This window comes from Phascolarctos cinereus, unplaced genomic scaffold, assembly GCF_003287225.1.
Source record: "Phascolarctos cinereus isolate Bilbo 61053 unplaced genomic scaffold, phaCin_HiC Scaffold_4;HRSCAF=312, whole genome shotgun sequence".
Classification (NCBI taxonomy): Eukaryota; Metazoa; Chordata; class Mammalia; order Diprotodontia; family Phascolarctidae; genus Phascolarctos; species Phascolarctos cinereus.
In genome coordinates, this window is record NW_027555847.1 from 302,117,962 (window position 1) to 302,262,140 (window position 144,179).

The window sequence follows — 144,179 nt, forward strand, 5'->3', positions numbered from 1 at the left end:
AATCTAAAAGAAACTTGGATCATCTGCAATTAACTTTAGAAGCTATGTCAATTGTAAGAGTGTGTTTTGATTCAAAGATAGAGATTCCAATATCTTCAATGGCAATTTTAGGTTCAGGACCATCGGAGGCCTCATTTCGCAGAAAACAGACTCAATATGAATATGTCCCCTCTCTGAATCTATCAATGTAGCGGAATCCATGATGAATGCACAATGTCTCTTGACGGAGTTTGCTAATCTTGCTGAATGATAGAGAGGAGCTGAGACGTTGACAATTGTCCACTTGTTTTAAGCTGATACCAGGAACTCATTTTCATCTATGTCCTATTCAGGGGATTGTTATGAAAATGCTGACCTACAGTATACGGTTGCTAGGAGAAATAGCTAATAAAAATGATTGTGAAGCACTTTGAGATAGAAAGTGCTGTGTAAATGCTGAATGATAATAATACTTGGGTCTCTAGAGGAGGGAGGCTAGTCATAAATACATGAAATTAGAACCATAGACTCACAATTAGCACAATAATGCTAAGCATTTGAGGCAAACTAGGTATTTAAATATCTTATTCAAATAATTCCTTTTTAAAATGTATATACATCTAGATTTTAAATATGTTGATGCTTGCTTTTCATATATAACACAAAAAATTAACAGTAGATAAAACAAAGCATAAAATAACTCTGGGCATTTTCACTGGTTGTCCACCATGCCTAGCATTCTCTGTCTTCTGGCTTCCCTGGATTTCTTCAATTCATAGTTAAAATTCCACCTTCTACAGGAAGCCTTCCTGATCCATCTTGATTTTAGTGACTTCCTTCTGTTGGTTATTTCTGATTTATTCTCTCTCTACAGCTTGTGTGTATATACCTCTTTGCACGTTACATACCCCATTACTTTGTGAGCTGCTTGAGAACAAGGACTCTCTTTTGCCTTTCTTTGTATTCCCAATGCCTCTTAGTAACATGTCTGGCACTTAATAAATAAGAGGCCCTTAAATGTTTGGGCAGGTGCAGTAGATAGAGCACCAGCTCTGGAGTGAGGAAAACCTGAGTTCAAATCCAACCTCAGACACTTACTAATTGTGTGACCCTGGGTAAGTCACTTAACCCTGTTTGCCTCAGTTCCTCATCTGTATAATGAGCTGGAGAAGGAAATAACAAACCACTCCAGTATCTCTCCCTAAATGGAATTGCAGAAAATTGGACTGAAAGGCCTCAATAACAACTTAAATGTTTATTTGGCTGAGTATGGTTTAATCTTTTCAACTGATCTTTATAAGGACCTTAAAGATTTACATAGAGAACATATTCACTCTATTTACTGTTTTCCACCCATCACTATCATAAAATTGTAAAATTATTGTTCATTTTTTATTTTCAAAGAGGACCAATGACATCACGGGGTGGTGTCTTGACTTGCATATGCATTGTGTTTAAATGAGGCAGAGTGCCACAAAGTCATCATCCTCACTCTCCCCCAGAGTCATTGAAGTCCAGTGGCAGGACAGCAGTCCAGATGACTGTTGATGATCCAGGATGCAGTGGACGACCTTGGCATCTTTGATGTCTGACCGAGCTTTAACTGCTCCACAGAAACTGTGTTAGCCATCTTCATGACCATTTGAACAAATTGCTTTCATTCACTCATTCTTTGGGGGGAATCTTCTCATGCTGGGAGTAGACCTTCCCTTAACTCACCGATGGGTTTGAGGCCTGTCAATTACCCTCAACCTGGTTTAGCCTGACTGCTGAGAAGTGATACTGGGATATGGCTGCTGGGTATGCTGCAGCTTCGTGGAGCCACAGGTGAGAGTTGGGTGAAAGTGGACACCAAACATAGATGAGTAGCCCTGAAAAAGCCTTGGCAAGCCCTCCCACCATAGGTGCTAGTCCTCCCTGAGCATCCATACACCCTATTGCAAAAAGCTGCAATATGGGGAAGATGATCTTTAAAAACAAGCATACTTTATGGAATTGCAGTGTCATACCTTTTGGTTTTAAGATGATAATGGAGAGAGAAAAAGAAATATTTGATATAAAGTTAGCTATTATTTAGTAATTAATACAAATTCAAACTATAGTCTTATGGAATTCAGGTCTGTAGATGAGACTAAATTACAGGGTGCCCTGAGTAGGTATCTGGAAGGGATAAACCTTTTCCATTTTAGGAAATGTTTGGGAATATGACTTAAGGTCATTTTCATCAAAGAAGGAATGAGGACTCTATGTGATTTATTAAAATGTTCATCCAAGAATAAACTAAGATATTAACCTAATCATTAATGAATATTTTTTTGTACTCTTTACTTCCGCTCATCAATAGACCAGGGATTCCCAGATGCTTATGGCTTTGAGAGCAATCAATGAATCCACTTACTCACCATGTCCCTTCCATTTTAGGGACCTCCATCTTCGAGGTTTGTGAAAGAGATGGTGGGGACAAGGGGCACAGCAACAGCCTGGTCACCAGAGACACTGATGATGATACTGATGTTCCTTTGAGATACAATTAGACAATTTGTATTCTTGTCTAAGGATAATACCTGTACTGTATTATATTAACTGTGCCTATGTCAGTTACTATTCTAAATGGACAATTAGGTGACATGCTAAATATATGAGCACTATTGAGATCAGAGATCATGTCTTATCTAAACGTTGAATGAGGGAATATAACAGGCCAGAGTTTTATCCTAGACCACAGAGTAAAGAGACAGTTTCCAAAATTTTACATTTACATTTTTAGCTCTTCTTTGAGATTGGACACTTTAAAAAATGCCCTATCAATCCAAATGAAACACAACACTTTTACCAAATCTACTTTGAAATCTTAGGATAATAAACATAACAAAAATCAAATCAAAACTGTTTGATGTGAATGTAAAAGTCATTTTACCTTTCTAATCTTATTTCCCATTATTCTATTCTCCATATCTATAATTCAGCCAAACTAGTCCCCTGAATGTTCTGGTTGCCATCCAGCTATAATGCTCATACTGTTTTCTCTTACTAGAATACCCTCTTTCACTATCTTGTACTGCTGATCTCCTACCCATCCTTAAAATCCCAAATAGAATATACCTAGTTTCAGAAAGTTGTCTGATTTCTCTATTGGTGATGGCTATAGCTTTCCTATTGTAAATAAAACTTTAATGTACTTGTCATATAATTTTATGTGTTAAAGTGTTTGCATCTTATCCCTTACTAGGCTGTGAGCTCCATTGGGTAGGGACCAGGTCTTAGCTAAACTTTTGCATTTACTTGAGTGCTTATCACAATCCACTGTACACAGTAAATGCTTAATAATATTTGTTGAATGAATGGATGGAGTGAATGTTGAGGGATGCAGAAAGCCTTTTGAAAACATGGACTGGGTTTCAATGCATAGGATTTTCTAGTGAGGGAAGGGTATTTAAAGTGGGAAAAGAGTCATGTAATGATGTGAGTTTGTTCTTAGACTTGGGATGCTCTAGAAACAATTGTACAGCTGGCTATATCACTGACTTTTCCCCTCCTTTTCTCAAATGATGTTTCCCAGGAGATGGCAAAGCTTATTCCCTTTCCTGCATCCCTTCCCTAGTTTCTTCTTTAAACAGGTTGTATTTCTAACAGGCATTCAGGAACATTTTTTCAATCACATGCTTCCCAACCACTGCCATGTGGTTGACTTGGATTTTCATCTTTAATGCCTGTCTCAGAGGTTGAATTTTAAATGCTGCTGTAGCTGGATGAAAATTCCCAGAAAACAAACAAACAAACAAAAAACCTTTCATGCCACAGCTTTGACATACTATTTGTTTGTCAGATGAAGACCAGTTTCCAACTAAGAGTCCTTCAACATTTCAAGGGGAAGGAAGCAGAAAAATGGCATCTGGGAGTTGTATTTTATGATTAAATTCCCACAACAGCTTATTTCATATCAAAGTTGGAAGGGGCAGAGGGGAAGACAGATACAATCTTCTCAACACACACATGCATGCATGCATGCTTCTGCACATGGTCACAAAGTTGTAAAATCAAAAAAAGCCATGTGAGCTAGCATCCTTAGGGAACCACTAGCAATAGGAGACAGAATATGATGTCCTGGACTGATTGGTATGGTGAAACACATAAGAAATAATGAGGTCATGTCACATTCAAGGATGACTCACCAGTGTTTGTTTAAATGGTTAAGTTTATATGCATATTTGCAATAGTATTTTCTGGCTTGTCTGTAAAAGAGTCAGAGGGATCTTTGGCAGTTACAGGGGGAAAAAAAAGAAAGAAAGAAGAAACAAACAAACAAACAAATCAAAAAACCCACCCAGCCTTTCTCAACATAATGGCCCTATTTTAGTTAACATGTTGTCAGTCTTTAATGACTAGTGGTGTAACAGCTGGTTTTGATGTCATTTCTTTTGAGGCCACTAGATTACAAGCAGTTTATTGCATTCTTCTTCCCAGACTGCTCCCTGGATACAGCCTAAAGTCAAGAGGTTAAAGGTCTAAAGCCATAAGCTAAAGGATTTGTCATCATTTAACAGGTCACTTGTTGCTATGTACTATGCAAACTAGAAATTTTTAAGAAAACCTTTCAGAATGATTTAATATGTACTATATTTTTGGATCTCAGTGGGAAAGAATTGAGCCTATCCAGTGATGAGATGAAAAACCAAAGAGTAAATGTTTATGTATGTTTGTACATATGTATTATATTTATATATGTACATTATATATAATATGCAGGTATGTGCTTATACATATATATCTTTATATAGATACATATGTACATGTGCTTGAACATAGGGTGATACTATTATTTCATCTCAGCGGTCTGAAAAACATAAATATGGATCTACACTTAGCAATCTCTGTACATTGTCCTCTGTAGAAGACACATTAAAGCGATAGTGTGGCTTTGAAGGATCTCTAGGTAATACATCCAAATCTAAAGGCAAGAGGGGACAAAGGACGGGGTTAGACAACCCACAGAGGGCATTAAAGGTCACCAAGCTCTATTGTTTGCTCAGGACTGACTTGTAACTTTTCAGTCAATCAGAGTCTGACAGTCCAGCTATGTTGTACCAGCCAAGGGCCGTCTTTGTTCAGGGGTGGAATCATGCTTTGAAGGCAGGACTTGGCAAAACAGGAAGGCAGGAAACCCAGAAGAGAATAGATGTGATAGAGGTACTATTGCCCTCCCTTTCCAAGCCTCACTAGTGTGTGTGTGTGTGTGTGTGTGTGTGTGTGTGTGTGTGTGTGTGTGTATGTATTCTGCAATCTTCACCCTCTATGCCTACCCTCCAAATCTGAAAGAGACAGAACTACCTTTCTGCTAATTCAGACTTACTTCATGTCACTGTACCGACTTGAGGCAACTCTTCTATTTTCTGCCTTCAAAATACAAGCCAACTGCAATTTTCAGCTCCCAATGAAATGCTGTAAATAGAAATTTGGAGAAGTTCCCAGATCATTTGGAGTCTTTTGAGCCCACTGCTCTTCTCTAGCATTACCATTCTGGACTTTACATCAAGATGGCGACGTTATGGAGTTAGTTCAGTCACACCCCATTTCCTGTGTAGCTGTTGCCCTCTAGAGACTCTAACAAGAAAAAGAGAGCACATAAAATGAGTCAGATGGCTAGCTGCCAGGATGCATTATATTGTTGGTTTTTCCTTCACAAACTTTCCAGTAGTATTTAATCTTCCAATTTTCAACTCATTTTTTAATTCTTTTATCTTGTCCTTATCATTTCTGCAAATGTTTGAGTGAAAGGGAAAAAAATGAAAACAGATAAGTCCAAATAGTTTTCCAAACTGCAAACACGTAAGTGCCGCTATCTGGAAAATTTTGAATAATCTGTATGTGGTTCTCTGAGTTCTGAAGAAAAGGGAACATCTTCAGATTCTGGCATACTTGCTTTAAAGTTTCTGAGCCTTTGTTGACATGGCGCTTGATTTGCAAGGTAGTTGGGTAGAGTTTTTGCTTCCAGATGTCATCTATGTGGAGTGTTAGCTTACACAGTTTCAGGATTTATGTTCTAAAGTAATTAAGAAGGTTCAAAAGAATTGGTTTATGAATTAGTAATATCGTAATGGATTTTTTTCTCCCGCTTGCCCCAAGACATCTGGGACACCGGATATCATGATAGAAAGGATATCAGCAGAGAGACTTTTGATTAGCGGTGGTCCAGGTTAAGTAACAAAACTGAGAAATAACTGACAGATGACCAAGTGTTCCATTGGTTTTCTTGAAATGTCAAGAAATCTGGAGGAAGGACCCATAGTATCCTGTGGAGGATTTACAGTGGTCATGAAGAAATGTCATACAGATTGAGAAACCATGGTTGAGTTGGGACTAATACTATTGGAAAATCCACATTAATGATATCAGAGAACCATTAAAGTATCTAAGTATTTGGGACATAGTTAAAATCTCATTCAATTGAAATAATATAACAAAATTTTTTTTCTGTACTAAGGCATGAGTTAAGTGACATGATCATCTGTTAAAAATATTTCTTATATGATAAGTAATCCAGTGCAACAAAGGTTTTCTCTTAGCAGGCTGCTAGGTGCTGCAGTGGTTAGAATGTTGGGCCTGGAGTCAGGAAGACCCTGAGTTTAAATCCAGCCTCAGAAACTTCCTAACTGTGCGATACTAAGCAAGACACTTAACCTCTATTTGCCTTGGTTTCCCCAACTATCAAATGGGGATAATAATAATAGCACCTATTTCCAAGGGTTGTTGTGAGGATAGCACAGTGCCTGAAATATAATAGGTATTTAACAAATGCCTTCCTTTCCATTGTGATAGGTGCCATCTATAATTTTGAAAAAAAGATTATTTGTTTATATATCATTTGCACTATATATATGTGTGGGATGGGATGTGAAAGGGAAGAGGGTTTGAAGGGATTAAAGGATGAAGAAAGAGCATCTTCACAACAAAGCATCAAGAACCCTTTAAATCTGCTCACCCCTTCTCAATTTTAAATTTCCTATCTCAAAATTCCTTATCCAGTTCATCGGAAACTGTACTCACAAATTAGCTCAAGTGCCTAGCACTGCAACAAGGAGAAGAGTGAAGATCATGGTGCTCACACAACACTCTTTTTTTTTCCTCCTAACTCACTTCAGCTGTAAAGCCCTTGACTTCAGTTAAGAATTCACTACAGAGGGACCAGGAGTGACTTCTTTCCACAGGCTGAGAATGTGATTTCCAGCAATGTATTCATAATGATGTACATGGAGTCCCCAAACTGCCATTTTAAATAGCTTTTAACACTGGACTAAAGTTTTGACAATATCCTCTTTGTGTGTATGTATGTGTGCATGAATGAATAAATTAGTTTATTACTACCCTTAATCCCACTTAATCCCTTGCTCCTCCATTTCTCATACTCAAATCTTTCTCCTTGGAAAAAGCCTACATCATTTCTTTCTTGCAATTATCACACTAGTCCATATCAGGTTCTAACCTTTAATCTTTCACTCAGGGCTTTCTTTGAGAGGGTAAGTCAGCAGTGGAAAGAACACTAGCCATGGAACCAAAAAACTTGGTTTCTCATCCCACATCTTCCATGGCGTAGCTGTGTGCCTAGACCTTGATTTCCTCCTTGGTAAAGTTGAGGTATTTGACTAGGAGGTCTCCCATAGCTTCACAATCTTGTGCTTTTTTTCTAAAAAAAAAAAAAGAAAAAAAGAAAGAATGAAAAAGAAAAAGAAAAATCATTACATAGTACTTCAATTTCAGTCCCTAGTAGGCACAAGCATTCCCACTGCTTCTGGGATAATTTACATGCAAAAAAATTGGACTTGATTATTTTCATCTAATTCCCTAAATCTCACGGGGTCAGCTAAAGAGAAATACGAGGCATGTCTAGTCAACTAGATGTCCTTTCTTCAGAAGTTGGTTCCTCCATATTATGCCATGTGATTATTCCAGGGTTAGACTATTACTGAGATAATAGGTACAAATGAAATCATATTTGTAAAGTGCTTAGCACAGTTCCTGGAGATTAATAAGTGCTTGTTGCTCTCCCTCAACCCCTGCCACACACATACTTCTCACCCCTTCCTGGGGCAGGAGTAAGACTTTATAGATGTGATTGAACCATTGTGGTAATTTCTATTGCTAAGAGTGTTGGAGTAAGCATAGATTAGTAGCAGAATAAGCCTTTCAACTTGCCCATCTTCTCCTGCCCCCAAAACTGGACAGGGGGCAATCATTGCCAATTTGACTGCCTTTCCTGTCCAACCATTGGCCCACCATGGAGCTGCTAATTTCTTCTTCCCTGCTCAGAAAAATGGGGGATCAGTGCAAGTGATACTTTGCACTGCCTGACAAAGCTGCCCCCTGGACCAGAATAGTCTATGGCAAGAGTTACTGTATAAAACAGGTGCCTTTTCCTCTGGTTACAATTGTGCTTATTGTCTCCAAGTCAGACAAGAGCAGTACGCATTTCTAGTCCACAAATGAGAAGCTGTAGTTCCCAAGTGACTATATAAATTCCCAAATCACCCATCCTTATATAAAAAAAAAAAAGACTGCCTACTTTGTTCTAGCAGAGCTTTGTGTGTCTCCCTCAGTGGGAACATGTCAGAGTTTCTATTCAAAGTCCTATTTTTGAGGGATTTGTGGAATTCCTCTGTAAGAATTTATTTGGGGCTCTAACAGATTTAGATCTCCTCCATGTTTAGAATGATATGAATATGAAAGGCATTTACTATTATTTAAAATGTTGCTATTGCATCATTTATTTTAAAAGGCTTTCATTAGATAAAAATGTTAAGCACTGCTCTACACAAAATTTATTTACTTTTTATGTAGGAAAATTTATAGCAATTTTAACCCACCTTGAATTAAACTGTTATATATGTTAACTGTGTTTCATCTACATCTTATTTTTTGGGGGGCAATTATTCTTAAACTCTCACATATCCTCCCTCTTCCCCCCAGACTCAGACCTTCTCCTATTTAGAATTCTGTATTTCACAATCATAGGTAATAAAATTGTGTGAAGTATTCTGTGTCTTTTTCTTTCATAAAAAAACCAAACTAATAAGACTTCATTTTTTAAAGACAATATTAAGGTTTGACCAATCATAAACCAAAGACAGGGAATTCAAAGATATGATCTCATGTGCAAAGAGGTATGCTATTTTTCTTGCTATTGATGGACCACTAGGCCTTGGAACATACATTTAATTTCTTGGGTTCTTTTATTTTTTAATTATTTTTTAAAATTTGTTTTACAAGTGAGCATCATTTTCAATGTGCTTTCAACATTTCTTTGTGCAATTGATGAAGAATGCTATATATTTTTAGTGTTAATCAGCCTTTTCTGGTTTCCTTTATTTCATCTCAATCAAAATGCATGACTCAGACCACCATTGGCAATGAATCAGCAGTAACTTCCTGTTTCCCTGACCAGTTCTGAATAGCTGTGTACCAAGAAAAAGGGAGTGGCCCAAACTATCTCATACAGACCCATATCCTGAATTTCAATGGGAGTAATAAAACTCTCTTTCCTTTTCCTTTCATTTAAAATTTATTTCCTGAACATCATCATTTTTCATCATATTAGTAGCCATTGGAACCCTGGAGGATAGTCATTGCCATGGCAAACATATCATCTGAAGAGTAACTCACAGATCACAAAGATCATGGATCCCAGAATGTTACGGCTGGAAGGGACCTTAGAAACTACTTGATCCGTTCAATGTACAGGAGGGGAAACTGAGACCCAGAGTGGTCAAATGATTTTCCTGAGGTCATACAATTGTTGAATGAATCTTTCATACCTCAGGGAAGGGGAGGATCCAGGAAGTGGGAAAATCTTCAAGTGATGTTTAACCACTTCAATGAACTTGATGAAATTTTACTTGAATAGTGTATATGATTTATTAATTCCGTTCCATTTATTCAACAAACCATTTATTGAACTCCTACATTGTGTTGACCATTATATTAAGCCTCTGCAGAGCTTGTTTATTTGAGTGACAAGGCAGAAACAGAGAGCTAGTAAAATAGTACATGGTAAGTGCACTAACAAGTACATAAGAGCATTAGAGAGTTTCTTGCTACCCAAGTATATAGATGGAGCTGGGATTTCATCATTTTGGATATTCCCTTTAGCAACACAGTGGATAAGCTATCCATCCATCATCCCTTGCCCTCACCAGCCCATCTTCTCTTCATAGCTTACATTTTCCTTTTGACCCTGTTTTTATTAATGTTCATCATAGGTTATATGTTACAGGTTCTAGGTTCTAGTCTGTTCACATCTACCATGTATCTCTCCATTGCCTTACATGGGCTATTTATTTTCAACTCTTTTGAAACTGTCATGTTGCTTATCTTATAGCCATATAGCAACAATAGTAGAATGTTGGTATTAAAAGATTGTTATGTGATTTTGGGTGGAGTTTGCGGTCATTTAAGGAGTTTTAAGATTTCCTGTGGTTAAAAAAGAAGTGCTCTGTGAGGTCTAAGAAGATGACTAATATTGACCAAGGGGATCAGGGAAAGAGTAGTGGAAGGTGGCATTTCATCTGGGCTTTGAAGAAGGGGCAGAAGTGAAATAGGCAAAGAGGGGAAAGGGTGACATTCAGAGCCCAGAGATCAATTTATGAAAAGGCATTAATGTGTGAGAGCACATTGCATGATAAGAGGAGTGAGAAACTAGTACAGAGTTGTCTAATTTGGTTGAAGTGTAGAGTACATGGAAAGGAATAATAGGAAGTAAGGGATAAGGGAAAGATAGCAGATCGTGGAGGATATTGAATCCTGAACCCTGAAGAGTTCCACATAGAGGAATGTGATGCGACTATTCACGAGGAAGATTAGTCTGATGGTGGTAGGAATAATGAATTGGAGAAGGGCAGAAAGTAGAGGCAAGAAGACTTTGATTTAGTCATATTCCTAATAATTTTCCATGTCAATATTTTGAGTTTGTTTCCAAATGTTATTCTTGGATAGAGTTGGAAGGAATATAAACCTACTGAGAGAATATATTGTTTAGGGTTTTTTTGTGACATTGTGTCTCGTACAATACCAATAACCCATATTTCATTTGATCATAGATTTCAATCTAAAAGGGACCTTATGGGGTTACTAAGTCACCCCTGAACCCTCCCCCCTGCATTTTGATGAAAGAACTGCGGAAGAGAGAAATTAAATGACTTGTCTAGGGTCACTCAGCTAGGAAATATCTGAAAAAAAGGATTTGAATCCAAGTTCTCCTGACTACATGTTGTCTCTCACTTTATGCAGTGTCTCTCTTTAGCAGTTAAAGGCTTACTAAGTGTTTTTCTTTCAACACCCCTGGGAGGCAGTGAAAGTATAATTATCTGCATTTTATAGATGAAGAAATTAAGGCTCAGACAAGGTAAGTGATTTGGTCATGGTAACAAAGAAGTCACAGCCAGGACTTAAATTTAGTTCCCTTCTAGGGGTGGGTAACCTGGGGCCTTGAGGCCAAACTTCACAAAACAGTTTGGATTCACAGAACAGTTTGGATTCAGTCAAAGGACTGCCCTTGAGGACCTAGAGGGCCACATATAGCCTCAAGGTCCCAGTTTCCCCACCCCTGATAACCTTAAGTCTTGTGATATAGCCATTGCATTATACTATAGTCAGGGGAGCACTTCGTGATTGTTAGCTACCATATTTTACTGCATAATCATCACAAATTTTATGCCAATTTTTTTTCAAAAAAGTGGAGTGCGACCATTATGTGAAGCTTTTAAAAGTTGTGCTGGTATTACTTCAAAATCATTTATTATTAAACTGTCTTTGTTGCAAGATTAGAATGCATGGAATATTTGTGAATATATGTTAAAATTGAATACTGACGATGTATGAGCACTGAGAATTCTAGGCTCTTGGCTTGCAATGCACGAGAGATAAATGTCTATCCATATACCACTGGTGAATTCATTGCTGCCCTGTTTACCTTTTAAGTGGCTTGACAAACAGAATTACAATACCATGTGATGATTACACAATGAAAGGTTATAAACCAATTTTTGGAATGAAAAAGCAAGGCACAGCAATTATGTGGTGGTGACAATTATGCAGTGAAATCTAGTATCTGGCTTTTACTTAAAGTTTGGCTTTTAGAACCAAAAGCTTGCCAAGAGACAGTACAATTCACTTCCAATAGCCCAGGTGAGTAATATTAAAATAGCTCAATATTTTGAGAATAGAGATTAAACGGACAATTTAAGCACATAGATTATCAAAAAAAAAAATGACTTTAGCCATCAACCCTTAGCTTCAATTTTAGCTTTCAATTTAAAACTCTTTAGATTTTACAGACCCTCAAAACTTTAAACAAAAAAATATAACAAGTAACAAAGTGGACTCATTTCAGTTTCATTGGCTTTTCTAATCATGGAAACCCTGAAAAGTTGGGCATAAGGGTTGGGGGCTGTATAGACCACAAGGTAGCTAGATGGTACAGGATAGATAGAGTATAGAACCTGGAGTTAGAAAGACTCATCTTCATGAGTTCTAATCTGGCCTCAGGTATTTACTAGCTGTGTGACACTGGGCAAGTCACTTAAGCCTGTTTGCTTCAGTTCTTCATCTGTAAAATGAGTGAAAGAAGGAAATGGCAAACCACTCCAGTGTCTTTGCCAAGAAAACCTCAAATGGGGTCAAAAGAGTCGGACATGACTGAATAACAACAATAAACCACAAACAATAATAAACCCAGCAAAAATGCAAGAAAAAGATCTTGTAATCCCCCCCACCAATAAGCTATCAGACCTCAGTTGAAAGCTCTATATAATTCTTCAGGTTTTGAATAATTCACTTTTATTTTCCTGCTAGGATAGGACCTAGGATTCTAAAGGGTAGAACCATTAAGGGTTCTAAAATTTAGGCCTTTAGCTCTTTAATGTCAGGAACTGGGTGACAGCTGGGTAGTGATTGCTTCTTGACACAGGTAGGCAAAAATAGCCCTAATACAAAAAATTTAGCTTAATTCCTGGCCCCACTGTAGCACCTTAGCTATTATCTGCCCAGGACAGTTGGAATTCCAAAGGCCTTCATGAGCACCCTATGACAGTTCCTAAAAACGGTGTATATCTGTGAGCCTTGAATAATCATTTCTCCAATGTTTGGCAAGAAAATGGATGCAATGTGCCTTTCCACATGGATACGGGAAGGAAATATTCCATAATAAGATATGGTAGCTTTATAAGGAAGTTTTGTTTGACCTATCCATGGAAAACAGACAGAAAAGGTCAGATGATAAAGAAGGAAAAAAGGGGTTTTTTCCCCCCCTTGAAGCCATCATTTTTTTTTTGTTTTTGTTTTTTGGCTTTTTTTAGTTTGGCTAGGCAATGGGGTTAAGTGACTTGCCCAGGGTCACACAGCTAGTGAGTATCAAGTGTCTGAGGCTGAATTTGAACTCAGGTCCTCCTGACTCCAGGGTTGGTGCTCTCTCCACTGTGCCGCCTAGCTGCCCCCATCATTTTTCTTAATTAAAAGAAGTTTTTAAAATGTTGAACATTCACATAACACTTTTTAAAGCCTCTTTGCAGATGTTGAGACAAGAGAGTCTTCTAAGAAGTTGACATACTAGTATCAATGAGATACATTTTCTGTTTTTCCAAATATTTGAGTTATAAAGAAGTCTAGGATTATGCCTCTCAGGCTTAACAATGAGAGGAATCACATATGTTTACATATTATAAAGGAAAAAAATGCTGAAATTCCAAGGCAATATAATAATGGAAATTCATTTTATATAGCCACCAACATAGTTTTTGTGTGTAGGAAAAAGTTTTAAATATGATTTTTAATCTTTTTAAGATTCCTGAATTTATTAATATTTCCTTAAATCCCATCATATGAAAAAACCATAACCACGCAGAATAAAGGATATATTTCAATGAGTGTATATTTTGTCTTTTAGTTTAAATTACAATTCTTTGATGCTGTAATAAGCTAAACTCAGAATAATAATAATAGGTGGGACTTATATAACACCTTAAGTTTTGCAAAGCAGTTTACAAATATTGTCTCCCATTTTATACTCACAATAATCTTGGGGAGGCAGGTTCTGTTATTATCCTTATTTTGCAGATGAAGACAATTGAGGCAGATAGACATTCAATGACCTTCCCAGGTTCACACAGCTGGTAAATGTCTAAGGCTGATTTGAACTCAAGTCTTTCTGACTCCAGGTCCAGCACTCTACCCATTTTGCTGCCCCACAAGTGCTAGAGAAGGTTGAGGTGAAAGGGCATTCCAAAGGGAATAGATACAACTAAGAACAGAGTAGTGTGATGATGATTCACATTCACTCTAGAAGAGTGTAAATTAGCTTCTTCAAGTCACCAGGTGCCATTTAGAACAATAAGCAATGCTTGGCAGCTGTGTTACTAGAAAGAGGTTTTGTTGTTGTTATTGTTGTTGTCGTCGTCGTTGTCGCTGTTGTTTTTTAAAGATAAGTTTCTCTCTTGCCCAAGGTGGAAGTGCAGCGGCACTCGGGGTCCCACTCACACTATTGTATGTCATGGAAGCATTGATCTCCTGCTTCTAATCCTGACTGGTTCATCTATATTTAGGCAATTTGGTGATACCCTGATATGGGGGATTCATGATGGGGTTTTTTTCTTAATTTTAAAAAATTTTTTACCCAGTTACACATACAGACAATTTTTAACATTCACTAAAAATATTTTTTTGTTCTGAATTCTCTCTCTCCCTCTCTCACTTACCCCCTCCCCAAAAGTAAGCAATTTAATATAGGTTATATATGTTCAGTCATGCAAAACATATTACCACATTAGTTATGTTGGACTCATCCCGTTTAATACCAAATTTAGTGCATAAATCAGATTGGCTTAGCCCATTGTAGTTTGTAACTCCTGATTTCAGTTGATCCACTTGCCTTGGCCTTCCTGGGTACAGGGACTTTAGGAGTGTGTCACCATGCCCAATGTGAATAGAAAGAGTTAAGACAATCTATGAAGTTGTCTCACATCCAGTTTTATAATGAGAGAATGTGCCTCCATAAAAAAATGTTTATTTTAATGTGATAAACACTCACAAGATGTCTCCTTTTGCAAAAATACTAGCTTTGGTGATAGCATGTTTATGAAGTTTTCTTTCAAAACTTAAATATTTTATTTTACTTTTTCTGTTTCCTTTATTTTTACAAGTCAGAAATATGAAGTTCTAATTCTTTTTTCCCATTTTCTTCCAGAGCATTATTCATATTTTGTCTTATTCTCAGAATAACATCTCCTAAAATAAAACAGACAAAAGCATTTTGGTTTCGCAATTCCCAAACCTGCAGAGTCCTGGGAATTGTGGATGTGGTAATGGACCAGAAATTAAAATCTGCACTGGAAAAAAATGCTGAAAACATAGGAACCTAGGAAGATAAATTGATAATATATGTGAATTAGTTTGGGAATCTGCTGTAAAAGCTATCTTTAAACTATCTACCTTTCTGTTTGGTTAGGCAGTCCTACCAGGTAAGGAGTAGCTTTAAAGAGCTGGGCTTGCTCAAAATACATACATACTGCTGAAATGAAGATAAGTTGTCGTTTCCACTAGGGTTATCCCTTTCTTAGAGGTTTATATGTCAGTAAAAATGAAAGAAATCACCATCTACTTAATTGGTGGAAACTCTTGGCTTCGTAGTGCAAAATTCATTACTGTTCAGATGTTTAATAAGAAAATGTCCTCCCAGCACTCCAAATGGCTTCTGTGCCCATTGCATACAATTTTCTTTTCAAACCATTGATGTGAAATGATTCTATTGACACTAGCTCTTGAAGTAAAACCTTTGGTTTAAGGAAATCATGTCCAACGTTTATCTCAGTTGTCTGAATTTATAAATTTTTATTTATTCTTCATCTATTTTGTATGTGAGTAGAAAAACACAAAGTCAGATCAAACACATGCATAGAATAAAGCTATGGCGTTTAGACCACTTCACAGGGTGTAAGGGGGAGCAGGGGTTTTTGCTTTAATTTGCAATGAAAGTCTCTGATGTAGTTTCCCATCCATAGGCATAGCTGTGAATATGCTTAGTCACTTTTTCAGGGTGCCTAACAATTGTGTTTCTGCCTCAATTTTCTAAGTCTTTGATTTTGTCCGTGTAATTCCTGAATCTGTTTTCTCTCCTCTCCTCTGCTCTATTCTCTCTTCTCTTTTTTCACTATCTTTAGTGGTTGGGTTAACTTTGAGACCAATGGCAGTGACCTGCCTGCTTTGATTTGTGGGTATAGCAGCACCTCTTGGTCATTTGGGGCAAGTATAGGAGGAAAGGAGCTCAGCTGTTAAATTGCTTGAACTGGCCCAGTTTTTATCTCGAGTCAGGTTATGATTCCAATAGTGCCAAGATACCTTATATAGCCTTTCTGAGAGTAAGGGGGGGTCCTCTGTCATTTGAAGTCAATACAGATCACACATCTACCTATTGATCATATTAATCGGGGTCCATCATGTCCAGTGAAAATAGCTTCTGGGATGGAGCAAGGAACTAGGCCACTAGCAGCACCTCTTTGTGCCTCCCATATGGATGGGACATGATTCCAAAGGATTAGCTAACAATTATATGCTCTGAACTGATCAATTCAGTCAATTTACTGTGCAAAGTAAATTGATCCTTCAGAACAAAGGGCTTTGTCAGCAGGGAGCTACCTGAGAAAGCAGCATGCCTGTGTAAACAGTTCTGTCCTTGCCCCAGTGTGGAGTGGCCCTGCGCCATATGGTGCCACTATGAACTTATTAGCTGACGGATTAACTGATCTCAGCATTTGGGATCCCCAGTTTCCAGCTGTGAGAATGATTGATGGGCTAACTACTGCTCCAGTCTTGGAAGTTATTTCCTCCATTTAACAGAGTCAAGAAGACAGAAAATTGCCCCCTTTGTAAATGCTAATCTCACCACTCCTTCGAACACCCAACATAGCAATTTATTCAAGGCAAAGTCTTAAAATTGGTATAGTGCACATCAAATGCATACTAATTAGCAATTTCTTTTGAAGGCTCCATCACTTATTAAGGGTCTCCTTTTCCATATGTTCATCATGCCCCACTTCACCCTTTAATTACAAAACAGCACTTTCTACTAATTGTGAGAAGGTATATTGTGCCCAGAATCTCTATTAAATGCTATACCTTCTAAGGCCTAATTTAGGGTCATGTAGAAGGCACACAGATAAGTAGGCAAAAAAGCTCATAACTGTCATCAGCAATTTTAGGCATATATGGACGCTGTTCAGGAGGGACATCCCACCAAAGATGGCAAATATGGAGCTCTTATCAGTGGTCATGACTATAACATTTGGCAGGAAAATAGGGATATTGTTAGCAAATGGGATCTCTCCAATGTGGAAGGAACCTACATTAATAAAAAAAAAAAGGATGACTTAATGATATGATTTGTGATACACCATTTCATAACCTGTACATTAAGGGGCACTATGGTTTCAATGAAGCTAATACTTTGTCACTGATTTATACTCCTGGTATCTTAAACTGATATACTCTAGCTGTATTAAAGCAAAAAGAAATTTGCAAAAGACACCTGAGTAATAAATATTCCTTATCTTGTCAGTGTTGATGTTTCTTCTTAACCGAAGTTCAATGCTTTTATGCCTTTATGATACCTAGGTAACTCTAACCTTGATTCCAGTTATATACCTGTCATTTATGGGCTATCATCATCAACATCACTGCAGTACAGGAGGATGAAGACATGGTCAGCCTCTTTTCACGGTCCTTTATTGCTGCAGAATCTTATAGATAATTTAGTGATGGTTTTTTGCTAGATGTTCTTGGCAACAGGAGGAAAGACTGCTGAAGGTCCACTGGCCACGTCTGCTGCTCAATGTTACTTGAGCCAAAGGATTCTGGAAGAAAGAAGAGATTCCCAAAATTTGAAATTCAGAACTAATCCATTTGGGGGATTATTCTGTTCTTCCACTATGTGTCTCTAATGTGGAAGGAACTTCCATTGGTCAAGAGCAAACTTGGCTTCACCAGACAAACAGAAAATGAGAGCCTGTGAATATCAGGAGCAAGAGAGATAGTAATTTACCTACAATAATTCAGATGAAATCTGCCTCCAGTTAGAAGGAGGGGATAGATTGGTTCTTAAGATCCAACTCACCTGGGATTTTTAGGCAAGGGGACCACCATGTTGTTAGAGGAGATACACAGAAGGTGACTTGTATTTCATGCTACCTTTGCTCTGTGACAAATTACTGAAGATGCTTCCTATTAATAAGTCTGTTATTCTTTGGGGCACTGTCCTTCATCTTTCTGGCCTGCCCAATATTCCTTTTCAGAGACTGCACCTGTTGAACTGTTTCTCAGCACCTTTGATCTGCTTTCCTGTTGTCATTTCCAAGTTTTGGTCTCACATTTTTATAGTTAGTGCTTCTATGTATTCCCACAAAGTTTTATGATTTTCTATATTATTCTCACATTATATCCATCACATTTTCATTTAATCGGTTTTCATTATCAATGTCACAGATATATGTAGGGAAAAAATTCACATGCTTATCATTTTCCTAAAAAGAACATCCACAAATGGTCATTAATGGAAAGATAAGTACCTTAGGTACACTGTTATATGTAGGTAGCTGTGAATTATTCCAACTGCCATGGAAAATAATTTAGAATTAAACAAACAAAATGAATAAATCAATTAATACCTGATAAATAATCAATTAATACAATTAATATCAATCACTACTGGACATATACTCCAAAGGAGGGAAGAACAAAAAAAATGGTCCAACATACATTAAAATATTCATACCAGTATTATTTTTAGTAGACAAGATTAGAAACAAAATAGGTGGGTGCTCATGATCTTGGGAATGTCAAATTGTCAATCAATGGTAATTTGGTAATGGAATGGTATACAATGGCAAACAGCACATGATGGTAAATACAATGGTAAGGGGAAGTTATCATGAGTAAAGAAAAGATGAACATGTAGAATACAGAGAAATGTGGGAAGATTTGTATGAATTGATGCACCATGAAATAAGCAAAACCAGAAAACAAACAAACTATACAATGTCTAAGATGGTGGAAATTAAAAGAACACTGAAAGGAAGATGAACTGTGAGTAACTAGAGTAACCAATCTTGGCCCCAGAGAACAGATAAAAGATACTTCTCTCTTTTCAGCAGAGGAGCCCCTGGTGGCAGAATGCCTCATACATTCTCAGAGGTGGTCATTGTATCAATTGTTCTGCTAAATCATTTTTCTTTGTTACAAGGGAGTGAGTATTCAGTTCCTAGGGAATACATAGGTTATCAAGGAATGACTGTGATACAAAAAACAAAGGCATTCATCAAACTTTTCTTAGTCATCATAACTAAAAGGACCATAGGAATTAGAGATGGGGAAGACTTAAAGATCTTGTCCAACTTCATATCTTTATGGATGGAGAAACCAAGATTCATAGAGATTAGGTGACTTTCTTTAGATCACACAGGTGGTTGAGAGCAGAGATGAGATTCCAATCTTGATTCCCTGACTGCAAATCTAGGGACCTATCCACTAAATTGGGTGACACCATAGTGCACAGAGCTCTGGGCCTGAAATCAGAATCATCTTCCTGAGTTTAAGTCTGTCCTCAGACACTTACTAGCTGAGTGACCCTGTCATTTGACCCTGTTTACCTCAGTTTCTCATCTGTAAAATGAGCTAGAGAAGAAAATGGCAAACCACTCCAGTATTTTTGCCAAGAAACCCCCAAAAGGGGTCATGAAATTACTGAACAACATCTACTAAACCACATTATTGTCCACCTAAGAGAAGACTGAATGGGAACATGGTAACTTTCTTCCAGTATTTGAAGGGCTGTCATTTGGAAGAGGGATTAGAATTATTGTCTTTGGCTTCAGAAGGTAGAGCCAAGAGCAATGGTTGAAATGACAAAGAAGCAATTATGAGCCTGATATCCAGGGAAAATACTACCCCAAATCAGAGCTGTTCTAATGTGTCAAGGAGGACCCTAAGAGCTAGTATGGTGACTTTTCCTTCTGTGAAGGTATCCAAGTAGAGGCTAGACAATCTAAGTGCTCTGTAGCTACTCATATAATGTTGAGAGATCCAGAGAAGGGGGAATTTATTGGCGGATGTGAACAAATGTTGGGCAGGTTGAGAAGGTAGATGAGCTAGATATGTTCCTCTGGATGGAATGCCCACATTTATGAACTAGTATAATCTGAATAGCTAGCATTTATATAGCACTTTAGGGTCTGCAAAATGCTTGTTGATTATCTCATTTATCTCATTTGATCCTCATAAGAATCCTGTAAGGTAGGTGTTACTATTGTTTTATTTTACAGATGAGGAAATTGAGGCTGAAAAGGTTAAATGCTTTGCCCAATGTCACATAGCTAAAAAGTGTCTAAGATAGGAATTGAACTCAGTTCTTCCTGACTCCTGATCTGGCCCTCTTACCCACTGTGACACCTAGCCTCCATTTGCAGATCCTTTGATGTATTGAACCTGACTGGAGAGGGGAAGGAAGCAAGGTGACCCATTGGGAAATTATTATAATATTCCTGGGGAGAATGGAGAAGAGCCTAGATTAAAGGATACGGGTGACACAGCTGTGATTCATACTAGCTTTAAAAAAAAAAAAAGACATGCTGAACCTTACAAACACTCCCTTCAACCACTATTAGAAAAATGTGGGCGGCTGCCCTCCTCCTCCCCTTCCCCTCAGCTTTCACTTCACAGAAGCCTTGGATATACAAGGAAATGCTACCTCTATATGGCAGAGAGACAGGGTCTGACTCAGGAAATAAAAGCAACTTGGGCTTTTGTATGTAATTGTTTGCCTTCTATGTATCAATTTAGGGGGAAATTCAGAGAGAAGCCTTTCTCTAAGATCAGGATTGTGGAGCAAGCTCCAGCATTTGACAGGTTTCATAGGCAGACCACTTAGAGGTATTATATTAGCTGCAGGAATGGCCTGGACCTAAAACATTCATAGTCTGGAACAGCATAGGTAAAGGAGGCAGCAGTACCCAAATCTGGACTCTGAAGAGTGGCACCTGGGCATACTGTTCCCTCATGGAGACAGTCATTAATTGTAGAAATCCATGAACAGGAAACTGATCAATGCCAATACCATTTTGCAGCAGTACAGTAAAGTACTGTATGAGAGAGAATGAAAGCTGGGAGAGGCCTCCAATGCATCAAGCGTTAGGAGGGACCAATGAGAGGATCCTGGGATCACTTCCTTGCATTTAACTTTATCTCCTAGGTTGGAGCTATTACCCAAGGGAAAAATGGGTTAAAAAATACCATTAATACCTTAAGTTTAAAAAAATACCATTAATCTTGCCTGTATAGGGTTGTAGAGACTACTAATGCATAGGCCAGGGATATGTGGAAACCAGTGGAACCCACCAGAGCTCATATATACATACATACACACACACACACACATATACATATATGTAAGTATGTATATGTGTATGTATGTATGTATGTATGTATGTATGTATGTATGTATGTATGTGTATGTATACCTTTCAACTCAGCTGGGTGACTGAAGTCTTCCTTTTATCCCTTAAGACATGTCCATGCTAGAGTTCTGTTCAAAGTTGCTCCTGATTCTTTCCTCTGGGGCTAAACAGAACAATTTCAATCCTTCTTCCACACTACAGGCCTTCAGCTATTTGAATATAATTATCTATTTGGTCTTCTCCAGGTTGAACATTTCCAGTCCCTTTAACTGACCCTCATATGCAACAGATTTAAAGCCCTTTGGACAATCTCTGGCTTACCAATATCCTTAAACAAAGGTGCTGAGACCTGAACATAATACTCCAGCTGAAGTCTGAGGAGCTCAAGAGTACAATGGGATCATCACCTCCTAATTCCCAGAGACTATGTCTGTCTTGGGCAACTAGGTGTTGAAGTGGATAGAGTGCTGGGCCTGGAGTCAGGAAGACATCTTACTGAGTTCAAATCCAGCCTCAGACACTAACTAATTGTGTGACCCTGGGTAAGTCACTTAACCTTGTTGGCCTCAGTTTCCTCATATGTGAAATGAGCTGGAGAAGGAAGTAGCAAATCAGTATCTTTGCCAACAAAATCCCAAACAAATTTGTGAAGAGTCAGACATGACTGAAAAACAACAACAAAATGTCTTTTAAGCAGGCCAAGATTGCATGAGCTTTTTGGAGCTTCCACATGACATTGATGACAGTTCTTTAAGAAAATGGAACTGCCTCATCCAGTATAACCAATGCATCTTTAGAGCATACTTTCTTTTTTTTTATTAATTTATTTTGAATTATCAACAATCACTTCCATAAGTTTTTGAGTTTTAAATTTTTCTCCCCCTCCTTCCCCACCTCCCTCTTCTATATGGCTCACAATGTGATATAGGCTATACATGCACATTCCTATTAAACATATTTTCACATTAGTGGTGTTGTAAGTAAAAATTAGAACCAATAGGAGAAACCACCAGAAAGAGGAAACAAAACACAACAGAAGAAAACAAAATAGCAAATAGTATGTAGAGCATACTTTCTAAGACAAAATATAAGAAACATGGTCTGAAAAAGGATATTTCTTTTGCAAAGGAGCAAGGCAGCCCAAAAGCTCATACAGCTTGGTCACTCCTAAAATAATGCATTGTTGATGTGCCTATTTTCTTTGTCCAGACCTGTGATTTAATTACTTGTGGATGTCCTTAGAGACAAAACTCATTGATCTGCAATCTATAGTCTTAGTAGCCTGGGGCACAAAAAAAGGTTAAGTGACTTGTTGAGGGTGATGCAGCTAATAAGTGTCAAAAGCAGTATTTGAACCCAGGTCTTCCTGACTCCATTGCTAGCCCGCTATCCACTACACTACACAGGCTAATATAGTGAAATCACAGGTCTAGACCAAACATAACAACAAAACAAAACAGAAGATTTTAAAAAGCCACTATTCTAGCCCAGCACTCATCAGTGCTTGGCACATAGTAGGTGCTTAATAAATGTGTGTTGACCCTGACTCCAAGACTTGCTTGTTTCCTACTTTGATTTTGTCTATGTGCCTGGCTTAAGCCTTCCATTCTCCTGGGTACTTAAATGGGGTTTATGTTGAGTATATATGAGAGAATGCCTATGTGTCCACATGGTAAGGTGAAAGGGATTTATGCTAGTTTGTGGAGATTTGTACAGCGTTTACCCATTCTTGTTCATTGACTTTTCTTTTGAATTGGGGAAATCAGGATCAATATCAATCTTTATTTCTTTATCTCACACTAACTAACAGTAGGGGAAATGTATTTATAGGCAATATTTGCCATAGGTAAGACAATAATATGCATGTGAAAAATAACAAGAATCATAAATAATTTGGAACCTGAAAATATGTACAAAGCATGTTAATAAAACTGTGATTTTGGTGTTTTTTCCACAATAAAAACAAGTGAATAGTGGCAATGAGAAGCTTAAGATAACAAAGATCAGAGTAATGATGTGCTTTATTGATAAGGGTAAGTCTGCTCTAATAAGTAGATAGAAGATTGCACAGACATTGCATAGCAGAGAGAACATTGGACTGGGAGTCAAAAGATACCATTGGATTCCCGGTTTCCACAGATTTCTGGTTGTTGCTTTCCTAGCCTCCACAGCTCTAAATAGACAAGATGAATGCCATTTTCATAAATCTAAGTTTTATGACCTTAGACAAGACACTTCCACATTTGACTGAGAATTTAGGCTCCCTCCTTGGATCCCTGGACTTCTGATTGCCTGGCCATTTATCTCGTTTTCCAGACTGAAACTGAGCATGGCACTTCCAAGACATTTTCATGTCATTCTCCCCTTGTATTGTTCCCCCCAACTTTCCAATTTTAGTTCCTAGAATAGTAATAAAACCAACACTATTTTTGGAAAGGATGTATCCATCAATTGCCCCATGACTCTGATAACCATCCTTCTGACTTGCCCATCCAAAACACTCCTGTCTACCTCAACTATCTATGTGTTATCTTCCTCTATTTAGAATGCAGGATCCTTAATGGAAAGGACTGTATTTTTTTCTAGTATTACTGTCCTCAGCAATTAGCACAATGCCTGGTATATTGAACCTAATAAATGCTATTTCATTCATTTATTCTGGACCTCAGTTTCTTCATCCATAAAATGAAGATGTTGAAAAGTAGGACTCTAGAATATCTTTCATCTCTAACATTTTATGATTCATGTATGTCATTATACCATATTCCCATGTTCCTTATAATCTCAAAATTATAATAATTTATATGATAACTTCATCAATTTAAATTAATTTTGAGTCGTTTTATAATGCTAGTATCTTAGATGTACATAACACTTTGCAATTTAAAAAGTTCTTTTTAGAAACACCTTTGGAACAGAATGAGTAGCAGCTCTACAGAGCTATTGAAACAAATTTTCCACTTAACGCATTGGGGAATAGTTGGTCTTTTAAAAATTTTTGATGTCCATACCTGCGCTTTCATTGGTATTGAGAACTACCAAAGAGGAAACTTCTTCTGACAAAGCAGAAGGTTCCCACTCTGTAGCATGGGGCACTGAATAGTTTAGGATTTGCCTGGAACTCCACAGCTAGGTATGTCGGAAGGAGGATTTGAAATGAGGTTTTCATGACTCTGAGGTTGATTGCCTACACCATAGATGCTTCTACGTCATAAAAGGGTAGAAATAGTGCCTTAATACTTAAAAATGAATAGTTTCATTGCATCTCCACAAGTAGATCTACAAAGGGAAGTCTAGCTGTCGATAGAGTTGCTTTGAATTGCTGGCAATGGAGCAGTCACCATTTTTTAATTCAGATTCTGAACCACCACTACAAAGGTTATATGCCCCCTTGAACAAACATGTTAGTTACATGGATAGACATTAAGATGACCTATACTTCGAAAGTAAAGAAGACTTAGATCCATTTTCATCTACATTTTTAAAAGTGTTTTCTGTCTAAAATTGGTGACATAGGACATAAGCAACACTTTTAACTAGTCATTTTTACAGATGATTTTCTTCATTTTTTAAACTTCCTTTTCTTCTTTCAAATGTTTGTTATGACAGTAACTCCTATCCAAATGAATGGTCCTACTTTTCATTCATTTTAATCGGAACTAGTGTTGAAACATTTAAGAAAAAAAAACTTTTTTGTTTTTCACTGAAATGGAGCTTTGAGGGAAAAACCCATAAAAATTGTGTTATTTTTTGACATTTCAGAACTGTCTGAAAGGATTCAAATGATTCTTTAAAAATAATAATAATGGCAGTTGAACTAACAGCTCATGTGCCAAGTTAAAGCTTGATCTAATTTGAAATGGCCTGAGATTTGAAACCTCAAAAAACCCCCACTATTTGTAATGGAAACTCAGACACAGTGGTCCACAATGGAATCTCTGTCATGGCAGCCAGGTGAGTGGTGATCCTGGAATAAAGAAATGTAATTAAATTGTCTATATCAGGAACAGAGTTGACTAATTATTCATTGGGAACCTTCCAAGTTATCATTTTCTCCCTTATTAGTTCTCACCTTAATCATCTCTAGGTGTTTTATTTTCAGCTGTACCATCGTGCTGATCAAACTCAGTTATTTCTTTTAATTACTAATGCTGTAAAGATGTTGCATCTTTTCCAAGCTCCCTTACAGCCCACTACCAAATCAATTTAGGCATCTCAAAAGCATTTCTAAAATACCAGATGCTCTGTCAGCTGTGCAGAACAATGTGCTAATAATTATATTTCTCTTTCTAACAGCAGATCAAAGCCCGAGAAGAGGTGACATACACCTAGGATATTCAAACTCTGGCTTGAAGGTCAATTGGATCTGTAGACATATGTTGCTGATTTTGTAACATGAAAGCTAGCTAAAAAGAACAGATCAGTGAAATGCATATACTCAGAATCTTAATTTCAGCCCTAACCAAATGTTTACAGAATAGTTTGTAGAAGCTTGCAGTTTCTTGTTATCATACTTTTTGCCAAGCTTGGCAAACCTTTAATAACTATTCTATCAACAACCCACCAGTGATTTGATTTTAGTCTTAAAATGCTTGGATTTTTGTACTTATTGAACAATTTTTAATTGGAGGTACCTGAACCTCTTCTCGATAGGCTGTTACATCGCCTTACGGAAGTGAAGAATGCATTCTCAGCTTGAAATGACAAGAAGCAGTTATGGGGTGGGGGATAAAGGCCCTTTGTCTTAAGCAAGGAAGGGGACAGGGTGATAGGCAGCAGAGTACACCTGACCAAACAAGCATACTTTAAGGTGGGGGCTCTAAGTCATACAGGGAAACATTAACTGTACTCAGTGTTATCTTGAGCTTATGTTATTTTTGCTTAATTTTTTTTAAGGCAATAGGGGTAAGTGATTTGTCCAGGGTCACACACCTAGTAAGTGTCAAGTGTTTGGTCTGAGACGAGATTTGAACTCAGGTCCTCCTGACTTCAGGGCCGGTGCTCTATTTTTGCTTGATTTAACACAAAACATTGGAACATGAATTCAAGTGACATTCAATAGACATTCACTGATTTTTAAAGCATCCTTATCCTCATAACAATTCTGAAAATCATGTGGAAGACTTATTATTCCTGATCATTTTATGACTGTGGAAATTAAGACAAATAAGGATTAAGTGATTTTTTTATACAATCACACAGCTCATTAGTTAATGACTAAGCTACATCTGTAATCTGAATTAATCAATTCAATTTAATTCCACAAACTCTGAAGTACATACTATGTGCTAGGTATTTAGGATATAATGACAAAAGATGAAATAGTACTGGCCCCCTCAAGGAGCTTACGTTATCCTGAGGTGGGAGGGGAAAAGGATAGGGCATAAACACAGATAAATGAGGACAAAGTATATGCAAAAATAATGAAAAGTAACTTTGGGAGTGACAGAGAAAAGAAACAACTGTGCTTAGGTGAGATCAGGAAAGTTTTTCAAGTTTTTTGTGTTTGTATATTTTGGTCATACTATGCATTAAATTCACTACAGGGACAAGCATACTCAGCTAATTTGCTGATTTACATAGACTGTAGTTGTTTGATGGACAACTAGGTTATTAACTCTGAAAGCAGGACTCATGTCTTATTCCTTTGCATATTAATAATGATTAAAATGATCATTCTTTATATTTGTGTCATGCTACAAGGTTTAAAACAGTTTATATATGGTATCTGTCTGCCACAGTGTTGGGCATATACTTATTGCTTGATATACCTTTTTAATCTTTAATTTGAATACTGCTGCATATGGTTATAGACATGTGCATATACATGTATATATGTATATATTAATGAGTATGTATACACATATGGGGCATTGTATACATACATATAGGCATATGTATGCACATGTGTATATATGTGCACACAAATAGTATACACTATATATAGTGTGATTGCATACAGTGTCCATATGTATGTATACACATGTTATACATATAGGCACACTACATACATATGCACATATGCATACCTACTGACTTTCATTACAATAATCCCATGTAGATATTATGATAACTCTAATCTTCTACTTTATAGATAAGAAAACTTAGATGCAGAGATGTGAAGTCCAACCTTGTAGTAACATAACAAGGGTCAAAACTGACACACGAAGGGGCAGCTAGGTGACGCAGTGGATAGAGTACTTGCCCTGAGTTCAAATCCGGCCTCAGACACATAACACTTACTAGCTGTGTGACCCTGGGCAAGTCACTTAACTTCATTGACTAACCAAAAAACCAAAAAACTGACACCACACACTCTAGCTATAGTGCTCCTTCCATTATCCAATGGTGTGTATGTGAGCAAATCCCTATGTACATAGATGTATGTGAATAATCTATGTACACACTGAGAGTATCCTCAATGAAGATAAACTGGCAGGGTTTCCCTGAAAATACTTTACAGAGAACAGCATTTTCATAGTCATGCAAATGACTGAGAGGAATAGAGAATAAAGGTCCCACCTTATTTATTGTTTATTTATTTCAAGAAAGCATTTGATTCAGTCCAGCAAAATGCAGCTTTAAAGGTTCTCTGTCAGGAATTTGTTACTTTTGCTGATGTTAGGAACATACATCCTTGATAGACATAACCATGGGAAGATGAGGAACACCCTTAAGGAAGGATCAGACAAGCAAAATAAGATGAGGAAAAAGAATGCTGTGAGAGTTGAAGGACAAAGTGTGTGTGTGTGTGTGTGTGTGTGTGTGTGTGTGTGTGTGTGTGTGTGTATTTTGTGGGGACAGTTAAATTTCAACAGTCAGTGTTAAATGCTACATAAGGATCAAGGAGAGAAGGATGAAGAAATGGCATTGGATTCAGTAATAAATTTTGAAAGAGTAAAATCAGAGTTTACAAATAGGTTTTGGAGTCAATCAAAAAAAAGGTCTTTATGCAAAGGCAGGAAAATGGGTTGCCAATTAACAATCAGTATTTTCAGCCAAATTGTGACAGGTAGGTGGTACAGTGGATACAGTCTGGAGCTTCAGACTAACCAGGGATCACATGTGTGACCTCCGGAAAGTTAAGAGGGATACTGAAAGACTTAGCTTAAGTAGACGTAGGCCTCATATGTCTGATCAGCAATGCATGTTGTGGTGACTTAGTTGGTCTTGGGACATCTGCCAACTCTGAAGGCCCCTTGCTGCACATTTGTGGGCATTTTATGCACTAAAGATGACTACGACATCATGTCAATACATCCAGAGGCTACCAAGAAGCTTCATCAAGGGAGGCACAGCTCAAGCCTTGGTCTCCTTGGTTATTTAAGTCCAGAGAAAAGCTTTGTCATCTTTCAGGGAAAAAACACACCTAATCCCCTAATCCATGCTAAGTATGTGAGGGGACCAGGGGATGGGAGAAAGTAACCTTGGTAAATAGGTCATATCACACAGGATGAAGTGTTAATGTGTTAACTGGTATAATACTCTGTGACTGCTATTTAAGGTACAAATACCAATCTGATTGAATCAAGAAAGAAACAGCTCCACTGGGTGAGTAAACAGCTTAACTGTCTCTGAGATTTTAAGTAGTCCTACATAGATTTCAGAAAATCAAGTATGGGGATTCAAGAGACTGCAAGAAGGGAAGCTACCAGTGGAAGAAACACCTCATGAGGAATTTTTTTTACTTTTTCTCTCCTCAGTTCCCCACATTGCTTTGAAGTAAGCTTCTGGAGTAGAAAATACTGCATCCATTTGGAATTGGAGCAACATATTTCCTATAGACATGGATACAGAGAGGTCATCGCTCAAGAGAAGAAGTAATTTTGAGAAAAGCAGACCCTAGGAACCCAGCTGCGCCTTCCGCCCAGCAGAGATGCTGCACCTAAGTAGAGAGCTATGTAAGAACTCTATGGAGAAAGGACTTCCAGAACATTTAGCACCAGAAGTTATGAGTTGCTTTCCTCATATGTAGATACTACACATGTGCCTCATTACAACTATACTCTAATTCTGAGCCCATTCTTCCTATGGATGCTGTGCATTTGTTCCTCAGGTATATGGAGGAGGGGAGCTGTTTTGTAACTACTTTTCATATTGTGCCAGCTGAATAAATACCTTTGTTTAGAGTTAATTGAGCCACATGACTGGTTGTTAATTCAAAGAAAACCAGTGGGGGCTCATGAGATATAGTGTTAAGAATGCAAACCCTTAGAGTTAACCAAAACTCAAGGTAGCAGTCACCCTTTAGGGACCCAACCCAGGAGTGTAAGATCAGTCAGTCAAGAAGCATTTATTAAGCACTTACTACAATAGCTAGGAGGTACAGTGGAGAGAACCCTGGGGCCTGGCGTCAGAAAGATTGAAGTTTCTGTCCAGCCTTTGACACTTACTTGCTGTGTGACTCTGGGCAAATCACTTAACCTCTGTCTCAGTTTTTTTTTTTCATTGTAAAATGGAAATAATAATATCACCTACCTCCCAGTGTTGTTGTGAGGATTAAATAAGATGATATTTGTGAAGTACTTAGCATAGTACCTGGCACATTGTAGGTGCTTAATAAATGTGTGTTTCTTTCTACCTACTATGTGCCAAGCTGTGCTAAGCTCTGAGGATACAAAGGAGGGTGAAAGATAGTCTGCATTCTCAGAAGCTTACTTGATATTATGTAAGACAATAATAATAATAATAATAATAATAATAATAATAATAGTGGTAATAATAGTAACTAACATTTATACTGCACTTACTATGTGCCAGGCACTGTGCTAAGAGACTTACAATGATTATTTCATTTGATCCTCACAATACCTTGAGATGTAGGCACTATTATTATTCACAGAGGGTTAATGAATAAGGCCATCAGTTGTTATAGACTCAAATAATCTTGAATAAATCTAATGTATGGTTAAAAGACACCTTGCTGGAATGAAGCCTTTGAGGTGGCATTTTAGTGAGCTAAATAAAATCTTTTAAAAATAATCAACAAATAATAATCACAGTGGGATCTTGTATCCTCCACATCTTTCAGTTAATCATGTGATTGTAAAGAAGTGATCTACCACGGAAAATCACTTGTGAAAGCCTCTTTCTTACTAATTCTCTGTTGAAGATACCTTTGAAATGTATACACATATAAGTAGATGTTGATATTTTCTTAGTTGCTGTTTTAGAATTTAAAAGTCTGAATTTTTTTCCTTGTCTTCCTCTCCCCCCCATCTTTCCCATGCATCTTTCTGTCCCTCTGATACTTTGGGTATTGGGTATTGGTTCCTCAATTGCTTCATAAAATGTATAACACCCAGCATGAATTTCCTTTATTTACACTAGATCCAATCCAAATAATTTCCCATATTTGTTTTCTCTAGTACCATCCTACAACCTCTATAAGCATGCTTGGAATTCTGATGTAAGATTCTAAGTGTTTTTAATATCTATCACAGTAAAAAAAAAATTGTTATTAAAATTTTTCCTGTCTTCTCCGTTTTCCTTCTGTTTATTGTATACTTTCCATTTTTTATCCTCTGTAGGAATGCTTTACATGCCTTTCTTTTATTGAATGCCCATCTGTTTTCATTGATGATCAAGCTCAAGTTTGCATGGTATATCACCTTGGATTGCATCTTGAGCACCTTTGCTCTTTGGAACACATTATTCCATTCTTTTCTTCAGCTTTTGGTGGATACAGAGTGATCTTGTATTCTTTGAATTTATTTTCATTCCTATTTGAAGGTCTTTCTCCTGCTCATTTGCAGAATTTGTTGTTTTTCAATGGAATTGGTAAATTGAAACACTATATGTCTTGGACTTTGCAGCATAATTTTTTTTTCCTGGATCTGTGCAATCATTCAACTGCTACATTATTTTCCATGTTCAGAACTTCTGAGGAGTTTTCTCATGATATTTCTTGATGGTGGTATTCATTATTTTAAAATTCTTGTATTCTATGAGACCTATCATTCTTGAGTTGTTCCTATGCATCTTGTTTTCTAGGTCAATATATTTTGCTTATCACGTTATTGCTTTTTGCTTCTCTTCTTCCAGAATGTCTTTTCCTTCTATATATTTTCATTCAAATACAAAGGGAAAAGAAAAATAGTTAGTTTTTCTTTCTTTGGCTTCTTTGGTAAGATTTGCCAAAATGGATTCCCATTTTTCTATTCTGACAATTATTTTTGCAGTCCAGGCCATGATTTCTTCTTTTATACTTCTTATTTCTCTTTTTAACTATTCAGACACATCCTGTTGTAGGTCCATCTCTTTAGAATCTGTCTAGTTTGATTCCTTTCCCTTTCTTTGCTATATTTAGTCAGAGAATTTGAATTAATTTAGATGACCTGGAGGTTATACTCCCTTCTGTTATTAACATCTTCCCTGTTGGTTATCTGCATGTGCTAAAGGTTTTAAAATGAATTTTCTTCTGCCTTTTCCTCTCATGCTGCTGGAGGAGCTAGCTACCACCAGAAATAACATCATGAGCATCAAAACCAGGAAATTCATGACAAACAGACTTCTGTGATGTAAATAGATGGTTATAGATGTCCATCTTGGAGAGGTCACAGAGTCTAAGATTGACAATCAGGAAAAACTGGTCAAGATGTACAAGATAACTTCAGACGTGGTGACAAACAACAGGCTTTGGCATGATGTATGATTTTTCTCAATTGTGAAGAGAAAAAGGAACCAAAATACAGACTTTCAAGGCATGCTTTGTATGAGAACAAAAAGATATCAAGGAATCAGTGAAAGGAACACAAGAATAGAATGAAAAAAGTCAGGGATACTGCAAAGGTAAATATTAGTGCTGGCAAAAAGAAAGATGATACTCATCTGTGAAGTTAGTATGGATTTTTTTTATCAGAGCATAAATAAAAATGTAAAACCTTTAAAAAAAAAGATAAAGTGAATTTTCTTCCTCCTGGGATTTTTGGTGATTTCAGTTTGTGTTTTTCTCCCCCCACCCACTCCATACCATTTTCCTGCCACTCCCTTTCTGACATCTTTCTCTTTCTTTGATGGCAATTTTCTGGGGGGTTGGACCTCAGAGCTATCTTAGGCTACTGCCGCCCTAGGGAATTCACTTTTCATTGGTTTTATTCTCTGCCCCTGTGACATCTGGGTGGGAACAAGTTAGAATCTGGATGATTTTCCTTTAGGACCGGTGGAATCCCACATACATACTGATGCCCTGCCTCAGTTCCCTCTGTTCATTAGCAGCTGCACTGGCTACACACTATAGTGTGGAGGGTAGGGGATGTAAAGTGGGAAAAGAAATCAGCCGGTAGAGATTGGAGCACCAATAAGGGAATTGCTGAGTGGATCCCCAAGCACAAACTTGGAATTTTGCTGCCTGTCAGAGTGTGAGGGCTGGTGGGAGAGGAGTGCTGAACTAGTATGTTATGGATTAGGGATTAGCCTTCTCTGCTTTAGTTCATTGGTTGTTCCCTCATTAGGGTTTTTGGTGTCTTAGACTGTGAAGACAGCTGTAATTACTTGACTTCTTGCACATAATAATTATTTTGGAGAGGTTTGAGAGGTCGTGAAGATCAGAGAAAATGTCTCATCTGCCATCTTTTTGGTCACATGACCCCCATTTTTATTCTCAAACGTCCTTAGGATAACTTTGCTTATTGAGTCTCTTGCTTAGCTTTCTTCAAATCTGTTTCGCCCTCTACTATTTCTATTTCATGAAGTCATGCTGCTCATAATCTTCAATCATCTCTTTCTATAAGACTTTTCCAAATAAGTTTATAGTTTAATTGTTTGGAAAGTAGGTTGTATTTGCTGCATAAGGCTACTGTTAGGCTCTTTCAGTATCTTACTATGGCAATTAATTTGTACAGGTTAAACTTCTGTATAAAATTGTCTCTATCTTCTTTCTTCTAGATAGATCCCATTTTTCATCATCAGTAACTTGTTTGAATTGGTCTGTTTAAGTTATTTCATTATTTCTTCATTTTTACTATTTACTCTGAGCACATTTTGATCATTTCTCTAATAAATCAGTGAGAAGTCTATGTATACCAGAACAACTTATTAGGGATTGACTCCCATATCAGTGATGAGTTACTTCTTGTCAAAATGGATCAATTTCATTTATGTGATGTTATTTGGTGTTTGTCGTAGATGATGCCTAGAAATTCTTGAAGAAAGTATTCATGAAATGGAGACATGACGATTCCATATAGATTACTAGCCTGGCTCATCTGGTTCCTTTTTCCTGACCCATAATTTCCCATATATTTCTCATCAACCTCACCTAATCCTACTTTTGTACTAGAGTCACTGAGTATTAAAATATATGTTGATTTAATTTGGAGGATCTGATTACTTTCTTTGTAGATTTTTTCTGTTTTTCTTTTACCTTTGCAGGAGTTATTGGTGCATAACCTGAAATTACATTTATAGTGGTCTTTTTGCAAATGCTTAATCATGAGCACTGCAATGCTAAATGACCAAATGTCCCACAAAATCATGTTTCTTATTGCCCTTGGGTGTGTGATTAAAACAACTCCACCAACTCCTTTATTTGCTTCTCTGAGGAGAAACTGTGAGGCATCCATCAATTTAGCTGCAATTTCCATTTTTCTTTTTGGTTTCATTTATAGCAAGAATGTCAAGAATGGTATGATTCAGTTCCTCCAAGAAAACGACCACTCACTGCTCATTGGACAAGGACCTCACATTTAAGGAATCAAGAGTTAGATTATAGTTTATGGATGATCTAAAAACTATGTCATTCTTAGCACCTTCTGTTCCCTTTTCTCTAACTTTGTCACATTCATTGAAGAGGACTGAGGGCCATTTTGTATTTTTCTTCGGTTCATGGATTTTTTGGCCAAAGAATGTACCACACTAATGGCCAACCTGCTGCGGATGAGTCTTTTTGTACTTACCTAGGCAGGTACTCAGAAGCAGACTTGGCCTGTTTCCCAGACTATACTCAAAGCCTTTCCAGCATGGTAGGAACTGCCAGAGCTTTCTTTCCACTGACATAGCTTTCAAGAATTCAGTCACTCCTAAGCAATTCAATGAAGCATCTGAAGAAGATTCTATGGAGGTCCTGATTTTATACACATACACACACATATGTATGTACACACATATACACATGCACATATATGTGTATACACATGTGCATTTATGTGTGTGTTTTTATATGTGTATAGACATGGATATGGTTATGTAGTTCAGTCATTTCAGTCATGTCTAACTCTTCATGACCTCATTTGGGGTTTTCAAGGCAAAGATACTGGGGTGGTTTGCCATTTCCTTCTCTTAGTCATTTTACAGATGAAAAAAAAAACTGAGGCAAACAGAGTTAAGTGACTTGCCTAGGGTCACATAGCTAGTAAGTGTGTGAGGACAGATTTGAACTCAGGTCTTCCTGACTCCAGGCCTGGTGCTCTATGCACTGCACCAAGTGGATACCGTAGACAGAGAGATAGAGATAGCTAGAGACAAAAGTTTTCAATGCCACAGAGATTATTAGGTTGAGCTGGAATTATTAGCTACACACAAAATTTTGTTCTCATTTTATCCTTTTTTTCAAATGTTATATTGATTTTAATTGTTGCTCTAATTCATCTGGTCTGACTACCTTTTTAGCCTTATTTCATATTGTTCCACTTCTTTCTTTTTAGCTTCTAGCCAAAATGGATTCCTAGGTCTTTCCATATTTCATTATATATTGTCCCTCTTCTCCAGGCATTTGCCACCGTGTCCTTTATGCTTGTCCTGCAGTCCCTCCGCATGTCTGCCTGTTGAGATCCTGCATTCTGATGGCTGCTTTGGCAATAGTTCTCAAGTAATCATTTATGTCCTCCATATTATGATATATGAAAGACAACAACGTGCAGCAGATAAGGAGCTATGAGCCATTTTTCCATTTAGCTGTAACATCTTCATGTCTTCTGGTGGGAAGGAAAGAGTGCTGGATAGAAGAATAAAGATAAAAAAAGAACTTGTCATACTAAAACATTGGGCTGAATCTAATCAGATGAAATCAAATAGGGATAACTATCAAGTTTTATTGGTCTGGACCTGCAATAGTCATGCTTTGGTTTGAAAATTACCTTTAAGGGAGAAGTATGACTAGATTGAAGAAAAAATTTAAATCTGTGAGTTTTAGTAGATCACAAGCTCATTATCAATCAGTAGTATAAGGAAGCCAGAAAAAAAGTGCTTGACAGCAATCATCAAAACTGCTTGGTACTGGCTAAGAAATAGGGAGGTGGATCAGTGGAATAGGTTAAATATGCAAGACACAGTAGTCAATGACTACAGTAATCTATTATTTGATAAACCCAAAGACCCCAGAAAAAACTGCATGAAAAGAGCATGGCAGAAACTAGGCATAGACCCAAATCTCACACCATACACCAAAATAAAGTCAAAATGGGTTTATGACTTAGATATAAAGGCTGATACCATAAGTAAACTGGGAGAACAAGGAATAGTTTACCTATCAGATCTATGGAGAACAGAAGAATTCATGACCAAACAGGAGATAGAGAACATTATGAAAAGCAAAATGGATATTTCTGATTACATTAAATTGAAAAGTTTTTGCACAAACAAAGCCAATGCAACTAAGATTAGAAGGAAGGTAGAAAATTGGGAAAGAATTTTTACAACCAGTCTCTCTGATAAAGCCTCATTTCTAAAATATATAGAGAATTAAGACAAATTTATAAGAACACAAGCCATTCCCCAATTGATAAATGGTCAAAGGATATGAACAGACAGTTCTCAGATGAAGAAATTAAAGCCATCTACGGTCATATGAAAAACTGCTCTAAGTCATTATTGATTAGAGAAATGCAAATCAAAACAACTCTGAGGTACATCACACCTATCAGATTGGCCAACATGACAGGACAGGAAAATGATAAATGTTGGAGAGGATGTGGGAAAATTGGAACACTAATACATTGTTGGTGGAGTTGTGAAATGATCCAACCATTTTGGAGAACAATTTGGAACTATGCCCAAAGGGCTACAAAAATGTGCATACCCTTTGATCCAGCAATAGCACTTCTAGGGCTATATCCCAAAGAGATCAAACAAATGGGAAAAGGACCCACATGTACAAAAATATTCATAGCAGCTCTTTTTGTGGTGGCAAAGAATTGGAAATTGAGAGGATGCCCATCCATTGGGGAATGGCTGAGCAAGTTGTGGTATATGAATGTAATGGAATATTATTGTGCAATAAGAAATGATGAACAAGCTGACTTCAGAAAAACCTGGAAAGACTTATATGGTCTGATGCTGAGTGAAGTGAGCAGAACCAAGAAGACTTTGTACACAATAACAGCCATGTTATGCAATGACTAAGAATGTTAAACTGAACCCTTCTTAGCATTACAAGGATCTAAGACATCTCTAGATGCCTCAGGATGGAAAATGCTGTCTACATCCAAAGAAAGAACTATGGAAGTCAAATCGCTATCACTTATTTTTACCTTCTGTTGAGTTTTGTTTCATCTTTCTGTTGGTTCCTCCTATTGGTTTTAATTTTTACTTACAACTTCACTAATGTGAAAATATGTTGAATGGGTATGTAAATGTAAAGCCTATATCAGATTGTGGGCTGTTTTGGGGAGGGTGGTGGGGAGGAAGGGGGAGAAAAATTTTCAACTCAAAAGCATATGGAAGTGATTGTTGATAAATCAAAATAAATTAGTAAAAAAAAAAAAAAAGAAAAAAGTGCTTGAACTGTATTAGGAGAGAAATCTTGTCCAGAATGAGGTTGCTAATAGGCCCAGTTTCTCTTCCCAGGTCAGATCATATCTGGAAATTAGTGTTCACTTCTGGTAGCTACATTGTGTGAATAATAGTGACATTTTATGATTACGGAACTCCAGATCAAACTATAAAAAGTTTTTTGGAAGGGCCTGGGGATAATTCACCTGGAGAAAAGAAGACTAGAAGCAGGGGTGGGGAATCTATGGCCTTAAGGCCATGTGTGGCCTCTAGGCCACAGGTTGCCCACCTCTGGGCCACTAGTATAAGTGGTAGGTAGGTATAATAGCTAGCATTTAATTATTTGGGTTTAGGTTTCACCTGCTTGGTCTCAGAAGACAGAGATTAGAGCAATGGAGAGAAATTGAAGGAAGAAAGATTTGGCTCAACATGAAAAAAACTTCCTCAGGATTAGAGCTATTCAAAAGTGGAATGGTAGGCTTGGGAGGCAGTTGATTTCCTTTCTTTAGCAATTTTCAGACAAAGGATGATTGGGCATGTGCTAGAGATGGTGTCAGGGATATTCTTAGTTAGGTAAGCCTGGACTTGATGACTTCTGAAGTCCTTCCAACTCTGAGCTTCTGTGATTTCAGTTTACTTTACAGAGAATGAGTCAGTATAGATATGCTCCAGTTCTCATAGTAGGATATCAACTTTCAATCATCTGACAAAGATCTCACATGTACCATGATAACAGTTAAAATGTTGCAAACATTGTATATGACTGTATAAAAAAAGAAGAAGAAGCATGATTCTTAGAACATTATTTTGCCATGGTCACTTATGCTTCTTATTGCTGCCAAAATTGTTCTCTGTACCATCAAAAGGTCAGTTTATTGGAACAAAAGTAATAATCAATACTAAAATAGAAAGAATAAAAATTATAAGAAGGTATGGAATGCCAGAAAAATAGCTAAAATCTGACCTATTTAAATGATGTGTCAGTGCTCCTCTTCTCAAGAGGAGGCAGTTAGGAGGTACAGTAAATAGAGTCAACCTAGAGTCAGGAATACCCCAGTTCAAAACTGGCCTCAGATATCTACTACTGTGTGATCCTGGGCAAATGATTTAACCTCTATTTTCCTCAGCTTCCTCAACTGTAAAATGGGAATTATAATAGCACCCATTATTATATAGCATCTCACATGACTATTGTTAGCATCAAGTGAGATATTTGTAAAGCACTTAGCATAGTGCCTAACACATAGTACGCACTTAATAAATGCTTATTCCCTTCCTTATTACAAATTAAAGTTACTGATGATATACAGGACTTCTTTTGTTTTGACAAGTATCTAATATTTTTTAACATCTCAATTATTTATTTATTCATTCATTCATTCATTCATTTATTTTAAACATTCTTCCTTTTTAAATTTTGTATTCCAAATCCTCTCCCTCCTTCCCTCCCTTACTCCCACCCACTGAGAAGGCAAGCAATATAATATCAATTGTACATGTGAAATCATGCAAAATATGTCTTCATATTAGTCGTAATTTCCAAAAGAAACAAGAAAAATAAATAATGTGAGAATATTATACTTCAATTTGCACCCAAGTTCATCAAATCTCTCTCTGGTGGTAGATAGCATTTTTCCATTATGAATACTTTGAAACTGTCTTGGATCATTGCATTTATCAGAGTAGGCAAGTCTTTCCTGGTTCGTTATCATTACAACATTGCTATTATTGTGCACAATGATCTCCTGGTTCTTTTCATTTCACTTTGCATCAGTTCATATAAGCCTTGTCATTTTTTTTTCCCTGAAACCACCCCCTCCCTTGCTATTTCTTATAGCATAATAGCACTCCATCACAATCATATGACACAATTTGTTCAGCCATTCCCCAAATGAAGGGCAGGCCCTCAGTTTCCAATTCTTTGCCACCACAAAAACATAAAAGCTGCTACAAATAATTTTCTACACATAAGTCCTCTTTCCTTTTCTTCAATCTCTTTGAGATACAGACAGTGGTAGTATTGCTGGGTCAAAAAGGGCATGCATGGTTTTATGGTCCTTTGGAAATAGGTCAAAATTGTTTTTCAGAATGGTTGGGCCAGTTCACTACTCCATGAGCAGCTGATTAATATACCTATTTTTCCCTCATCCCCTTCATCATTTGTCATTTTTAATAGGTATGAGTAGTACTTCAGAGTTGTTTAAATTTTCATTTTGCTAATTAATAGTGATTTAGAGGATTTTTTTGTGACTATTGTTAGCTTTGACTTCTTCTTCTGGAAACTGCTTATGTCCTTTGACCATTTATCCATTGAGGAATGTTTTTATTTTTATAAATTTGACTCAATTCTGTAGTCAGTATATATTTGAAAAATGAGGCCTTTATCAAAGAAACTTGCCATAAATTTTTTTTGATATTATTTCATTGTCAACTGTATATAGCATAATGAGTTTTCCTGATCATCACTTTTAATTAGGTCTATTTTTGCTTTTGCTTTGTCTGAGATTAGGATTGCTACCCCTGCTGATTTTACTTCTGCTGGGACATATTAGATTCTATTCTGCCCCTTTACGTTAACTCTGTGTGTCTTTTTCAAGTATGTCTCTTGTAAACATTTTGCTGGATTCTGGTTTCTAATCCATTTTGCTGTCCACTTCTGTTTTATGAATAAGCTCATCCCATTCACCTTCAGAGTTATGATTACTAACTGTGTATTTCCCTCCATCCCATTTTCTTCTGTTTCTTCTCTTTTGATCCTGTCCCTCCTCAAAAGTTTATTTTACTTCTAATCGCTGCCTCCATTAATCTACCCTCCCTTCAGCCCACCCAGCCTCTTCTCTTATCTTCTTCCCCTCAATTTCTCTATTGGGTAAGTTGCATTTCTATACACAACTGAATGTGTATGTATGTGTATACACACACACACACACACACACACACATATTCTTCCCTCTTTGGACCAATTCCAATGAGAGTGAGGTTCAAGTATTGCCTGTCCTTTCATACCATTTGAGGATGTGTTTATCAGAGAATGATTGACTGATATTGATTTAAAACACAGCAGTAATAAAGAATAATGGAAGCATAACAGGTATCCTTTTAATTCTTCTATGCATGGGCCAAAAAAATAAAAACCACTAGGGTGCGTGTGCATACAAATCTATGAGAACTTTGGTAGGTAGGTAATAGGGTAGTACCACACAGGATACCAGAGATAAAGGATGTTCTTAAATGGTGACAGTGGTGGTGAACAAATGTCAGCGATTGGTAGCTAGGATAAACAGTGGGTGGAAGATCAAAGAGAGTATAGATTTCAGAGAGGAAGAAGAGGGCACAAGACTAGCCCTAGAATCTTCAATAGTAGCATGGCTGGAAGGTACTTTACCAGTTGAGTTTGAGGTTGATATGTTATGCAACCACTTGTAGGGAGGAAAGAACAATAGTCATGGGATGGTTGACCATATAGTGGCTTGGATAAGATAATTGTTATGTGGAAGGCCATATAAGTACACATGTACACTGTATAGGATAACTTAAAAGGCTGACCACAAGCCAGAGCAGTGTTATTGATTTTGTGCCAAAGGAAACAGCACATATAAACTTCAGATGCGGCAAGAACTGATCAAGCCTGACCAAAGAAGAAATACGATGGCTGTTACCTCTGATCCAATGTCATAGCCTCCTGGGAGGCCAAAATATGTACCAACTTCTTCTCTGTTCTTTACATACCCTTTATCAAAATTGTATTGTGTTAAGGCTTTGGTGGCACTGATTGCTTATAGGAGTTCAGGGAACTCCTATGTTGAGAAATATAAACCTGATCCTGTATACTTCAGAAGATAGGAATATAGCCCGAATTAGTCAATGATGATAATGATGATGATGATGATGACAGAGAAGTCTTCAAGGTTGAACCCAGTCTGTTAGTCTCCATTTTTTGAACCACAGATTACAGAAAATGATTTCTTTGTTCTGAGTTTACAAAGTTGCCCCTTTTTTCTTCTTTAGTGCATAGTGCTCTTGGCCTCTTTGGATAAGATAATTGCAATTCCCAAGCAATTCTAAAAAATAAAATTCTTGGCCTGAGCTGCAATTAGAACATGTGTTATAATAGACTTGGAAAAGTCCTTAGAGACTAGATTTTAAACCACCTAATTTTACAAATGAGGAAACTGAGGTCCAGAGAGTGACCTGCCCATAATTACATAGTTAAAGAGACATAATTAGGTAGAGGGGACTGGTATTTTGCCACAGGGCACTGAAATTTAAAAGGCATCAACTGAAATTCCACTCTTTCAATGATATAGAAACAACTGATCTTAGCATCTTGTTAGACATAACTACTTGAAATAGGAAGCTCTCAAAGATGAGGATGTTATATTATTATTATTAAAGGTGCAGGAACAGTATACATATACATGCTATGTCAGTGTTAGAGGTGAGAATAGCCCTCCACTACTCCCATACCTCCCACCAGTGACTGCCTCCCTGCTACTGTCATCCCATCTTCTTACTGGCCAAGGCCAATTCACCTTCCCTCTTCCAGTGGTAGTTATCTGAGTAACAGCCTTACAGTATTTTGGGACCTCTGTCTGTATACCAAGAAGTGGTATCTTGGAGGCTCTTCCTTTCCACTCGTGAATTTGTCAAAAAAGCTCAATTGAAGGTATGTTTCATGCTGTTTCCTCCTGGTGCATTTCGAGATGCTTTTCCTAGGTTTAAAAACTGCTATTTACAGCTCTGCATAACTAGTGAATGGCACAGCTGAGACCCGAGCCCAGGTGTTTTGACTCCAATTTCAATGTCCTTTTTAACTACACTATGTTTCCTCTCACATCATCATCATCATCATCATCATCATCATCATCATCATCATCATCTCTCTGTCTCTGTCACTCTTCCACACACAAACACACATGCACACACACACACACACACACACACACAACACACACACACACACAATATACATAAATCCCATTGAAAAAAAGCAAGATTTTAGTATCTGGTGTTCAATCCATCAACCAGCATTAGTCAGTCAGTCAAATGTTTATTAAATACCCACTATGTGATAGACAGTGGCATTAAAAGTGCCTTCTATGTGCTAGGCAATGTACTAGGCACTAGAAATAGGAATTAAAAAGTGAGACAGACCTTGCCATGAAGGAGATTATATTCTAAAAGGGAGTGTGGCAGGGAGTGGGGCATATCTAAAGTACTGGTGAATAAATGGTACATGTTATTTGTGTTGATGAATTGGGTATTTTGTGACTACTGATTTCCCTGGTTGCCAAAATCTATAGTCATGATATGGGTTCTGAACAGAGCTGTAGATTTAAGCAGTCATTATTTCACATCATCCTGAGTATTTTATCCAACTTCAAGAGGAATTCAAAGTGATTTAGATTATTTTAATTGATTGCATTGGATCTCTGCCAGTAACACTTTGAAGCTCCATTTCTATCATTCTGTATGCTTTTCTATCATACCAATCCATAAACATTTATTATTAATCAACTAATATATTCCAGGCATTGTGCTAGGTGCTGGGGTACAAAGAGAAAAATGAAATACTCATTGCCTTTGAAGAATTTACATTCCATTGGAGAAAATAACATGTATAACATATAACTATAGGTCAAAATATACAAGGTTTATATAAGTCATTATTAATCTAGAAGACTGTAAGCTTCCTGGAGTCACCTTGGTGTTTGGGTAGCTGTCTAAACCAAGGAAGGAAAGAAAGAAGGAGAATAAAGAAAAAAAGAAGGAAGGGAGGAGTGAGGGAGGAAGGAAAGAAGGAGAGGGAGGAAAGAAAGGAGAAAAGGAGGAAAGAAGGGAGGAAGGTAAAAAGGAAGGAAGAAAGAGAAAGAGGGAGGGAGAAAAATAGGAGAGACAGGAAGGGAGAAGGGGAAAAGGAAGGAGGATGAAAGGAAGGAGGGAGAAAGGAAGAAGAGTAGGAAGGAAGGAGAGAGGGAGGGAGGAAAGAAGAATGGAAAGAGAGAAGGAGGAAGAAAGGAAGGAAGGGAAGAAGGAGAGAGAAAGGAGTAGGGGGGAGGACAAAAGGATGAAGGAAACACTTACTAAGGGCTTACTATGTGGCAGGAACTGCACTAACCACTTTACAAATATCTCATTTAATCCTCACAACAACCCTGGAAGGTAGGTGCTATTGTGACCAAGTGAATACCAAAGTTTAGTGCCAACATGGACATCAAAATCATGCTATGATTATTAGTGATTTGGAGAATTTTTCAATATTGCTATAGAATTTTGGGGTTTCTTCTCTTGAGAACAATCCGTTTACATCTTTAGACCATTTCTTCATTGGGGAATGACTCTTACTCTTAAACATTTGCATTAGTTCCTTATATATGACGGAAATTACATCATTTTCAGAGAAATTTGCTCCAATTCCCCCTCCCCATCGAGAACTTTTTCCTCTTTTAATCTGAGCTCTATTTGATTTGTTGGTGCAAAACTTCTTAATTTTATGTAATTAAAAGTGTCCATTTTGTCTTCTGTTTCCAAAAAGTTCTTAGTTACCTGCTTCCATGAAGCAGGGTGGGGAGCTAAGCCACATTTTAGCCTCTCAGGAGGTAACATTGGATCACAGGTAGCAGTCATTATATGTCAGCTTTAGTCAGCCTAGATCAGTTTTTGCCACAACTACTTTTGTGCACTCCTTGGTACAAAAACTGCTCTGGCTCATGATCAGCCTTGTAAGTTATCCTATATACCACATATTTATACTTACATGACTTTGCAAGTAACCATTATCATACCTACCTCTATAGCCCTATAGGATGGGGGCCTTGCATAGTGAAAGCCCTGACAAAAATTCAGGAATGTGATAGGCAAGTGGAAGCATCCCTATCTCTGTCTGCATGCTATTTAAAACAGACATTTCTGCCTTTATTTGAACTGTCCTAAATTGCAGGGGGGAGAGGGGGCAGTAAGGAGGGGAGTAGAGGACAAGTGGCTAGTTCTCTTGCAGTTAAATTACATATATTATCCAGCTTTAGAGATGACTTAACATTCATTTTGTCATAATTTCTTTTTTACCCCCTTTTCTATGCCCCAATGCAGGCACTTGGATTAGAATCATAGGGTTTTAATTGGAAGGGATCTTAGGGATCATTTAGTCCATCACTTTCCTAGAGGATAACCATCCATCAGCACTTTACAAACCTTAAAGTGATACAAAAGTGTGTATCATTACTACTCATAATAAAGTTGGCTTCTCAGCATATTGGTTTGAGGGCAGGCATCTAAGCTGACTAATGCCTTGAGTTTTGTGTGTGTGATCTAACTCCTCTAAGGGAGACAGAGAAAAACAGCAATCATTATAAGGTAGACTATTACTATTCCCTCCCTAACTGGGCTAAGACTAATCCCTCTCTGTTCTTTGCTCTTTGATTCAAATGTTAATGAGAAAGGGGGTAAGTCAGTATTTGCTGACTTTATCCTCTAAATCTTTTCTCCAAGATTGTCAGTTCTTTAATTTTTTTTCTATTACTTTGGTAACTTTCTACAACATTAAATACAATATTGGTCTAAGGTGGATGAACAATCATGTTGCTGATTAACATGCAGTGGTAATGTCTGATCCCATTTTAATGAAGTCACAAGTTCTGGTCATGCCATGGTGAATCTTTGTTGGCCATTGAAGCTAATAGCTATTTTCAGATAACTGACCAAGGTGCTGAAAATGTACGAGCAATAGTAATGAAGGGGGAGAGGGAGAAAAATATAACTAATTAATTACATCGATTAGAGACATATTTTAGATTATTCTCAGTAAGATGAAATTTCAAAGCCCAATCAATTCAAAGAAATCTGGTACTATGTCACTTAATACCATGCTTGAAATAATCCTGGTGTCTGTTTATAGGGGCCATAGTGATTCAGCAGAATTCTTTTAATTCTCTCTTTGCAAGGACAATAATTCTTGAAAAAATGTCAAGACCAAATAGCTGTTTCAACTCACCACTTTGCAGGAAGATATATGGAAGTTTTATTTTACTAAAACCAGAGATAGACATTTTCTTGGACTGAATACTGTGGACTCAGTTGCTAGGAGCCAAGCATTGTAATAAGCAATGTGGAAACAAAAACAAAGGGGAGAAAAACAGTCCTTACCCTCAAGGAGCTTACATTTGAATGGAGGAGACAACACACATAGCATAGTGATAGACGGGAAAGGTAGTCATGGTCTTCAAAGTCACAAACTAGTGAGAGTGTTAACTGATACATGTTTTATTGACATTGTGCTTTTGATTACAGTTCTCAGAGAAAGAAGTGAAAATCTAAGGGATGGGCACTGTCACTAACATGAAGATGAGGCAGTGTGGTCCAGGGAGTGAATGAAATAATCAATTAATCAACAAACCTATGCACTAGACACTGTGCTAAGCAGTGGAAATAAAGACAATCCCTGTTCTCATGATCTAATGGGGGTGGGTAGGTGGGAGGAGGAGCAACAAGCAAACAACTACGTACAAATAAGGTAATGTATGTATGTTTTAATATAATATATATTATATATATGCTTACACACACCACCATAAATTGTAGATAACCAATAGAGAGAAGGCACTAGAATGAAGGAGGAAGCAGAAAGTCTTCCTGTAGAAGGTGGGGTTTTAACTGAGACTTAAAGTCATTGTGAATAAATTGTTGGACCTGGAGTCAGGAAGACTGCACACTAGCTGTGTGACCCTAGGCAAGTCATTTAACCCTGTTTGCCTCAGTTTTCTCATCTATAAAATGATCTAGAGAAGGAAATAGTAAACTACTCTAGTATCTTTGCCAAGAAAATCCAAAATGGGGTCACAGAGAATTGGACATGATTGAAAATGACTGAACAACCACAACAAAAATAACAGCAACCACAACAGCAACCACAACAGCACTAGCAGTAACAACAACAAGAACAACAACAGTAAAGAAAGTCACAGAAACTAGATGGAGAGGAGAAAAGAAAGAATTCCAAACATGGGGGACAGACAGAGAAAGGGCTCAGAGTCAGCAGATGGAGTTCCTTGTTCGAGGAACAGCAAAGAAGTCAGTGTACTCTGGATCACAGAAAACATGGAGGGGGCTGGGGATGGGGAAAGGTGTAAGAATACTGGATTGTTGAGGGAGTGGGGAGGGTAAGTTATGAAGGGCTTTGAACATCAAACAGAGGGCTTTATATCTGATAGGGAGGTGATAGGGAGTCACTAAAGCTTATTGAGTAAAATAGTAACATGGTCAGACCTACGCTTTAGGAAGATCACTTTGGCAGCTGAGTGGTGGATGACCTGGAGTGGGGAGAGACTTGTGGTAGACAGGCCACCAGTAGGCTATTGCAGTAATCTAGGCAATACTCCAAAAACCTGCCATTAACTTTGGTGAAAAAATGTAGACTGGGGTGGGGAAGGAGATGTGATGTCAGAAATCCATGTTGAGATGTTTCTGTGACTTTTGCACACAGAGGAATGCACATTATTTGTTTTCCTGAAGTGAAAGGTGAAAATAAGTTCATGATGAGCCCTTTGTGTGTCAAATTTTTAAAAACGTATTTCCAGTGAAACAGTTTTAGTGAGTGCTGTGATCAGGGGCAATGTTAGCACCTTTTTCCATCATGCATTTGTTAACTTGCTGAGCTACACTGGGACACACAGTGGGGGAAGAACATTGTCCTTTCCCATCCCTGGGAATATAGCCAGCCAGCCCTCCACTGCTTCAGCCATCTGGATCCCAATACTCTGAAAGCTAGAGGCAGAATGGTGTAGAAGAGAAAGCACTCTTGAATCTGGCTCAAATCCCACCTCTTGTACTTACTCTGTGTATGACCCTGGGCAAGTCATTGAACTTCTCTTGTGGGAATGATATTGGTACCTTTGTCATAGGGCTAGTGTGAGGCTCAAGTGAGATAATTTCTATGAAGTGCTTTGCAAATCTTAAAGCACTTTACGAGCTATTGTTGCTAATGCTAAGAATATTATAGATACATACCATCCACAATCTTTCCTTTCTCCACCACGGTTCCTGACCCAACCATTCCATTACTTCCCTTCTCTAGCTAAAATTGTGAAATGAGGAATCCCACTAGATCATCATAACATATTAAGGATGACCTTGTGACATAGTTGCTCATCTAATGGCTAGTGGCTTTACTGAGGAGCTAAGAGATTATGAAGATATTCCCTATTCTGAATTTGGCTCTTTATGTCAGCAAATAAAAATTTTTAGGAAATCGAGAGTTTAAGTTATTCTCTATGAAACAGTAGGATACTATCTTTTCCTCCAGTTGTCTACCCTTAAGAGATGAGATAAGAGTCTCAGAGCAACACTTTTAGATCAGAGCCTAATTTGTCAAATCTAGGACTAGTATACACCAGTAACACAAGAATTTCCCAGCCTAAGCTAACCTTCAAGTTCTTTCCCAGTCCTCTAAGACACATCATTAGATGAGAATTCAGGCTAGCAGAACCCTTAGTCTCTCAGGAGCACAGAGACAGAACATTTCCTCTGTGTTGATTTTAAATAGATTAACATTGAAAGAGTCACTCAAGCTTACATCCCAGACTAGTTGAAAAAGGGATCCCAGACATTGAAAAAAGGGAATTCCCTAGGCCACATAGTTCTGCACATTGCCCCAGCTGTGAAATCACATTCTGCTCAGCAAGGGTGACAAATGCAGCAAATTAGATTACCAGCATGAAAGGTGGGGTCTCTAATGCTGGCCCTTATAGGTTTAGGATAAGGGCCTCCAAAAGGGGCAGCATCTAATGAAAACATCATAGCTATGAGGCTATTTTTCCTCTGGCATCTCCCTGTCCCTTGTCCTGAATGTCTTTCATGGCTCACAGACTGTTCCATCGACATTAATTGTGTGACTGGGTTGAATAAAGGTGTCTGTCTATTTTTTTTTTGTAGGTAATTCTGTATACCAGAGCATTGGGATGATCAGTTCTTCATTTTATTTGAAGTAATCTCATTGAACAAGCAAAAGTAGACAAGTCATTCAGGGCTTTAAATAGCTAAGTCTCAGGTGCCATAGTTTAGTCTAAGGGAATGCTTTGTAGTGAAGAACCCTTCAGGAGAGTCCTGTTCTTTCTTCTCCCTTCCTTTCCTCCCCATAGACATGGTGACTATGAATCACCCAGAGAGAGAAATCCCATCCAGTAGTTTAAGAGTTCATTAGTTAGAGAGATCTGGAGGAACAATTCAGGGAGCAGAAATACTTGTTCCATATGGGTAGATCTGAGAACAGGACCCCTGATCGGAGCCATGTAGTGAAACTTACCTGAGCAACCCACTCAACAGAGACTGTGTGCCCAAGGGGAGCTGGATGCCTGTGGACTCTAAGAAGAAACAATAAACCTCCATGTTCTGATGTTTTTAAACCCAATATTCTAGGAGATTATAACCAATCAATAAACATTTATTAAGTGTCTACTACATATCAGTCACTGTGCTAAGCACTAGGAATACAAAAAGAGGCAAAAGATAGTCCCAGCCCTTAAACAGCTTATAATCTAACAGTACCTATACTATAATTTACTGATTGCATAAATCTTGTCTATTTATGTTGTGAATCTTTTGTGTCATTTAGCTTTTCTTTTCTATGTTGGAAAAAATACCTGTCCTATACTTGATTCATTTTGTACTTTAAATACCTTTCTATTCTCCTTTTTGGGAGATCTTCAACATAAAGTCATAAGTATTTCTTCTTTGAAGTGCTGTGGTGTAGGCACCAAGGGGTAGACACAATAGCCTAATCCCACTCATTAAAGGACAGGCTTTCTCAGGGTAGGTTGTAGATTCTCTCAATTTCCTAGATATGACGAATGAAAAGTTTGAGAGACGTACCTTCTGGGTAATCAGTCATCTTATTAATTATGGCTAGTAATAATTAATAAAAGCATGGTCATTTGGCCCTCTCTTGTAAACCAAGGCTTTTTGACACATATACCCTTGGAAGAGTGGGTGTTCCTCACAGGCAGCAATCAATTCTGATTGGTTAACAGTTAATGAGAAAATGAATATTATAATGCGAGTTGGACCTATTCTAATGTTGGGCCAAGGTTATGACTTTCATTATATCACTCTTACTCCCAGACCACCTCTGCCCAGGCAATCTAGACAAAAGACCTAACCCTCACTTAAGCCTAAGCAGAACACAATGGGCCAGAATTTACCCAGATTAGATTCTTATTCTTTAATCAGACCTAAGCTTCCTCAGTTGGGTGGGGTCTGAACAAGATTGAGGAGAATGTTAAATACAATCTCATTATCAGTCCTATTCTTCAGAGGTTGATTTGACCCTTTAGAGATTGAGGAAATAGGAAGGCAAAAAATCCTTGTTCTCCCCAATGTTAACAATTGGTTATTTAATAGTCATCTCCCTCATACAGGATATTTCCACTTCCTTTATCCTATTCACAATAAGAATCAGATACCTTTCCCTGTCCATGCAGATGAAGTCATATGAGAGATGGCATGGCTTGTCAGATGTAACCACTGTTACATACAGTCTAAGTGCCACCTCCTGCAGAGTCCTTTCTTGTTCCTTCTAGGTTTAGAATGCTCTCCTTCTTGAAATTGATTGTGTCATTTTGTGTGTGTTGTCTATTTACTAACATTTCTTACCTAGCCTTAATCACTGAATGGGCATTGCCTCAGTCAAAGTGAGAACTTGGAAAGACCTTAGCTCATAAAGGCCAAGGTCTCCCACTGCATTGGGGCCATCTCCAGTTGTCTTAATCTATATCTTGCCAGTGGACCCAGATGGAGGAGAAAGTGAGACTGGCAACTTTGCACAGCCCTCCTTCACTTAAGTCCAATTCATAATCAAGTCATGACATCACTTTTCTGATGTCAAGGTCTTCTTTGAGAACGAAGGACAAACAACAACAACTTTTGATAGAATGTGAACTCTTTGAGATCAGAGACTGCTTCTTTTCTGTTTTTGTTTTCTCTAGTACCTAAAGAGGCAGTTTGGTGGAGTGGATAGGGAGCTGGTCTTGTAAGTCAGGAAGTGCTGGGTTACATTCTGGCAGTGTGACTTAGGGCAAGTTCCAGGACAAGATACTGACCTGCATTGTGTAGAGGGTTCCCTACATGAAACAAATCACAGGTCTAGTCTCTATCCTTATCCTAGATTCAGTACCTAGCACTATGCCTGGTATATTGTAGGTGCTCAATCAATACCATTATACTGAATTGCATTTTCTACCCTTTCACATTCAGAAAAGTCTTTTTTTTTTGATTCATTAAGACAGTATTCTAATCTAAAACACTTCCTGTAATAGCTTAGATATTTCTTTTTGTTTGTTTGTTTTTTGTTTAGTATTTCATTTTTCCCCAGTTACATGTAAAAACAATTTTTAACATTCATTTTTAAAATTTTGAGTTCCAAATTATCTCCCTTCCCACTCCAGCCCTCCTCATTGAGAAGGCAAGCAATTCAATATAGGTCATACATGTATATTCACGCCAAAACTTTCTTGTTGTGAAAGAAAACATAGACCAAAAACTACAAAACAAAAACTCAAGAAAAATAAAGAAAGCAAAAAAGAAAAGTATACTTCAATCTGTATTCAGACACCATCAGTTTTCTCTGGGGATGGATAGCATTTTTCATCATAAATTCTTTAGAGTTTTCTTAGATCATTGTATTTGGCTTAGTTATTTCAAGTTATGGGTTTGTATTTTGTTATGTTTCTTTCCAATTTCATTTCATTAAAATATTTTGCAGTCCCAAAGAAAGAGGATACAGGGAGGTGGACTACATATTTTGTCAGTCGCCATTTTCATAGATGAATAGACAGGGAAGAGGAACAAACCTGGTTATTCTCCTTTTGTATGTGTATGTCTTTGTCTCACTGTCTTTGCGTCTCTGTCTCTGTATCTCTGTCTTTCTCTGTCTCTCTGTCTCTCATTTTTAAATGAATTAATCATATACATATTGCTATAGTCTACCTTAGGCTTAAAAAAAATCTGGCCCCTTCAGCTATTTTTTTTTTACTCCTGCAACTATCCTGACAGCATTGAATGCATTGTTAAGTAGATGGTCAAAAAGAGGACCTGAAGAGCCACTGGATAGTTAATTAAGGGGAGATGAGCCTTGTCAGATGATTGCAGGAGGAAGAAACACTGACTCTCTGGTACTCTGCAGGTCAAGGACTTTCTACCACCTCTCCTGTTTGCTTACATACAAAACCTCTGTGATTTGGCCCAGGCTTCTGTTCTTCTCCCTATCTGCACATGCACGGAAATCCTTTTTTTGTGGAAGTTATTTGACAATACTTAATGTTTATTGTTTACTTGTCATTCTGGGAAACCACATGCAGACTGGTTACCCTTAATGACAGTTTTTATTCTTTCTTTTTTTTTTCAGTTTAACACTTCTTATTAAGCTTTTGTTTAGGGTTTAACAGCTCCTTTCATGTATCGGAACAGCAGACGAGTTTGAAATGCGAGTGCACTGTAAGACAAACACACATCATTACCTTTCCTTCTCCTACAGAGAAATCCTTTGTGTGATCTGCCATGGAGTCCTCAATGCAGATGCATAGAAAATGGAGGCAAGGAGAGAGGAGCCATCCAAAAGCCCACATATCTCTCTGCTGGTACTTACATGAGATAGTCTTTAGCTAGTAAAGAGAGGAGAGAAGAGGCTGGTTGCTTTGGCATTTATAAACCCCTTCTGCAGGGCCCCATTTCTGAAACTATCAGGCCCCAGAATAGATGTGGGAGGGGACAAGATCATAGGCATCGTTGAGTTTCCTTGAATGTTGCTTTCCCCCCCTTACAGACCAGTTACCTGTACAACATTATGCTACATACAGGGAGATTTGAGTACCTGCCTCAGCACTCCCTCTTCCTATGGAGAGATAAGATTAGTAGGTAAGGCAAAGGCTATATTCATCCTAAGGGGACCACTAAGTCATGTGACAAATAATAAGAACAACCAGTTGTCCAGGTACTACCCCTGAAATCACTATTCATTCTTTCCCTCCTTCATGCCACACTTCTAAGCACTTGCCAAACCCTGTTAGGCCTAGGTATGTAATCTCTCTCATTTTCAGCTCCTTCTTTCCACTCCTACCACAACCATTCGAGAGTATCACAATGGCCTCCTAACCATTCTCCTTGGCTCTAGTATCTTCTCTTCATCCTCTCCTTCCTTTTGCTGCCCTATCTTTGTTGTGTACTTACTTCCCTGAGCAAATCGCTTCTCTACTAGAAAAAAAAAGCAGTAATTACTTCTTCCTCAATGAATAAAGTATAAAATCCTAATCTGATATTCAAGACATTCTAAAATCTGGCTACAACCTATGTTTCACCCTAACACACATCTCTCCTTTACATTCAATTTATATTACAGTAATATAAATATTGCTGCCATCCTGGACTACTCCTTCATTTTACAGTCAAAGAAACTGAGGCCCAGAGATCTTAAGTAATCCGATTTGTTAATGGATGGATAGGTAATAAGTAGATTAAAGGTGGGATTTGAACCTAACTCATCTGACTTTAGAGCCAGTGTTTCCATAAACATTGATATCTATAAAGGTAAAGTTTATATAAAATAAATAATCTTACTATAATTTTTGTTGTAGTTGTTCAGTCATGTCTGACTCTGTGACCCCATGGACCACAGCACGCCAATGCTGTCCACACAGTTTCTTGACAAAGATGCTGGAGTGGTTTCCTTCTCCAGTGGATTAAGACAAACAGAGGTAAAGTAAATTGCCTAAGATCACATAGCTAGTAAGTGTCTGAGGCTAAATTTGAACTTAGATCTTCTTCACTCCAGGGCCAATGCTCCATCCACTGAACCACCAGACTGTCTCCTACATATGTATTACATAATACATATTACCATCATACATATAATATAAGCATGTGTATACTCCCTCATGCCATACCAGATCCCTGAAAAATAGATGATTTGGGAATTAGCCTTCATGTGATAGATACATTTAATTTGGGGAAACTCAAATTTAAAAATATTTATAAATTTCTCATTGAGTTCCTATCAGAACGTTAAAAAAAGAAAATTTAAAAACCCAGAGAAACAGCTGAAAATCTGATGTTAACCAAAGTAAGGATAAATTTGGAGGAATAAAGTGCATACTTACTTTCCCTCCCTTGAATTTCTTTTTCCCATCAGTCAGCAGTCCATGGCAAATATCTCTCTGTAACAGCAGGAGGTAAAGTTCAATCATTTTCCATAATACTGCTTGGTAACAATGATATGAAATAAGTTATCTATATCTTACAATCTTATTCTAACCTACATTGATAGAAATACTATAAACAGTGCTGATTGTTTTGAGCCTAGAGAAGTAAATTCCAATGGAAGTAAATGCTTCTACACTCACATAATCTCATCAGGAAGACTAGACTGTCCCCTTTCCACCCCTGTACTACATGAAGTAGTTAAGAAGCATGGGCATTATTTGGGAGTTTGCTTTAATAGCTTAAAAGTGCACTAAGACTTTTGGAAAACCTTATAATGGAAAACTTTGTGTGGCCACTTTATTATCATAATACTTTGGATTACATATAAAGAGTTCAAAACATTTTAAACAAATGAACAAAAATACTTCCTAGACACTAGTACTTGGTAGTTGTCCACTACAGGATGGTGTGATGAATATTAATTTAATAATTAACAGTTACTAATGATACATTGTAAAGTGTTTTTTTTAAAGTTTGATTTTAAAATACAAAATAAACAGCTGTTCTATGTTTATTTTTATTCCAATCTACTATAATATCCTCCACTTTGAGTCATTCTTGAAAATTTGATGGAATATCAGCTCCATAAAGATCATGCCATCATATCTTCCACTGAGAAGATGCACAGTGGAGACCATCACCGTTGTACTGAGTAGTTTGAGAGTCTTGGTGGATACTTCATGTAGGCTATAGGACATGAATCTACAAGTTTAATGGACTTCAAACTGTGGATACAGATCCTTTGACTGCATCATCAAGACACCATGCTCATAACGGAGGCATTCCAGCAGCCAAGAGTTCCAACACCATGTGGGTGAAGAACTATGGAGAAGTGATAACTCTGTAACTTCCTTCCCTTCATCCTCATCCAAGGTCTTTTTTCATGAAGCATTTTAGGTCATAGCTCCAAACTCAAAAAGGGCTGAAACAAAAAATAAGTGATTCTACTATCCCAGAACTGATATGATCTTGACAATGGCAATTTAGAAAAACGCTCTTGGATTTTTGGAATTGGGTTAAGTTCAGAGTAACCTTGATAAATAGTTTCTTACAGTAAGAGCAAACCTCTTATTGATTTTTACCATCACAGTTGCCATATGGCACCATGAACCTACTGACATGCCTAAGCCAGTCTATCTAGCTGGCTCCAGCCCAGACTTCAAATGCTATTCTGCCCTCCACGCCCAGGAACCTTGCTGCTTGTCCTACTGTCTCCTTTCCTCTTTGCCTGACTAATCTTTTGTTCTGGGAACAGTAATCAATCAATCAATCAATATTTATTAAGCACTTACTAAGTGCTAGGCCCTGTGCTAAATTAATCAATATTACCACTGCTTTTGGAAAGGATGAAATTATTGCCATTTGTAGTTCCATTCACCAGCCAGTGATTCCCCAGACCAGAATTTCTTTTCCAGGCTAGTACTAACCAATTTGTGTTGCCTCATTCTATAAGACTGTAAACTCCTTGAGGGAAAGAATTGTCTCATTTTTATATTCAGGTTCCCCATGCATAGCATAGTACCTGACCATAGGCTCTTGATAAATGTTGGGGGTTTTTTTCCATTCATTTACATTCTTGTTACTCAGGTTGGCCTGCAGATGGGAAGGTGTAAATACCCAGAAGTAAAAGAAATGAGATGTCCTATCAGAGATGACCAGGGAACTTAACATCTTTCATTTAACATTTTGAAATGGAAGGTGGCACACAGAAAAACATTGATGTAGGAACTAAAGGCTGGGCTTTTTAAAAGAAAATAGATGTCTTAGGCACTGGAATGAAGCTGGGGAGAGGGGACAGGATAATTAAGCTTCATTGTCTCCTACCTGCCTGAATTAGATGAATTCTTAGGTTCTGAGCATGCCAGTGTAGATGCTGGAGGCTTGTGCCTGGAGGAAGTCCCTTTGGAAGAAAGGTAACCAAGCCAATTATTCTCGAGGTGCTTTGACATACCTTGTAACCCATTTCTCATTTTAGAAACCCTTAACATTATTAATTTACCTAAATACCAAGGGAGGCAGATGCTCAGAGATTTGCTAATTGCCAAAAGAGTTATATCTAAAACTGGAAACCCCAGGTGGTCCCACCTCAATTCTGAATAGCACATGAGGACTCTCACTTCCGTTCCTTTCAATTATCAAGCTGATTTAGAAGTGGCTGAAATTTGTTGGTCATTTTTTTCCAGACGTTTTGCTTCTTGCTCCTCAGGAAGTACATGAGACCCAGATTCAAAAAGGGGACCAAGAGGAAAGTGACAGAGTTTTAAGCAATATGTGTTTCATCTTAAAGATAATATTTTCTCTTAATTAAGTTTTTAGATCAGTACCGAAGATTAGAGAGTTTTAAGTTAGTTCATAGGCCTCTACATCTTCTTTCTTTTCCTTCCTCAAATTAAAGAAAAAAAAAATAAGCATGTTGTGGGGGTGGGGAATCAGAGTACTGGGAGCATATGTATAACCAACCATTGTCCAGATTTCATGACCTTTTGTGATTTCAAGCTGAAATTCACATTCAAATAATGTTACAGGATGAAATCATTTTCAAACAACTTTAAAAAATTCTGTGGAAATAGAGATTTTATTCTGGCAGTATAGGTAAGTGTCAAGCATCCAGAAATGTCAGAGTACTCAAAAACTCAAAATCTTTAGGGCCTTTAAAACTAATATTCTTTTAGAGACACAGCCATATTTACTGAAATGTATAACATATAAAATAAAGTTCTTTGCTTTGTCTCACACCCTGAGGTGTGATAAATTCTGTCTGCTGCAGAGTAAGCCAGGCTTCCAGTGTCTCAAAGGATTTGGTTCAGCACCAGAATGTCACCTGCCTGCTAGTATTCACTCTTTTGGCCTTTTGACTGGCCATTGATTAGTTGTGCATCATGTAACCTTCTCTGCCATCATTAATACCTTTTAAATTAATGTTTCCAATCATTATCTTGTTAATTTGAAGGGAAATGCCCAATTTAAAAAGAAGCCAGAAGGATAATTTATAGTTGATGTGTTACTCAAGGGAAAGTCAACAGAGTGATTACAAAGTGGGATGAGTGTGGCCAATTTTTCTCCAAACTAACACATAAAAGGATTTTTTACTCTTGGGAACTGAACTCTGTATTATAAGGACATAGGATTAGTCATAGTGGATTGGCCAAATTAGCCCCAGCATTCTTTCTCCTGCAGGGTTCAGTGCTGTGTGCTTCATAGGAAAAGAGAGGAAAACCTCAGGATATACTCTGCTGGTATTTGAGCAGGGATCTGGCTGAAAAGAGAGTCATCTGGAATTTTTTTTTTTTTACAGATGGAAAGTTTATGCCCCAAACCATAAAATATTCATGTATTGCTTCACCTAATGTTTAATTTGCATAGTTACAGATATTTGAGCAAAGAAGTCATCCAGCCCTCTATAACACTCAGTTAAAGGAATTAACTCCTTATCTTTGTCCCTCCCTTACTCTTAGGAGACATTTTAATGGCATATCCTTCTCTTTCCATTACTTGGCCTCAAATCACTGAATGTCATAAAGCAAATCCCTTCAGGAGTGATGCTTCTTCATACCACCTTCCAGTGAAGCTTATCTAGCCCCGACAAGGAGAAATTTACTTTGATAGATTTAGACTCTTATACTTTGTTAGCTGTTATCCACCATCAAATCATATTCAATGAACATTTTATTTTTGGCGAGGTAGTCAGGGTTAAGTGACTTGTCCAAGGTCACACAGCTAGTGAGTATCATGTGTCCGATGCCAGATTTGAACTCAGCTCCTCCTGACTCCAGGGCCAGTGCTCTATCCACTGCACCATCCAGCTGCTTCTCAATGAACATTTATTAAACATCTACTGTGTACAAAGCTCTGTACATAGGGCTGGGGGACACGCAAAGTTTATCATTAAGGAATTTGTTGTCCATTCAGGCACAATGCAGATAGCTAAAATACACAATGTTACTTGATAAGTACATAGGGCTTGGGGAGGAAGGTTATTACCAACGATAAGGATGAGGCAGGGTTTTTTAGAGGAGATTGCCTTTGAGTCAAGGTATAGGATGGGGATGAGTTAATAGCTAAAGAAAGAAGCGAAGGCATCCTAAGCAAATGCCTGAGAAAAGACATGGAGGGGTAAGAATGGTTTTCATGGACAGGGGCAGAGAGGTATCCAGTTTGTCTGGATCATAGGTTTGTGTAGGAGAGTGGTATAAATAGGATTGGAAAGTTTGCATGACATCAGGTGGTAGAGGGTCTTGAATTCCAAGGAAAGATATTTGAATTTTTCTTAGTTTGAGGACCATATTGTTCATTGGACAAACCCTAAGTTCTGAAATAATTTTAGAAAGAAATTTATTACATCATTTGGTAGAGGAGAGCAAGCAGGAGAGGAGGTGTGGCCCACTTTCCTTAGGTTCTGGGAAGTTTCCATGATAGAGGATTTTGACAAGGTTGCCCACAAATGAACCCACTTAAGAAATTTTGTGAGAGGGCAACTTGAAAGCGAGGAAGATTGAGGTGAATATGAGTAAGTGTAAACATTCAACAAAATTTTAGGCAAACTCAAAATCCAAGGGGATCCAGAACACGAGTTTGAGTGGACCCAAAACAAGGCTTGGGTGAGAGGACCCAAAATAAGAATGTCTTGGATATATCCAGAACCTCAGAGAATTCCTTGCAGCCCTCTCCAGAATTCCTGGAGAATTACTGAGGTCAGGGCAATATTCTGGGTTCAAACAATCTCTAATCACAAAATTAAATTTAAACAGTATAAAAATAAGTTTTCTGAACAATACAATAAATAATTTCCTCACAACCATGTGGAAAATAACTCCAAACTTGCATGTCATTGGGTTCAGGTATAGTATCTGGGTTCACAACCCTAGCTTTTTTTTTTTTGGTGAGGCAATTGGGGTTAAGTGACTTGTCCAGGGTCACACAGCTAGTAAGTGTCATGTGTCCGAGGCCAGATTTGAGCTCAGGTCTTCCTGACTCCAAGGCCAGAGCTTTATCTACTGCACCACCTAGCTGCCCCACAACCCTAGCTTTTTGACTGAGCTCACTTTTGAGAAGTTTGTGAGAACATTCACTCCCTAATATTTGCCTTAATATGGTACTTTTGTGTTGAAATCAGGCAATGAATTATAGAATTATTGCACTATGGGCTGTCATGGTGGAGAAGGAAAAGAATTTGACATGAAAAGAAATAAGTCCTGCATAGATACTAAATGAGCATGACACAGAAGAAAAAAAAAAAAGGAAGGCACATCACTGACTGAAGACTTAGAATTAAAGAAAATATTATCAAGTTTTTCCTAAAGAGAAGGTAGCTGTTCCCTCTTAAGAGAGGAAGCGTTTCTGGAATGTCCTTCTACCTTGGGGCTCTAAGGTCTAGCTTAGTGACTCCTCTCCTGTGCTACATTTTTTTTCTTTTCTTAGGCAATTGGGGTTAAATGACTTGCCTAGGGTCACACAGCTAGGAAGTATCATGGGTCTGAGGCCAAATTTGAACTCTGGTCCTCCTGACTTCAGGGTTGGTGTTCTATCCACTGCACCATCTAGCTGCCCCCCTGTGCTACATTTTCAAGAAAACCAGCCATGCTTCACTTTTGTCTGCTTTTTTTTTTAACAGATAGAAAGCTCATGCCCCAAATCTTTAACTTCACCTAATGTTTAATTTTCACAGTTACAGGTATTTGAGCAAGGAAATCATCAAGCCTCTATAACACTCTCCTCTATAGCCTTATCAATTACTTTTTTCCTATACAAGAGATCATGCCCTGGAGGTTTTAACTTTAAAATCTGGAGATTCTGCCCTAGCATTCTCTTTACTGATCGATGATTGTGCCTCCCAAACCATGATTTCAGGGAACTCTAGTTTCTCTGCTTCTCTCCTCCCTTCTCCCTTCAGTTCTGGAAACATGACCCATGAACAGATTTACTCTGCCATTGTTCCTGGACAGGATGTGTCGATATATTGCCCTATGGACAGGAATAAGAAGAACATGAATTGATTTTAAATAATCTCCTTTGCTTGGATATGTCAGAAACACATCAGACCCACTAAGGCTCATGAAGTGCCATGGGTCAGGGGGATCCCAACAATGGATTCTTGGGAAAAACATTAGGCTCTACCAGGTATCAGTTGGACAGTACCTAAAGGTGGTTGATCCATTGAGTCAGAAAGGCTACGTTGCTGTGGCAATCTGTGATGGCTCCTCCCCACAGCAGTGGTATTTGTTTTATTTTGGGTTTTTTTTTGGCAATTGGGGTTAAGTGACTTGCCCAAGGTCACACAGCTAGTAAGTATCAAGTGTTTGCTCTGAGGCCGGATTTGAACTCAGGTCCTCCTGACTTCAGGGCTGGTGCTCTATCCACTGCACCACCTAGCTGCCCCGGCAGTGGTATTTGGAGAGCTAAGATGAAGACCCTGAAAGAGGAAATCATGATGTATTGGGTTCCTCCCTCCCTGACTGGAGTGATACTTCAAAGAGTTGACTGAGGAATACAAACCAAGTCCTTTGACTGCTGTTCCTGACTGGCACTGTCTTCTAGAGGAGGAATTACTTTCCTCATTTTACTCTGGAGATTTCTGGGGAGGTAGATAGAAATGAGGGGTTGTATCAAAGGCTAGAGTTCCCTAAGATGCCTATAGCATGTGAAGAATTGCAATTCAGTAAGAGATAACACATTCTTTTTGAGATATTAATAGAAATTCCCCATTCATAAAGACAGGAATAAGAAAAAAAACCTAGATTCTCACTATGTGTTAAAAACAGTATAAATGCTGGAGTTACAAATAGAAAACTCAGCTAGTACCTGATCTCAAGAAGTTCACATTGAAACTGGAGAAGATAGTACATAAAAGTGGACTCATGTTCATGTTTAGTTCATAGTAGATGGAAAGGCAAGGTAATACTTGGGCTCTGGGAGGGAGAATAACAGAAAAGATGGTGATGGTTGGTCTATTTGAAGAGCGACCTCAATAGGCTGTGAGCAAAGATAGGGGAAGGTCCTTGGTTCCCATTGCAGCCTCTGGTGATGGTGACTGGTCTCAGCATTGAACCATGTGCCCAAGGAACTCCAGGGTTCATTGGATACTATCTCTCCATGCTATTCTTTAATTGTACACATTCTTCTGACTAATGGGAAGGGTATGATTTTTTGCTATTATAAGGTTCCATGGGAGGCAGACTGGTATCACCTGGAGGCAGGCCTCTGTAGGAGACACACAAAAGACAAAACTAGACAACCAATGGAAAAAATCACAGAAAAAATGTCCATGACGAAAGACCCCAATTAATTGGCAGTGTCATGGGCCTTTACCCCCTGAGTTTGCCCTTTTGCCTCCTATAACTCAGGCTTGTCCAGGTAGAGGGTGGGGTCCTCTCTCAAGGATTTCTAACCTCCCTAGGAGATTCCCATGGGGATTTAAAACAAACAGGATCCTGAAGAAAAGCCCAAAGGAGAGGCATCATGATCTGTCAAAGTGACACAAAAGTGTCAAACACAAGGCCTCAGATGCAACAATTTCAGGTGCCCAGAACTGGATTAAAATGTAATAGGGAAATATTTAACAATAAATAAAAATATAATAAAACATAGATAGCTTTACATTTTAAAACTAAGTGAGTTTTGGAGATCCTTCTGTATTGGATTAGTGGCCCTCGTGTCTATTTAAGTTTAACAACTCCGTAATGGATAGAGTGCTGGACTTGGAATCAGGAAGTTGTTGTTGCTGTCATTTCAGTTGTGTCCCGCTCTCCATGACCCCATTTGGGATTTTCTTGGCAAAGATACTGGAGTGGTTTGCCATTTCCTTCTCCAGCTCATTTTACAGATGAGGAAACTGAGGCAAACAGGATTAAATGGCTTGCCCAGGGTCACTCAGCTAATAAGTGTCTGAGGCCAGATTTGAACTCAGCAAGATGAGTCTTCCTGACTCCAGACCTGGCTCTCTAGCCACTGTACCACCCAGCTGCAGGAAGATAAGTGTTTAAATCCCATCTGAGTTTAGTTATATGATTTTTTGTTGTTGTTGTTCATTTCTTTCAGTCATGTCTTACCCTTCATGACCCCATCTGGGCTTTCTTGGCAAAGATATTGGAGTGGTTCGCTACTTCCTTCTCCATCTCATTTTATAGATAAAGAAACTGAGGCAAAAATAGGGTTAAGTGATTTGCCCAGGGTCACAGAACTAGTGTGTGAGGCCAGATTTAAACTCAGTAAAACTCAGTAAACTGACTTCAGGCCCAGCACTCAATCCACTGCACCACCTACTTGCCCTAGCATAACCTTAGGCAAACCATTTATCTTCCCTGGGCCTCCATTTCCTCATCTGTAAAATGAGGAGGTTAGATTTATGATATATAAAATCCCTTCTAACTGTAAATCTAAGAGCTTCTGAGAATCTCTTAACAGGAGCCTGGAATCCTCTGGCCTACAGAGGCTGCCCTATTTCACTTATGCTCTCCCAAGGAAGGAGTCCTTGGTCAAAGTGAGGGGGGTTTCTATAGAGCATGCTGTGGGCATGATCCCGATTACCCAGAATTCTCCAGGGCTGACCTTCCTCAAAGAGCAGATAGCCTCCTTTGTGGTAAGATTTGAGTAGTGCTGAACAAGGAGTGACTTGCCCCAAAATATCTCACACACTACTTACTATGAGGTCTGAAATTAAAGATTCATTCCTTTGGGCCTTGAAGACTCATTCATTTTCAAAAGGCCCCTATTAAAATGTCAATACCCCTAGGAACAGTAACTTCTTAAGTTATTATCAACTAACACCTGAGTGTGCATGAAGGGTTTCAATCTGTCCTTCAGCCCTGTGGAAATGGGACATAGGATAAATGTCTGGGTAGGGAACATTAGCCTTGTGCAAAAGGCACAAAAATGAGAGGTGGGATGTTGCCAAAGAAAATTTATTTCCTACTTGAAAAATAGTATGGTATAGGGGAAATAGTGTTAAGATTTAGAATCAGGGGACTTGAGTTTTCATCCTAGTTTTGCCACTTACTTGATTTATAATGCTTTGCAAGTGCCTTTGAGCCTTAGTTTTCTCATCTATAAAATGGGAATAATAACGCTTATGTTATCTACCTTGTTGTGTGAGGAAAGTATTTTTTTTTAAATGCACCACTATTTTTGGCATGATGACACAATTATGCCTAGGCATGCCTCATACTTTCTTGAGTAATTTATATAGGTGCCCTTCATTTTATGTAATACCCGTGTTACAGAAATAGTTTAAAGAGGTTTGTTTTGGTAAATCAAATAACTTTTAAAAAGCACCAGTGGAGCTCATGATTTAAAAGATATTTATTGTCTGGAAAACAATTTGGAATTATGCTTAGAAAGTACCTAAAATGTTGATTTGAGTTGACCCAAAGATCCCACTGTGAGGCATGTGTCACATATGTATCTTTGGCCCAAGGAGGTCAAAGACAGAAAGAAACATCCCATGTACATCAAAATGTTTCAGTAAATTTTTTAGTAGCAAAGAATTGGAAATAAGTTTAGATACATGACCATTTAGATTAGAGAACAGATGAACAAACTGTGGTACATGATCATAGTTGAATATTGCTACTCCACAACATTGGCTATGAAGAATGAGAAAGATGGGAAGACTTATATGAACTTTTGCAAAATGAAATAAGCAGTTCTAGGTTTAAAATAAAATGATAATTACACTAATGTAAATGGAAATAACAAAAAAAAAAAGAAATCTAAATGCAGCACAATTCTGTTAACCAAGTTTGGCCTTGAAGGGAGAGGAGAACCATATTTTCATCTCTTCTTTGTGCAGATGAGGAACCATGAGTGAGAAACACCACATTTACTGTCTGGTTTTTGTGTTATTAGTTTTGCTGAGCTTTTGTTTTTCTTTTTTATTCTTTGTTGTAAAGGATAATCCTATGAGTGAGAAAGAGGGAAACATACTTTGGTAAATGAGTGATATAAAAATAAAAACTATTAATACAATGTTTTAAAGGATGTACTATAAACTATTTTATGACATGAAGAATCACTTCCTTAGTTTAAATATTTTTCAAATTGGGTGTTTTGCAAGTTGGGTTTTATCAATGAGGTACACTTTGACAGGGATGGCCAGAGAATCGATGCCACTGAGAGAGAAGGATGCTGATGAAAGGTTCTTTCATTCTGAATGAGATACAGGTGTCATCATTTACCAGGTGGGTTGAACCACAACTATCATCACTACTGCCTTTCACACTTTGACAGAGATAGCCCAGAACAGAGAACTAGAGAGTCCTGAGAAGAGCATCCTCTCCCCCTCTTCTCCACCTGCCCTACTTCCTGCTTAGCTCAGCCGCTGCTGCCATTATAGAAGGGAAGAAACCTAGGAAATGATTCTGTAAGTGATAAACCCCCTGTCTTCTCAGCTGCCGCAGTTATTGAAGACCCAGAAAATAAATTTTATCTCCTAAAGTCTTTATGGAAAAGGTTTTGGTTTCATCAACGGAAATGAAGATAAAAGAGAAGTGTCACCATTTGCTATGTCCTTGCACCCTAAGGACTATGGGGCTTTTCTATCTGACTTGCAGCTGAAACTTCTTACTCTATTTGCTTTCTCCCCTATTAAAAAGTGACTTCCTTTATAAACTGGTCTAACTATTCTGGAGAACAATTTGGAACTATGTCCACAAGGCTATAAAACTGCATATATTCTTTGATCTGCATCACAAAGAGACAAAAGGAAAAGAAAAAGGATTCATATGTATGAAAATATTTCTAGCAGCTCTTTTTGTAGTGGCAAAGAATTAGAAATTGAGGTGATACCCAACAATTGGGGAACAGCTGAACAAACTGTGCTATATGATCATGAGGAAATACTATTGTGCTGAAAGAAATGATAAATGAGATGATTTCAGAAAATCCTGGGTAGACTTATATGAACTGATACAAAGTGAAGTGAGCAGGACCAGGAGAACATTGTGCATTGTAATAGCAATATTGTAATGATAAACAACTGTGAAAGACTTAACTACTCTGATTGGTACAATGATTCATAACAGCTCCAAAGGACTCATGATGAAAAATGCTATCCACCTCCAGAGAGAGAGAAAGGAGAACTTATGAATTGAGGACAGGTTGAAGCACATTTTTTTCACTTTCTTCTTCTTATTTTTTTTGCAACACGGCTAATACAGAAATTTTTGTGTGACTTTACATGTATAATTAATTGATATATTCCTTGCCTTCTCAATGAGTGGGGGGAGGGTAGGATGGAGGGAGAGAAATTGTAACTTGAAATTAAAAAATGAATGATTAAAAAAAAAAAAGCTAAACTCCTTGAGAATAGGGACTGTCTTGCTTTTCTCTTTTATAATCCCAGCACTTAACACAGTGCTTTTGCACCTAGTAAGAACTTAATAAACACTTTTACATTCATTCATTTAATCAGTTACAAGCAAGTCAAGTGGAAAGCCAATCACTTTCCATACCTGGTAAATATGATACTTTGGTAAATCTGAATAATTCAGTTTAAAAAAGGATGAGGTGGGAGAGGAGAAGCTGCTTTTCTCTGCTGCAAGCATTTATTTTTTATCCATTGCCCAGATAATTTCCTGAACTCTCTGCTTTTCTAAATATATTTATTATGAAATTGACATGTTAGAAAAGTCATGTTTCTGCATGCCCTCTCCTGATTTAGACATACGCTGTGATTAAACCAAAAAGATAGAATTTCTGGCATTTATATCAAGCTCAATATGATAGGCACTTTTGAAAAAGCAAAGCAAAATAAACAAACAAACAAAAAACCAATAATAACAAACAACAAACATGTTTATTAGAAATAAACAAGGTTTGGAAAAAAAAACAAGAAGATAAGCCATTTTCCACTGGGGCCAGAGGCGGAACTGAAAACCTACTTCACCCAGTTTTATGGTAAAGTGCTCTTGATAACTTGTTAGCTATTAACTGTGGATCTTCTGATCTCAAGCTCTTGAGCTCATTAAATCCAAGTGCTGCCTGTTAAATTAAGAAATATGATTCGAGAGATGTCCTGAAGGGAGTAGTACAAGTTTAAAATCTGTACTGTGAAGCAAAGATTTTAGAAAGGGGCCTTCTGACTTTTGTTATTTTCAAAATAAAAAAGATATACAGTGACAAAGGACTCCCTCTTCTCATTTAGGCCTTCATACTCTAAATTTCTGGAAACACAGGAGCTGCTTGATAAATATAGTACTCATATCTATTGCTCTTAAAAAATTATGGAGTATGTACTCATGTCCAAAGTTGTTGTTGTTTGTCCTTCATTCTCAAAGAAGACCGATGACATCAGGAAAGTGATGTCTTGACTTGCAAGTGAATTGGATTTAAGTGAGGCAGGGCTGCGCAAAGTCATCAGCCTCACTCTCTGCTCTAGGGTCATCTGAGTATAGTGGCAATACGTAAGTCAGGATGATTGGATATGACCCCAGGTGCACTGGGAGCCCTTGGACTTTTTAAGCTAAGGTCTTCCCAGGTCTAAGTTTGTCTGAGATAACACCATTCAGTGATTTAAGGTTAGGTAAGAAATGAGGCAAAAGATGGCCAAGTTTGCCTACATTTTAAAAAATTGAATGAGGAGGGGAAGACTCTCAGGGTTGCTGGTCATAACAAAAACAATTACCATTTACATTCACTCTGAGCCATCAAAACCATCAAAACATCAATGACCAGGGCAGCTAGGTGGTGCGGTGCGTGGATAGAGTACCGGCCCTGGATTCAGGAGGGCCTGTGTTCAAATCCAGCCTCAGACACTTAACACTTACTAGCTGTGTGACCCTGGGCAAGACACTTAACACCATTGCCTAACCAAAAAAAAAACACACATCAATGACCAAGTGAGGTTTGGGCAAGGACCCATTATTGTTCAATCAGTGAGATCCAGAGTGACTTTGGGTTTAAGGCATGGTCAAATAGCTCCATTTGAATCCCAAATGGGCTTTACCAAAGTCTGGTTTTGTGTGTAATTTACAATTCTAGGAGATGGAAATAGAAAAAAGCTTGAGATGCCATCCTTACCTACAATCTAGTTGAGGAGAAAATAACTGCTCATTTGGATTATGACTCATGTTTATATAATATTTTAAGAATTACAAAGTGCTTTTACCTCAACAACTCTTAGATAGGAAGTGTATTATTATCTCTATTAGATAACACATTAGAAAGTTGAGATTAAGAAATGCTAAATGATGTGTTCGTAATTACACAGGCATCACTATCAGAGACATAATTTGAATTCAGATCTCTTTCTGCTCTCTTTCTAACATTGTTGTTACTTATCACTTCTTTGGAGGTCAATGGTTCTGTGATTTCAAAAAGCAGTCAGGGTAGTATGGTTCAGTGCAATGCAATAGAGAATATGCTGGATCTTAAGTCAAAGGACCTGGATTGAAATACTGGCTCTGACATTTACTACTTGTGTGACATTGATCAAGTCACTAAACCACTCAGCCTCAGTTCCTCATCTCTAAAGTGAAGGAATTGAACAAGAAGGATTCTGATGCCCCTTCCAGCTCTCCATCTGTGATTACATTATCATCTTTGTCAGATCTTCCTTGCAGATTGCAAGCCATTTATCAGTCAACAAGCATTTATTAAGTTCCTACATGTTCAGGAAGGACTGCCACCTCTGCTGGGTTTGCCAAGCCCTTTTCAGGGCTGGTCCTCCAACTTCAGTGTCCACCTGTTACCCAACTCTCACCTGTGCCTCCAAGAAGTTGTAGCATGTGCAGTGACCACATTCTAGTAAATCCCTCTCAGCAGACATGCTAAAACAGGTTGAGAGTAAACAATAGGCCTCTAACCTATAGGTGAGTTAAAGGGATATCAACTCTAAACATGTGAAGACTTTTCCTGGTGGAATGGGCAGATGAGAACAATTTGTTTCAACAGCCATGAAGGCAGCTGAAACAGGTGCTATGGCATACTTAGAGCTTGGTCAGACTTCAAAGACACCAAGGTCATCCATTGTGTCCTGGGCCATCGCCAATCACCTTGACTTTTGTCCTGCCACTGGATTTTAATGGCTCTGGAAGCTCTGGAAGAGAGAGTAAGGCTGATGACTTTGTGCAGCTTTGCCTTACTTAAATCCAGTTCACCACTGAGACATCACCCTTCACCAGATATCCTTGGCCCTCTTTGAAAAGGAAGGACAGACAACAATGACGACATTGTGATAGGCACTGGGGATATAAAAGGAATGAAATGATACCTACTCAAAAGAAGCTTATTTTTTATTGGGGGAGAAAATAGGTAGGAATATCAATAAAATACACCTCTGAGGTATCTCCCCACACTCTCGTTGGTGTCCTGGCAGTGTCCTTGAATCAACTGTTGACTGTGTCTTCACAGGAAGCCAAGGACAGGCTGCATGTAGATTTATGACTCTGAAAGGAGCCTAGCAAATTGTATGTGTGTGCATGTGTGCATATGTGTGTGTGTGTGTATATCTAAAAAAACTGCTTAAGTTTGTGGGATATGTGGATGTTGCTTCTGCATATCACTCAATCAGAGGTTGGAGACAGATAAATAGTTTGTTGTTATTATCATTATCATTATTATTATTATTATTATTTCCACAAAAAGCCAAGTGAAAACCTGAAGGAGTGCAGTCTAAGGGCTAGGTGGAAGTTGAACAAAAGGAGTTATATCAGAACAAGAAAACACTCTTGGTGGTAAAAAGACTAAGAGGAGGGAAACCAGTTCTGAGGTTAAGGTATAGATTAACATAAAAAGAGGTGTTCCCAAGTAAAGGCCAGGGTCTCCAAATTGTGGGGAGTGAGAGATGTAATTAGGGGTGGAGACTCACGTGGGGAAATTATGTGCTTCAGATAGGCTGTAACCTCTATAGAACCCAACAAATGGGTAGGAAGGAAGGAAAGGAAAGGAAGGAAGGAAATTTGAATAGAGAATAAAAAAGGTATGCATTTGTTGATACATGTGCTCTCACCTGTGTGCTCTCACACATGTGGGACACCTAGCCGTCCCAGGTCATTCATAAAGCTTCTTCCTGTTTCAGCAATGGCTTTATAGAATTCGTGATATTGATAAAAATAACAAGGTTGGCTGAGTGAACTGATTACCAACTGATAATCTTGAGAAGAAGATCACCAGCATCGGCTTATTAGCCTTATACTGAAAAGGTACCTGAAGTCCCTCAGGGGCACCCCCTAGAGCCCTGGGGGAACATAGCAGCCTCCCTTTGGGTATTCAGCCTAAGAGAATAGTTTAGGGTATTTCCTTCTGAGTTTTCTAGTTTGATGGCAGAAAAAAAGGTTTTCTAAAATTCATTTTGGATTTTTCTTCAAAAAAACTGGATAGGGGCAGGGAAGGGGACTTTATCTTGGCCACTGCCTCCAAGTAGTACACAGTGAAGGCATAGCTGAAACTGCTCACAGAAAACTGGGGCTCACAACAAAACTTGAAAGCCTGGAGATCTTAGGTAAAGTGAAGATGGAGCAGACCAGATCTGATTTCAAACTGGTAAGAAGAGGGTGCAATAGACCAGAGTCACTGCGACATCAAAGAGAAACAATTCTAGGGCTTCCCCCTCCTTCTGTTTCCTCATTGCTCTCTGAGGCAAGGTCCAGAAAGTTTTAAAACTTGTCTCAGCCTTTCCCTTTTAGTAATGCTTCTTCAAGCTAGGAGGATATGAGTGTGTATGGAGGGTCTCATGGAAGTGAAGATTGAAGGGGAGTTGATTTAAGGGACATACAATATTTCAGTTTAATATTAGAAAGTTTAATAGTTTTGGTTGTGCTGATACACTATTTTTAAAAAAGTTATCCTTTGATGTTTCAATAAATCACATGGCCATTAAGAAAAAAAAAATCCCATGCCTAATGCTATGATTTATAGGACATGAATGAGAAGTATCCGAATAGGAAAGAGAAGACTTAAGAATAAAGATGAAAGACTTTCCTTTTGTTTTGTTTTGCAATTTCTGAGAATATTCCAACCTGGAAAATTTGCATTTTTTTTTACAATGTTGTTATCACATAAACTGCTTTGGTTCTGCTCACTTTACTCTGTATCGGTTCATGCAGGCATTCCCAAATTTCTCTGAAACAGTCTTCAACATTTTTTACAGTGTAGTAATATCCCATTGAATATTGCAGTAATATGCCATAATAGAGTTTTGTCGAGATACTAGCTGGTCATAACAAACACTCTTTTTCAATAACCCAAAAGGCAACTCTTCACATGGATATTATCAGATGGTCAATATAGAAATCAGATCTATTATATACTTTCCAACCAAAGGTGAAGAAGCTCTATACAGCTGGTGGAAAAAAGACCTGGAGCTATCTGTGGTTCAGATCATGAGCTTCTTCTTGAAAAATTCAGATTTAAATTGAAGAAAGTAGGAAAAATGATCACGCTCCGCACCCATGACTTAAATGACAACCCTTATGAATATAAAGTGAAGGTGATGAATAGAGTTAAGGGATTAGATCTGGTTGATAAAGTGCCTGAAGAATGTGAACAGAAGTTTATAACATTGTACAGAGGGCAGCAACCAAAAACATTCCAAAGCAAAAGGAGAACAAGAAAATGAAATGGCTTTCTGGTGAGGCTTTACAAATAGCAGGGGAAAGAAGGAAAGCCAAAGGGAAAGGAGAAAGGGAAAGATATATCTAACTTAATGCAGAATTCTAGAGAATAGTAAGGAGAGATAAGGAGGTCTTTTTTTTAAATGAGTAATGCAAAGAAATAGAAAAAAAATGACAGAATGGGAAAGACAAGAGATCTCAAGAAAATTAGAGATGTCAAGATAAAATTTCATGTAAAATTGGCATGATAAAAGACAAAAATGGTAGGGATTTAACAGAAGCAGAAAAGATTAAGCAAAGGTGGCAAGAATACACAAAAGAACTATATGAGAAAGATCTTAATATCACCCTTAACCATCATGGTGTGGTTACTGATCTAAAACCAGACATCCTAGAGAATGAAGTCAAATGGGCCTTAGGAAGCATTGCATATAGTCAGGTTAGTGGAAGTGATAGAATTCCAGCCAAGCTATTTAAATCTTAAAAGATGATGGTGTTAAAGTGCTGAACCCAATATGCCTGCAAATTTGAAAAACTCAACAGTAACCATTGGATTGAATAAGATCAGTTTACATCCCAATCCTAAAGAAGGGCAATTCCAAGGAATGTTCAAATTACCAAATAGGTGTGCTTATTTCACATGTCAGTAAGGTTATGCTTAAGAATCTGAAAGTAGGCTTCAGCAATATGTGAACTGAGAATTGTCAGAAGAACAGGCTGGCTTTCAAAGAGTCAGAGGAAATAGAGACCAAATAGCCAACATTTACCAGATTATGGAGAAATCAGTGGAATTCCAGAAAAACACCTACTTCTGTTTCATTGACTACACTAAAGCCTTTGACTGTGTGGATCACAACAAAACATGGCAAGACCTCAAAGAGATGGGAGTACCAGATCATCTTACTTGTCTCCTAAGAAACCTGTATGTGGGCCAAGAAGCAACAGTAGCAACAATTAGAACTGAACATGTAACAATTGATTGGCTTAAGATTGGAAAAGGAGTGTGACAAGGCTATACACTGTCACCTTATTTAACTTATATGCAGAGTCCATCCACGAAACGTCAGGCTGGATGAGTCAAAAGACAAAATTAAAGTTGCTAGGAGAAATATCAACAATTTCAGATATGCAGACTATCACTGTGATGGAAGAAAGTGAACAAGAGTTAAGAAACCTCTTGATGAGGGTGAAAGAGAAGAGTATAAAAGTTGGTTTAAAGCTTAACATTGAAAAAACTACTATATTGCAACTGGAGTCATCACTTCCTGGCAAATAGAAGGAGAAGAAATGGAAGTACTGTCAGATTCTATATTCTTGGGCTCAAAGATCACTGCAGACAGTGACTGCAGCCATGAAAATAAAACATACTCTTTGGAAGGAGAGCTATGATGAAGAAAATATTAAAAAGCAGAGACATCACCTTGCCAACAAAGGTCTGTGTAGTCCAAGCAATCCTCTTCCTAGTAGCAATGTATAGCTGTGAGAATTGGATTGTAAGGAAAGCTGAGCACCACAGAATCAATGTTTTCAAATTGTGGTGCTAGGGAAGACTGTTGAGAGTTCCTTCGACAGCAAGGAGGTCAAACCAATCCATACTTAAAGAAATTTATTCAGGCTGTTCACTGGAAGTTCAAATACTAAAGCTGAACCTTAAATCCTTTGGCCCCATAATAAGAAGATGAAACTCATTAGAAAAGACCTTGATATTGGGAAAGAATGAAGGCAAAAGGAAAAGGAGATGGTAGAGGATGAGATGGACAAATACTATCATGGAAACAATGGACATGAAATTTGGACAGATTTTGAGAGATAGTGGAGGATAGAAGGGCTAGTGCTATAGTCCATGGAATCATGTAGAGTCAGACAAAACTGAATGAACAAAAACAAAATATTCCATTACATTCATATACCATAATTTATTCAGCCTTATCCCTACTGATAGTCACAAATTTTGTTTCTAGTTCTTTGCTGCAACAAAAGAGATGCTTTATTAACTTTTTTATTATTAATTTAGTTTTAGTTTTCAACATTCACTTCCATAAGCTTTTGAGCTTTAAATTTTCTCCCCCTCTCCCCACCTACCTCCCCAAAACAGTGTGCAATCTGATAAAGGCTCTACATATACATTCCTATTAAACATATTTTCACATTAGTCATGTAAAGAAGAATTAGAACTAATAGGAGGTACCTTTACCCTGTGTAACCCTCTGTTTCAAATGTGTTTCTTGTAAACAACATATTATAGGATTATGGTTTTTAATCCATTTTGCTATCTGTTTCCATTTTATGGGAGAGTTCATCCCATTTACATTCACAGTTATGATCACTGTCTGGGTCTTTCTCTCCATCCTATCCTCCCCTGCCCCATTTATGCTTTTCTTTCCCTTTTCTTCCTTTACCTCCTCACTAGAGTTTTGTTTTTGACCACCACCTCCCTCAATGTACCCTCCCTTCTATCAGCCCCCTCCCTTTTCTTTCCCTTTTCCCTTACTACTTCTTCCCTCCCTTTTATCCCCCCTTCTCTTTTCTTTCCCTTTCCCCTCCTACTGCCTATATGACAAAGTTAAATTTTTATAACGGAGTAGGTTATTCTCTCCTTGAGGCAAATCTGATGACAGTAAAGTTCAAACAATGCTCATCACCCTCCCTTCTTTCTCTCTACTGTAATATGTCTTTGTGTCTCTTCATGTGATGTAATTTACCCTTTTCTGCTTCCTCTTTTCCTCTGCTTTATTAACTTTTGAAGTATCATTCCAAATTGTTCTCTAGAATGGCTAGATCAATTAATAACTCCATTAACAGCTAATTAGTGTGCCTGTCTTCCTCTTCCTCCTCCAACAACTGTCAATTTCCTTTTCTGTTATCTTTGCCAGATGGATGTTAGGTATAATTGAATTTTATTAATTTGCATTTCTCTAATGATCAGTTATTTTGAGGATTTTTTTACACAGTTATTGAATTGTTTAGATCCTTTCCAAAATAGCTGTCTATTCATATTCTTTGACCATTTGTCTATTGGTGATTCTTATTCTTATGTATTTGAATAAGTACCTTATAAATCTTGGATATCAAATATTCATTAGAGAAACTTTCTCTTCCATGTTGTAAGAAACAATGAGCAGGATGGTTTTAGAAAAACCAGGGAAGAGTTAAGATGCAATGTGAAGTGATCAGAACCAGAACATTGCACAAACTAACAGTAATATTGTAATGATGATCAGCAGTGATATAATTAGCTACTCTGATAATACAATCATCAAAGACAATTCAGAAGGATTCATGATGAAAAATGCTATCTACCTCTAGAGAGAGAAATGATGAACTCTGAGTGCAGATTGAAACTTTTTTTTCACTTTATTATTCTTGCTATTTCATGCAACATGGCTAATATAGAAATATGTTTTTTAATGATTTAATATGTAAAAGTGATATATTGATTACCTTCTCAATAGGTGAAGAAGGGAAAGAATTCAGAACTCAAAAAATTTTGGAAATGAATGTTAGAAAATAAAAAATTTATTTTAAAAGATAGAAATTTGCTGCAAAGATTCCCCTCCCCACTTAAGCCTTAATTTTAATTGCATTGGTTGTTACTACAAAAATTTAAATCCCATGTAATAAAAATTGTATATTTTATCTCCTATGATCCTCTATGTCCCTACCCTTGTTTTGGTTATATCCATTTCCCCTTTCCATAGTTATGACACGTTTCCTTCTTTGCTTTTTTAATTTATTGATGACATGACCTTTTATTTCTAGATCATGTATTAATTTGAACCTTATTGTGATATGTGATGTGAGATGTTATTTTAAGCCTAATTTCTGCTTGGTTTCTATAAAAGATAAGTTGGGGCCTAGTCCTTTAAGCATGCAAAATCTGCTCTATCTGGTGCCAACCCATGAGAAGATTTGAGGACCCTCTCTCTCTCTCCTCTTTCAAATGAGGGAGTATAAATGTTATAAGCCTTTTTATGAGGGATATTTGCTCACAAGTGGTCACCATGTGGTCTTGAACACATAACATTTTAATTTTTTCTGTTCTTCCCTCATCTTAGGTGAAAAAAAAATGGGAGATTGAATGAACTTGTGAATTTCAGAAAGTTAGAAGAGCCACCAGAGCAGTGGCAGTACATGGCCAAATCCTCCATAACATTTTCTGCTAAGCTTAGTGAGCACCCTTGAGGGGCTGCTCGTCAACTGATTGACCTGCCCACTGAGACAGTGCATGCTATTAGCAAGGGAGCAACTTGTCACTCAGAAGGAAACATACTGAGAGTAACAGCTTTGCAGCTATCACTTTAAATTTGACTTTCCCAAAACTAAGGTTATCAAGGAAGTTGTGTCCTAATTAAGGGGATTGTTTTGTATTAAGCACATTAAATTTGAGTCTATTTCCCAGGGACTAATGTATAGGAGAGGAGAGTATGCCTAGTTTCAGAGTGATATTTTGATGCTTCTATTTTTTTTTCAATAAATATACCTCTGTAAAAGATAATTGATGCTAATTGGTTATCAATGATGTGATACTGAAGAGGGATGAAATGGCCAAAATGGGAAGGGAGCTCTATTTACTGGTTAAATATATTAAAAAGCTAATTGGTTGATTGATATTAGGTATAATAGATTAGGGGTAGCTAGTTGGCACAGTGGATAGAGTGCCAAGCCTGGAGTCAGGAGGACTCATCTTTCTGAGTTCAAATCTCGGCAAGTCACTTAACCCTGTTTGCCTCAGTTTTCTTACCTGTAAAATGAGCTAGAGGAGGAAATGTCAAGCCACTCCATTATCTCTGCCAGGAAAACCCCAAATGGAATCACAAAGAGTTGGACATGACTGAATAACAATAATAAAGAGTAAACTAAATGGGGATTCAAAAATGATAGCTTTAGCAGATCCTCTTCACCTCTCAGAGTACCCCTAGTATACTGAGGGTACATGACATAGTAGTATTAGACCCAGCTTGCTGGAGGAGCTAAATGTTTGAAGAGTGAGGCCAGAACCAGTTAATGGTGCTCTGCATTACAGTTTTCCCAGCTGTTTTTTTCTTTTCTTTTCAAATAGTAAGTCCATACCCCAATATATATGGGATCTTTGGGTTTATCAAACTCTTTTATGTTATATCCATTTGGTTTTGTATATTGTTTACTTAATCTAATCTACTGATTGATTTTTTTGGGGGCCAGTACCAAATAGTTTTGACAATTACTACTTTGTAATCGAGTTCAATACCTGATAGTAACAGGGCTTCTTTTTTCTTGCTTCCCCCCACACCCATTATTTCCCTTGAGATTCCGGACCTTTTTTTCACTCCGAATGAACTTTTAAAAAATTATAGCTTTATAAAATAATCTTTTGGTAATTCTATGGTATGGCACTGAATAAGTAAATGACTTTCAGAAACACTGTCAGTTTTGTAATATCATCATGACCCAACCATGAATAATTCACCTATCTCAAATTATTTAGTTCTGCCTTTATTTCTGTAATGCAAGAGTACTTAATCTTTTTTGTGTCATGGACCCCTTTGACTGTTTGGTGAAGCCTATGAACCCCTTCTCAGAATAATATTTTACATACATTAAATGAAATATATGGAATCATAAAGAAAAAAATTCAATTATATTGAAATACGGTTGTTAGAAATATTTTTCCCCTGCAAGTCCTTGTACTTCATGAACTCTATCAAGATTTAAAAATCCATACTGTAAAAAGAGTTGTTGGCTTTTTGGGGGTGGTAAATGTAGCCATATTTCTTTTGTACATCTTGGTAGATAAAGTCCCAAATATTTTATACATTTCTTAGGCATTGTGAATGGAATCTCTCTTTCTGTCTCTTCCTCCTGGGTTTTGCTGGTAACATATACAAAATTTGATGATTTATGTGGTTTTATTTTATACCTTGCATCTTTGCTGGAGTTAATAATTGTTTCAATTCTGTGTGTGTTTTAGTTAAGTCTCTAGGGCTGTCACATCTTCAAGAAAAAAATAATTTTCTTTCTTCCCTGTCAACTTTTATTTCTTTAGTTCCTTTGCTTTTTTGTCTTGTTGTACAGTATTTCTAGCACTATATCAAATAATATCAATAATGGAAACCCTTGCTTTACCCCTGAACTTACTGGAAAGGCTTCCACTTTGTCTTCACTATATCTATTATTATCTCTTGGTTTTAGATAGATGATAGTTATAAGTATATTTATAGATACTGTAATAAGGAACACTCCATTTATTCTTGTGGCTTTAAAGCCCTCCTACCCCACCCACCAGAAATGAGTGTTACATTTCATCAAAACCTTTTTGTGAATTTGTTAATATGTGACTTTTATTGGATTTGTTTTATATCATCTATTTTGTTTATATTTTTCCTAATATTGAACTAAGCCTTTATTCCTGTTATAAATCCCAGGTGGTGAAAGTGTACAATCTTTTTTATATGTTACTATATTCTTTTATTATTTTGGGGTCAATATTCATTAGGGATATTGGTCAAAATTGTCTTTCTTTTATTCTCCTTGGTTTTAGGTATCAAGATTACACTTGTATCATGGGAAGAATGTATCAGTATACCTTCTTTTTCCATTTTAGTAAAGAGTGTATGTAATACTAGAATTATTTTTTTTCTTTGAGTGTTTGACAGAATTTCTTCCTTGTGAATCCATGTGGTCCTGGTTTTTAACTTCCTTTGGACATTCATTGAACATTAAATTTTCTATTTCTAAGACTTAATTTTTTAAATACTCTATTTCTTATTTGGTTAACCTGAGTTTATATTTTTTATAAATATTCATCTATTTCATTTAGATTGCCAGTTTTGTTGGCAGGTAATTGGTGAAAATTAATTTCTAATAATATGTTTTATTTCATTTGTTGTTAATTGCCCTTTTCATTTTGGATAATAATAATTTTGGTTTATTATCTCCTCTTTTTAATTAAATTAGATAATGTTTTCACTGCATGTTAAACTTTTGGTATGTTCTCTCATAAATTTATTTGATAAAATTATTAATTGATTCTAAGATTTGTTGTTTGACTTGAATTCTTTAGGATTGTTAGTCTGCAATTAGTTTTAATTTTTTCTTCAAGAACCTTTTACTGATTGTAATTTTTATTGCTTTGTGGCCAGTAAAAGATACACACACACACACACACACACACACACACACACACACACACATATATATATAATAATTCAGCTTTTCTCTTTCATTTGTGCAGTTTTTATTCCTTAATACTTATTCCAGATGAGAATATGTATACTTTTTTTGCTCCTATTAAGTGAGAATTGTTATGTGTAACTTTTCTAAAATTCTCCCCAGGTCTTTAATTTCCTTATTGTTTATCTTTTAGTTAGCTAATCTAGGTCTGAAAGTGGCACAGCAATGTTCCTAACTATTATGATTTTACTATATATTTCTCCCCATAAATAAATCAACAAACATTCCAACTGTTTGAGACAGCAAGTTCTACCCTTTACCTTCCTACTATATTCATTTTCCCCTTCTTTTTTCTTTTTTTTTCTCTCTTAAAAGCATCAAAGCACAACAAAACCACTACCTGGCCCTTGTTCCTGTTACACTCCTTCTATGACCTTTGAAGACATTAGAGTTCTGAGAAGACATTTTGTTCTCCCCTGATTTAATCATATGGTTCTGTCCAATTATTCAAATATATTTACTTTTCTATGTTTCCCTTGACTGTTGTACTGGCATTTCAAAGTATCCATGCAGCTCTACTCTGGTCTGAAAATACTTCAATTTTACTAAAGATCCATTTTCCCCTTAAAATTTTAAAATCATTTTTGCCAGGTAAGTTATTGTTAGCTAATACCTTTTGTCTATTGTAATATTATATTTCAAGCTTTTCTTTTCTTTATTGTGGTAGCTATCAAGTCTTGCATAATAATCCAGGTACAGCTGACTCAACCCTGGTCCAGCTTCTTGACTGCAGATACACAGTTGCGATTTTCAGGTTTATCTAGCTGGCCCCTGGTATAATCACTAGAAACTTTCCATGTGCTACATTCCCAGTCTAGACTTTTCTGATGGGACCCCTTCACTAGTGAAGAACTTGTGAATGCTTGGTAAAAATAAGGAAGTCTAGAAGAGGAAGGTTAGGGGGAAAGATAGTGAGATTATCTCTGGATATTTTGAATTTGAAATATCTCTGGGACACCCAGTTCAAAATATCTAACGAGCAATTGGCGATACAGGAATAAAGTTTAGGGGAGAAATGGGGCCTGGATATGAAGATGTTGGAGTCACTTGCATAGAGAAGATAGTTAAATCCATTGTAGTTGATAAGATTATAAAGAGAGAGAAAGTACAGGGAGAAGAGGGCCTAGTATAGAACCTTGGGGAATACTTACATGGGATGTATGTGGACGTATGTATGTGGATGATGAAACAGCAAAGGAGATTGAAAAGATATGGTCAGATAGGTAGGACATGAACCAGGTAGGAATGAATGTCACATAAACCCATAGATGAGGGAGTATCCAGAAAGAGAGTTGTCAACAGTGTCAAAAGCAGCATTTAGGTCAAGAAGGAATAGGATTGAAAAAAAAGACCATCAGATTTGACAATTAAGACATTAGTGGCAGCAAGCTGATCATCATGGAAGATTTATGTAGAACAAGCTTACAGCCCTATCACTGCCCTGTGTATTTGTTTTTTGCATTCTTAGTAGTCATAACTTGCTGACTAAGGTATTAAACTGGCCATGATTTTGAGGGGTCCAGACAGACCTTCATAGTTGCTTTAACTTCTAACTGTGCCTGGCACATAGTAAGCACTTAATAAATGCTTGCTGCCTGCCTATATCTAGTCAATTTCCAAGTCCTGTAGATTCCATCTTCATAATAGCTCTAATATACTGCCCAAAGCTCTTTCTCTTCTGTCACCATCACCACTTTGGTCCAGACTCTTATCAGCTCATGCCTGCACTATTGCAATAGCCTAGTTGGTTTCATTCTGTAAGTCTTCTCCAGTCCATCTTATATTCAGTTGTCAAACTGATCTTTCTAAAGTGCAGGTATGATCATGTTGTGGTTGTTCAGTGATTTTTCAGTTTTGTCCAACTCTTTGTGACCTCATTTGGAGTTTTCTTGGCAAAGATACTGGAATGGTTTGCCATTTCCTTCTTCAGCTTTTTACAGATGAGAAAATTGAGGCAAATAGGGTTAAGTGACTTGCTCAGTGTCACACAATTAGTAAGTGAGGCCAGATTTGAACCCAGGAATATTAGCCTTCCTGACTCCAGGCTAGGCACTCTATCCACTGCACCACCTGGCTGCCCCAGTGATCATATTACTCCCATTCAATAAACTCCAATGACTCCCTATTGCCTCTAGGATCAAATATAAAGCCTTCTGTTTGACTTTTAAAGCCCTCCGTAACTTCATCTTTTCTTACCTTTCCAAGCTTCTTACTCATTCTCCATGTACTGTGATGGAGTGACCCTGGCCTTCTTGCTGTTCCTTGCACAAGACGCTCCCTCTCTGAATTTCATGTATTTGCCCTGGATGTTCCCCACGTCTGGGATACTCTCCCTTCTCATCTCTGCCTCCTGACTTCCACAACTTCCTTCAGGTCCCAGATAAAATCATGCCTTCTTTAAGAGTCTTTCCCAGTTCCCCTTAATGCTAGTCTTTTCTACTGATTAATTTCAATTTATCCTGTACATATTTTGTTAACGCATAATTGTTTACATGTTTTCTCCCCCTTTAAACTGTGAGTTCTTTGAGAATAGGGACTCGTTTTTTTTTAATTTGTTTTTGCCCTTCTTTGTATTCCCTGTGCTTAGCACAGTGCCTGACACATAATAAACACTTTATAAATGCTGTTGACTATTGTCTTACCTTGCCTTAATGATCTCAAAGCACACAAAAATCTTAACGTGCCTCATCCTGGCTACCATTCACTTACTTTGCATGTACTAGAAGAGGAAGAGTCATGTCTGACATTTTGTTTTGTTTTCATTCTTTGTTGTTCACTTGTATCTAACTTAGGAGTGATTTATAATGTCTTTATAAGTATCTTTTAAAGTCATTCGCCCATTTTTGTGAAGGTTTAGATCAAACCAGATGATATAATCTGCCAGTCCAGATACTCATAATCTGTAATATTTAGCAATACGCTGAAAGTGAATAAATGAACGTGGGCACCACTGTCAATCTCTCTGCACTCATTCCTCAGGATACCTTGTTTACTACACGTGAGAGGTGAGCATCTGACATAGAGACTGAATAAGGGCACCAATTTCAGTTCATACATGAAAATGTTAGTAAAGTTTAATTTCTTTTCTGTTTTCATATGAAAATAGGTATAAATAAAAGTTCTAGTATTTTCTTCCTGAACCCCAATGGATCGTCATATGTTCCATGGCTAGTACACACCAGATTTTGGAGACTAGTAATGTGAAGATATTTACATTGGATTTATTTTTGTTGATTTTTTAAAATACAATTGATTTAATAGATCAAAATAGTGTTTTAAAGTTTTTCCTTTTTCTGCAGATAAAGATAAAAACAACTACATAAGCTATTGCATGTCATGTTAATCAAGTGATGTATACAATAAGTGTCAAAGGAATGAAATGGACAAGGAGAAAAATATGATTTGACAGAGTTAAGGAAGGTTTCACAAAAGAAGTGGAATTTATGCTGGGTCTTAAACCACAACAACAACAAGAAGCATTTACGTGACACTTTAAGGTTTCCAAAGTACCTTACATATCATCTTATTTTACCATCACTCAGCCCTGAGAGAGATATGCTATTATTATCCTCATTTTCTAGATGAGGAAACTGAGGCAGACAGAAATGATTTGCCCAAAGTGACATAGCTAATAAATGTCTGGGATTGGATATGAGCTCACATCTTCCTGACTGCAAGTCCACTGAACTTCATAGGCATCCAAGGGAGCATATGACTGAGGGAGGAAGAGATGTGAACGAAAGGAACTCCAGGAATAAGATTGCACATGAAAGGGCAGAAGTAAGGATGTGTTAAAATAATAATAATGATGATAATAAGATGATAAAAATATGTTTTATTTGGAAAAATTAAATTGATTGGAATTTCATTGGAAAATACTCATAAAGATTAAGGGGAAATAAGATTAGAAAAGTAGGTAGGGTCCAGATTGTGGATAGTCTTGAAAGCTGCTTTTTTTTTCAATCCTAGACTTTATTCTATAGGCAATAGAAAGTTATTGATGAGGGGTGTGTATGTGTGTGTGTGTGTGTGTGTGTTTCAGGCAGGGCCGTGTTGGTACTTTTATTTTGTGTTGGTTCTGATGCTCATTGATATTATGTCCTTTGGAAAATTACTTTGGAACCTCAAGTTCCTCATCTTTAAAAAAGAGGCTTGGATGATCTAATATGCAAGGTCTCTTCTAGCTCTAAATTCATATTCCTATATTCCTAAAATCAATCTATTAGTGTTACATAGGACAGATGAAGAAATGAAGTGGCATAAGACATGGAGAGGCATCAGGAGCCTAATGCAGTAGGTTAGGAGAGTATGAAGGCTTGATAAAAACAGAATTCAAAAGGAAGAGATTAACAATTGTCCAGATCTGGAGATTTCCATAACTGCTTGGGACCAGGATTTATTCTCCAAGGAAATTTCCCCTGGAATTTGAACACTTGCATGCAATATTATTTGGTGGATTTGAAGTTGAAGCTATTTAATTGTCATAATCTCGAGCCAGATTTGTTGCTATCACAGTTGAAGATAAGAGTGTTTGATTTTTTTAAAAAATGATTTTATTTTTGGTAATGATGTGGGAGCAGATTATTACAGGTTGTGCCTTGCTACAGAACAGAAGGAACAGGGAGAGAAATCACTGCCGTCTGATGAGGCAAAAATAACTTTTATTAGTGTGTGCCATGGCATCTGAGTGAAAACTAGAGTTCTCCACATCAACCCTAGTCATTAGGCAGAAGCTTGAGATTGAGAAGTAACGGCAAGGGGGAAAGTGTGGCCTCACTCTAGAATTCAGCAACACCAATAATGATGACAATTAGAGATAGTTCCTAGGAACACTGATAAATTATGTTCAGGTTGCTATGTTCACAGCCAGAATCATCCATGAGTTCTTGAACACCATGGTTATTATATAGCACAGGGGGTCTGGTAAGAAAATGAGGACACTGCATGTCATAAAGGGATATACCCTAATATAGCTCTTACAAAAGAACATAAGAATGTAGCTCTGCATGGTCCTGGCTTGCGCCACTGTGTCAAATTATTAACCTTAGAAAATACCCTAAAATTCAGAGATGGCATAAAATTAAAATACAAACATAAGTAGAAATTTTCAAAGAAAGTTAGTATCTTAACACATAACAAAGGTAGTTGACCAGTGAGCTGAAGAGCCCTAATAGGCTCTCAATTACATTGAGTGTAATGGAATGCCTGTTGAAAGAGTTCAGATGAGGCAGGTTCAAATTCTGGCTCTGTTACTATCTATGTGGCCTTGGACAAGTCCTTTAAGCTCAATGACTCAGAGTGGCACAGTAGCTAGAGTACTGACCTTGAGTCTAAAGCAACTGAGTTCCAATCCAATTTCAGACACTTATTATCCATCTATGTGATCCTGGGCAAATCATTTAACCTTCACCATCATTTTCTTCATCTGTAAAATGAGAATAATAATAGAACCTGCTTCTTAGGGTTGCTGTGAGGATAAGATGAGATAATATTTGTAAAGCATTTTGCAAACCTTATAGTTATAGTTTATATATATAGTTATAGTTTGCAAACCTTCTATATAAATGTGGGCTATATTATTGTTATCATTGTTATATATATATATATATATATATATATATATATAGATATATATCTATATATATATATATATATCTCATTATTAGCTCCTCATCTATAAAATGGAGGACTGTAATGAAAATCCTATAGAATAATGGATGTAAAAAGTGGATGTAAACACTTCCTAGCCTGTATCCCACTAACTCATCTATAGGTTCTTGCAGACATGGCTCTAAGAAATCATTACTAGATGAAGGTAGAACTATGCAGCTCTACCAGAGTATAACAATTTCTGCTTCCAAAGTTCAAAAGCATCAATAAGAAATGCCCTGATATACGACCAAAGGCTCACTTTAAAAGAGCTCAGAGGAACGCATTATTTCCCTTGTCTTTACCTATAAAGTTTTCCAAGGCTTTACAGACTTCTGGATCAGACATTAAAGAAGCTTCGGGTTAAAATTTTCCTTATAATATCTTTTCTCTCCATATGGTAATACCTTATCAGTTAATGAGATACGTAATTATCAGGGCTCACCATTTTTTCAACTGAGCATGCCTCTTTCCACTATTCCAATGAACCTAACAGGATGTCCAACTTATGCCTTTCCGATGCTAAAAGAAGTTTAAGCATTGAGTAAAAATAATTCCAAATTTATTTTGGGCCCCAAAGCTCTTTCTCATCTCCCTCCCATCCTCCTTATCCCTTTTCCAAAAGAGCAATATTCCTCAAATTAAAATGATAAGTTGTAGCATAAAGTTGCCACATTTTTAGCATGTTGGCTGAAGCCCCTAAGAGAACTCCTTGCTCTGGGTAGACCCTGCTAGCTCCCATGATTATAGTTTCTTGGAAAGATAGGGGGATGGCCTAGTTCAATGTTGGGGACCCTGCTCCTCAGGATGGGGATGAGGAAGACAAGAGTAATGAAGGGAATTTCACTTTGGCCTAGCCCTAGACATCCAAAGTACCCACGAAAATTACTTCATAACCATATTTAGTGGGTGAGTAGCCTTTTCAGCCCTTTAAAATAAAATGACTAAGCAGGTTAAAAAACCAGAATATGTAAACAGAGTTTTTAAAAATTAGAATATATCACATAAAAATGTAAAATTAATGACCTGGCCCACTAGAAACATATACTCTTTATCAACCAATTGAATCTACATGCATTTATACAGTGCTTATTATGTGCCAGTCATTGTTTCATGATTTATGAATGTTTGAATGTTTCATGATTTATATTTTTGTTAATTTAAAATGTTTTATAAAATGTTAGAGAAAAGTTTGGAAAATAACATTTTATAGCTCCTCCAATTGTTGCCTATATTATTTCACTTGATCCTCACAACAGAGACAGACAGGTCATTTATTACTATTCCCATTCTACAAATGAGAAAAGCAAGGCTCACATAGTAAATGGCCAAGCCAGGAGTCAAACCCATGTCTTCCAACTCCAAGTCTACTAGGGACAGTCTTTCTGGAAGATACAGGCTTGAGTTCAATTTTGAGTGGATGGAGGGAGATGATTCACAGCTTTTCTAGCAATAAGGGATGATATGGAGAAAAATGTGGGAACAATAACAAAAATTTCCAAAAAGAAGAACTCAATAGATGGGTGGTGAAGTATACGCTTAACCTTTAACTTCAACCATGAATGGTCTGGGAGAGAGTATTGAAAGTCAATGTGGGTCCTTTTTAATGTGGTTTTTATGACAATGACTAAGCCTGGAGGGAATTTTATAGGTCACATAAAAATATGAAACTAATTTCAAGCTTCCTGCTCTCTATATTGGGTTGCGTTTCATTTCTGTATGGCATGTCCAATTAAAAACAGATCAGTTCACCAAAATAAGAGTACGATGCAGGGCAATGGGTTTCCAAAGAGACAGAGATCCATGCTTTTTGAGCCTTGTTTCAGTATAATGCTCATCTCCTAGACATCCAAATTGCTGGACCAACTGAGAAAAGCATCGTGAGGACCTGTCCACCAACAATCAAGGAGACTCACATTATTAGCATGCAGGGTAAACAGTTTATATGTTGAGGATATTGTCAATCCCCTTCTCATCTTCCTTGGCTTGTCATTACTAGCATCTGGTTCTATTCTTTCCATGGAAAAATAAAGGTTGGGAAAGGTCAGTGTAAACCTTGGGACCATGAATCCCTTTTCTGCTTTCATTGCAAAAAAGAAATCACAGGAATTCACAGGTCAGGTGAAGAGAGTCTCATGACTCATCGCTTTGTATCTAAATCAGAGTCTGGGGGACTAATGGGCTCTGGTAAATCCTAGAAATCTACCTTCAATACCTACCTACCTCCCCCTGACCTCCTGTTTAGGTGGCTATATGCAGGCACTCAGATTTCAGGACCAAAGTCTTTTCCTATTATAATTCAGAAATACTAAGGTCCCCAAATGAGTCTGAGATTTAGGCTATTCAGCAAAATTTTTATTTGAGAAGCACATCCCTGCTAGCTCCAGCGATTACAGTTGCTATTCATATGAATGTTGGCAACATTTTATTGTGGGGGTCAATTATGGTCATTTACCATGATGACATAATAACAACTGCAAAAATGTGAAAGCTAAAGTAGGGTTATTATTACTGTTTGTAAAGTCTGTGTCCCAGATGTTCCTGCCAGGGGAGAGAAAAGCTGGAGAGCAGAGATAGCTGACAGTAGTGCTAACCATTCAAATCACCAGTGGATTGAGCAATTTGCAAGACGAGGGATCGAACAAGAGGCAAAACTGGCATCTGGGTTTCACAGCTTCCTCACCTTGAACGGCAACCTGCACTCCCTGACACTTAGCAGAGACATCCTCCCCACCCCACCACCCTCTCCCACCACCTTTCCACTTTTTGCACTGTCCTGTAACCCCAGACCAAGAAAAAAAAAAGAAAAGAAATACAAGCAATGATCATACCAGAGAGAGGACCCAACAGCCAATGTCATTCTCTGATATATAGCCTAGGAGGAATTTATTTCCAACTAGTAGAGGATTGGGGGGCTCATAAAACTGTATAGCTTCAACCCAATGAAATAAGGTTAGTAAAATACATAAACTCTGATACAGCCCGTGAAGTATGCCTCCAGTCACCTGCAATTCACGAATGGCATTGTGATAGATATTCCAGCTGCCCGCCTGTTCCCTGACAGCTGTGACCAGTGTATGCCTTTAAGCAACTTTCCCTCTTACTCATTTCCCACCCTTGTTCTCCCCACCACTTCCATGTTGGTCACTGCCACATGTGAAAATGCAGCATCGAGTTTCCCTGATGGCAGAACTCAGAGCTTAGCAGTGATGCTATCAGTACTCCTTGAATGATAACAGCTCCTATGACAAGCACCAGCATGAGACAAAAGCACACACTTGTAAAATGAAAAATACAACAATGGCTGAATAGTTGAAAAGGTAATAAAAAAAAATGCCCAGCTCTGATAATGACCGTTCCCTCCCTCCCCAGCTCCACTATCAGCAACACAAGAAAAAATACAGAAGGCAGAAACTCCCAATTTTTTTTTGTACGTGGTACTTTAGTCAATGTGATGTTAAACAAGCTCCAATCATTAAAATTGCTGTTATTCATTAGGCAAAGAGATGTACTTGAATTGTTACTTTAGTACCATTGTTCAAAGTCTCTGGAATAGCTTTGAAAAAGTGGACCAAAAAATCCACAGCTATAGTTTACAACCAGAATTGTAAAAGTACTTTCCCTCTATTCGCTCCATGTTAAACATGGTAATAATAGTAATAATACCTTGTATTTATGGGATAGCTGTCTTCTGAGGAGCACAAAGTGCTCACAAACAGTAGAGCTTTCATCCTCAAAAGCATCCTTTTCAGAAAGGTTGGGGGAGGTATTATTATCCTTGTTCTCATCAGGCCAAAAATATGTTGTTTGTGTTAAAGAACTGCCTATGAGGTGCTAGCCGGGTATGGTGGCAGTTGAGGGGATAGTGAGCCTGAGTAAGAAGAAAATTCTGTGTATTTTTTTAAGCACCAGAACTTAATGTATAGTCAAGTTCAATTTAACAAACACTTATTAAGGAACTACTATGTGCAATGCACATGTGGGTGGAGATACAAAAAGAAAGTTATCAAGGAGGTTGCCATCTACTGTAGGTGCAGTGATGGCTGTCCCTCACATGTGTAGCAAGACAATTGTCATTGTATGGCTCATATAGACATCTTTAGCTTCTTCTTCTCATTATCCTTCTCCAGGGGAAACTTTAATTCCTTTCAGGAAGGGAAGCAGGAGGTTGGGGCCAGAAGCTTGGATGCTTTGCTCTCTTCAGAGAGAAGTGTTACTGGGTTATAATTATATCTATCCACTCCCTCAAGTATTACTATTATCATTATTATTAGTTTAGAAAATGTTGTTTTCTGGTTCAAGCTAAACTTCTGACTGCTATTCATTAGTGAGAAAAAGAAGATTTAAATTTTATATCTAAGGCTTGACTTTCTTCCCACAAATACCAGTTCTGCAATGAACACATGTAGTAGGGAACAAAGAAACTCATTTATCCAAAACAATAGCACAACAGAATTCAGAGAAAGTATACATAGGATAATACATACCAGACAATACAGAGTGAAGGTGCTCTTTCATTGGGAGCAAGATAAATCAGCTCAACCAGGAGAGAATCCCAGATCTCCCTGAGGGGGCATTCCTCTTAATCTCTAGAGTAGCAATGTGGGGCAGGATCCTGATGGAAACTGCCAGCTCTTCTCATGTTGGTTTCTTCCCAGATTCTTATTCTCCTTTCAGCAACTTGAAGAGGGATTACATCATACTTCTTCTCTCTTAAAATGGAATCCAGAAGTGCCCAAAGCAACTGCAAAGCCCAAAGAGATTGCAGAGCCTGAAAAAACTCAAGAACTTGAAGAGACCAAACCTCCATTCTAGCTCTCAGCAATTCCACCGTGGCCTTTGCTCAAGCTCTGGGCATTGATCTCTACCAATGAGGAGAAAAATCCCATACCAATAGGCATTGGGACTTGGGGTTGCATAGGGATGAAACACATGCACAAATAGATAGTAAACAAGATGTAATGTAATAAGGATAAAAAAGAGCTCTAGAAAAAATGCTATAAGAAATGTGAGATTGGATGGTGGAGAGAAAGTGAACACTCAGAGAACACTTCATGTGTCCCAGTGGTATATGCTGGGTATGGATCGTGATTAATTTGTGTGAGGGAGGGAGAAAAAGAGAGAGGTAGTTAGATGGTGTCATTGCTCTTCTTGGGAGTCAAAAAGATACAAGATATTTGAATCAGCCTCAGTTCTAAGGTCAGACACAACCATAGCACAGCAAGGTCTCAGGAAACTTGTTTAACTAATTCTGTGGGAAACCGTGGCTCTCAGCAATATGTAGAGTTGAACTACTTCCAGGAAGCTGACCAGGCAGTTTTTCCTGATGGCACATGATTAGGCAGAGGTCGCAAGGGCTACAAGCCTGCTGCTGCTCACTTCTGCATAGAGAAAAAAATCCCGTAGTGCCAGTGACCCCATAGATACTTGAGCTCCTTCTACTCCATTGAGTGGTACAATCCAGCTGTTGGAGAAATTTTGGGATGAAGTTCAAGATAATTGCTCTGGAAAAGTCATTCATATCACTTGAAAGTTTCTCTCCTCCCTCATTCTGGTAAGCAGAATGCTTTCTACCAGTTAGTCAACAAGCATTTATTAAGAGTTTACAATGCGTCAGGGCACTTTGCTAAGAATTGGGGATACAAATACAAGAAGACAAAAAATATTCTCTGTTCTTAGCGAGTTTCCATTCTGACAAAGAAAGACAACATTCAAAAGGAAAGCTACCACTCTGATTCTTATAATCTAACCAATAGCTTACTAATGTTCAGACTCCTTAAGAGTCTGCCTAATATGATGGATGTTCTAATAAACCTTGTCTTTGGCTGAAAAAAAAGGAAAGCTAAACAGAGGGGCGGGAAAGAAGGTACACAGCATAGGGAGGATGAAGAGTAGCCTGGATATAGCCTGAAGAGAAATGAAGAGATGGCTGACCTGAGAATCCTTCTCACACAGAGCTTCTGGAAGCAGCCATCCAATCAGAGGGAGGGGCTGCAGGGGCTGCAGGTACTTCTGAGATGAACGTTCCTGGCCTAAAGTGATCTTCCAGGATTAGGAGTTTTCTAGAGCATGGTAGTGGAGTCTGGATTGTACCTTGATGAGAAATAAAATGAATTTATTTACCCATGGACAGTTATGGTAAAATGGACAGAGCATTTCTGATGGTAGTGTCATGGCAGAGGAAATGTGAAGAATTTTCATGATTCTCTTAAGTCACTATAACTCTGCTAATACACCCAGACACTAGGATGTAGCGTAAGCTCTCCTGAACCCCGCCTTTCCCCCTTGCATTTAAAATTTTAATAACTAGGCCCAAAATAGATTCAGATGAGATAAGCAGATGATCTAGTGTGCCCTGTTTCTAAAATAGCAGAGGTGTTTCTCAGTGTTGCTTCTACCTAAAATCTGAAACCCCTCAGCATGATAAGAATGGCATTTCCAAAGAGAAAATGGCTTAATTAGTAATGTGAAGAGTTAGTGAAGTAATTTCACACACATACACTTTCATCTTTGACAAAAATATGCCTGCTGCATGAACTGAATCATTATTTAATATTTAAAGGGACCTGCTGCCATTGAGGAGAATATCCTTGTCCTCTAAAGAGTACTCATAGGGGACGTATGTGGCCACCGACAGGAAGAAACTCAAAGGGTCTCTGTGCCAAGCAGAGACAAACAGAACAAAGGCAGTCCTCAGAGCACCAATCATCCAGTTTTTCACCAAAAGAGAACTCAGGATTCCAGAGCATGACCTTTCTAATACAAGAACTAGAATCCATGCCTGATATATCACAATGTGTATCATCATTCTCCTGTTTGTGCAATGTTTCCAAGGCTGTGGTTATAAACTCAGTATTATCTAGACACACAGTGTCACCCCATTAGAATACTGCAAGAATTTCATGATAGGGAAACATGCAATAAAAAAATTTCCACTGAAGCATGATCAAAGAATATTTATGAAGAATTCCAAGGGTGCCACAGATTAAGGAAGTGATGGGGGGGAAATGTAGTCAAATGAAAAGAACACTGGATTTTGCAAGGCTGTGCATCAAACCCTGCTTCTACTATTTGCTGCCTGTGCAATCTCTGGCAAGCCTCAGTTTCTTAATTTTTATAAATTAGAAAGTCAATTTAAATGAGATCTAAAGATCATTACAGTTTTATATCCTATGACCATGTTATGATCCTACATCATCCCTGCCCTCAAACTTAAACAATAAAAACCAGTACCAAAGGATTGGAGGTTATAAAATTGAAGAGAGAGATAGTTATGCCTTCACACACACACACACACACACACACACACACACACACACACACACGTGCGTGTGCCTATATCATTAGAGTATCTTTCCCTCTGGTTATTACCATGGCAGTGCTGCTGATGGGTTGAGCTCCCCTTCTCCCTTTATGCCATCAGAGAAGCCTTGCTAGGGGGCATTGCCTCTACTCTAACCTTAGCCTCGCATTCAAGAACCCTCCCCCCAATATGGCTGTTATTTTTCCAACTTTATACACTCTTCATGAATCCCTCCATTCTAGTCAATCTGATCTATTCATTATCCCCCAAATCTACCATGTAGATTCCTGCCTCACCATTTTGTTCATAAAAGTTCCTCAACTTGGAACGTCCCCTCACCTTTTCTCTGAATGACCACTTTCCCTCTAAGTACCCAGATCTATCTTACCTCCTTCAAGAAACTTTCCTCTGATAAGGGACTCATTTCTAAAAAGATAGAAAATTAAGTCAAATTTATAAGAATACAAGTCATTCCCCAATTGATAAATGGTCAAAGAATATGAGCAGGCAGTTCTCAGATGAAGAAATGAAAGACATCTATAGTCATATGAAAAAAATGCTCTAAATAACTATTGATTAGAGAAATGCAAATCAAAACAATTCTGAGGTACCACATCACACTTATCAGATTGCCTAACATGACAAAACAAGAAAATGATAAATGTTGGAGAAGATATAGGAAAATTGGAACATTGTTGGAAGAGTTGTGAAATGATCCAACCATTTTGGAGAACAATTTGGAACTGTGCCCAAAGGGCTATAAAAATGTGCATACCCTTTGACCCAGCAATAGCACTTCTAGGGCTGTATCCCAAGAGATCATACAAATGGGAAAGGACTCACATGTACAAAAATATTTATAGCAGCTCTTTTTGTGGTGGCAAAGAATTGGAAATTGAGAGAATGCCCATCAACTGGGAAATGACTGAACAAATTGTGGTATATGAATGTAGTGGAATACTATTGTGCTATAAGAAATGGTGAGCAGGCAGACTTCAGAAAAACCTGGAAAGACTTGTATGGACTGATACTGAGTGAAATGAGTGGAACCAGGAGAATGTTGTACACAGTAACAGCCACGTTTTGCCGTGACTAATGTTGATAGACTTAGCTCTTCTCAGTAATGCAAGTATCTAAGATATCTCCAAAGACCTCATGATTGAAAACGCTATCCACATCCAAAGAAATGGAGTTTGAATGCAGATCGAAACATACTATTTGCTATTTTTTTCTTCTGTTATGTGTTGTTTCCTCTTTCTGGTGGTTCCTCCTATTGGTTCTAATTCTTGCTTACAACATCACTAATGTGAAAATATGTTTAATAGGAATATATATGTATAGCCTATATCAGATTGCATGCTGTCTTGAGGAGGGAGATGGGGAGAGAGGGGGAGAAAATTTAAAACTCAAAAGCTTATGAAAGTGATCGTTGATAAATCAAAATAAATTAATAAAAAAGAAAGAAACTTTCCTTAGTTGGCCCAGCCCCTCAGGGATTATTTACTCAAATTCATTAAACATTTATTAAATTCATAGTTATCTGCCAGGCATTGTGCTAGGTGGTGGAGTGTTTTTCTTCTAAGACAAAGACAAAAATGAAACTGTCATTGCCCTCAAGAAACTTTTATACTCCTGGAGGCATGGGGAATCTTGGGAGGTAGAAACTCTCCACACAATTAAGTGAATACAAGAAGGGAGAAGAGTAACAACTGTGTGGAATATGAAAGCCCTTTTGTAGGCTGTGGCACTTGAGCTGAATCTTGAAGGGGGCTAGAGTTTCCAAGAGTTGGAGGTAAGGAGGGAGAAGAAACTCTCCCTTCTGAATATCTATAGCACTCTTACTTCTAACACTTATTGGACCCTTAGCCTATGCTGCCTGGAATTGTCATTCAACTCATTGTCTTGACTCCAAACTGTGTCCAAACTGTATCTTTTCAAGTGGCAAGACTGTTTTATATTTTGCCACCCCAATCAATACTGTGTATATATTTGATATCAATGAACAAGATTTGCAATAGAATAAAAGAAAGTGAAATCAATAAATGATGTGCTATGTTTTCTCAAAGAATGAGTAAGAAACAAAGATAATTGGGTCTGGGTATTAGCTTGCATCTGCTTCTATTGAGTTTGTAAATTCATTTATTATCTGTTTAGTACCTGTTATATGCAATGTTCTATTTGTGAAGTCTTTCTCTGGAAGCTGCGATTCAAACGGTGGGAAGAAAACAAAGTAATGATTTTAGAAGACATGGAGAAAAAAGGAAGAACCGCACTTTGCCCCAATCCCAGTTATTTAAAAGTGAGAGCAGGAAAAGGGAGGGTTGATGGCAAGGGTAGCAAAAATACAAAAGTGGCCAAATCAGTACGTCAAGAATTGTAATTTTGTTGGTTTGAGCAAACTCCGCCAAAATCAGATTACAACTTGTCTATAACTCTGGAGAAAAGTCAAGCAACTTTCTGTTTGTTATGCAACACATATGTGTCAGAGGTAAGATTTGAATCCAGTTCTTTTTTACTTTGGGTCCAGTCCTCTCCCCATTATATCACATTATCTCTTAAATAGATAGGTAGATAGCTTAAAATAAATTATTATAAAAGTCTAGCAAGGCTTTCAACAGATAGAAGCAAAGATCATGGCTAAAAGTTTGCTACAAATATCAATAGATATGAAAGGATTTTCAGTAAGACAGTGTCATCAGTGAATTTAGAGAAGATAACTTTAGAAGAGGTATTTGGGATGAGATGAAGAAGAGGAAAAAAATAGGTGGAACAACATAAGTGTCTGAAAACCAAGAAAAGATTTGGGTAATCTGACTAGCACATGATGGTATGCAAAAAAAATGCATATTGAGTGAATGAGTGAATGAAGGAATGAATGAATTTTTAAAAATCAGGTTTAAGCAACATTGTGAAGAGAGAAATGGCAATCTTTAGGAGATGAAACTAATATGCAAATACTGCACGGAGGCAGAGGCATTAGAATCTCAGTAGTGTCGGTTCCCAACATAACCAAAGGCTCCCAATGACACATTATTTTTGTTTTTGTTGAATGGATGATAGATGTCAACATGTGCTGAGCTCTGCACAAGGCATCAAATGAGTCTCCATCCCTGGCTGGTGAGTTCATGATATAACTTATAGGGGCTACCTTTTTACCTTTTTAACTGAATGTGTATCTGTGGCTCATCAAGCATTTTCATATCCCAAAGGCCATGGATGTGCTGCACATTTATATTCAGCTTCTGATATTTATATATTGTAATGCACTGGGATCCATATTACTTTCAGTAACACCATCAAGTTCTAAAGGCCAAAGCACATAGAATTATGAATAAGTTTGTCTTTTTTTTTTCTTCTCTCCTAAAGAAATGAATAGGATATTGAGCTCTGTTCTTAAGAATCCAGAGGTAAGGGACAACAGAATTTGGTTTCCTTGGTCACTGCTTACACTGGCCATTTTATATTAGAAAATACTGAAGTAATTCTTTATTAATTCTGGATTATCTGCTTTTTTCTCTAATTAGTAAACACTGAGAAATTGAATAGAAGTAATGATTTCTTTCTCTACTCTTTTTTTAATATAGCATTTTGTTTTTTCTTAATAGCATTTCATTTTTTTCCCAATTACATGTAAAGATAGTTTTTAACATCCATTTTTGTAACATTTTGAATTCCAAATTATTCTCCCTCCTCTATTCTTCCCCCCTCCCCAAGGCAGCAAGCAATCTGATATAGGTTATACACGTATAATCATGTTAGACATATTTCCACATTAGTCATTAACACAGCATTTTAGAATTGGAAGTCAGTCAGCAAGTCAGTCAATAAGCTTCTTCCTAAGCATATACTGAGTACCAGACACTGTGTTAGGTGCTGGGGATACAAAAAAAAGACAGAAGACAGACCCTACTTTCAAAGAGCTCACTCTTTCAATGGGGAAAAATTGCAAATAACTATTTACAAACAAGTTATTTGTAGGATGAATTGGGGTTTGTCTCAGACAGAAAGCACTGGTATTAAGGGGGAAGATCAGGAAAGGTCTTTTGTAGAAGGTGGGATTGTACCTGGGACTTAACGGAAGCCGGGCCATTCAGGAGGCAGAGACGAAGAGGAAGAGAATCTCAGGCCTGGACATTAGCCAATAAGAAGGCATGGAGTTTGGAGATGTAATGTCTTGTAGGAGAGACAGCAAGGAAGACACTATCCCTGGGTTGAAGACTATATGAGGGTGAATGAGGTATAAGAAAATCGAAAAAGTGTGTGTGTGTGTGTGTGTGTGTGTGTGTGTGTGTGTGTGTGTGTGTGTATTTCTGTGTGTGTGTGTGCACAGGTTATGAAGGGCTTTGACTGACAAACAAACTTTTATATTTGATTCTAGAGGTAATAGGGAGCAATGAGAGTTTATTGAGTGACATGGTTAGCACCACACTTCGGGAAGATCACTTTGAGAGCTAAGTAGAGGATAAATGGGAGTGGAGAGAAATTTATGGCAGAGAGACCAATCAGTGAGAAATTGCAACAGTGCAAGGATGAAGTGATGAATGCCCTGGTGGCAATGCCAGAGAGGCCTAAATCTGTTAAGTGACCTAGTCAGAGTTGCAATAGCTGAGCCAAGCCACGCCTAGACTCTGGATCTTCTGACTACCAGCCTGGTGCTCTACGCAGCCTTTTCTGTTTCACATCTACCTCTAGTCTTACCCACTACAAGGAAGCATGCTCAAAGCTTCATTATCACGTTCTGGCTAACATTGTACCATTACCAAACCCAAGGGCTGTCCTACTTCCTTACTTGTATTGCTGCTAAGGAAGATTTCCATGTTTTCAAAAAGCATGCTTGCTAAGGGTCACTGTACTTACGTGCTGCTGGGGTGAAGGATGCCATTGCTCTCTATACTCTAATGCATAGGATTTTTATCCTAATATGGTGACTCTTGTCCTCTTTCCAAAACCACAAGATAGCTTGTGAAAATGTCCTTTCAAATATATTGTGGAATTAGAACTTATTCTCTTAATACGAGGAGAAGACCATAGAATTGCAGATTTAGAACTGAAAGAGACCCTTGAAGTCATCAAATGCAATCCCTTTATTTTATAGATGAGGAAACTAAATCCCTGAGAGGTTAAATAATTCACCCAGGGTCACACAGCTAGCAAATTGCGAAATTAAGATTTGAATCCAGGTCTTTCTAACTCAAAGTCCAGCACTCTATCCAACAGCAGTTTCAATTTTTTTTTTAGTCTCAGGCCCCTTTTACACTCTTCCTCCCACACATACACACTGTTCTTCATTTTTACTTGTCTTGCATTGTCCTATACTTATCACATTTTCTGCTGACTGGTTCTTTTTGGTTATTGTTTTTAAGTATTTGGGAGGGGTTTTGGTTTTCCATCTCCCCTCCTAGTTCTCTGCACTCACCTGTCCCAGAACAGGTCATTCTGTGTCCTGTGACTCCAGGAGAGAGAGATAGAGAGGCTTTTGTTTTTTGTTTGTTTGTTTTTTATTGAGCACCCTCCCCCGACATCTTTTGCTTATGAGGATTTCATATGTTGATATTTACGACATTCAAAATAAAAATATGGAAAGAATTTTGACCTTATGGACCCCCTAAAAGAGTTTCAGCAATCCCTACGTGATTATGAGTCCCCAGCCCCCCCAGAGATGAGACCCTAGACCATACTTGAAGAACTTTTACCCTCCACCAATCTCCTAATTTTCCATTTGACTTAGTTCATAGATTTAGGTAAAGTCTGAGTTACTATCAGTCAATTTGATATGAAAGCAAACCAACTTAAAAAATAAAATGTATTACCACTAAGCAGAGGTCCACATAACAAGATGCATTTGGTACATGGTATTCTGTTAGAAATTCTACTCTCTATGTTCAGTAGTAGAAGCCTAGAAGACTTCTCTTCATTGAACAACAGTGGGTCCTGGAAAAATTCCACAAAAGTCAAAATACTGTAAACTTACTAAGTTATATCGTCTAATTGTGACTGAAATATGTACAAAGGAGAAATTTTAAAAAATTGCTTCAATGACATGCACAATATAATTAGACCATTAAAAATCCAATTAAAAAAAAGTATTTTCCAACAGTTTGATTTTGGTGCATCTTTATTGTTGAAGAGATAGAAAATAAAGTCTAACCTTAGTAGTAAAGAATCTGTGTTTTTCATGTACTGAGGTGATGCTACTAAATCAGTGTCAGTGAGGCTTATGCTTTCAGTCATTTTCTAGCTGGTTTTCTACTAGTGGTAATGGATTGATTCTCATGGATTCTTTCTTTTGCCAGCATAGACTTTGATTGGTCTGCATCAGTGGATAGGTACAATATATGGTCATGGAGTACAGCAAAGGTAAGTGCCATAAATACATAACATATCTAGTTCATATAAAAGTTTAGGTTGTCTTGTTAACTAAATATAATGATAATAAATAAATATGAAAAGAATCAAAGATGCCAATTTCCTCCATGGAGGATGTCCAAAAAGACAAACTATATTATATTTTCTATACACAGTTCTAAAAGAGGAAATTTAACAGTGTTTTGAGAAGTGGACAACTTTATTGGAATAAATGTATATTTATATTCTAGGACAAAACTTTGAAGGGGACAATATTCATTTGGGTGAATGTGTTGGTTAAGAAAATAGACATATGCACATGCTAACATTGTCCCTCAGCCTGTTAGCATCTTCCCTCTAAGATTACCTCCATTACACTAAATTTATCTTTCATATACTCAATTATTTTCATGTTGTCTGTGAGCTTCTGGAAGGCAGGAACTGTATTTTTGCCTTCTTTGTATACTCATGTAGCACAGTGCCTGACACATTATAAGTGATGCAGATGACTTTGATGTCATTTCTACCATATTAAAACCAATTTAGCTAATTGATGAGAGATTAGAATAATAAGAGTTAAATAGTAGGTAACAATGTAAATAGATGTGATATTTGTACAATGTATGAGACTGTATTATATATATATACATATATATATATATATATGTATTATGTATATGTATAATATATAAACCCATATGGGGTCACAATTCAAGGTTTAAGAAGTGCTGAAGGGGTCATGAGTGGAAAAAGTTTAAGAAGCCCAGTGACTCTAGGTTCTCAAAGGCTTTGCCAACATAGTGCAAGACTTAATAACTCCTGCCTACTAACCCAGAAGGATTTTGATTTTGGGTCTAGGAACAGGTTCTAAGTCTGTCATCTGAACCAGCCTGACTATTTGGAGGTTATCAACAGGTCAGGTTGGCCACAGGACTGATGAATTTTTCAGCTGCAGCAACTCTTAACTGCTTCCCACTTAGTTGCCAAGAGGTTGCAATCTATGTTGGCAGCAGTTGTACACAGACCTAAAGCAATCACGGATCTTGGAAATATATATATGCCATGTCAAAAGCTGTAATGTAATTCCCTTGAAGAATGGAGGATTGATTCATTTATGCACCAAAGATTTATTAAGCATCCACTATTTTTAGACATTGAAGATACAGAGATAGATATGGCATAGACCCTGCTGTAAAGGAGTTTACAATCCAAAGCTGGTTCAGGGAATTGGGGAGAGGGGCGCACTAACAATTATTATACGAGGGAGAATGGCAGAAGTACAAAGGAGAGGTCTAGGCAAAGTGCTTTATTAAATTTAGGGAGGGAGGTATCATTTTCACTTGGGGGAGGCAGAGGATTGAAGACTTGATAGAAGACGTGGCAACTAAGTTGAACTTTAAGGAAAGCCAGGAGGGAACATCAGGTAATAGAAATGGGAAAATGGAAGTCCATTTTAGACATGGAGATGGGATGAGCTAAAACATGGAAATGAGAGAAGGTAGGACAAGAAAAGGAGGCAGAAAGTCATCCAGCTTGGTGAGACTATGGATGGGAAGAATATGATATAAAGCTAAGAAACTGGATCAGAGACACAGGAGATGGGACTTGAATAGCAGAATCAGGAGTTTCAACTGTGAATGATGGGCATTAGGGAGTTACTCTACGTTTTTGAATAGAGGAGTGATGTGACCAAGGTGGTTAATTAGGAAGATTACTTTGGCAGTGGGGAGAGGAAAATATAGGGGAGAAGGGAATGACTAAAGGAGGAAGACCAGTCAGGAGGGCTCACGGGACAGTATACATACCATACTCCAATATTTCTGCCTCTAACAACTTCATAGGGCCCCCAAATTGCTGGCTGCTAACTATTTACAATATAAATGATAACGTTATCTGTGACAGTTATATAGACACATGGAGGAGGTCAATGGATTCTCATATTCCTAATGGAGTTGTAATATCCCCAACTTTCTTCTTGCCTTCTGATTCTATGATTTCTAGTCCCACCAGATTTTATGTTAGAATAGTAATGATTGCTCCCAACACAGTTTTCAGAGCTGGGAAGGAAAGCAGACAAAACATGAAACTTGAAAAAAAAACCACATAAACCCAATATAGAAATATATCCCACATCACTATGAAAGTATAGTTTTCTTGTGAAGATTCACATGGGATTCTCTATAGCCAGCATGATCAAAGAATATGACTAAGTGAACAAGTTCTGCCATTGACCTGATATGTGAAACATGTTAACACTCTGGGTTTGGGATACTCTCCTGCTGTCAAAAAAAGGAAAGTGTAGGACTTTTGAATGAAAACAGTTTGGGGATCCACAGAAGAGAAACAGGGTGATTATTAGACAAGGTTTTAAAAAATTAACCCATTTATTCAGCAAGACTGAATCATGACTGAGCTTCAGAAATTGTTCTTAATGATACATATGGAATTGTAACAATCTCTCCCAGTCCTCAGTCTCTTTCAACATGAATCCATCCCTTGCCACAAATGTATTGTAGACAAGAACTGAAATAAAATTAGCATATGCACAACTCTGCAATATCCCATTCAGTTCAACTGAATAAGGATTTATTTAGGTACTTATGCAAAAGGCATTTTAAAAAAAAAGATAAAAATAAAAAGACAATAACAAAACATCACCTGCCCTCAAGGAGCTTACATTCTACTGGGAGGATACAACAAATACATAGATTAAAAACACAAAGATATACAAAAGGAATCCAAATTGATGAAGAGGAATTTTTGTTTAGATAACTGTAAAAAATATCATATGCTCACACCACACTCAAACATTAACCTTTTGAGAGCCTACGCATAAACAAGTAAGTGATAATCCCAGGGCTAAAAAAAAGAGGACCATTTAAAATGAATTTTGTTGGTTTATTTTGTTTTTATATTACCTAAATTGTCCAGTGTATCCTTTTGTCCTCCTCCTTACAGAGAACCATCACCTATAAAAAGGAATAAAAAAGGGAAAAGTCCAGAAAAAATCAACCAACACTTCAAAAAAGATTTGCTATCATATGCAGTGTTCCACATCCATAGTCTCCCTCCCACTTCTGTATCTTTTATTTCTTATATTGTGGTAATTATTTTCATATAGTTTCTTATCACCATATAACTTATCAATAAAATATAATTTATCCATTCACCAATAAATTATTTTTATGCAAAATCTTTTCAATTTCATGTAATCACACTATTTATCTTTTATGATCACTTCTTTCCCCTGCTTAATTAAGAATTCACTGTTGGGAGATTATTTTTTAATTTGGAAAAACAAGGAAAAGAAGAATAACTAGTGCAAAGGTATATAGTAAATACTTAACAACTGGCTCTTTGGGGGCAAATATACACATGCCAAGCTTTTAATCTTAATCTGCACTATTAACATTTTCTCCACTGCTGTCTTAAGTCTGGACAAACAATGAAACAATAAACTGAGGCCTAATTTGTAACATTTGTAAATTTCCAAGGTGTAAATGTCCTCACAAAAAATTTAACAATTGGCTCTTATGAGCTAGTTCAAGCTGCCTCCAGCACACCCCTGAACTAGTGGCCTTGAAATATGCAAGGCTAAGGAGTGGCATTGGAGTGTGTGGGTTATGTCAATGCAAGTTTTGGGGGTTCAATAGAATATATTAAGCCATAATGGTATTTTGAAAGATTGTACTGTCCTTCAACTCTACAACATCACTATGTGTTGTTTTCGCTGATGATTGTGTGAATCTAAACTTTTTAGTGAATCTTTTTTGAAAAATTAAGACAAGGTCCTCATTTCTGCCTGTTTTATGGAAATCATCTACAGTTAAGGAAATGATGAGACAGGAAATAAAACATTTCTATGTCAGTCAGTCAACTAGCATTAATAAGTGTCTACTACACACCAGCAACTGTGCTAAGTGCTAGGGATGCAAAGAAAGGTAAAAGATAGTCCTTGCTCTTGAATAGCTCAACAGTGTTGTTCTTTATTCAGCTCTACAACATCAGATAAGGCGTTTATTTTTATCTTCCTTTTTAAAAAAAAAAGTTGATAAACCATTGCAGGACTTCATTTGTAAACAATTGGACCATTTGGGGAGTCCAAATTACTTTTCCTCTTTCCTTATTACCACATCTTAAACTCAATATGTCCAAAATGGCGATTTTGCACAGCCCTCCCTCATTTAAATCCATTTCACTTGCAAATCATGGTATCACCTTTCTGATGGCATGGTCCTCTGAAGGATACACAACAACAGCAACAAAAATAACAAAAACATCTTTCCCCAAAACCCTTCCTAATTCCCACCTTCTCTATTACTGTAGAAGACAACCCCAAAATCCCTGTCTCTCAGTCCTATACCATAGGAGTCATCCTGGATTGCTCACTATCTCTCACCCTCATCTCCAAACTGTTGCCAAGGTTTATTGATCTCACCTATACACCATCTCTTTCCTATGCCCCCTTCTCTCCTCTGACACGGCTGCAACTATGGTACAGGTTCTAATCACCCCACACCTGGATTATTGCAATAGCCTGTTGGTGAACCTGCTTTACTTGAATCTCTCCCCATTCCAATTCACCCCCCCTTCTGTCACTAAAGTAATTTTCCTGAAACACAGGTCTGATCATACAACCCTCCCCATTATTTCCATTCAATAAACTCCAATGGCTCTTCCTATTGCCTCCAGGATCAAATACAAAATGCTTCACTCAGCAAAGCCCTTCATTACCTAGCCCTTCCTATCTTTCCAATCTTCTTATCCCTTACTCCCTGACACATACTCTTTGATCCCATGATGCTAGCCTCTTGGCTGTTTCATGAACAAGATACTCATTCTCTTGGCTCTGGACATATTTTTCTGGCCATCCTTCATGCTTGCAATGCTGTTCCTCCTCCACTCTGACTACTGAACTTCCTATCTTCCTTTAAGTTCCAGCTAAAATCCCACTTTCTTGGAAGCTTTCTTCACCCCCTCTTAATTTCAGTGTCTTGCCTCTGTTAATGACTTCCTATTGATCATGTATATGGTTTGCTTTGTATATATTTGTTTGTATGTTGTCTCTCCCATTAGATTGTAAGCTCCTTGAGGGCAGAGACTGTCTTTTTGTATCTCCAGCCTGGCACATAGTTGGCAATTAGTTAACGTTTGATGGAAGAAGCAGCATGGCATTACATGTAGAGAGCTGTCCTTCAATTCGGAAAGATTTGGGTTAAATCTTTCTTCCTTTATATACTATCACCTTGGACAAGTCATTTATCTTCTCATTGCTCTAGGTAGGTCTCTAAGACTATAAATTGCAGAGAAGGTGCTGACCTGCATTGGTATAGAGAGTTTCCTCCTCTGGGAAATCCTTATAATAATAAAATCATGGAAACAATTTCTATCTTTATTATCTATCCTATTAATTTGCTTTGGAAATATACACTGGCTCTAATGTAAGCAGAAGTTAAATATTCATATGGAACAGTGGTTTCTATTGGAAAATGAAGGTGATAAATATTTCTGTGGGCCAGAATTTAAGAAAAGACAAAATAACTTTTGGTTATGTAGAAAACCAAGGAAAACCAGCATGGTATAATGGATAGAGAGTCAGCTCCTGAGTCAGCAAAATAGGAGCTGAAGTCTTGCTTCTGGCCCATCCTGGGTATGTAACTCTGGGCATTTCACTTACTCTCTCACTATTCCCCAGAAGCTTTCTGACTTTATATTCCTTACTAAGAACTCCATACATCAATGAAATAGTAAGTCTAGTTTTTTAAAAAAAAATTATGGTTACTATTGGCTGTTATAGAGATGCTAAGACAGTGCTATTAAGAGATCAATACTGCCCCCTCTTCCCCCAGATAGTAGTAGTCATTGGAATACTTTTGATGTGCAGTTTGGGGAGTCTTCTGCTAAATTCTAACATATTCCATAGAAGAATACGGCCTTTAAGTTATTTCTTCCTCAGATATTTACAGAGAATACTGAGAACAACAGAACAATCCTGGTCTTTGGCATAAATGAGACACCTATATGCTTCTTGGCACACACACACAAAAGACAAGTGCTTAAAGCTTGGTGGGTAATGGATTCCTGAAGTTGGTATCATCTTTCAGTGTGAAATGTGCCTGTTCAAGATGACTCACTAGTACCAGTTCTAAGTGTAAAGTAAAATTAAGGGTAAGCTCTTCCAATGGATCCCAAGTTAATAAAAGCACAGTCACCTGAAAAGATGAGAGCCCAAGATGATTTGAGTGAAAGAGAGAACCCCAGAGACTACCAGTCCTTGTCACCTCAGAGGTACATCACCAACAGTGACAGTTTCATTCCTCCACACTTTCTACAGCCATGAGATCAGACAGAAAACTAATATTATCTACCATCATTAGATTGTACTGAGCCATATTTTCCCCATCTCCATGCTACATTAAACATTTTTCTTTAAGTTCACCAGGATCCATCCCAAACCACATGCATACGATTTCACAAAATGTCTCACTACAAAGAGATAGTTCAAATTTGTCAGTACTTTCTAATGGAATTTGCAAAGGGTAATGGGAGTTTTATTTTTTTTTTAATGTTGTGTTTTTCCCCAACACCCAAAGATAAGCCTAGTATATGAAACCTACTAGACAGGGTGACCTAAAAACCTGCACAGCTTCTGAATTTTTAATCTCAAAGGAGCCATGTTTTGCCACCATAGAAAGTGAAGCTTCTAGATTCTGTCTGTAGACAAAAATGGACCCTATATATATATATATGTGAATCTATACAGCACTCATATTGGTTATCTGACATAAGAAGCACTCAGTTTAATTTAACAATCATTCATCAAATGTTCACTATGTACCACACATATGAATGAAATGAGGTATGGTCCCTATTTTTATTTATTTATTTTTTAGGCAATGGGGGTTAAGTGACTTGCCCAGGGTCACACAGCTAGTAAGTGTCAAGTGTTTGGTCTGAGGCTGGATTTGAACTCAGGTCCTCCTGACTTCAGGGCCAGTGCTCTATCCACTGCACCACCTAGCTGCCCCTATGGTCCCTATTCTTAAGAAGCTTACAGTTTGGTAAGGTGGATGAGGTATGTGCACAAATAACTGTAATATGATAAATATATAGAGGAGGGGCCAAGTGGAGTCTATAAGAGACTTAGGGAAGGATGGTGTCATGGATAAAGCGTGACGTATAGGATAGCAGCTTGATGAGACTTAAAAGAAGTTGAAGGATGGAGAAGTTTTTTTTAAAGGCATATTTACTGAGACAATTTGGCAAGAACATAATTTCAAACCATTCTTCTGAACCAGGGCACACTCTCCCATCTATCATCTCAATCCCCAGAGGAACAGAGCTCAGAATTAAAGCAGTTGCTACAAACATTCACCCACCAAGTTCACTTCCAAATGTGGTGTTACTGATGGATGAGGTTTTCCAGAAAACAGTGTCTCAGCTGCCAGGTCCAATTCACTGTTGTGCTGGGGCCTGCAGGTCCCTCTTAAGGCTTTGCTCATACTTTCACTGAATATCTGTTCCTCTGACCTTTCAAATCTTACAAGGTTGCATCCTACTCTGTTCCATCTCCAATACTCCACCTATGAGCAGGAAAGAATAGACACACAGAGAGAGAAAACAGCTACATGATATGCACAGTCACATGTCAGCAGCCTGGGTAGCAAGATGAAAGGCAGAGGTCTTTCTGCCCACCCAGAGGCTTACAGCACCACTCACTTGAATGCAGCCAGGAAACAGTGAGAGGAAAGGTTTCAGTAGTTAGAAATATAGGAAGAGTCCATTCCAAGAATGAATGATGGTGGGCACAAATGCACAGAGGCGGAAGAGGGCAAACCATAACTAACTACACACACACACACACACACACACACACGTGTGTGTGTGTGTGTGTGTGTGTATCTATCTAAATGTATCATATGATGATTCTTTCCTCACTACAACTCTGTGAGGAAAAGCTTTACTATCCCTGTCTTTCAAAGTGGGTAACAGAAGCATATTAAGGTTAAGGTTTAGGGGCAACTAGGTGGCACAGTGGATAGAGCACCAGCCCTGAAGTCAGGACAACTTGAGTTCAAATCTGGCCTCAGACCAAACACTTGGCACTTACTAGCTGTGTGACCCTGGGCAAGTCACTTAACCTCAATTGCCTAAAAATAAAAATATTTTAAAAATTTTAAAAAGGTTAAGGTTTATATGCAGGTTCACACAGCTCCTGATGTTGGGGCTGGAACCTGAATTCAGGTGTTTTGTTCAAACCTTCTTCCACAGCTGCCTTTTCTATTTGGCTGTCACAGATCTAGAACAAGGAGTCCACTTAATTAGAATGAGGAACACAGGACATATTAGAAATGTTCCATATCCTTCTCCACATAATCATTTGTTAAAGAGAAAATCAAGTTATGAGGTCTTATTGGGACTGTAATGCAAAGAGATAAGTGGGGCTATTCAGGTGAAATTGTAATAGCTGGGTCTCTGATGAAGTCAAAAGTCATTACTGGACAGTGCATGTTGAAGGAGGGATAAGAGGGTGAGGGAGATCTTTCACTTTTTGTGTTTTCCCTAGGGGTAGTGGGGGGGCCCTAATTACCAGACAGAGATACAGAGGTTAATACAGAGGTCACAGAAGGTTAATGAGTCAAATCTTTGAGAGAGAAACTGAGAAAGTCACACTGTGAGGAGGGCACACGACAATCCGGAGTTCATCAAACCAAGGAAGAGAAGGACACGTAGCAAGTGTGGATGGACTATTGAGAAGAGAAAGAGGAGGAGAGGAAGTGGAAAGAACAAGAGAACTTGGTTCTAGGCCCACCTCCATCACCAATGACCATGTGACCTTCTGAAACACAAGTGAGCCGGACTAAATTAACAATGCCTTCCAGTACTAATTATGGGATATGAACCTTTGTGGCATAGTCAGTCCTCAGCTGCCTTTTGTGGGTCCTGAGCAGGATCTTGTGGGTCCTTTTGGTACTCCTCCTAGTACTTACAGGGTCTTATCTTGTCAGGGTCCTAATACTTACAAAATTTCAGCTATCTGAAGTTCTAGAGAGGTTAATTACCAAAGCCAATTGCCAAAGCAAGCCTTTTAAATGTGGTGATATCATAGACGGAGAACAAGAAGTCGGCTAGAGTAGTGGTACATTTCAGCCAACAAATGGGTGATTGAAATTTACTTTTAAATAAAATAATGGATCCAATTTTCCTTCTAGTTCCATGCTGACTCTATGAGAATTAATAGCTCTCTCGTAGGGAGTCACAAAGAATGACATTAGCATTTCAACCACATGCTCAATAGGACCATGGTTTCTCTTTGGAGAAGATGTGCCAAGACCCAAAAAGAAAGAAAAGTAGTACAGTGGGCAGAGTGCTAGGTTTGGCAACAGGAAGACCTGAGTTCAAATCTTGCTTCAGAAACTTGACCTGTGACCCTGAGCAAGTCATTTAAATTTTCTGAGCCTCAGTCTCAGTTTCCTTATCTGTAAAATGAGAGTCGAATTCAATGGCTTTTAATGTCCTTTCTAGATCTAAATTTATGATCTTATAGTTTAGAGATGTTCTCTAGAAGTATTCAATTCCAGAGCAGGTAGCATTCCAGGAACATTTGAAAAAAAAAAGCAGAATATACATCTTAAACTAGAGGTACTTCTATACTGCTTCAGGCCTTTGGGAAATGTCCATCTTTGGAAAGAAGGGAAAGATGAGAGATGATGGCACTTTGGAACTAGAGGAGACAGGCTAGTATTTAACTCTTCCTCTTTTCAATAGTTCACCATGATTTGCTTCCTATTCTTTTTCTTCCTTGGTTTGAAAAACTCTAGACTGTTTTGTGCCCTCCTCACAGAGTGACTTTCTCAGTCAATTTGGAAATTGTTTCAGATGTAAAACAGTTGGTTTCATCTCTGGCTCCTAGACTTGTCTAGCATCCGAAACATAATTTGTTGAAAATGTGATCATAGAAAAGGCTTTTAATGGTTGACATTTATATAGCTCTTGGTGATTTCCAAAATAGTATTTTACACACCTTATCTCATTTGATCCTCCTAACAAACTTGTGAGTTAGATAAGATAGGTATTTTTATTCCCATTTCACTGATAAGGGAGCTGAGGTTCAGAGAATAAAACTGACTTGTCTGAGGTTAAAAGATTTTCATTTGTTCTTGTTGTTTAGGGAGGCAATAAGATTAAGTGACTTACCTATGGTCACAGAGCTAGTAAGTGAGGTGGGATTTGAACTCAGTTGCTCCTGACTCAAGGGGTAGTGCTCTATCTACTGCACCACTTAGTTGCCCCTGAACTGTTAATGACGATCAAATATGAAATCTGAATCCAGGTTTTCCTGACTCCATTCCAGCAATCTATTCACCACTTTCACTCAGGCAAGGAGCTGCTATGAATGTAGTTATGGTAGTATTGATTCTCCAAGGAAAACAGACTGTTTTCCTAGTTATCTTATAGACCATATTGATATAGCAGAAGAAGAGTCCCCCACTTCTTCTTTCTCCCTGAGCAAGCAATTGGGGCACAGAGAGAAGACATTTAAAATTTCCAACAGAGTTAGGATTAGCCTGGTTCTATTCCCCTTTCCTCTGTTATCACCCTTTCCTACACAGGTTTCTCTATGAGGTAGAAACCTACAGAGTTGCTGAGTTCAAATTTAGTGTTTCCACTTTATACAACAATTCACTAGAGTCCTGAACAAAGAAAAGATTTCCCTTTTAGACATCAATTGTTTCAATGGATCACTCATTCTTATGAGTCTGCTTTAAAAAACCACCCAGCAAAAGACACTTTAGCAGAAGGTGCTTTTCCTTGTCAATACCGTGGGTGTGCTTTATACACTGTCATTAGTCACTAGATTTGAGTGCATCCAGTCTTGGTTCTGGTATCCAGTTCCTGTGTGGCTTGAGAAAAGTTATTTTGCCTCCATGATTCTCGGCTTCCTCCTTTTAAAATAAAGGGATGGTGTATTGTTTTCACGTGCCTTTGATTGTTCACAGACCCTTGGGAGGAATGGGACACTCCTTTTTCTGATTTCAGGGAATTGCACCTGTTCACTCTTCCCTTTCCAACTTGGAAAGACCCTAATCTTTCCTCAAATTAGAAATCAGATTACCTAATATTGTATTGCTGTTAATTGTTTTCTTTCAGTTAATTGGCCTTGATTGTTTTTAATACATAAAAATCTATTTCTCTTTGTATTCATGGTCTTTGGACCAACTGGGGAGTCCATTGACCCATTTATTATGCCTGTTTTGCTAATAAATCATATAGCTTGGATTGTTTCCTCAGTTATTCCACCACAGATGTGGGACTCTCTTTTGGTTGAGTTGTGGTCATCTCTCCCAATGGAAGAGCTCCTTCCCTCTCTATTATCTCCATATATTCTCATATGCATACTTTCTCTAATTTCTGTTTTGCTATTGACTTAAATAAGTAGGATTTCTTTATTAAAAATAAAAATAAATAAAATGAAGGGGTTGAATCAAAAGATTCAAAGATCCATTTCAGATCTAAACATGACATGATTTTATAGCTAGAAGGAATCTTAGAGCTCATCTAGCTCTATTCCCTCATTTTGCAGATAATGAAATCAAAGTCTGAGAAAGTGACTTACCCAAGGAAGCCAGGAAACAGAAGTGAGACTTTAAGTAAACTCCTGACAACCAGCCCAGCCCTCTCTCCACCATATCATGCTGCTTCCTAAAAAAAAACAAAACAAAAAACATGCATAAATAGAAATATAATAAATAAAGCATTCTAGGAGATGTTATTTTCTTATTGGAACGTGTAATGAGTATTTTGTAAAACAAAAGATTCCTTTGTAATGCAAATAATAATCTAATTTATTATAATGCTTTACATTTCAATTTCTGTGTGGTAAGTTTTCCTAAAGCAAGATGCTTACAAGAGGAATTGGTAGATAGATAGTATATGTGTGTGTGTTTATATCTATCATCTCTCTCTCTCTCTCTCTCTCTCTCTCTCTCTCTCTCTCTCTCTCTCTCTCTCTCTCTCTCTCTCTCTCTCTCTCCCTATCCTTTGCCTCCTGATAGTAATAGCCAAACTCTGGAATTGACTTACACCTGAGTGGTATCTAATGGCTGTTAAATTACTGAGAATTTAGAAAATTAGAAGTTTTCTATTAACAGCTGTAAATGTAAGTAATTTGGAATTAGAACCACAATGGAAAATAGGCAGGAGAGAATAATGGGGAAGTGGGTTGAGGTTAATTCCAGGAGTCATACAGTGCATTATGTTCCTGAAGTTGACTCCCAGGAGGGGTTCTGCTCAAAAAGCTTCTTTACAATATTGTGAGACCTGGAGTGAATCTTTTCTTGAGGTGCCTCAAAGCTCAGACATCACCTTTCACTAGACTTCTAGCTCTTTTCCTTGCTTCTCATTTCCTGGCATTGAGCCATAAACCATTGTCTACACTGGGAATGATGGTATATTAAATCATATGCTCATAGGTGTAGGGCTGCAGGGGACCCCAGAGGTCCTCTACTTAGCCCTATCCTTTTACAGATGAGGAAGCTGAGGCCCAGGATGGATAAGTGACTTGCCCCAGGTCACAGGTAGTTGGCACCAGAGGCATGTAGCAGGGAGGACCCAGTTTTTTCAGTTCTTGGCTCAGGATTTCAGTTCCTTCCTAACAATATTAAGGGTTAAGCCTGCAGAATCCTAGCTGAACTGAATGTAGTAGTCTCTGAAGGCATACTTAAGAACATTGGGTTTCTATTATCAGACTCTCTCAGGTCACACTTCCATCTTAAATTGTATTAGGTAATGAACAGAATCAGGAAAACCCTGTGATCATCTAAAATCAGTCTAAGACCACAGGTAAAAACTGATCTAACCATGTGATTGTCCACAGAGAAATTTCTTATTAGACAGCTGGGTCATCATTATTTCCTTATAATTGTACTAGAAAGTGTATCTTCGGGAAATGATTTAATCAATAAATAGTCACTTTCAGAGGAAATTGGTGTACCCCCAAAGGGTGAGGATCATATGATACATATAGGACCCTGTGAGAATTCAATTAACATTAATTGATAGTGATCTGACAAATGCATATTCTCCGTGGTAACATCACATCTCATGGTTACTCTACATCCAAAAAAAAAAAAATCCCATGAAAATGGAAAAGGATTGACTTTAAAGGGCAGTTGAAATTCTTAACAATTTCTTAAGTAACCATAAGAAAAGAAGGGAGTTTCTTTGTAAATCTAAAATCCAAAAGTTTGCCAAAAATTACTAAGATGTTATACAAGATGTGCTGTTGGGGAAAAATACTTAGATATCATGGTGTTCAAAAGATCCAAAGAATTGTCCTGTATACTTATTACTCTCAATAATAGATTTCATGATTGTGTTATTGACAATAATATTGCTAAGAATTAGAATTTATTGATAGACACTGTATTCTTTTTTTTAACACAAATATATGCAACTATGCTCTGATATGTACAAATAAGGAATAGGATTAATTTTATTACCCCCTCCCCAAAACAAACTATGTAATCAAAAAAATAATAATTTTTCTGGTGAATTAAGGTATCATACAGGTACATGCCTGACTTGTTTCAGTGTGGTGGTGGCAGTAGTGGAATGTGTGTATTTGTGTGTGTGTGTGTGTGTGTGTGTGTGTGTGTGTGTGTGTGTGTGTGTAGATTGTGGAAAAAATATTTTTACTGAAATAAAAGTTACACAGTGATTACACTACCTATAAGAACAGAAATCACATTCAGTAGTGAAATGACTATCATTTTGATAAGAGTGATGTAGCATATTTTTTCCACACCATTTACCTAGCCCTTCTCTTTATTCAAATATTTAGCAGTGATGAGTCAAATGGCATTGGGTTTGCATCATACTATTTGTTGAAGTGAAAAGTTATTTTCATCATGCTGAATAAAAATTTTAGAAGTATTTACCAGGACTAATTGATTACATTTATAATGTATGATAGATATTCCTTATAGACTAATTCTATTTCAATTGAAAACAGATAGATTGATTTGTCAGCCAAAAAAAATACATAGTTGATATGTCTTAGCTGATAAAGACAAAGTTAATATGTGGAACTAAGTGATTGTCTAGAGAGAAAGGGAGAAAAAGCATTTTTAAACTATAAAATGATTTGAAAAGATTAGGTTTTCATTAAGGTTTAGCTGAGCAAGGTCAATGTCCACTTCATGTCGATTCAGACACTTTTCAAAAGTCCAATATTTGTAGCAGGGTTACTTAGAACATTCATTAAAGTCAAAGTTTTCCTCCCACAGATGTTTGTGGTGAGTGATCAAATACCAGTGTCTAACTTGAGACAATCACAGAGATCAAGTGGCATCTTATGAGCAAATGCATTTTTCCATGAGGAGGTTTCAACCATGCACCTCAAACACATTTGATATCAAGCTTATAGAGAAATCGTCTTTTTTAAGCAGGATGGATTTAACAGTCGCTTCCTCACAGGTTTATGTGTTTAATTAGCTGCCTGAACAGGGGAAACAGTAGGAGCTGAAAGCTGAGGAGTACTTGCAAGAGAAAATAATGTGAAAGCATGGTACAGCACTGAGGGTGTCAAGCACTATTAATAACAAAAGTGACGAAGAGAATTCACTGTAACACTTCCTTTTTAAAAAGAAGCTCACTTTCATAACTCATCTGGTTATTCTAAATTGCAGATTCCACAAACTATGCGCTCACTTGGTAATAAAGACGCCCCAATTTCAGACAGAATAGCTGAGTCCAGGTCACTCTAGGTCAATTGAAAAACAGGAATGAGAACATGGTCCTGTAGATGGTAGATGAAGCCCAATTTAATATATTTTAACTCTAGCTAGCTACCATTTAATATTTCTTAATACCCAAATGGAAGCCCAGAAAATGGCTTCTATTTGTCACATACTTTGCTGTCTCCCAAATATTACATATTTCCTTTTTCCTTTAGTAAGTTCATCCTATACCTTGGAAATTGTCCACATGTAAAATGAAAAGATTTTGTTCAGTATTATATACAGAAAAGATGCACATATAGAATTTAAACACATTTTGAATATACTATTTTTACTTGAGGGGAAAATGTGGTTTTTACTTACACATAACTGTTTCCAGAAAAGAATCATTTATGTGAAGACTTATTTAGGAATGTATTTGTAATGCTCTAAGTATAGAATCATTGCATTTCATATGATGCTTATGGATGATGATAAAGTGAGTTTTGCAAATGCAGAATCTCTTCAGATTTCAGAGAGTTCCTAACTTTTGAGTCTGTTTAAGCCATGTAGGGTTTTTATTTTTCTCCAGAGCTAGAAAAGAAAAAGGTGGGAGAAATAGGAAATAAAAGAGCAATGCGAATCTTTTTATTTCAAGAAAAGGGAAAAAGCTTTGAAAAGATTATCAGAGGGATCCTAGGGATTCTTGGATATCAAGCAGCTTACTAAACAGCATTTTGATGAGTAAAATGCAAATGGTTCAAAAACATGCAAATCCAAACATGTCTGGTTTTAAAATTAAGGGGAAAGTGCTAGGAAAAGCACGTTCTAGATTTTACAGAATTAAATTCATTTGAAAAATGGGGTGCACTATTATTGGCTAAAACCGATGTTATTACAGAAGAATTACTAGCAGGTGGCATTTACATAGTGTTTTAAGAGTTTGTAAAGCATTTTGAAGCTATTATCTCATTTTATCCTTACAACAGCTCTGGGAGGTAGTTGTTATTACTAACACCATTTCAAAGATGAAGAAACTGAGGCAGGCATAGATTAAGTGATATAATGAGGATCACACAGCAGGATTTGAATTCAGATCTTCCTGACTCCAGAGCTAGTTCTATCCATTGCACCACCTATCCCCTGTCTCTCTGATAATTTCTGGGAATGGGAAGTGTGTCTTCTCTATAGACCTTCTCATGCTTTCAGTAGGCATATGCTGGGGATTAATCATGTCAAATAATGACAGTGTTCCCTGTCACCATCTTTACATCTCTGAGCTAACCTGAAGAGTTCAAGATTCCTTGAACTGTTCGACGTGTGTGGACTGGACTGAACCTTAGGCTCCTAATGAAGTTAACCTGAATGAGAGTAGGGTAGTTTTAGAACTCTGAGGTTTTTTTGTTTGTTTGTTTTGTTTTGAATTTACTTGGGAGGCTATGTGTGATAGTGGAAAAAGAACTGAATTTGGAGTTGCAGGACCTGAGTTTGAACCTCAGCTGTGCTCTTAAGCACCTGCATAACCTTAAATATGTCACTTAACCTTCTGGGCCTCAAATTTCTCTGCTTGTAAAATGACGGGATTGGACTAGATGATTTCTACATTCTCTTCCAACTATAACCTATGGCATCTTATAATTTCTTATGTTGGGACCTTTGGGACTTGTACAGTTATCCCTTCCACATGAAGGGGGTTAAGAGCATGGCTCCCCCATGATCTGGAAAATCCACATAAAATTTTTTGGCCCTCCCATCGTATTAGAGAAGTCTGAATTATTTTGGTGCTAAAAGATAAAATATGTTGTTTTATATAATACTACACACATATTTTATGCATTTCTGAATTTCTTAACTTTTTCTGTGTTGTCTGCTGAGCTTCATGTGTCCTCTATGGCTTCCACAAAACTCTCCCCAAATTCCAATTTAATTTCTCATGGCAACGCAAAATATATTGAAACTGCTATAGGGAAAGTCACAATGTGGAAAATATAACTATACTTCTAGAAGGTGGGAGGTGGAAGAAAGAGTAAGACTGAATTTGTGGAGCAGGAATGCTTTGGACAAGGATATAATGCCTAGGGTTCACTCTGATAAACATTCAAACAAGCCATTTGGACTCACTTGGATGTCTAGAAACATAGAAACTCCATTACACAACCAGGAATATGACTGAGGGAACTTTCCTGACTATATTGATTAGTATTTTAGTGTAGAATATGACAAGCTAGTTAGTGAGTTTTGGGGGTGGGGTAGGGGTGGTATTTGTTTCAATATTGTGTCTCTTTCATAAGTTACTTGTAAGTACAAGGATACATAGGTGTTGTTGCAAATACTACTCAGCTATGGCTATGACTAAAAACCTACATCATCTGGCAATGTGCTAAGCTCTACACATTTAGCTAAATGGGTCTTTGGACAACATGTTGGTCTGACACTGGGCCCATACTCTCAGTCTTCTAGCTCAGTAATAACATCTGCCAACTTTTTCACTCTGTTGGCAAAATTGTTGAGAATTAAGGCTCACCACCACATCACAATGTATTGGACGTTAGGAGACAGTTTGCCTTTTACTGGTGGAGAGAATGTCAAATACAGTTATATCATGGATACATCAAAGTGTTGTCTTGTAAGAAAAATTAGAGGACATTCTTTGTTTTTCCTCTTTTTTTTAAGGTAATTTGGGTTAAATGACTTACCCTAGTAAGTGTCAAGTGTTTGGTCTGAAGTCAGATTTGAACTCAGGTCCTCCTGACCTCAGGGCTGGTGCTCTATCCACTGCACCACCTAGCTGACCCCATTTTGCTGACATTCAATGGGAAACCAAATTGCTGGGCTAGGCAGAACAGCAGCTAATACCAAATTAGAATGAAAATCAATTTATGCTTAACTCTCTTTCTTGGTTAACCATTTTTTGTGTATTTTTCATAGTACTCATTTGGTTCATTTTAGCTTTAGTGTATTTACCTTAATGTTGGGAGCTGGAATTATCTTTGAAATTTAAGAAAATTAATTTCTACGTAGGAGGCCAGATTTTTTGTATTCTAAGTTCAGCTAATGAATTCTTTTAGAACTGCAGAAGGCTAGCTAGTAGATGCAACAGAAATATAATTAATGAAGCGGAGAAAGATTGCAATCATAGAACATTAGAGTTAGAAAGGACTTTAGAGATTAGTTTGCCCAAGCTCTTCAAACTGAGACACAGAAAGAGGAGTGATGTTCTCAAGGTCATATACCGAGTTCAGAGACACAACTGACAGAGACTTAAGTTCTTCTTTTTACCATTCCAATGTCCTTTTCACTGTACCATGACTGATGACCAAACAGGAGAGTGTACTTTCATTTCCCTTATTTTGTTTCTCCCATTTCTGAATGTGTGAAAAACCCTTCAGAGAAGTCTTCTATTCTTCTGCTCTGATATCCCCCTCTTTTCTTACAATACTCTTTTCAATCCCTATTCTTCTCTCTCTCTACCTAACTCCAAAATGATTATGGTGCATCAGAGCACATCAGAACTTGTGTTCTCAAAGGTTATGCAAGCAGACCACAAACTGAGCATGGACCTGGAGACTATTATACAAGGAGCAACCTAAATTAGGTGGGCTATCTGGTGATGATTTTATTTTTTTTTTCTGACAGGTGCTGATTTTTTTTTTTTTTGGTGAGGCAGTTGGGGTTAAATGACTTGCCCAGAGTCACACAGCTGGTAAATGTTATGTATCTGAGGCCAAATTTGAACTCAGGTCCTCCTGTCTCCAGTGTTTTATGCCACCTAGCTGGCTCCCCCACTTTTTTTTTTTTGGCCAGGTAATTGCAGGTGCTGATTTTTTAAGCAGTGAGGTGGCACAATAGATAGAGTGCTGGACCTTGAGTCAGGAAGACCTGAGTTCAAATCCTGCCTCAGATACTTCTTAGCTGTGTGACCCTGCCTAGACAAGTCACTTAACCACAGTCAAGGCTCAGTTTCCTTATGTGTAAAATTGGGATATTTAACAACTTTCTTCTCCCAGGGTTGTTGTAAAGATAAAACAAGATAATATTTCTAAAACATTTTATAAATTTTAAGGTGCTATATAAGTGCTATTATTTTTTCAAATATGTTAAGTCCCAAAGACCTTATTAAGGCAGAGAAGAGTTTTGATTGTTGTTGATAGAAGGAATAACCAAGGGGCAGCTAGGTAGTGCAGTAGATAGGGCACTGGCCCTGGATTCAGGAGGACCTGAGTTCAAATCCGGCCTCAGACACATTACACTTACTAGCTGTGTGACTCTGGGCAAGTTACTTAACCCCATTGCCTAGCCAAAAAAAAAAAAGGAATAATCAAACTAGTTAAATCACACACCTTTGAAATATTGAAGTAAGTATTAAAGAGAGGGCAAAAGATAAATAAATCAGGATTTAAATATTTCAGAATGATAAATGAAACTGCAAACAGGTCAGGGCTGTATAAGGGATACAGAAGAAAGGAGGGGAAGCATTGCCCCAAAACACCAACATGAATTTGACATGCCTAGTTTACTTCCTCTTGTGAACCACACAGTCTACATTTCTTCTCCTTTCTCTCTTTATTTCATTATTGAATTCTAAGTATTCCTGGTAAAGTATCTAATCTGACTGATTTTCATAAAAAGTAAATCATGTCTTAACTTCATTATTTTACAATATAACTTTGTTAAATTGAGCCCATTTGTGTAAATATGGGGGAAATATAATTTGGTGGTAAATAACCTTATGGATTTGGATATACTTGTTTTGTATCACCACAAACAATAAAGAAAATTCATTTAATGCTATTTAGCAACTGTATGTTAATATCCTTCACCTTGCTTCATGATGATTAACTTTAACTTCTTCAAAACAATCTATTCAGTAAGTATTATTGTGTGCATTTTACCAATTTATAACCCAAGATCATTGAAAAAGAGTTGGGTCCACAGTAGCAGAATAAAACAGAAAACTGAATCAAATATCTATCAAGATAATTGAAACTGCAAATTCATTTTTTTTACCCAGTTTTATATATTTTTTTCTTTTAGAATATTATTATGCCTCTTCATAACCCATATCTCAACATATCTTCTCCACCCAGGAAACATCCTTTCTAGCAAGGAATAACAACAACAACAAAAAAACAAAAAAAATCCACAAAAATAACCAATATGTGATTGGATTTAGGCAGCATACACTGCTGCACATTCATTGTTTCCAACTGCTGCAAAGAAGGTAGGGAAGTACATTTTTTTCATATCTTCTTTGGGGCCAAACTTGGTCATTATAATCATAAAGCATTGTTTTTATTTTTGTACTGTTCTTTCCATTTTATTTTATTCCATAGTCATTGCTTATGTCATTTTCTTGGTTCTGCTTAGTTCGTTTTGCATCTGTTCATATGTCTTCCCATACTTCTCTGTATTGTCAATTTCTCTTTTCTTACAGTGTAGTAATATTCCATTACAATCAAGTAATATAATTTGTTTAGCCATTACCCAGCCTATGGGCATCTACTTTGTTTCTAGTTTTTTGCTACTACAAAAAGTTCTACATCAAATATTTTGGTGTATATGGAACCTTCTTTTCTTTGATTTCATTGAAGTATATGCCTAGGAGTGGGGTCTCCAGATGAAAAGCTAAGGATGTACCAACCACTTTGTTAGCAGAATGTTTCCAGAATTTTATAAGCACACACATACAAATATGTGTATATATACCCCCCAAATGCTACATATATGTATATACACACACATAAATGTACTCCTATATATTCACATACACACATATGTAAATACTCCCATGTATACATATATACACAGAGATACAAATATAACCCTATTTACATGCATATAAATATATACATACACAATTTTATGTATACATACACACAAGTGCACACACACACACACACACACACATATTGGGCAGCTTAAATTCTCCAAATAATTACTTTCTTCACTCTAAAAAAATGTCATTGCAGGAGAGTTTAAAACTGAAAATATATTTAGGCATTTGATGTCTTAAAGTTAAAGCAGTTAGGAGTTATAATGGATAGAGCTCTGGGCCTGAAGCCAGGAAGACCCAAGTTCAAATCTAGTCTCAGACACTGTTAGGCAAACCACTCTGCCTGCCTTAATTTACACAATTGGAAAATGGGAAATATAATAGCACTTAACTCCCAGGATTGTTGTGAGGATGAAATGAGGTATTTGTAAAATACTTAGTGACTGGCACACAGTGGGTTTTAAATAAATGATTGCTTCTTTTCTTCCTGAGAAAATCTTGTAACATAGTATGACATGGGTTGCATAGAGCATACATGTATTCCCTGACTGCTTCTGATTAACTACATGTCACTTAGTACTTAGATTCTTTGGGAAAGCCACGTGGCAGCTTAGAGTTGAAAGGACATGTCGCCTTTGTAAAAAGCAGAAAATTAATCTTCCATTGGTTCTTTCCTGATGTATGACACTGAGAGGTTAGGATGGACCAGGTAAGCTGTGTCAATTGGAAAAAGAGAAATACCTTCTGGTTCACTCTCTTTGATTGACTTTCCATATTGCATCATGTAACTCCAAATCTTCCACTCTGAGTGGTGGGGAAGGCAAGGAATGTGGGATGACCATTCTCCACACTGGAACCATGTGGACTTGTCTCAAATAGATAAGCTCAAGTTTGATACCCTGGTTTCGCTTTCCATTTTGCGTTTTTTTTTTATTATTGTGTAGATGAGTTAATGTCAGCCTCAAGCTGTATGTTTGCAGGTAACTTTGTGAGATCCAGAGGTCCATCAGATCAATAGCAAAGAGTTTACCAGGGATGTTTTCTGCCTAATGACCACTGGTAGAAGGGGAGTTAGTTGTTTGGACAGTACAGAAACAAGGTGAAATGTGAACAGATCTACTTAGGGGTCCCTCAAACTGCTCTATGTTTTGATGAGTTTTAATTATCATCTTTCTATATTGCAGAATTTTATTGTAACTCATTTTTTTTCAATTTCAATTTCAACTCAATTTCAATTTTAATTTTTTTTAATTTTTCAATTAACTTTTTCAATTCAAAATTTTCAATTTTGAGTCTTTTCTGTCTTTTGACAGATGTATAGGAAATAAATGCCTGATATAATGTATACTGAATAGCTTTCCACTCCTGGGACTGTGGAGTGGGGTGGGGGGGGAAGGGGAAGGAAGAGTGTGAAAGTTCATTAGAGGTTAGATTTGCCCAGGGTTGAACATGGCCCAGATGACATCCCCATGTACAAAACAGATGGGAATCTTGGGAGAAGGGAGTAGATGTGTATCCCGGGTTCTTATGCCCAGCAAGGGTTCTCAATGTTAGAAAAACATGGCATCTGATTTAGTGATTACATGCATCTAATGAATTACATGCATCTAGTGAATGCATCTAAAAGAGAAGACATTGGGTACAATTGATAAGCATTTAAAAAGCATACACCTCAAATAACCTTTTTCAACAACTAAATTTTGCAAAACTTTGTTATAATGACTTCAAATGCCTGTATTTTAAAACTCCAGTCTACACACAGTTAAGGATAAACTAATAAACTGTTCCAGGGTATGGTTACCAATAAAGTGATTTTCAACAAAGGCTTTTGGACAGAAATTAAATACTAAGGTCTAGAAGTGTGGGTGTAAATGCCAACAAGCATGAGATTTAAATATATATTATCACTTGCAATAGCACACACATTTTCTTCTCTTCATAAAAGAGACTAGAGAATAGAATGCATAGCTGTGCCCCCTTTCCCCTTCTATTTGTCTCCTTTAAAAAACAGTGAAAGATCTTCTTTGTTTCCTAACATATAATGCAAAAATGCAGTGGTATATGATTTTCCTAAGAGAAAGTATTTTCTTTTCTTAAAGCACAGCATGATCTTCAAGTCTCATTTTCTCTTAACGTCATATGTTGGTAGATCAGCAATTCAACTGAAGGGATCTTTTTTGTCTTGGGGTTTTATTTATTTTTTGAGGAAGAAGTGAATTGGCTAGCAAGTACGCTAATGAACAGATGACTCCAAAAAAAATGGTTAGCATTAGGAAGTTTCTGTGGTGAAGCTGCTGCCAGCTGGTGCCCCTTGGAGTGTGGGTGCCAAAGATATTACACTGGGGAATGGGGTATCCTCTTAAGCAAATAAGAGACCATTATGAACCAAAGAAATTAATTGTCCAATGTGTAAATCAATAAAAATCAATTATCTGAGAACTGAAACAAATGGACACTGGCTTCTCAGCTTTTTCCTTTAGCAGAAGCTTTCTGTTTAAATTCATTTAAACTTTAAACTTCATTTAAATATGATGAATTGAGTGAGCACAATTTTGGTTATTTTACTATTGACACTTTTGAAAGTTCTCCATTTGGAGAAAGATGCATTATATAAAGTTAGTGTGGACTAGCCATGTATTTACCTAGAAGAAACAGTGACAAACAAGATGCCAAATCTAAAGAGGAGCTGTGGATACATAGGATGTGACATAAACTACATTTTGTTCAGTGATCATTACTGTTTCAGCTGTGTATATCTTTTTATGCTAAAAAAAATAAGAAAAGGAAAATTCTCCTGAAAGCTTTGTTTAAACATGAGCCTGTAATAAGAAATCTGATGTTTGTATTTTTTTGACACAAGTCCAGAATACAGTGAAATGCAAATGATATTGGAAAAATTTAAGAAAAGATAGACGTGTGTGTGTGTTGCAATGGGAACCATTCATCATACAGCAAAAGAAAAATCAAAATCACATAGATAGTTGTCTTTATTTTTAACCAGAAATGATCGTGCCCATCATTTTTGTTGTTAGCAATTATAAGTAGAAAAAAATGACTTTCTATTGATGATTTCAATGCATGCTAGCTGATGGTTATGCTATTTATACTGTCAAAAACAGGTCTTTCACAAGCTACCTTTTTTTTTCTTTCCCTATTACTTATCCTAGAAGTAAACCAGAACTGAAAGCTTCATCCTGTATTATGCAATGGTAAATACTTACCCAGAAAAGCGACAATCAAATGGAAAAAAATTCTTGAATGTCCACATACTTACAATTATTATTAGTAACATGATGAATAATTGGCACGTAAAAACATTTATTTTATGTCTTCTTTTTTAAAAAAAGCCAAAAAACATCCAAAACCAAATGCACATTTTAGCATATTTATTTTATCAATTGGGGAATGGAAAGACAGACAGAGAGAAAGAGTCAGGCAGAGACACAGAGAGACAGAGAGTCAAAGAGATAGAGACAGAGAGGGAGGGAGAGGAGGAGGGAAGAACAGGGACAGTAAAAGAGGGAGAGGGAGGGAGAAAATCGTGTGAGCAGCTCTGCAGTTTACAGCTCTTTCAACCTTATTTTTATCTTTAAGAGACAATGTCATGATATGGAATATCCTCTACTGCCAAATCCCAAAAGGTCTGTCCCAGGAAATTCTGATATTAGAATCGTAAGTAAAGCAACATATTGTTACTGGCTGTGGTTCCTCCTAGCTAACTTTTATTGTAAGGGGGAAGTCAACGTATTCTGATTTCCGAAGACATTTCCATTTTCCTTTAAGAGTTAGTTCTGTCAGAAGCAGTAGTAGCAGAAGCTCTGTAATCGTGAGAAAAAGAAAGACAAGAAACCTTTTGGTTGACAGGTTCCTAGCTAATGCTAGGACTACAGTGACTTCACCCTGACAATCCTTCCTATTATCTCTGAGTTTCTCTCTGGAGAAAGAGATAGTTTCTTCTAAGGTGGTAGGTCAATGAACAACATTCATTAGATACCACTTATCTGCCAAGTGAGGAAGAGGAGAGGGAGGAGGAAGAAGAGGGAGAGGAAGAGAACAAGAAAAAGAGAGGAACAAGAACAACAAGAAGAAAGTAAATAAAGAAAGTAGAAGAAAGAAGAATAATTAAATTTCTTTCCTTGAGTTTACAATCTTCTATTAGCAAAAGAGGCAAATATGAAACTCTCCTCTATTTAGAAAAATGGTCAAGAACTAATCACTAGAGTCCAGGTCTTAGAAAAAAAAAAGATCAACTGGTACATAGTATAAGGGTACATGTGCCATAATTCTGTGGCCTAGGTACAAAAGAAAACATTATATTCCAGAAAAATCTGAATTCAGTGATTCTCAGCAGTTGATATGGTCTTCTAAAAACATGGAACCCACCCTCAGCAGCAGCAAAGGTGAGTAAGCAGGACAGCTTCAATCAGAACAAGTTTTTCTTAAGCAGTTACTCAGTGCCCAGCCCAGCAATAAGGGCTCACAGAGCAATCATTCTAATGGGTGAGAGCACTTATAAATGAATGTCTACATGGATGGATACAGAAGAGATGGAACCTTAGAAGGGAAGGCACTAGCACCTAGGGGAAACAGGAAAGATCACCTGCAAAGCATTGAGAGGTGAGAAAAAAATTGGAGGAAGCCAAGGATTCTAAAGGCAGATGTGAGAAAAAGAGGAAGGAAGAAAACAAGCATAGTGCCTCCTATGTGCTGGACACTGAGCTAAGCATTTTACAAATATTATCTTATTTGATCTTCACTACAATCCTGGCAGGGGTAGCTGGGTGTCATAGTGGATAGTGTGAAGGCCCTGCAGTCAGGAGGACCTGAGTTCAAATCCAGCCGCTGACACTACCCAGGTGATCCTGGACAAGTTACTTAACCATGTTGGCCTCATTTCCTCATCTGTAAAATGAGTTGGAGAAGGAAATGACAAACTACTCCAATATATTTGCCAAGAAAACCCCAAATGGGGTCATGGTGAGTCAGATACAACTGAAATTTCTCAACAACCCTGGGAGGTAAGTGCTATTATTATCCCCATTTTACAGTTGAGAAAACTGAGGCAGGCAGAAGTTAAGTGACTTGACCAGGATCATATAGCTAGTAAGTGTCTGAGGTCACTTTTCAAGTCAGATCTTCCTGACTACAGTCCCAGTGTTCTATCCACTGGGCCACCGACTTGCTTTCCTTACAAGGGAAAGCATTGCAAAGATGTGGAGATGGGAAATGGAATGATGTGTGAAAGAAACAGGACTTAGCACGGCTGAAAACAAAATAATAAGAAGACTGGAAAAGTAGAAAGAAGCCCCGTAATGCAGGGCTTTAAAAGCCAAACAAAAGACTTTCTATTTGATCCTGGAGGTAACAGGGAGCTATTGAAGTTTATTGGTGGGGATTGAGGGCTGGTTGCCATAATTAGAGCTGCATTGTAGGAACATCACTTTGGCAGCTGAGTGGGGGATGGTTTGGATTTACACCCCAGAAAGTTGTATCTGAATACAAAGCTACAAAATGGTGAGATAGTTTTGGATATAATACACTCCAATACACATGAATAGTTGTTGGGGGGGGTGTCAGCCGCTGAAGTACTGGGAGTTGGTCTAAGCCATGGACAATCTAATAGGAAGTTCACCGACTTCTGCCACGAACTAGTTCATTTTGGGCAAATCACTCAATCTTACTAAGTCTTAATTTCTTCATCTGTACTATATGAAGTTTAGATTAGATAATCTCCAAGTTTCCTTCCTGCTTTCACATTCTATAAAACTGTTTTTCAAAAAATGCTCTTAGGGAATTGTTCTGAATTCTTTATTTTCACAATAATTCCAGTGTAACCAGGAAACTCCAGCTTTCATCCTCTCTGTGGTCTGCCTCCCACTTTTCAACAATTAGCCAACACCCCCTCCATTTCAGTCCTAAAGGAAAACAGCTCTCTCTTGCTTCACTTTGGCCTCCCAAGTAAATGATCAGCTTCCTTTGTTCTAACTTAAACATTTGATCAAAACCTGTAAATTACAGCTACTAGGAACAGTTTTTATATTTGACTTTGTTCAGTGATTAAAATGTATACTTCCAGTATCTTTTCCCCAGACAAATAAAAGAAATAAACCAATCTAAAGGCTTGTTTGATTTCCCCCCATCAAAATTATAGGAAAAAGCAACAGAAAGGAATTGCTATTTAAAAAATAAGATCTTATAAAAACTATTTTCCATGGACAAAACCAAAGGCATCAAACATGCCACCCGTGGGCTACACACAGCCCACAATGCTCCCAAATGTGACCCAAATGATATTAAAATATAATTGGTAAATGTTTAATAAAATCAGTAAAAATACAATAAAACATAGATCATATTAGCCTGCAGGGATCATTGTGTATGATTTAGTGACTCCCCCTTTATACTTGGGTTTTGTACCACTGGACTAAAACAACAAAACAAGATTCCACTGAATAACTTGGTGGTAAAATAGTGATCTCATTAATCATTTAAGAAGCAAATCAGCCACCAACTTGTAAATACAATGAAAAGTTCTTCCATTTAAAGAATAGTAATAGAATGAAAATCTGTACAAAAATTTTATGTACTCTTCTTAAAACAATGTCATGCTTCTTGAATGAATAGTCTATAACCATACACACCAGTCTGGGAGCAATAAAGTTACTGAGTTTTTGACATATAATTTTAAGAAAGGTGCCATGCACTGTAGATGTCACATGATATCACTGAGGAAATTTCATGGAAAAAAACCAAAACAAAACAAAACAGGGAAATATAAAGGAAGGTGGAATGGCAACAACCTCTGGAGATTAGAAAATTGTATGTAGGCTAAAATCACAAAAGAACACTATTGCTGAATTAGCACAGATGATCTGTTCCTCTCTTCTTCCTTTATTCTCTGCCTTTCCCTCTTTCTTTCTCCCTTTCTTTCTTTTACTACTCCTTCCTTCCTTCCTTCCTTCCTTCCTTCCTTTTCCTTCCTTCCTTCCTTCCTTCCTTCCTTCCCCTTCCTTCCTTCCTTCCCTCCTTCCTCATTTATTGAGCATATACTCTTACTATATATTAGGTAATTTTGGTATACTAAGATGAATTATGGGTGGTGTTTGATAGATAACTGTAATGCACAATGAAAGTGTGATGATAAAAGTATAAGGTATTATGACAAATAACTTCAAGCTAGGAATACCATGGAAACTTTTGTGGAAGAAAAGGTATATCAACTGGGCTTTGAGCCCAGTAGTCAAACACAGAGATGAAGAGATAGGCATTTCAAACATAAGTATTTAAACAAAGTCATCAAGGCAGGAAAGCACAGGATACATTTGTAGAATAGTGAGCTCAGTCAGAATGTAGGGTGTCTGAAGGGGGATAATATAAGATAAGGCTAAGAACTGGTTAGTCATATTAAAATTTTTTGACTATCTGGTAGGCAATGGGCTATTACATGCTTTTGAATGACATGAATGCAAATGACATGATCAGCATGTATTGGATAGGGAAAGATTGGAAAAAAGAAGAATGGATAGAAAGCTATAGCTATAGTTAAGGAGACATGTAATGAATAACTGAACCAGAATGGAGGAAGTGAGAAAGAAAAGAGGAAGGAGATGCTTGCTAAAGTAGAATTCACAGGCCTTTGTGACTTTGGAGATAGATAGGTTTCAGTATGACTCAGGGTAACTGAGAGAATGAACGACAGTGCCATTGATTGAAATAAGAAAGTCAGGATGAGAAACAGGTTTGGGGAAGTATTAGGTTTTATAGGCAAAATGGAGTAGTGGATAGGACACTAGACATGGAATCAGGAAGATCTGGGTTTAAATTCTACTTCAGACATTCACTAACTATTTCTTAACCTCTCTGTGCCTCAGTTCCCTCACTTGTTCCATGGGAGGCTTAGCCTCAAGGGTCTCTAAAGTTCCTTACAGCTCTAAGTCTTTGTTTCTGTGAAGACGATGAGTTTGCTGGCAATCTTTTCTATTAGAATAAGCACACATAACCCCCTGTTCCTCAGACTGATAATACTACCAGCAGCTTATAAATATGCTTCTCTTCAGTTTCCAAGTAGGCAAAAAAGATATTTCACTCTGGCAATGAATACTAGAAAACAATGAGGAAAATTAAAGGATTTGAAAAAATGCATATTATAGAAAACTGTATTTTCATAATATTTGAGAATTGAACTATTAGATAAAGTTGGATATTCAATTCTTAAGCCACAATATAGTCTTATTGTACAGTGAAGAATTTTACATAATTGAAAATGCTATTCAATTTTCATAAGTAAATATTCATAAAATGTGGCTGTTGTTATTATAAGACTTATGAATATTACCTGTAGGTTGTCTTTAGATTTAGATTATTTTAGGATTCTGATCCAGGTTATAGAATACGTGCTTTTCCTAAAGCCTTCATATATATACACAATATCAGCATATATGTGTGTAGGTGTAGGTCTATATGAATGTGTATATATATATATATATATATATATATATATATATATGTGTGTGTGTGTGTGTGTGTGTATGTGTATTTATATATGTGTATGTATCGCTATATATATGTATGTTTTGAATGACTCATGTTCTTATACAAACTTTGCTTAACTCAGCACCTAATGCAATGCTCTGCACATAGCAGGTGTTTAATAGATATTCGATGTTTTGTCTTTCAACCCCTATATCAAGTTAACTTTTAATCACTCTAAGATCCAAACAAGTACTGAGTTAAAATGAATTCAAGCAGCAAGGGTGACTGTGACTGATCATAATATATTTAATGTCTTCTGGGTTGCCACAGTCAAAATGTTCATCATCTTGTGGCAAAACTTCTGGTGACTGATCAATCAACCAATCCTTAAGTACATACTATACACTAAGCACTCTTCTATGTACTGGGGATACAAGTATGAAGAATCAAATAATCTCTGCTCCCAAAGAGGCTTCATTCTAATGGGGGAGATAATAGTTACACATAAAAAAATGTAGAATAAATATAAAATGATGAACCTCTCTGCATTTAACAAATTCCTGACAAGAAACACATAATAGGGTACAAGTCTTGTTCTTTCTATTTTGAAGGGTCCTCTGAAAGCTTACACTGAGCTGCTCAAACATAAATGCATGTGTGCAAAGACATACTTTTGATACTTAAAAAAAAAACACATCACATAGTAGTGCACTTAACCTGTTCTAAACTGGAGCACCACTTTAGACATTCCATTGAATAACTAAGTCATCCATGCCCAACCATCCTGTGCAATTCTTATCTATTTTCTCTAAGTTTGTGTCTTTTAGGGTATCTTTTCCAGGGTCCCACAGGTTGTTTTTTTAAAAGTCAGAATTTATTTAAATTAAAAGTGAAATTCTATTCATGCTAGTCTCAACTCAGTGCTATTTTGAAGGCAGAGGAAACCATAATCCCATATTAAGATTTTCTTTTATTTTTATCCATAGCCATTCAAGACAATATGCAAGAGCCCTAACCATTCTAGAGCCATCTATCTTAAGTCTATTAACAGGGATGGGAAACCTGCAGCCTTGAAGCAACATGCAGCCTCTAGGTCCTGAAGTGTGTCCCATTGACTGAATTCAAACTTCACAGAACAAATCTGCTTAATAAAAGGATTTGTTCCATAAAACTTGGTCTCAGTCAAAAGACTGCACCCAAGGACCTAGAAGGCCACATGTGGCCTCAAGGCTGCAGATTCCTCACCCCTCATCTATAGGAACACCTTAAAGTTTTATACAACATGAAAATATCCAGGAAGCTTAGCAAATATACATACATTTGTTCATTTAGAAAACATTTGTTAAGTGCCTATCATTTACAGAACCCTGTGGTAGGGAGGTGTTAGGGGACAGAGAGAGAGGTAAAGTAATACAGTTTGGCTAGAATATAGAATTCACAGATGGGAGTAAAACAAGTTAAGTCTGGAAAGGCATTGTTCTATCATATTGTGGAAAGCCTTGAATGACAGACAAAGGAATGTAACTATTCCTTCATATGCAATAGGGAGTCACTGAAGATTTTGGAAGAGAGGAGTGATGAGACCAGATCTAAGTATAAGAAATGAATTCAGTTAGCCTCTTCTAACTTCTTTCTCAAAGTTGGAAGACAAAAGCACCATAAGTCTTTAGAAGCTGGAAGAGGACTGAAGCTTGAGAAGTTTTGTAGACAACTGAAGAAGGCTGAAGTTCTCCAGTTCTCACCACCTCTGCCCTACCTCTTACATAGGCCAAGTTATTTATCTTCACTAAGGAGACAGTCCTGTACCAAGGAGCTTTGGGAGATGGCTTATAGCCACAAGTGATTTAAGAAGAGCTGTGAGGAGGCAACTACTGTCATCCAAGCTGATGGTTATGAGAGATTGTGCTAGAAAAGCAGCAAGTAGGCATAGAGAAGAGAGTGCACATGTAAGAGATGCCGTGGAGATTTAATCAATAAGACTTGCTAATTGTTTGGATTGACAGGTGAGGGGGAAGGGAGAGTCAAAGATGATCCGAAGTTTACAAACATGGGAGGCTGTATGAATGGCACTGCCTCAGATGAAATAGTGAAGTGAGGCAGAGTAGTGGTAAAGACGCACTCAATTTGGGTATGTGGAGCTTTAGATGCCAGTGGGCTAGTGCCTTATAGACAGTTGGAGATGTTTGCCTGGAACTCAGAAGGGAAGTCAGGATGAAACCATGAATTTGGGAGCCATCTACACAAAAGTGATAGTTAACATTTGTATATAGCTGTCAGTACTAGGTGCTTACTGTGCTAAGCACATTACAATTATTATTTCATTTGATTCTCATGACAACCTTGGGAGGTAGGTGCTATTATTACCTCCATTTTACAGTTGAGGCTGAAACTGAGGCTAACAGGCATTAAGTGGCTTGCCCACGGTCACACATCAAATATATGTCTAAGGTTGGATTTGGACTCAGATCTTCCTGACTCCAAGCTACATCCACTGGGCTACCTACCTGTCCCTATTGAAGCCATGGGTTAAATAAGATCATCAAGAGAGATATTATCAGGAAAGAAAGAAAAAAGGAGTAAGACAGCCCCTTAGTGAACACCCATGTTCTGTTTCCCAGAAGAGGATAAATCTCTAGAGAAGGAAACAGAAAAAGAACAGTTTGAAAGATAGAGGGAGAACCATGATAACATGTTGCCTGTGAAGCCATGGGGAAAGAATATCCACTTGGAAAGCACTTTAGTGCCAAATGCAAGTAGCAATGTTAAGGAGGATGAGAACTGAAAAAAAAAAAACATTGGACATGACAATTAATATATCATCTCAGAGAGAAGGTTTATATGATTGCAAAGAAATGGGCTTGATTTTTTTTAAGTCCAAGAATTATACATCTGAAAAAGCCTTGTCCCCTTCAGAATAGTCATGTTGAGAACACATACACTACTTTCAGAGGATGAGGCACATTATTTTGGACATCCTGAGTGTTAAATCTTTGTCTTGGGAGGGTGGGTTTGAAATTTTGAAACAGTCAAAAGAATTTGTGAAGCTAAGTTCAAATAATAAGGGGGGAATCAAATTATGTAATACTATTATAGGTCAAAAGCAAGGTGTGACTATAAAAGAGAGATGCCAGTGTCTTTGAAATCATTTCCAAAAGAGGAATTACAAAAATGAGTCTATTGGTAAAGGTAGCATTGAAATCAGTGTGTAGCCCACCAACATGACAACTTTAATGCGTACTAATGATTTGATTAGGGTAGCCAAGTGGCACAGAGCACCTGGCCTGGAGTCAGGAAGGCTCATCTTCCTGAATTCAAATCGGGCCTCAGACACTGGCTGTGTGACTCTGGACAAGTCACTTAACCCTGTTTGCCTCAGTTTCCTCATCTGGAAAATGAGCTGGAGAAGGAAATGGCAAACCATTTCAGTACCTTTGCCAAGAAAACCTCAAATGAGATCACGAAGTGTTGGATATAACTGAAAAACAGCTGAATGACAAGGACTATTTAACTGAGTGTATACCTTCTGGTATGTTTGTTTATTAAAAAATCAATTCCATTACTTTATAGTCATATCTGATAGTATTCCATGAGCATGGGAAAACATAGTTAGTTTATTTCATTCTTATGTCATGAAGATAATTTCCAAAATTCTGTTTCTGTAGATGATGCTAAATGTGACCTGAGCCTTTAACCAGTGATTTTTGCCCCCTAAGATTTTTTTTTCTAATTTCATACCTCTCCCTCTTAGTTTCACTGGTTTCCTTCAAGACTCAGCTAAAATCCCATCTTCTGCAAGAGGCCTCTGCTGGTCGCCACCAGCTGCTAGAACCTCCCTCTTGCATATAACCTTTCATTATGTGTGTGTCTGTATCTGTGCATATACACATACGTATATATGTGTGTATATATATATATATATATATATATATATATGTGTGTGTGTGTGTGTGTGTGTGTGTGTGTGTGTGTGTGTGTGTGTGTGTGTGTGTATTTACATACTCATGTCTGTTTGTCTATCTATCTATCTATCTATCTATCTATCTATCTATCTACCTATCTCTTGTTTGTACCTCACCATTTACGTTCTCTATTAAAGTGGTAGCTCCTTGAGGGCTGGGGCTGATTTTGCCTTTCTTTGTACCCCCAGCTTTTAGCATATTGCCTGGTACATAATTAGCACTTAATAAATGCTTGTTGACTTACTGACCATGTCTCACTTTTGTCTCCCCACAATGAGAATAGTAATATCAAGTAAACCAACATTCTTAACTCTTGGGGCAAGGACTTCTTAGTTGGTCTTTCAACTCCTACATCAAGTTAATTTTTCATCACTCCAAGATCCAAACAAGTACTCATTCATTTCTCTATCTATATTAATTTGTTTATTCTGTTTTTACAATTATGAACCTTGGAAGCAGGTTAACTTAGTCAATTTGGTGTTTTACACACACACACACACACACACACACACACATACACACACACGCACACATGCATGCATACACACACCCACACATGCACATACAATATGAAAGACCACCAATGACAAAATAAAATTTCCTTAAAAAGAATAATTGCCTTAAAGTCTCCTGTTTTGGGAACTTAGTTCATTTTTCAAAAACATTCAGATCCTCAGAAATCTAAAAACTTATGATAAACTGTTCATGATGCAGAAAACTAAAGTCTTCTTTTGCCATGAACAGCAACAACAACTTATTTCATGTTTACTCCCTTCTCAAATAACCACTATAAGCAATGGGATGTTTAAATACCCTGCCTTTACCTCTCAATACATATTATCACTACAAATGGAATTATCTCCAAGTATTCATTCATTAATTGAGCAAATATTTATTGAGAGTCAACTATGGTCAAGGCACTAGTGAATAAGATAAATTTATTTGTGTCTGAAAATAGAGACTCACTATCTAACTACTATCTCAGTGAAAAGTGTATCGTCCATTTCATATTGCTGACTCCATCTTAAATATAAACTACCTCAACTTAAATGAAAATTAGCTGTACCAAAAAGGGGATAATATGGCTCAGATTAGTAGAAAAAATAAATCATATTAAAATGAACAGTAATTGATTTTTGGGATAGTTATTAATGTCTTTTAGGATAGTTTCAGCATAGATATTTGATTTGAAAAATTGATTCAAATTGTTTCTGTGTTAGCATATAAGGTCAAGCATATGAGACAGAATGTGTGGGGCAAGATAATTCTAAACTGCAAAGGAGGGGAGGTTGTACACTCATTTAATATCATTGTTCTATAAAATCTTACAAGGCAGATATTAGAGACCTTTTAAAATAGGGGAAAATCTATCCTTTCTATTTTGACTTGAAAGTTTAATAAATGAGTTCCTTTTGTAAAAGTGTGAATGTAGTCACATGGATGGAAGAGTTAAATGTTATATGTGTCTCTTCTGAGACCTACACATTCTGAAATAATTAAGTTAAGTGTATAACACATAACTATGTTATGTTTCTAATACCAATTGCTTGAAATAATTTTGTAGGATACTTTAAAACCTTGCATATTAAATGGGTAATTGTGTTATTAGTAAATACTTTTTTATGGAATTAGATAACATACTAAAACTGGTGCATGATCAAGATAATGTTACACACTTAAAATATTCAAATGCAGTTTTTACCCTCCCCAAAAAATTATCTATATGAGAAAATGCTAAAAATAGTTTCTATGAAAAATAGTCTAAAAAGCTCTTTGTATAAAAATAGTTGGAGGTTGTTTTTTTTAAAATGTAATAAATAAAAATTTCTACTAAATATTTTAATAAGACCATTCTTGTCCCTAAATATAATAAAAGGAATAAAAGAATCTAGATTATGATATAGGTATTTTTGTATTTGTATTTGTATACTTGCTACTAATTTTTTTTATTGACATATTGTAGAAAAATTAAAACTAAAAGTGATGTCTGCCATTTAGTCAGGGCATCAATTTATTTTTAGTTGGTATGCTTTTAAAAAAAATTACTGGAAAAGTTAGAGATAAGAATTCTTAATATTTATTCATGCAAAGCAGAAAATGTCCAGCATGGACATCACAATACAATGGTCAGGTATCTGCTACTTTAGCAGTTTTCTCAAGATAGAGAACATTCTGAATTTGTCAAGGAGTAGATACAAGATACAAGGAAAAAAAATATATATATATATATATACACATATGTATTTTTAAAAGTGAAACAAATCTGTATAGAACTGAGTGTAAAAGCATCAAGTAACACTTTCATCTGAAAATATCAAATGAAATGAAAATACAATTAGCAACAGATTTCACTTGATTAATTATTCATCCCAAGTAGCATGTGAAAATTTAAAGCATTTTAACTGCCATTTTGTATTTATGAGAATGAATGTAAGCCACTAAGTACTGAAAAGCAACTACCATATATACCAAAAAAAAAAACCCTTGAAAACATCACTTTAACTTTTTTTATCTTTGATATAAGTGAGTTATATAACCATTCAATACACTGATCAAAGGGTATGAGACTAAAGTTTACATTGTTAACCTTCACCTAAATATTTCACAGCACTGGTAATATAGACACATAAGCAGAAAATAAGACATAATGTTTAGTGACAGATTCTTGATCATTTTAAGGGAGTCTTTTACTGAATAATAGTGCAAGTTTACAAAAGCAGGGCAGCCAACATTCCAAATGTTCCACAACATTTTCCAAATGTGTTTCAAAATAGGACACATTCAATAGTGTGATTTTAAAGTAAAAATGTTTCTCAAACACTACTGAAAAAAATTTACTTAGATTTTTCTTGAGGCATAAGTATTTGGTTGAAATATAATGATTTGGTATGCTTTTTTCTCATTCCAAAACACTATTTAAAAAGTCAAATATCTTTTATACTTACCATATTTTCCCTCAATTTGCGGTTGTATTGCAAAGAGATTAGATTTTAATTGTCAAACAAATAGTACTGCATCCACCCTGCTGTTGTCTATTTTTAAAGCACATGTTAATTTCTGATGCCTTGTTTTTAAGTACCTCAAGGGTGTCTTTAGTGAGCAACAATATAGAAAAGTTAGCTAGAAGAAAGTTGACATTAAAATTTCAGGTTCAGTGCAATGCTTATTACTAGAGGATGTATCAAACACCATTGCCAGCTGCATTTATCCTACTCCCACAAATAAAGCTATTATTATTGAAGTGCAAATTACTCATCTTTGATATCAAACTAATAACAGCATTAATATGCCATCATGAATACCTGAGTATTGCTTTCTTTAACCAAGATTAATTTAAGCAAGATTAGCAGTTACTGAAATTTAACTCTCAATTATTTTTTATTTTGTAACCATTATGTCCAATACAATGTGTTGGTTTCTCAACCAAGTTATTTTCCTTTTCTTTCTTTTCTTTTTAATTTTTTTTTAAACTCACGTCCTTGAACAAGAATCCACCTATGGAAGAGAACGAATGTGGTCACCTGTAGCCAGCTGTCAGGAAAAAGGGAAATGAAATAAAGTAAAAAGTACTAAAGGCAAGCAAATTACATAGAATCAGGCCTGGCTGTTAGTCCAAGGGGGGGGGGGAAGTAAGTTTTAGGTTAACACAATTAGTTTTTCTTCTTATGAAAAAAATTTGGTGTTTTTGTAAAGGGGGGAATTAGGGGATATTTTTCTCCCTGCTGCCTGAAATCCACTCAGTTTATAAAGAAAAGGGAAAAAAAAGAAGAAAAGTTGACAGTTAATTAACACACAGTCTTTATTACAGAAATCTCCTCTAAAGCAGGCATATTCAAGTAATACTGAGGTGATTGTCATAAAGGGGTTGTTTACTGTGGGGTTCACAGATGGCTGACATGACAGCCAGGAAACGAAAACAGCCTGATATCAAAGATAACCTTAAAACCTGGGTAAGTTTTCAACTTGGATTCTAGTAACTACCTCTTTTCAACTTTCTTAATTTGTTATGTCCAAGCAGTATATTTTAATACATTCATGTCATGAAGTCCATGATGTTTGGGATAATTACCCAGAATCCCCCCCATAATAATAATCTAGAATCCTAACTTTAAGTATAATGTTGTCTGTATGTTACTCTGCTACATTTTAAAAGATGAATTGCTAGACAACTACAATCCATTCTTGATTGACAAAGCTGCTATAATTGTATGACTTTCTTGGATAATGGTTTAAACAAAAGTAAATAGTAAAAAAAAAATACCAGCCTCCTCCCTTCCCTCCCCCCCCAAAAGGATTGGAAAGCTTAGCTGTGTTTAGTGCCCACTGATGAAAGCACTGTTCTCTGATTCATGCTGCTATTGTTGGTTTTCGTTTAGCTCCCTCTCAATCAATATCTAACAGGGCATGATTTAATAAGGTTTTATAATCTCCAAAAATGGGGGGAGGGCGGTTGTGGTATTGTCATTCATCAAAGGGGGCCTTTCAGGTTTCTTTGCTTTCACCTGCTGGGACCCATTTGGTCTCTTTCAAAGAGAATGCAATGACAAAATGAATGAGAAACGCTAGAATAAGAGTCCCTTATTCTACCCAATAGTATAATCAATGGGTACTTGTAATCCCTATTGTACCTCACAGAGGTAGTTGTAAGACAATTAAATCTCGTTTCTCAGGCAAATGATTTTGGTAGTTAACCTGAAACAGCCAACAATATTGAAGGAAATGAATGCAGTTGAAGCAGTGATGTAATGGGATACTGCCTGGCCAGAAAAGTAAATGCATATGTGTGCGTATGTGCAGGAGTACACGTATATTAGACTACAGTACTCATGAACTATAATCACTGAAATATCACATGGGAAAGCAGCAGAGATTTTTAAATAATTTTCAAAAGAAGAAGCAGAATAAATAATTTTATATGTTCTTTTAATTTGTATTTTAAATGAATATGAAGAGATTCTTATTTGCAGCATTATAAATTCTAAATTGTAGCTTAATAAACAGCAAACATTTACATAGTTAACATCAGTTTGATATGACAACCAATTTAGGTTTAATTTCATTTGCATCAGCTAAATTCAATTTCTAGTCTTTCCCCTCCTTAGTGGACTGTTTGCATGTCAAAAGAAGGGACATGCATTCATTTTAGTCTTCATTATTTGTTGTCTACCTTCAACTGTGTGGACTTCATTGCCCCTCTAAAGTATTATTACTTATCATGTGAACTTAGGTGCCTCCCATTTTTAAAAAGAGCAAAATATATGACCACTAAGTGATTACAAAGAAAAGAATTGTGAAAATATCATACTATAATTAAAGAATGCTACTCACAGATACAAACGTGTTCACCATGTACTGATAATGTACCTAAATACATAACAAATAAAATTAAAAAATTGACAGAACCAAATCTCTATTATCTGGATGTTGTAAGGAAAATATGAAAAGGCTCTTTTTAATATGATTAAAACATACTGGTTTGTTTAATTTCTTGACTTACAATTTAGACATTTTAATGGACAAATTATTTCCATTAAATTAATACCAGTTTCCAAATTTCCAACACCTTATTTAGGGGGGAAAAACAGCAACTTCTAGTTTTATTCCTGAGATGAAGACGCATTCGTGTCCATGTCGTTGTCTGCGTATTATAACACATGACCTTCAACTGCGGTGGTCCATATAACCTTCTCCATTTATGGACACTCCCCCCTACTAGAGAGTTCTCAAAGGGAAGATGACTACCAAAAGAATAAACCCAGAACACATATAAATATATACATCTACACACAAAAACAAGACACACATATGAGTCTGCACACTTACTCATGTGCATATGTAATGCACTGGATAATGTAGTACAAAGTACATGTGAAAAGTAAATGCACAAGTGCATGCATATATATTTATATAAATAGATTATAATTATCTATTCACAGACATCTCTTTCAGTTATCCTAATGGTTAACTGTTATAAAGAAGTAATCATTTGGGGGATAGGAGGATGAGAGGATAGGAAGATTGTGTTATATGACAGTCAAGGCAGAATGGTGGGTATAAAAACCTGCCTATTTCTATATGTATATTTTAAAACTCCTATTTCACTATATTAAGACCACAGAGGAATAAAAATCTTTTGGAATGATGAGGTGACCTGAATAAAATGTTGAATTCTCCCATAATGTTGTGTTCAGCCAAAAGGAAAAAAAAAAACCAACTGACTTCTCTGGATACTACCAAGTGATTCTAGCTAATTGGGGTAACTCAAGCCAATGGCTATCTGAAAGACTCCAGGTCATGTGTTTTATTGCTGGGATAGTATTCAAAAAATGATTGTCAGGGGTGAACGAAGAATTGTGTCAAGAGCACTAAGCATTACTGCCACTAAAGAGAGGGGGAAAACATTTGGAAGAAAAACATGTTATTTCATAAATGAGCTAGGGGAGGAGGACAGGACAATAAGATGGCCTTCACCTATCGGTTTATTGGATTTCCATTCTCATGATCTTCATCTGTTTTGGGTAGAAATAGTTTGACTTTTTATATTATTCCAAGTAAAAATGTAGCTAGGAAAAACATGTGAATTCTGAGTTTTCCCAAATGCCATTTTCTTGTTTGTACGCTAAATCTTAGAATTGTGACTCAGTGTGCAAGGATAAGTATTATCTTCTCTGGTCAAATCATGCACCACTATTAAATGGTAAACATGAAAGAGGCATCCAAAGTGGCAATTGTGCAACTGTATGATATTGGCAAGGGCAATGTTGTTGTTTATATTGACAAAGATACAGAGAGTGTGGCCTGGAGGAAAAAGGATTAAGTTCAGCTCCTCCAGTACTAAGTTCCAAACTTACTTGATCATGAACAAGTCATTTTGTGTTACATTTTATTCTTGGAAAATGAAGAAATTGATTCAACAAACACTTAGGAAATGCCTACTATGCTCCAGTCACTCTCCTAGGTGCCAGTGGTTCATCATTTAATAATGTAAGATTGAGAATCAGTGAAATAAGACTAGAAATGAACCTTGATTCTTCAAGGTATATGGAACTTCAAATGAATAGATAATGTTAGTGGGGTTTTTGTTAACTTTTGCATAATGCTTTTGTACTTCAGGTAAATTTACTGTTGTCTCATTCTTTCTTTTTTGGTCTCTGGCACTACATCTATGTTTCAAAATATTGGATCTTAAAGAAAATACGTACAACAGCCACATTTTATTTCTTGATAGCTGAGTTCTGCTTTAGGAATAGGATATGTATTGTTTCACATAAGCTCCTTGTTGATAGCATTTTAATGAATTGTAATATAGAAAATAGCCTTGGATGGGATATTGGCTTTTCATCGCTATTGCCAACGCCAGGTGCAAATGGTCTTTCAGAAGGATTAGCAACACATGTCCCTTTTATTTCAGTTTTGGTTAGGGTTTTTTTTTTTATGTGTGTGTGCATGCGTGTGATTTTTTTTGTCAACCCAATCTACCCTTTGAAGGGATCAGTAGGATATGCCCTCATATAGAATTTCCTGCTCAGATTCCTGGATTTCAAATTTATGTCTGGGATAGATTTGATTTCCCTAGTTAATGTCAGCAACAACTTAGATGTTTTTCAAATAGTCCACTTAATAGAGAACCAGAGAAGAAGCAAAGGGACACAATTCTCATGTTATTAAATAAGAGGGCTCCAACATCATTCTCCTTCAAAGGGGCCTTTCATTGGTGGTTATTGCTTAGGGTTCAGTAGAAATGGAAACATATTCCTCTAACTCAGGCTTGGTTCGAAACTAAAGAACCTGCCAAGCCTCTGATTGGAGCCCAGAGAAATGGTGACTGTAGTTATGAGCTTTCACTTTGGGTTTGGTTGTGAAACTAGGCTTTGTTACAGATTAAATGGCCTAAGGCAGTGTGCTAGGTAGACGGTACTTGGCAAAAACACATGGAAAAATGGGATCAAAAGATGGATGAGGGAGTTCATTGCTTATTGATTTCCTAGAATGTATTAACTTGATTGTTGGCGTTTCTATGAAATTATGAGAAAAGTGACATCACTAGCAACTTCTTAAGACCAGTGGAGTAAGAACTCCACTTTCTCCCACCCTCATCAGCACTGTCTCTTCCGGTCTTTTCTTTTTATTTTACATGTTAAGAAGGGATGTCTCTGTGCTTTAGGCACCCTACAATGCTGCAGTGAAATGAAGTTCATGTGGTCTACCTGTTTCCTATAATCTAAGAACATTTTAAAATCTCATTTTCTTTTATTGTTTGTTTCATCTCAAGATGTTGATTATAATAAAAAACACACTTTCTGTTTATAGGACATCAATTCCAAAGCAACAAAGCACAGAGAAAATTCTCGGTTCTTCTATGAAAGAACATGTTTTCATTATATATTTTGGAATTCTTAAAGTGCTTAAAAGGCAAATTCCTTTTCAGTGTGTGTTTTCTTTCTTTTAAGGAAGTGCTTGGGCTTTGTAGACTGCTCACAATGAGTTCTAAACAATATGTAGCATGAAATGAAAAATCCCTGGTGAAGGGAAACAAGGAGTTCAGTGCTATATAATCATTGCCCTGCTATTTAATATGTGCTATTTATGGTCAGAGTGACAGATTTGATATCCAATTTAAATGTGGCCAAAAAGCCAACCACACTCAGAAGACCGAAAAATAGAAACAAAACAAAACAAAAAACACCTCCAAAACTTTTCTTACCTTTTAAATGTAAAGAGAAAAAATACAACCAGCAATTCAATTTATTTGTATATTAAATTATACATATCACTGAAAATTTGACATGTAAGAATGAAATGCATTTTAATTAATTTGAAAATCTATTTAAAATAACTTGCTTTCCTAACATAAGTTGGTATTTCAAACTTGTATACTTGACATAACATTAGCTATCAAATTAACTATCCTGTTTTCCCATCTCAATTTTCCATAGACTCTTATTCCAGAGTTTACTAAGTGCTCCAAATATAGGATTTTATAGGAAACATAATGAAATATTAAATATTCTTTTCTCCCTGACCCTCCCACATCCTAACAACAAAGCATCACTGGTCCCCACAGTTTTATGGGGAAAGTGAGGATAGTAATTTCTTTCTAAATGATGTGAACTTTCAGATAAAAGAAACTTTCAGAATTATTTTCAAATCGTTGCTCTAAAATCACGACAGAAGAAAATGTACCTCTCACAATAACAGCAGTGCCAGTGATGACAACAAATATAACAAACTGTTAACCTTTTGACAAGAGTTTGAACAGAACACAGTGGATCTTTTCCATGGCAAATATACTCCCTTAGTTATTCTGCATTTGGGCATAACCCAGATGCCTTCACATAATCACTTCCCATTGCACTATTTCCTTGTGTTGTATGTTCAGATGCCAAGAAAAGGTTGGTTGCCAATACCAATCAGCTAAAACAACTTATCTTGAAATTTGATCAGATGAATACATAAAGTTAACCACTGCAATATCACAATATCCCATTTGGTCTTGAATGATCATGTTTAAATGTATGACCTGTAATTATAATTTATCTGTACTCTTCTAGGAAAATTAATGAAGAGGTATACACATAGAATTCCTTTTGCTACTTGGCTATTACTTCTTGCATCAGTCTTTTTTTTTTTAAAAAAACACTCTGTAGTAGCTTGTTTATTAAAAAAAATAGCATTTAGTGATTATACTCCAAATGCACATATTATATGTCATAGCACAATATGGTACAAGCCATAGCTTATTACTACTTAGATTTATTAATTTATATGACTGATCAAATTATACACATGTACTTGTGTACAGGTAATTGCAGCCTGATAGAACACTATTTCTCAATACAAGATGTCTCATTATATTTAACCATATTCCAAGTTTTCTAATTTCTTTAACTAATTCAAGTCCTAAAAAAAAAAAAAAGGCCATCAGTTTTCCCAAATGCATTGTGGTACACAAAACTACACTGAAAATTTTGTGGTTTATACTAAGACATATTTTATGGAAGGGGAACTCCATTCATGAATGGAAAAAATTTAAATAGAATCGCATTTTAAAGTATTTCAGATTAGATCAGTATATAAGATAGTATTTCAAAAAACTGTAAAATCTCTTACACAAGGGATTCCAAAAATCTTAGTGCAGTTTTAAGCTATTATAGCTACATATAAACATAGCTATATCAGTAGTGTAAACTTCAGTTTGCCAATGTGTAACATCTTTTTGAGCACATGGAAATTTGTTGTTAAGGTATTTAAAAGGAGTCTCTTAAAGATACACCCCAACTACAACAGATTTGTCATTCATGAACTGCTGAACATAGAGGCCTAATTTTACATTTTATTTTAAGTTAAGGCATTTACCAAAGATCAATACAACTTTTAAATGGACATGTTGTAAAGAAAGTATTTTGGTGGGAAATGATAATATGAGGGGGAGTGGGATAATTTTTTGTTGGGGCTGAATGGCTAGGTATAAGGTACTGAATATATTGGAAAAGCAAGAACGATATTGCGAGTTTAAATGTACTTCTATCTCATAAGGATTTAAGGGCAGAATTAAATCAGGTAGAAACACTTAAAAAGAAAAATATAGCATTTGGAGAGCAATTTATAGGCCTATTTCCTTTGGCATCATTGTTAAATAATATTAAAGAAAACCCAACTTCCATTCAGTTAGCAATATAAAATCCAGCTCTTTGTGTTATAGTCCTTAATTACTGCCCCTGTACTATCAGGGGAAGAAAGACAAAGAGAATTTTTGATGACAAAAATCAGGGAACATTAGAGAGGTCTGGCTGAGAACACGTGAACTTTATCTGCAGTTGTTTGGGCATAAAATAATGCTGAAGGGACTCTTATTTCAAAGAAACACCCTATTAAGTAAGGCCAGCCAACAAATAGCAGAGTATCTCCCAAAGTGCCCAAAGGTAAATTTCTCAGGAAAAACTGGTAAATATTGAAAAGATCTTTTATCATTCCAAATTCAATCCTACTTTTCCATGGAGAGAAAAAAAAATCTCTTTTGTGTCCTGAAAAGAGTCATGCGATAGAAAGCTCTTTCTGAAAGCAAGTGCATCATACATCACTAAACACTGGGCCAACAGCATGAAAAGAATGAATCCAGCGCTGTCTCCCAAAGCAGTGGGCAGAGCCGTCCCAGGACGGTGCATTCATGCCATCTAGTGGGCTATCTCGAAAATCTCCTCTGGTGAGCGGCTGCAGAAAGCAGCTTCTTGCATTTACATCTACCTGCTAGGCCAAGGAAGGGATGGAGTAGAACTGGCATAGTGGTTCAGCTCATGTGGCAAAAGAAAAAAAAAGTGCTTCTGCAGAAGTGATCTAGATGTTTGACGTTCATAAGTCGGAGGGGTTTTGGTGGGGAGGGAGGTGTAGTGTTTGGATAATCGTTGCATTTCTCATTTTACTTGGGGGTATGGCTCACTGGATAGAATGCCAGGCCTAGAGTCAGAATCCAGCCTCAGACACTTACTAGCTGTGTGACCTTGGGCAGTCACTTAACCTCTGTTTGCCTTAATTTCCTCATCTGTAAAATGAGCTGGAGGAGGAAATGGCAAAACCACTCCAGCGTCTTTGTCCATGACCCCAAATGGAGTCATGAAGAGTCAGACATGAAGGAGATAGCTAATCAACAATCATACATGGTTGATTGGGAAGGTTCAGGTAGGAAACCTACTGCACTCCTTTGCCAGTTTTTGGTACTTCTTGCATCTATCTTGATTTCTCAACTCTTCAAAGGCCTTAATTCCCTCATGCCTACATCTGCCCTTTCTAACCTGCAGAGAGTTTCATGAGGACTCAGAGGTTGAGGACGTGAAGGCTAAAGGGAAGGGGCCACCCATCAGCCCCTTCTGGGTGCCCCAGCTGGCTGGCCTGTCAGAAAACTCCTTATTTCCAAAGCTCAGGAATGCTTTCCTGTAAAGCTGTATTTCCAGGTTATCTGGGAGCTGTCACACACAGAATAGCTCCAAAGTCATTTCTGTTCCTCTCTGAAGTACAGCTTTACCTCGATCTTGGGGCGGAGCAGTGCAGAGGGGAAGAATGTCATTAAAATGGTATTACCCACTTGTTTCAGAAGCATGAAGGATGTGCTGGAACTTTCCTCAATAATTTAGTCTTTGACTGGCATTAGAGCAATGGAATTACAATCATATCACTTTAGCCCCCTCTAGATTTTCTTTCAATACCAGCAATAGGAATTTCCCCTTTTGACCTTATTGCCCCTTGACACCTAATACCACTTTCATGGCCCCTGCAGTGACACATCGTCATCCTGTGCCAAGAACACAGGTTTTGTTTCTGATCGTGATACAGAAGGTTGAACTTTAACATGTTTCCATCCTGCCGTGGTTTCTATGCCTTTTCCCATTCTCATAAAAGTCGTTCTTTTAATGTGGGGATCATTCATCTGCATAATTTGAAGCATAAGAGCCAGAACCCTAATTCTTGGAACTCCTCCAAAAGGAGCTATTATTTAAAAAAGATGCACATTTTATCTCCTTGAGATTAGAATTTTGAAGACCTAAAGGTACCGAAATAACAACCATTTTACTACAAAGGTTGACCTATATTACTAAGTGGATGGGAAAAACAGTGAGAAAAGTTAGCCAAAAAATAAGGTTAACTATTACTTTCTTTACATAATTTTTTTTAATGATTGCTAAAAATTATCTGCACAAAGTCCTCATTTGTAACTATCTAAATAACTCAATGAATTATAAATTCAGTGAATTATGAATTCAATGAATTCATTTAATTCAATAAATGAATTCAATGTTGTAGAGTTGAGCAAATTCAACTTTTTTTTTCACGGCTTAAAATGGGAAACTAAATTTATGGATAATTTCCCCCATTTTAGGCATATCAATTACATACACAGTTCCAGCATTCCTTTTCAAAGGTTTTTTTTTTCCATTTGTTTGTTTTGTAAATCAGTAGAAATTTAAATCACATAAAATGGGTTTCTACCTGTTTGGTAAAAATTTCTTTGGCTCAGTAGGGCTCACTTTAAGATGTCCTGGTTTAATATACAAACTGACCACACATTTAGTGGTGAAGCCAAACACCTACTTTTCATGGCTGAAAAAGACATAGGAGCAGCAATATTTTCCCCTTTTCTGTTTACATCATAAACTGTGTTTAAGAGCACAAATATGCTTCAAAGAGTCTCACAACTATCAGGAGAGATTTGTAGCCTCAAATACTGAAGCTTTTTAATCAAATTATTATTGTTAAAAGTGACACTATTATGTCCTAAATTGAATATATATATATATATATATATATATATATATATATATGCACACATACATATATGTAAAAGAGAATTGAAATAATTACATTAATTTAACTTGAGAAGACAGTTTTTTTACAGTTTGGCCACCCCAGATAATTTACATAGCTGAACTGCCAATATTAAAAATATTCTTACATTTTACATTTTTCTATAATTAGTAAACTAACTCTTCAATTAACTCCCCTTCCCCACTGTATTTAAATAGCTACTTATGCAATTCTGGAGAATTATAGATCTGATTTTTCTTTGACATCTGCACTAATTTAAAGTATAAATATCACAAATAAGTAGATTTATGACAATTAAGTTAACAAAAAATATTAATCCTATTCTACCTTGAGAGCTATAGTTATTTTTCCTGAACACTTAATATCCCCCAAACCTAATATGTAAGACCAAACTGTTTGAAAATACAAATGTAATTTTTAGTATTAATAAGTTTCACTTTTCTAAATGTCTCCTGCATATGTCCATGCAGATTCAGAGAAACATGTAATTTAAATATACATATATACATATACATATATATATTTAATATTTAATTTCTAATTTCCATGTTCTGCAGAATATGATAGAAGAAGCTTGGGAAAGCTTTGTTTAGAAGAAACAGGACTTTTCTTCTTTTGGGAAAAGTTACTGATTTATTTTTTTCTAAGAGTAATTTTAGTTATAAAGCATAAAACAGTGCTCTTAATAGAAATCAATACAATCCTCTCCCTCTTCATTTTTAGCTTATACATTGAGGAAACAGTTCATTTTGAAAAATACATTTGAGACTTTGGGGAATCCAAAACTGAACTTGAACAGTTGAAATTGACACTCAGAGTCATAGAGATGTAAAAGTCTTTGCATATTATTTTAGATACATTTAAAATATTGATTGATTCAGCAATTGAAACTATAAATTATGTGTATAAAAACTAAGATATGTATATGATATGAAAATGTCCATGGAGGTTCACATGGGTTATTTTTCTCTGGTCATATTATAATGTGTCTTAGTACAAACAGAACAAAAATAACAAAAAATCAAAGTATGAGTTTTTAAAACAATGTCAGTTCAAACAAAGATAAATTTCCTATACTTAAAACTTTCTCCCTTGGCTCATATAATAATTTGAAAACTTAGTTACTAGTTACATGCCTAAATTTATAGAGAAGAAAAATCTTTCCACATGAAGATTAAATCTGTATTTCTTCCCTTTTACCTAGATGTATCTTTGCCCTCAGTTTGTATATATCTAGTGTTAAATCATCTAAATATCTTGAAAGATCCAGATGTCTGACTGAATTTTTCCATTTGTATTCTTATATGTGGCATTATGTAGCTAGAACCTTAGAATAACAATGGAATGGACTTTGGGTCTTAATGTGAATCTCTAGAAGATGGTACATCCATATTTTCTTTTGACATGATGGGCTTCAATTTTCTAATAATATACATCTTGTGTCAATCACTCAATGGATTCTTTTTCCCCTTTCATG

The 144,179-nt window shown here is 37.1% G+C and overlaps 1 long non-coding RNA gene across 5 annotated transcripts; it reads right to left on the reverse strand.

The window, feature by feature from the left end:
- Positions 1-7,370: 7,370 nt before the first annotated feature.
- Positions 7,371-88,047, reverse strand: LOC110222866 (uncharacterized). 5 transcript variants are annotated; one of them, XR_002328515.1, is made up of 7 exons: positions 87,301-88,047; positions 55,236-55,311; positions 53,309-53,365; positions 51,674-51,817; positions 48,466-48,523; positions 17,659-17,867; positions 7,371-7,660 (listed from the first exon to the last, which is right to left on the reverse strand). It is a non-coding gene; the product is annotated as an uncharacterized LOC110222866 (long non-coding RNA). The 5 variants fall into 5 exon arrangements; XR_013486115.1 differs by lacking the exon at positions 55,236-55,311; XR_013486117.1 differs by lacking the exon at positions 48,466-48,523.
- Between the last annotated feature and the right edge of the window lie 56,132 nt (positions 88,048-144,179).